The sequence below is a fragment of the Rhamphochromis sp. 'chilingali' genome, assembly GCF_963969265.1.
Source record: "Rhamphochromis sp. 'chilingali' genome assembly, chromosome: 3".
Classification (NCBI taxonomy): Eukaryota; Metazoa; Chordata; class Actinopteri; order Cichliformes; family Cichlidae; genus Rhamphochromis; species Rhamphochromis sp. 'chilingali'.
The window spans coordinates 19,149,659-19,269,283 of NC_137931.1; the positions used below are offsets into that span (position 1 = coordinate 19,149,659).

The window sequence follows — 119,625 nt, forward strand, 5'->3', positions numbered from 1 at the left end:
GAAGGTGATTTTCCTGGCCTGGGATTTTATAAAAATATTCTGCAGTACATCAAAAACAAAAGAAAACCATTAATCAACATATGAACATCACCTCTGAAGTTACAACGGTTTTATTAGAGACACGGCTGAGCATTTTGCATAATTTTAGAAAGTTTAAATTTGTTCAGTATTGAACGGCAGAAATTAGGTTTTCTTTTCGGAAGTATGTAAAACGAAAAAAACCAGCGGTCAACAGCGCTGTAAACAACGGTAGACTTGTGCGTAACAAGCAAGCGAATAATGCAGAAAACATATTTTTAGATGGGAAACTGTTCTTGAAGTACAGAGAGAGAGAGATGTGCATGAAGTGTGATTTTTATCGTGGTGGAAGCAAAACAGTAAGAGTGAATTCATGACGATGTTTATGTGAAGCGCAGTTTGGCTCTTCTTTTGCTGCTGGTTTGGTCAGTATTGTTTGGAGAGAGATAAAACTAACAGCTTTAGAATCAGCGCAAAAAGGGCGTAAACACAAAGTGCGGACCCGCCAAAACATCAGAATCAGTGAGCTGTCAGCTTTCAGCCCCAACCGTGTCCATGCCGTCGGGTGAGAAAGGCACATCTCACTGATTCTGATCCGCGGGTCCGCGCTTTGTGTTTACACCTCTGTGCAGAATCCGTGTTCCTGCTCTCATTTACTGTCTTAGCTGTTTGGTGGTTGTTGAAATTTTGAGGTTTCACCTGAGATTCTGGCATTTCGGGCAAAATAAATTTATATTAAAACATCGATTCAGGATTTTAATGAATCGATTTCACGTTATCCAAGCCAGAATCAATTTTAATCGATAAATCGATTATAAAAACCCACCCCTACCCATAATCGTAGCACAAATCCTCTGTTATTATTTGTAACAGGTGTGTTGCATTGTGGGAAATGGGAAGGATCCAGTGTTTTTGTGGCATGAACCACACTAAAGACTAAATACTGTATGTATGCTTATCTGACTTTTTCTTTTAATCCAGCAGTGCATCATAAATCCCTCAAGTACTGTTTGAATTTGCAGAAATATTTTAGACTTTGTTTTAGGGTGGAGGCTTTATGGGACACGCGGGCTGATGTAGTTGCTTTGATTGATTTAAGGTCACAGATAAAATCCAATCCTGTGTATCTCTGTCTCGCTCCCCACCAACACACATTGGCTATCATCTGGATTACCCAGGAACAACTTACAACTAATAAATCTAATGTAAAGGGGAAAAAAAGTGTATATATAGCAAATTTACAACTTAAAGTTCCTACGTTATTACTTTAACGGTTACTACGCATCCTTGGACTCTGGTATTGCTTAGTTTTCAGTAATTTCAAGTAAAAATTATTAACAAAACCATTTGGAGGTAATTTGACCCTAAAATAAAAATAATTGAAATGCACAGAAGACTAGCTGTTGCAGAGATGTAATCTTCCCAGTGTGTCCCGGGCCTCCATTCCTTTCCTGAAACATCTCATGTAGGAGGCACCCAGGATGCATCCTGATAAGATGTCTGAACCATGAGGAGTGGCTCTGCATTATTCACTGTGTTTTGCAGAATTATTTTTAATTACACTGTGTGCAAATATCTGTATTTTTTACATCTCTTTTATTGTTGTTACCGATCTTTTTTCCACATGTCTCACTGTGTTACGTCCTGCTTTTTTTTTTTTAAATCCAAACCAGAGGAGGATGACTTTAGAAGCAACATTGAAGGAATATATTTAGGTAAGCCTTCTCGAGCAGCAAATTATTTCTCTTATAATGTTGCTCAAACTTGTTGGTATATTTAGAGTTTAGTTCTGTTTCTGTGTGTGTTGTGGATCCATTTTTGAGGGTTATCTACTGACATCTGTTCTTTTTCATCAGCGGGCTTTAGGCGCAGCATGCGTCTGTGTCGGCGGCGGGCTCACAGCACCACCCAGCCGTCCTGCAACACCCGTTGCCCCAGCAGCTGCTACAGTGCCCTCAACAGTCCATATGAGGAGGTGGTTCGTTACCAGCGCCACTCAGAGGATGTACACCGCCTCATTGTCCTCTTAGGTACAGAAAACATTTCAGTCCTTTAGTTTAGTTTACCAAACATCTACACTCATAAGCCTTTTAGATACACCTTGATAGAATCGGGGTGGGTGCTCTTTTATCTTCAGAGCTGTCATAATTCAACAAGGTGCTGGAAACACTCTTCAGAGATTTTGGCCCACATTGACATGACAGCGCCACACATTTGGTGCTGTTCAAATAACCAGTATGAGATGATTGTGTGAAATGGTGTGTTATCCCGCTGGAAGGAGCCATAAGACGATGATGATGCTCAATTAGTACTACTGGCTTAAAGTGTGCCAAGAAAATGTCCTCCATACGGTTACACCACCTCCACCACGAGCTGGAACTGCTGATAAAAAGGGAGGATGGATCCACGTTTTCAGACCAGGCAACATTTTTCTAAACTCTTCATAACTTGGTTGTAACAAGTGGTTATTTGAGTTATTGTTGCCCTTCTATTAGCTTGAAGCAGTCACATAGAAAACTGCGACAAACTGGATATTATCTCTTCTTTGTGTATGCATGTGTATGCATGTGTAATGTATATATAGACATGTGTGTGTGTGTGTGTGTGTGTGTGTGTGTGTGTGTGTGTGTGTGTGTGTGTGTGTGTGTGTGTGTGTGTGTGTGTGTGTGTGTGTGTGTGTGTGTGTGTGTGTGATTTACATTGCTGTGCTTGAGAACCTCCATCTACCGGAACCAAATTCCTTGTATGTGTCTGCACATATACTTGGCCAATAAACATTGGCCAATAAAAATTCTGATGCTCAGTTTGAACTTCAGCAGGTCATCTGGATCATGTCTAAATGCCTAATGCAATAACAAGCAGTTGAATGAAAGTATATACAAACAATTAACATGCGCGTGCTTTTTCAGGTCCGTCTGGTGTAGGTGTGAATGAACTTCGAAGGCGTTTGGTTGAGATGAACCCAAACATCTTCCAGGGACCAGTGCCATGTACGTAATCATCTTTTCAGTCACAGACATCATGAAAATTTTTAATTGAATTCAAAAACACTATTAAAAAGCAGAGTTGCCTGAGAAATCCTAGGCATTCTCTTCTTTCTGGGCTCTTTGTGTTTTTGTCTCAGATTCTGTAATAATCAGATTAAATGGTTGATTTTTCTTTTTTCCTTCTCCAGACACTACAAGAGCACCCAGAGGATATGAGGAATCTGGCAGAGAATATTTCTTCGTCAGCCGAGAAGTCTTTGAGAACATGGTTTATCACAACAGGTACAGCTGTCTGCACACATTAAAACATTAATGAAGTTGTGGAATGTAGATGGAACTGATGAGAGCTTAGCCACAATCGATAGATTTTAGCCCCACTGTCTCTGTCTTTTTTTTGTCCGGCAGGTTTCTGGAGTACGGCGAGCACAAAGGGAACATGTACGGCACCAGCATCGAGTCTGCAAAGGAGGTTTTAAACAGCGGCAAGATCTGCGTCATCGACATTGAGCCAAACGCAAGTCCAACTCAGACACAGTAAAGAGAGCCAATAGATAAATAAAAGTGTTTTCATGTAAATTTGTATATCCTTCTTTAGGCCCTCCAGGCAGTGAGGACACACGAACTGAGGGCCTTCGTCATCTATGTTAAGCCTCCGACTCTGGAGCGCCTCAGGGAGACAAGACAGGACTCGTACATCACCACCAACTACTACGTCAACCGGCCATTCAAAGTATGACGCTGGGCTTAGTTGTCTGGTTAAAACGTCCACTCTTAATTTGGAGAAAAAAATTTCTTTTTCCTAATAAGATAATTATTTACATTCACATGTGATTGCTCTCATCCAATAGAGCATTACAAAGATATTGGTACACACAAGGGAAGGGATTTGATTTGGGAGGTCTCAAATTTTATAGGAACTTTTTCTTTACCCCCAACTTGACTTCTTCTGTTTTAATTAGAATAGGCAAAATCTATATCGGCCTATGAGACCTCCCACTCATACAGTAGAAGTAGTCTTATCTTTGGTTTTACTTCATCAGGATGAAGACTTCCAGGAGATGGAGGAAGCAGCACGGAAGATTGAGTCAAACTACTGGCAGTTCTTTGATCATGTGATCATCAACAATGAGCTGCAGGACTCCTGCGTTGAGCTGCTGACTGCAGTGATGAGGGCGCAGGACGAGCCACAGTGGGTCCCTGCCAGCTGGATTCGACCCACGTCAGAGTCCTAGGAGCAAAGTAGAGGAGAGGACGTCGGGTCAAAGCAGTGATTTTTTTTTTTCTTTTTTTTACTGTACAGTTTTTAAAAAATGAAATCGTGACATGTAAATTCAGTGATTGCTTTTGTAAATATACTCGTGTGTGTGTGTGTGTGTGTGTGTGTGTGTGTGTGTGTGTGTGTGTGTGTGTGTGTGTGTGTGTGTGTGTGTGTGTGTGTGTGTGTGTCACATGTGAGCTGGACTTTAAGTCTCTTCAAATCCCCAAAGATGAAATGAAGCTGGATCCAAGCTCAAAGAAATTCCTGAATTTGTGTCCGTTTGTCACAGTTTTGTTTTTTATTTTTTCAGTCAGCAGGAACATATGTAGCACCTCTTCAAATAAAAGACGCCTGCAGGACTTAAATTCAAACAAAACTGCCTCTTTTCCTGCCCTCCTCCCTATTCTTGTACACAGACTTCCAATAAAAGAAACATATATCTAAAGCATGTTTGTCCCCTTTGGCCATAAATGATTTCTTGATCCATTCCAGCCTAAAATGACACATTCTCATGTAAAATGGTGGGTAAAATGAACAATTAACGTAAATAAACAAAAAAAATTGTATTTTTAAAGGTATGTTACTGTACACCCAAAGCACTGATGTTTGCTAATCCTTGAAAGTTAAAAAAAACAAACAAAAGTTTGCAACACCCTTCTTATAGTAATTTATGCATTTGTTTTCATATCATATATCTTCAAAAAACAAAACAAAGTTGTTAAAATTGCAGAAAACGTGTAATTTCCCAGCCAACAAGAAAATAAATAAGATTAGCAGCCATGGTTACATGAAATTAAAAATGGGGGAGGGGCAAAGTAGTCTTCAAAACATTATTAATACCTGGAAGCTTCAATTTTAATAATTTTTTTTCATTTTATTTTTGCTAAATGTTAAGCTACCGGAAATGCGTCACACTATTCCTAAATACATCCGGGCCACAACCCCGCCGCTCAGTGAGCGTAAACAAAGCAAAAAAGGAAAAGAAAAATCAACAAAAACAGCGATTTATTCGCTTTAAACGACTGAAGCGAATAAAACAAAGTTACCAGCTGCATAATATTAAACGGGTTATGGATACAGGAGGAGCAACGGTGAGAGATATGCACACATAATGCATGAACAGTCAACATAACGGTCATATTTAAATGGATGGCGTGATTTGCTCCTAATTGTACCTGTGGGGGCAGAAAGCTCGTTTTCTGGTTCACTTTAAAGGCTGTTTTCGTGTAATCTTTCTCTGAATTCTAATAAGAGCGAAAACGATGATAATAAAGAGCAGACGGTGTTTGTAACCTGCCTGTTTTCTGTGTAGACGCGGAGGGTGAGGGAGCTGCCGCCTCTCCCACAGGTGAGTAAATCAAACCTCATCTGAGCTAACAGCTCTGTAGCTCCTCTGTAATAACTTTTAATAAAAATCAACAAGAACCTGTTGATTTGTCACGTGGTGGCTGGTTTTTATTCATTTTATTTACTTTATGTTATTTACACATTTATTTATCCAGACGTTTTCGGTCTTAAATTATAACAAAAAAGTTATTGATAGAGAAAATATTGAATTAGTAGCTTATTAGAGAAATATTAAAGTGATCCACACTTGGTTTTACATTTCCTTTAATAATAATAAGTTTTATTTCTGTAGCACCTCGCAAAATGTACTAAAATCATTAAGACATTAGAGACATACAGTCCTGTGCAAAAGTGTTGCGCCACCCTTCATTTTTTTTCTTTTGTGCTCTTAAGCAACAACTTATTCAATGAAACAGGAGAAAGTCGAGTAAAAGCACCCAGAGATCTGATAAACTCCTCACACAGACTTGAACAATCAGACTTGGTGAATTTAAAGCCTGTTTTTAAGGGATTTGGTTTTTATTTCTGAAAAATCTTAGTGATTTCCTTCTCGGTTTACGTCAGATGAAGTACTTCCTGGATGTTTTTACTCACCGACACACTCATAAATACACACTGCCGCTCCAAGACACTGAAAAAGGGGCTTGACCTGTGCTCGGAGTAATCCTCAGTCCTGGCAGATGTACTAACACAGATTTAGCCGAGAATAAAACAGTCAGGATGTCATGTGTCACTTAACTCCTGTCTCGCTGGTTTCTTGGGGGAGAAATGGCTAGAAAGACGCCGGTAAGATGCTTGCTTCGGTTGTTTTATCCGACTCTGGGTTATAACTGAAAGTTCTTGAACTTTTTACGTTAAAATCTTAACTTTTTCATTGGTTATGCAAGTGCTGGTGGCTTAGATAATCTCTTATAATGGGCTTATCCTGTTTTGTAAGAGCAGCCATATCACTTTCAGGCAGTTTGTGTCTAAATTTCGAAATTACGTTTCTTTGGTTCTTGTGTTCTTGTTACCGAAGGAGTGATAGTTATTAGATATGTTTAAGATGCGTTTGATGGCACCAAAAAGCTTTCCAGTCAGATTTTCTCAGACTCTGGTGTGTCTAGTAGCAGTGTATACCCAAGGGTCAGTTTTAGGGTCTTGTTCTTGCAGGATTTCAAATAAAAAGGTCATAAAAAGTGTTTAGTTTTGTTTCTAGATTTACTAGAATGTGTTCATAACTTGTGTTGTTCCGTTGGTATGGACAGAAATTCAGAAAATATAACTCTAGGTCTTATTTCCCAATTATTTTTACATAGGTTTCTTTTTTGGTGTGACTGATTTGGGAATGAAAAAACTGCATTTAATGTGTTAAACTTCAACCCAAATCTATAAAAGAAGGAATAAAAATGTTCTTTAGAGGGGTTTTTATGAGTGAACAAAGGGAGAAATCTGACTTCTGTGTTTCACTGTGTTTCTCCAGAGAGGCCAGCGATCTCTTCCCACAATGTCGAGGTGGGTAAACATCTTCATTTCAAGCAGCTACTGTGGTGTAATGCTAAAGGGGACCTATGAAGCTTTTTTGCCATGCAGATGCAAGAGGGGTGTGTGTGTGTGTCTCAATGATCCAGGAGCATCCCGGTGACAGTCTTTGTGTTTTCCCGCACGACATCACAAGGCAAAAGTAGCAACTAAGTAAATTGGAGATAAGTGAATAAGAGGAACAATGGACAGGAAACTTTCCAATCCGATTGAATTTATATATAGTCAGTCCTTAAACAGTGAGTGGAAAAGCACAAGATCTGAACTCTGATCAACTTTCAACACTGATGAGGCAGCAATAGATTGCCATCATATTAAAGAAGCATGTAACAAAATACAAATGAAATAATAATAATAATAATAATGATAATAATACCTACTGAATTAGAGGTCACAATAAGTCAGCCAGACTTCAGACTGCTCTGTATCTTCATTTTTTTCTACCTGGGTCTGTACGACATCAGAGAAAGGGGCTATCAGTCATATGGTCATCCCAGACTCAAAAGCCTCACACACCTGTCAATTCTAATATAGTTATGGTGGGGAGGAGCTAAAACGGCTGCTTTTAGACAGGGGATGAACTGAAGGGCTGCACCAAAGCCCAGGATAAGATAAATGAGGATGATTTTGGACTCTGATTCATGCAAAGTGACTCTAGTAGAGTCCAAGAATAAAAAACTGAAGCAGTAAATGAGCAAACGAAGTCCACTTTAAACAGCAAAACTAAACTTTTCTTCTCTCTTTTCTTTGTTCTTGCGACCTGTGCACATGTGAAGTCAAGACACAGGTGGGTAAAAATATTTCTAATAAACAAGTTGCATTTCGTCTCAAACTCATTTTTTATGTAACTTAGCTTTATTTATTTATCCCTTCATGTGCACAGAAGATGTTCCAGCACCAAAGCACAAGAAGAAGAGAGCGAAAAAGGAGACAAATGGGGTGGACGATACAGACGGTAAGAAACAGCTTTGTGTTCTCATATTTGATGCTTCACGAACATGAATTTAAAGGTTTGAAGGGCTTCTTTAATATAACCTTTTCATGCACCTCACTGTATCTTCACCGCTCACACCATGAGCATATTTCTCATTGTCATCCAAATTATCTTCAATTTGCCGTCATGAGCCCAAAGAAAGCTTTGAACTGTTGAGCAGTGTAAAACTCGTTATACAGTGGGGCAAAAAAGTATTTAGTCAGCCACCGGTTGTGCAAGTTCCCCCACTTAAAATGATGACAGAGGTCAGTAATTTGCACCAGAGGTACACTTCAACTGTGAGAGACAGAATGTGAAAAAAAAAATCCATGAATTCACATGGTAGGATTTGTAAAGAATTTATTCGTAAATCAGGGTGGAAAATAAGTATTTGGTCACCTCAAACATGGAAAATCTCTGGCTCTCACAGACCTGTAACGTCTTCTGTAAGAAGCTTTTCTGTCCCCCACTCGTTACCTGTGTGAATGGCACCTGTTTGAACTCATCATCTGTATAAAAGACACCTGTCCACAGCCTCAAACAGTCAGACTCCAAACTCCGCCATGGCCAAGACCAAAGAGCTTTCGAAGGACACCAGGAAAAGTATTGTAGACCTGCACCAGACTGGGAAGAGTGAATCTACAATAGGCAAGCAGCTTGGTGTGAAAAAATCAACTGTGGGAGCAATCATCAGAAAATGGAAGACATACAAGACCACTGATAATCTCCCTCGATCTGGGGCTCCACGCAAGATCTCATCCCGTGGGGTCAAAATGATCATGAGAACGGTGAGCAAAGATCCCAGAACCACACGGGGGGACCTGGTGAATGACCTGCAGAGAGCTGGGACCAAAGTAACAAAGGTCACCATCAGTAACACACTACAACGGCAGGGAATCAAATCCCGCAGTGCCAGACGTGTTCCGCTGCTGAAGCCAGTGCACGTCCAGGCCCGTCTGAAGTTTGCCAGAGAGCACATGGATGATACAGCAGAGGATTGGGAGAATGTCATGTGGTCAGATGAAACCAAAGTAGAACTTTTTGGTATAAACTCAACTCGTCGTGTTTGGAGGAAGAAGAATACTGAGTTGCATCCCAAGAACACCATACCTACTGTGAAGCATGGGGGTGGAAACATCATGCTATGGGGCTGTTTTTCTGCCAAGGGGACAGGACGACTGATCCGTGTTAAGGACAGAATGAATGGGGCCATGTATCGTGAGATTTTGAGCCAAAACCTCCTTCCATCAGTGAGAACTTTGAAGATGAAACGAGGCTGGGTCTTCCAACATGACAATGATCCAAAACACACCGCCCGGGCAACAAAGGAGTGGCTCCGTAAGAAGCATTTGAAAGTCCTGGAGTGGCCTAGCCAGTGTCCAGACCTCAACCCCATAGAAAATCTGTGGCGGGAGTTGAAAGTCCGTGTTGCTCGGCGACAGCCCCAAAACATCACTGCTCTCGAGAAGATCTGCATGGAGGAATGGGCCAAAATACCAGCTACTGTGTGTGCAAACCTGGTAAAGACCTATAGTAAACGTTTGACCTCTGTTATTGCCAACAAAGGTTATGTTACAAAGTATTGAGTTGTATTTTTGTTATTGACCAAATACTTATTTTCCACCCTGATTTACGAATAAATTCTTTACAAATCCCACCATGTGGATTCATGGATTTTTTTTTCACATTCTGTCTCTCACAGTTGAAGTGTACCTCTGGTGCAAATTATTGACCTCTGTCATCATTTTAGGTGGGGGAACTTGCACAATCGGTGGCTGACTAAATACTTTTTTGCCCCACTGTATATGGCTTGCTCATGAAAGCCTGCACATATATAACAGCATTTATGTTCACTAAAGTCCTAAAAAACAAATTGTTACCATTAAAATTCTTCCATAACTCTGGAGAATAATTTTAAGTAAAGGATAACAACATAAAACCACAAAGAAGGAGAGTAGACTTTTCAAATTTGTCCTAAAATTTCTGTATAAAAATTTCAATTTCCTCATTTGCCTCCACCCACTGTTTAAAATAAAGCTGTAGCTTCTTGTGCCACCTTCAGATCAGGGGATGGAGATGGGAGGCATGGGCAGCCGCAGGGCTTCTGGAATCGGGGATCATCTGACCCTTGAAGCCACAGTCGAGGCCCCGCCACAGAGGAGGAGGAAGAAGAAGAAAACTGCCACTATAGGTGAATTCAAGAATTCTGTCTCTGCTAGTTGTCGCTGCTTTATATTGCAAGGTAGGGACCCTGTAATAATACAGAGAGACCTCCAACAATCAGACAATGTCCTAAGAGCAAGCGACGGTGGAAGGAAAAACCTCCTTTTAACAGGAACAAACCTCCAGCAACCGTGTGCCGCCACCAGTTGGGGGTGAGGGGAGAAAGACTCTTTAATAATAACTTCAGCTAGCTCCATATTTTTAACTATAGACTCTACTGGAGTGGCTTTGCATGATTCACAGCTCAAAGTAATCCTTATGGAGCTTATTGTGAATCTTGCATCAGCCCCCTCAGTTCATCATCTACCTGAAACAAGCCACTTTAGCTCTTCCCACTTCAAACCAGCTTTCTTATGATTGTCTGCCTCTCACAAACGGCAGGTGGGTGGAGCTTCTGCGACTCTATGACAGACTGCAGAGCCAAATTTAGAAAAAAGTGTCTGAATGTGAGCAGTTAGAGCAATCTGAGGACTGAACTTTTGGCTGAAACTGAAACTTTGCCCATGTTGTGAATCCTGGATTTCAGGTCTTGAGGACGACCACGCCGACCTGGTGAACGGAGACACCGCGGACCAGACCACAGATGGAGAAGAAGTGGTCAGGAAACCCCGAAAGAAAAAGTAAGAATTTATTATTTTAATACAGGTGCACTAATTGTAAATTTCTGGCTTGATATCCACATTTAAAGAAATCATTTGGCTGACAGTTGATTTTTATAATGTTGCTGTTCTTGTTTATTCCCCTTTATTGACTCTGAGACACACAAGTGTTCACAATAAATTAATAACTGAGCTGATGTAAACCATCATTGAAGGAGAACAAATTCAAACGTACGCTGGGCCTCGATATGGCAACAGCACCGCCTACAACTGCAAAGCTCTCCAGCGAGTAGTGCGGTGCTCTGAACGGATAATTGGAGGTGAGCTTCCCTCCCTCCAAGACATCTACAGGAAGCGCTGCCTGAGGAAAGCGGGGAGGATCATCAAGGACTCCAGTCACCCCAGCCATAAACTGTTCAGACTGCTTCCATCAGGAAGGAGGTTCTGCAGCATCCGGTCCCGTACCAGCAGACTGAGAGACAGCTTCTTCCATCAGGCCATCAGACTGCTGAACACTTCCATAGACACCTCAGTTTCACTACTGGAACTTTAACATTATGCACTCCATACTGTACAGTAACGCCACTGTTTTGCACATGTCTCACTCTGTATATTTTTATATATTTTATTTATTGTTGACTCTATTTAATTTGTAAAATATGTGTACACACACACACACACACACACACACACGTAGAAAAATATTTAGTATACACATCCAGAAATGCATATACTATTATATATTGTACATATATTTATTAGTTTCAGATGTAGCCATTCTTGTATTTTGCTTGTTTACATTATTGTATTTTGCACAACTCTGTTGCTTGTGAAGCTCGAACACAAGAATTTCACTCACATGTGCTGTACCAATGTACCTGCACATGTGATGTGACAATAAAAGTGATTTGATTTGATTTGATTTGATATTTGCAAGTTACTATCTTTAATGTTGTGACCTGAGAATAGTCTGGCTTTTTAGTTTTAAATTTTTTTTTTTAACTTGCCATACACTCTTCAGGAAGTCCAAAGTTGTCGAGACGCAGCTTCCCGATGAGCTGGACATACCGGAGGATGACATCATCGCCGACACCCCTCCTCCATTGCCGCAGCATTCCCTGTTTGCCGCCCCACAGGGTCAGAGCCAGCCGGTCGGGAAGGTGTTTGTGGAGAGAAATAGTGAGTGACAGAAGAAGAAGAAGACGATATTGATGATGAGGCTGTTTGTTTAACTTTTTTTATGTGTTTGCATGCAGAGCGTTTCCAGGCTGCTGAACGCTCCGATTGGAAGAAGACCAGCGACCCGATGGACAACATGGCAGACTTCCAGCACATGCAGCCACTGTGGACCACCAGAGATGTTTCCATCAGAGTGCATGGAGGCTTCAGGTAACAGCAAAGTGTCTCCTGTATGACTATAAAAATCCCGAGTCCGTCCTCCCGTCCCAGTGTTCCTCCTCTCCTCTGTTCATGCTCCAGGGTGTTCGGTCTATACTGTCAGGGCTTCCTGGCCGGCTACGCCGTGTGGAACGTGGTGATGGTGTACATGCTAGCCGGGCAGCACCTCACCTCCCTGTCCAACCTGCTTGAGCAGTACCAAAGCGTGGCGTATCCCTCCCAGTCTCTGCTCTACATGCTGCTGGCCATCAGTACAGTGGCAGCCTTCGACAGGTAAAGCTGCACATTGGAAATCCATCATGGTTCGCCACGTTGCAAACAAAAACACATCACACCTTCTGGCAAATTAGAATCACCAAATAGCCAAACCCTACTGTGCGAGCAAAATGGACACAAAGAGAACACACGCAGGCACGGTATTTGCAAGAAAAACTTTGGTATTTGTGAGAAAAACTTGTTATACATTTATATTTACAAGAAACAAGATATGAGCTTGCAAAACAATTTTTTATTTTTGATATTTGCAAACCAAAAAATCGGTGTTTGTATATTTTCCAGAATGTTAATATTCATAAAAAAAAGTTTGATATTTGTGCACAAAAATGTTAAATTTTTTTAATATTTGCAAACGAAAAATGTGATTGGCTAGCAAAATTTTTATAATTTTTATATTTGCTGACAAATGTGGTATTTTCGATCAAAATGTTGCTATTTGCAAACAAAAAAATTTGCTTTTTAAAAACATATATTTGTAAACAAAACATTTTGGATTTAACAGTTGCAAACAAAAAACAGGTTTATTGTATCCGGTTGTTCAGTGATGACGCGACGAATCCTACTTCCGGGCCTAAAGTAGTCTGCGTTTAATATGGCTTTTGTGTTGTTAACATGTTTAATGTTTTGTATTTTCTTCTATTTGATCTCAAAAAGCTCCTAAAACAGTCAGTGATCCCTGTTGACCTCCCTCGGCTTTTATTACCACTAATCATTTATTTAAGCTCAGTTTTTAAAACCTTAGGATGTAACTACAGCCCAGCCCATGCAGCAGTATATGAATGACTAACCTCGTATTGTGGATGGATTATCTCAGTTGTTCTCCTGGCTGAAGTTTGGTCCTTTTACAGCATCCTGCCATGCGATTACATTTGTTCCTGACCACCGAGAACACTCACGGTAACTTTTATCGAGTGGAAAAAAAGTTAGCTTGTTTATATTATGCTAACATAGCTGTGTCGCTAGCGGTCACGTAGCACATCATTATATACCAGCTAGCCAAACTTTAGTTTTCTGTCTTCATTTATGTTGGAAGTGATAACAGAGCTGTACGTTTTAATTTGTTTCCAAAACCCCGCAGTCAGAACATGCTATATTGTATTTAGATAGAAGCTAGCGAGCTAACTTCCTGCTAACTTCTAACTCCGTTAAATGTCATAAATTCCGTTTTCATGGATGCCTGGATGTTAAACTCAATTGTTACACCTGGTAGAGCAGAACGCTGATCATTTTATTAAAGATGAAAGACTTTAGACAGTTTTTCAACTCTCAGTAATGCCACAGTGATCGTTTGATATATGGACCTGCAGTGGAGTTTAGACCCAGACACGGCTAGTGACGTCAGACTGAACAACCGGATTATAAATACTTTTGTATTTGCAAATAAAACGTCACTATTTTGCAGTCAAAACTTTCAGATTTTTATGTTTGCAAACAAAAATTTTGTATTTGCAAACAAAAAGGGGTTATTTGTTTATTTTGCGAATAACGCTTTCTTATTTACAAACAAAACTTTTGATAGGAGCAGGTGTCTTAAGTAAATCTGCAACATCATATAAGTGGTGGTGCAGTTCAAACTGTACCCAGTTAAAAAGAACGTGTTGAAACTTTGACCTCAGGTGAGGGGCTATAGAGCTGGGGTGGGACAGGGATCTCACTTTATAAATCTTGTAATTAAAAGTGTGAAGTGAATGAATACTGCATCCATTTACGCTATGAATTAGATGTTTGTGTTTTCTACAAATGAAACTCTCCTCAGGGTGAATCTGGCCAAAGGCCCCGTGGCTCTGCGGGAGTTCATCACGCTGGATCCGGTGGCTCTCGCCTCGTTCTGTGAGTCCTCCTTCCTTCTCTGTCTGTGCTTCAGAAACACATCATCGTGGGCTCTGTTTGGGATTCAGTTGACACGCTTTGCTTTTTGCACACAGTGTATTTCTCAGCGCTCGTCCTCTCTCTGAGCCAGCAAATGACCAGCGATCGGATCAACCTCTATTCCAACAACACGGCACTACTGTGAGCTTGCTGGAATAATCTGATATTCCGATATCATTAAAAAGTCTGGTTTTGATACAGAGACTGACCTGATTCTGCTTTAGGCCTACAGGGTTGGAGCACCAAATTCTCCACCCATGGGTGACTGTCAACCTGGTGGTGGCCCTGCTGGTGGGCCTGGCCTGGATTTTAATCGCCATCAGACCTGAGACCGACTACACGGAGGGTGAGAGAGAGCAGTGTGGGTTGAGCATTTCTGCTTAAAAAAGGAAAAGCCAACTTAAAACATTTATTTTTGTTTTCTTATCCTTCCTCCTCAGGTTACCTAATGGCCATGGAGATTGAGCCTCCAAAGCTAGAGGACAAATCAGAAATGACCGCCTGAGAAAATTAAGAAATTACTGTACAGCTTTTTTTGTCATTTTGCACATATTTTTGCATTTTGTCGTGAATGTTGTTTAAGTTATTTTTGTACGTTTGAAATATGTTTATTTCTTTTTAAATACAGAGATTTAAAGAATAGTTTTTTCTCTCTTTTGTTTACAGTTGTTTCTCTACATGAAACCCATGAAAGAAAGCATTCACTGCATTCACTACACTGTTTTTCTGCTTGCCCAGGCTACTGAAGCACACTGAATGAGCTATGAAGAAATTTTAATTGAACTGAATTGATTTACATGGTCTACAGCAGCGGTCTCCAACCTTTTTTGCGCCACGGACCAGTTTATGCCCGACAATATTTTCACGGACCGGCCTTTAAGGTGTCGCGGATAAATACAACAAAATAAAACCAGTACCGGTACCAAATAAAACAAGATTTATTCATAACACACGTGAAAAGACCCAGGAAAACCGAGTTAACGATAAAAACGATAACAAAATAACACTGAAAACCAATAAAAACCCTGAAAAACCATACATTTCACACCTGAGCCTCAACTCTCGCGGCCCGGTACCAAACAACTCACCGGGGGTTGGGGACCGCTGGTCTAACTGCAAAAGAATTGTAACATATCAAAAGTAAAAGTACTTATCATGCCAAGGAGTAGTTAATGGTGTTACTGCGCTGCACTGAAAGCTAATGAAATTAACCTGGAAGTGGAAATTCAGGCCAGTTGAAGTGCATTAACCAAAGGATGGCATAGCTGAGGTATAAACACAGAGATGAGTCAAAGAAAAAAAAAAAATCATCTGAGATCCTAAAAGGCTTCTAGAAAAGCTGAAGAGCAGCTGTGATGGAACTGAACTGAAAGGCAGCTAAATGTAATGCTGACCGCGGATTTTACACTGACATCTGAGCTGAAGTGTCAATGTATCAGTTTTAATTTGAGCAGAATACAAAGCGTTTTCTAAAAAAAAAAAAAAAATTCTGAGTGATTTTGTGTCCTATTATAGGTTATTAGTTTATGTTTGTGGACATGTGGTGTCTGGTCTTTTTTCCTGTGTGTCTTTGGTGTCATGTTGAGTCTTTTTATTGTAAACCTTGCTCTTTTTTGTGTCCCTCTGTAGTCATTTTGTGTCTCCGGTGTGACTGTAGTCCATGTTTAGTTGCTTTATATCACCTTTCTGTCATTTGTATCACTTTGGTCAAGTTTTGTCTCTGTTTTCTTGTAATTTTGTGTCTTATTTCATGTCTCTGTGGACATTTTGTGGCTGTTTAGTGTGTTGTTTTTATGTCTTTGTGCATGTTTCGCATCTCTTTATTGTCACTTTGGTGTTTTTGTGCCCTTTTAGTCATTTTTTCATCTCATAATGTTTTTCTCTCTCTTTATGTCATTTAATGTCTTTTTAATGTCCCTTTGTCATCATTTTGCGTCATTTTGTTTCACTTTTCTTTTTGTTTTTCTTTTTAGCGATCCCTTTTGTAGTTGTTTTTTGTCCCTTTGGTGTCATTTGTGTCTTATCTTATGTCTTTCTGGTTATTTAGTGTCTCTGGTCTAGTAAATTCTTCTTTTTATAGTTGTTTTATGTCCTTGCTCCTGTTTATGTGCTTATTTCTCATTTTTGTGTTTTTGAGTATATTTTTACTCATGTTGTATCTCTTTGTGTGATTTTATTTTTATTCTTTGTAGTTTCTTATGCCTTTGCTCAGTGTGATTTTTTTGTGTGTGTCTTTTTACATCATTATAAAATGACTTTATGGTCATTTTGTGTCCCTTTGAGTTGTTTTATGTCATTTTATGTATTTGTGATCATTTTGTGTCTCACTTGTCAACATTTCTGTTTCTTTGATCTTGTTTTGTGTCCCGACGACAAAGGGACAAAGACAGACAAAACGCGTTTTGTCTGTCTTTGCCCGTGTTTTGTGTCTCCTTGGTGTCATGCTTTTTCCTAAGATCCATTGGTTTGCTCTGCCTGCGATCCAGGCTGTATAATCGAACACAGATAACCGAGCAGTTGATGTTGACGTGGTAGTGATATATCTTGAGGTTTTTGGTGGAAACATTCAAATACACGTGAATAAAAGTTAGCAGAAACTGTTTGATAACAGCGAGCAATCATGCTGGACTTTGCCATCTTTGCTGTTACCTTTGTCATCATCCTGGTGGGCGCTGTCCTTTATTTGTACCCGGTAAGTTCCTGCAAGTTTGGCGTTAGCTTGCTACATTAGCGGGCTGTTGCCCTCATCCCAGTGTCCCAACCAAAAAGCGCTTTTAAATGTTTTAGTTCTTGTTCACGAGTTGGAGCACATTATTCTGAACTATTTAAGAGATTAATTGAGTAAGGAGTGTATTTTGCACATTTCGGCTCCCATTTAATATAATATTCATTGACCTAGTCCAGAGAAATCCAACTTCAAGAAGACGGAATGAGCGAAAACGAGATTTTTTTTTTTTTCATTTTTATCAGTTTCCTTTATGTGTTTGTGTTACAAGCCGATTTATTTCTAAACTCCAACTAATTTACTTCACATCCCTAAACGATATCATGTTCCATATGCGCATGCCATTCAATAAGAAATTGTTAAATTTTGTATTTTTCAAAGAGGTTCTGAATGGGACCCGCTTTCCGACAGGCAGAGCCATTATTTTAAATTATGTAAAGACTTAGTAGACATGTGGACACCACTGTGAGAAAAACTACTCATGTTTAATGACTTGTATTTGTGTTAAACAACAAAATCTCATTTCTAATCATATTTTCAGTCATCCAGAAGGGCCTCTGGTATCCCAGGTCTCAACCCCACAGATGAGAAGTAAGTTTTCATCTTTACCTTTATTTTTTCTGCTTCTGTTAACTCTTATTCAGTAACAGCATTTTGTAAAATATAGTACATTGTGCATAATAATTAGCTTCTTAAGGGTCCTGTCATCCTAATAGCTTTTGTCAGTAAATATAAGCATATGTGCGTTAATGTTCTATTTTCTGTTCTCCAGGGATGGAAACCTGCAGGATATCATCGACAGAGGCAGTCTGCATGAGTTCCTCGTCGGCCTGCATGATGAGTACGGCTCCGTGGCCTCGTTCTGGTTTGGTGGTCGCCCTGTGGTCAGCTTGGGCTCCGTAAGCGAGCTTCAGCAACACATCAACCCCAACCACGCTAGTAAGCAAACCAGTTTGGATCAGCAGCTTTTCTTACACTCAGGAATTTGTTGGGAAAAATATCTAATTGAAAAGAAGAACATCCTTATGCATAAATCTGCTGTTTCCTGCTTCCTTTTTAGCCGACTCCTTTGAAACGATGCTGAAGTCGCTGCTCGGCTACAAGTCCGGGATGGGAGGTGGGGCCAGCGAGTCCATCATGAGAAAAAAAGTGTACGAAAGTGCCATCAACAGCACGCTGAAAAACAACTTTCCGCTTGTGCTCAAGGTTTCCAAAGCCAAGAAATTATTTTTCTAAAATAAATAAGAAAACCAAAAACTTCCTCACACTTCCTGCTAACTGATATCTTGTTTCTTAGCTGGTGGATGAGCTGGTGAAAAAGTGGAAGTCATTCCCAGAGGGTCAGCACACGCCTCTGTGTGCCCACCTGCTGGGCCTGGCCATGAAGACGGTCACCCAACTGGCTCTGGGCGAGCGGTTCGGGGACGACACTGAGGTCCTTGCCTTCCGCAAGAACCACGATGCGGTGAGAAATTTTAGCACAAACCTCTGTGCAGTAAGCTTGGGGGACACAAAACTTTACTTTATTGGGATGATAATCAAAAATGCACCATGCTAAAGTTCTGCAGGGAGTTTAAGGCTCTGTAACTGATCATTGATTTTTATTAATTTATTTATTTTTGCTCTTCTGACTCACGCTTCCAGATCTGGTCAGAAATTGGAAAGGGCTACCTGGACGGCTCCCTGGAGAAGAGCTCCAGCAGGAAAGCGCACTATGAGAAGGGTGAGCGAAGGAGGCGTGTCAACGTGTGGGAGCGGTGTCTGGCTTTGTGTGGTGAAGCCAAATGGAAAGTCTGCAGAGTTTCCGATGTTATCTCTGTGTTAAGCCTCTTGACAGACAGACCGAGCACATTCACGGTTACCACCTTAATCAGCAGACAGGCTTTGTTTGGATAGGATCGATAGGGATTTACCTGCCAAGGACAGATGCTATTTTGGGTGCTGTCTGAATGGGCTGCAAAGACTGCATTTAATGTGTAACCCCACAGAGAGTGTCTGGCACTTGTTCATGTCACTTCATGTAACTCTGACACCCAGTTCTCAAAAAGTGGCTCCCCAGGTGTGAGAATAATTTACCCTTTACCCTATTAGTGCAGACAGGGGAACCTCACATTCAAGGTTTTGATGATTCAGATGTTTTTAAAGGGCCTGTCCAGCAGCTGTGGGACAAAATCTGTGAGCCGTGCCGGGCTAGGATGTCAGATTAGATTAGATTAGATTAGATAGAACTTTATTAATCCCTCGGGTGGGTTCCTCTGGTTTTGAGCCCTTGAATGTGGTCGGAGTCGCCACGGCTCTCATCTTGTTTTTTCCTCCTCGGTGGTCAGCTCTGTCAGAGATGGAGTCTTTGCTGTTGTCTGTGGCGAAGGACAGGAAAGCCCAGAGGAAGCAGGCGGTGTTTGTGGACGCTCTGCTGCAGTCCAACTTCACAGAGCGACAGGTGAATGCTGATGAGCTTCTGCTTTACATCCTCAGCGCTTTCACAGAGGTAAGAAAAAAAAACCGCTGAAATCTTGATTGTTTGTTTCAGATCATGGAGGACTGCATGGTGTTCACTTTGGCTGGATGTGTCATCGCTGCGAACTGTAAGTGGCCTGAATCAGAGGATGTGAAGCCTGCCAGATACAGTTTTTATAAGCACAGTTTCCCAGAGTTGTCTGATAGGCACTTAACAATAATGTAATGAACTTTTAGCTCTAAAAGCAAACAAAAGCTAACTTTTATTTATCTTTTATTAGCAAAAGGTTGTTTTATTCTGATTCTAAGATTACACACTGTGGTGTTTTGGCAGTGTGTATCTGGGCTCTTTACTTCCTGTCCAATTCAGAGGAAGTGCAGGACAAGTTGCACCAGGAGCTGGAGGACGTGTTGGGTTCTGATCCGGTTTCCCTCGACAAGATTCCTCAGCTCAGGTAAGCCTTTTGGACTTTTACGTATTTAGGCGTTCTTGAGTCGTCCTTCACACGCGGTGCAGCCAATAACGTTGATGCGATCGCATTTCCGTCCTCGCGTAGATACTGCCAACAGGTCCTGAACGAGACGGTGAGGACTGCCAAGCTCACCCCCGTCGCGGCTCGGCTTCAGGAAGTGGAGGGCAAAGTCGATCAGCACGTCATCCCCAAAGAGGTATCCGGTTTCCCGGAGTCTGCGGCTCTCAGCCAGATTATTTCAGCTGCACAAACACAGTGTTTGCTGTGTTAATGGTAAACAAGAACAGATAGAAACATTAAATAGCGTAAGAAACATAAACCGAGGATTTTATTTTATTTTATTTTTTTAGATGCAACTTTTGAATGTTTATTTAAAGTCAAGCAAGTGATATTCCTGTTTTGTTTTATTTTTCTTCCTTCCCTATTAAAGTGCGTTGTTCCCTCAGTTTTCCCAGCTGAGGTTAAAATACAGCAGTTTTGTTACACGTAAACACTGTTGTTGTTGTTACTTTCAGACGTTGGTGATTTACGCCTTAGGAGTGGTTCTACAAGATGAGGAAACCTGGAGCAGCCCTTACAGGTTTGACATTTTGGTTTTGACATGTTCTTCAGCCAGTTTAAAAATGGCTGCCAGTTCAAATCCCACTCATTCAAAATCTGCAATACAAAGAAAACTGTACTGGGTCACTAAATTATCACTCTATAAAACAGGATCTGTAACGCTCATTCCCAGTACTTTATTTATATTCTGGGACTAGTATGGTATCCCTTACTAGACTAAGAGGTACCATGCTGTGCACAAGCCCCTCATTTCTTTGTGTGTGTGTGTGTGTGTGTGTGTGTGTGTGTGTTAAGCAACCTTAACCAATGAATTGTTAAAACCTTACAAAGGCACCTAACTCAACTATGAACCAGTGTCGTGTCTACACATAACAGAGAACTTGGAAAAGATTTTAAATCTGATCTTTGTCTTTAACAGACATAAAATAGCATTTTTCCAGAGCTATTAGCTGAAAGGTTGACACATCTCGATGTGTTGTGCAGCATGTCCTTAAAAATGTTGAGGGAACTGAACAAGTTCAGGACAAAAAGATGCATGCTAAGAGATGCATCTTAAACTTCAGCTTATCTGTCACTGTTCATGGAAGTCTCAGTGGATGGATTGCTGTGAAGAAGCCATTCTTACTGAAGGGAATCAGGGAGAAAGGTTGAGGTATGAAAATTACACAAGAACTGGACTGAAAATCAGTGACAACATATCTGATCTTGTTAAAAGTAACGATTATAAACAAAGAAAAGTGCAGTCAGATTTTGATCCACCATCCAATACCATCTGGAAAGCATCTGATTGGCAGCGGTTTCATCCCAGAGGCTCAAATATCGATTTGGTGAGCTTGAAACTTTTGTTGTAGCTCCACCAGGGGTCAACATTTAGTTAATGGATTAGGAAAAATTTTACAGGAAGAGCTCAAATAATTTAGTTGATCATCAACACATCTATTTAATTTTTCCTCTATTTCATAAGTAACTTCAAAACTAATGGCATTTTGTCATCAGCCTTAGCTGTTATTTGTGGGGGGGTTGCTTTGAAGTTAATTCTAACCGGTGGGTGGAAATAAAACCTGCTAGCATTACCGTGTAGAGCTCGCTGGATTATCAGGTGTTTCCTGTTAAGTCTACAGGTGCATGTCACAGTTATCACCGGGCATTCATCTGCCTTCACCAGGTAACATAAATCTGCAGCCATCAAATAAACTGCAGTTAAAATAATGTGACAGCTTCACAGTGAGGGGCTTTTTTTCTTCCAAGTTAAAGTTGTAATATGTCTGTTTACTGGTTTGGTGAATACTTCAATCCTCCCTCAGGTTTGACCCAGATCGATTCGAGGAAGAATCGGCCAGGAAGAGCTTCTGTCTGCTCGGATTCTCAGGGAATCAGACGTGTCCAGAGCTCAGGTAAGAGGAAATTATCCACACTCTGTCACTCAGACTGCTAATTGTGAAAGCAGACTTCATTAGACCAACTTTGGGAAGTTTTGATAACTATTTGAAGCTCTTCTACACCTGGATGTCCTGCATCAATCACTATTTGGTCTCCGTTAGGTTTGCCTACACTGTGGCTACGGTCGTCCTCAGCATGTTGGTGCGGCAGCTGAAGCTCCACCGACTGAAGGGGCAAGTGGCCGAGATCCGATCCGAGCTGGTATCCGCACCGAAGGACGAAACCTGGATCACCGTCAGCAGAAGAAGCAGCTAAAACAAAGATTTAGAGAAAACGATGAAGAGCAAAAAGCAACACATTTAACATCACTGAATGAAATTACCAGCAGAGTATTCCCTGTTAGACGTCATCGTAGTTCCCCATCATGATGCCAGTAGTTTGGACTGACACTCTTAATTTGTAGGATTTTAAAGGCTGTTTCACCCACCTTGTACCACCACTGAGGCCTTAAGCATGACATTAGCTTTTTCCACTCACAGGTTTAGTTTGTCGAACGCTTCCTGTCTCTTCAGGGAGGGAGGCTCGACGAGTAAAGCTGGAGTTGCTAGGTTCTGGTGGTCTCTGGTGAAAGCCAGTCGAACTGCAAAGCACTGGGCTTTGAACACAGATCCTTTTAAAAGGATGTTGGGCCCTCGGGCCACCCTCATGGAGTCTGTTTCTGTTTCTCTAGTTTGGGAAGAAACATGCGCATGAGCATCTTCTGGGTTGATGAGCCTTTCTACCATCCTGGTATCTTCTCCACATCCTCAAGACTGTGTTGGGCAGACATCGCCTCATGCTACCAGGAAAAATCTGAACTCGAGAAAAAAAAAGTCTGTGGCCACAACCTACTAAACCTTTTATGGGGGTTGTCTTCTTGTTGCCTCTCCAGTTCATCTGCTGTTGGAAACACTGATATCCCTGAAGATCCACCAACTTGTGATGATCAAGTGCTAAGCAGTGTGTATTTCCAGCCCACATGTGCAAGACATTTTAAATTAAATTGGGCCTGAACATGTACAATAAATCAATAATAGCTGTTATTTTGTTTATTGGATCAACAGGTTGGTGTATAAGAGACCAGAAAATAGTAAAAGCATCTCAGCTTTCTACAGGGGGAAGGAGGCGCTTTTAGCTCCAGAAAGTTATTGAGTGATTGTTGCAGCTTTAAATTAAATGTTATGAGAGCTTTACAGAAGGGGAAGCAAAATCCTATTTTCTTCTCCTACTCCAGACTGGCTTCACAGTAACTAAAGCCTTAAAGAGTAATAAAAAATGAGTCCAGGAAATGTATTACAGGTTTTTATTGCGTACAGTAGTTAATATATAGTTATGAAATGTTTTATTCGCTGAGTTAAATATTTCTGAATTGAAAACTAATTAAAGAAAGAACGAAAGAAAGAGAAATAAATAACCTCTGAAGCACTCAGCAGTGGGAGTGTGCTGTGATGTCGCTTTGTTATTAATTTTGGGAAGCCCGGCTGTGGGGAGAGCCCTGCGGTACCGCGGGCGGCCACGGGGGCGCCAGAGAGCGCACCTCTCCGCTAAAGATGTGAAAATGGCGGAGCTACAAATGCTTCTGGAAGAGGAGATTCCAGCGGGACGAAGCGCGCTGCTGGACAGCTTCACTAATTTGGAAAGAGTCGCGGAGTACTGCGAGAGCAACTATGTCCAGGTAGGCTGACACAACCGTGGAGGGGAAGAAGGTGTAGTTTGTTTCTTTCTTTTTTTTCTCAATGGAGCGAAGTGGTGCTAGGCTAACTGATGCTAGCGCTGCCGATGCGGTGCAGCCGTGCTGTCAGCTAGCCTCGGCTAGCTCAGCAACAACCTGCTGCCGATGCGGGGTTTTTTTTGTTTTTTAAAATTAGATAACAAACTCATAATGTGGCAATTCCCCACCCGATTCATACCGCTATTTGTTTTCCTCTGTGTAACGATGTGTGTGAGCTGTGCATCCCACCGTGGTGGGTTAGCCGGGTAGCTCGTTAGCTTGCTGCTCGTCATCACCCCTCAAACCACCGAGCAGGCACCGTGAAAATCGATTTCTGTGCTCCGTGCGGGGATCAATCACTGCCAGCCAGCTGATCAGGCTCCGGCCTCAGATGTGGGACGCGATATCAAGGCAGATTAACCTCTGATAGGCTGTGACAGGAGACAACCCGCCGTGACAGCGTTACAAACAACTGATTTATGATGCTGTTGATGTAGCAGCCACACTTAAAACCCTTTTAAAATGCTCAGCCTGAAGCCATTCATGTGCACCTCCGTGCAGGAGAGGGGAGGGGGGTGATGTGGATACATTTCTGCCTGTGTGTGAGTGCAGCCATTCAGATGCTTTGAAATTCTGCAGGTGTGATCTCATCTCATTTCGGCATCTCCACTCATCACACACTCGCAGGCCAGCTTTCAGTAGGTGAGAAATCAGGGAATAAGCTAGGACACAAGGTGTGATGCTGAAATCTGACATCCCTGATGAGCTGGGCTGATCAGGTCTGACAAGTTGCCCTGGAAAGAAGAAGAAGAAGGAGGAGAGAGGTGGTGGATGTTGGCAGCTTGCTGTCTGGCAGGTTGCCCTGTGAGGTTTTCCCAGCTGCTGTCAGATGGATGTTATCACTTATAGATCAGCTGGACAGAAGCAGGAAGCATCAGGAGAATGTTTAGTGTGATGCTTCACCTCTTACGTTTTCATATTTTCTGTCCTTTTCTGTTTTACTTTAAAGCAGACTTCTTACAGCATTAGTCATTGAGGAATTTAAACCTGCTAACTAATATTTCGGGTTGTCATTCACATGATGCCACAGGTGTGTTTGCTCGAACTCCACGCCCAGGACTTGTTTGCAGTCAAGGGATGTTTCACTAACAAAACCAATCCCTAGTGTGTGAGATGTTTGTATTCACAGACTTCAAAGTAGGGCTGCTCGATTATGGCAAAAATGATAATCACGATTATTTTCACTGAAATTGAGATCGCGATTATTTGACGATATTTATTTAACCCTTTAAGACCTACTATAGAACCAAGTCCGCCAGAGCTTATATTATTTTTTTACATGTTGTAGTGCCATTTGTGGGAGCATTTCAAGTTGCTAAATAACTGTTATAGCCCATATTTTAATAATATGTATGCATTAAGTCCATAGTAACTACATTAATTGCAAAAAAGTGCAATAAACTACAAAAAAATTGAAAATCGCTTTTGTTTTGTTTTTTTTACATATATTTCTACTTGGAGAAATTTAAGAGGTTTATCCCTCAAAACTTTAAATACAAAAAAGTTGCAAAAAATAGTTTACAACAACAGGAAATTTATTTTGAGTGTCTTCATAGTTTTATTTTGGAGATACAGCAATTTTTATATACACTGCAGGAAAAACAAAAAAAACAATCCTATGATGCAAATTTGCAAAGAAAACAGCAGGTGCATCAAAATAAACTCTTTCCAGCAGTGCAGTTCTAAGCATCCCAGAAACTATTCAGAAAAGTCAAACACTCAATTAGTGGATAATTGAGTGTTTCCTCTATTTATCAGTTACTTTCTCTCAGACTCTTTCGACTTTTTAATTCGTGGAGTGATCGTTTATCACAAAAGTCACTTTTTTTTCTTCTTTTTTTTCCATGCACTGTTGGCAAACACTGTGCCATCAAAAGTGCATGAATTCTGTTTGGTTTACCAGCTGGCAAAAAAAGAACCACGTCCGTGCTGGTCCTACGCCTGCTTGCCTACCTGCCTGTCTGACCCGAGTCATTTCTAGCCTAACTACATTCTTACAAAACCCACAAACAAAAGGGGCAACAACTGAAATAATGAGCAAAATATTTTCACAATTTTCTTTGGTGGGGAGCAAAAGCGGTCCTGCAAATATTTTCAGCATCACTACGCCTGTCTTATCTTTGACATCTGATTCAGACTTTTGGATTGTGGAGCCTATAACACAACCTACCCAAGTTGCTGAGGTCATTGCTGTTATGTGTGGTCATGTCCCGGTGCTTTACATGTGGTGACAACCATGATAGAAACCAATAAAATCCTCTTTGTTCCGGCCATGTTTATCCCTCACGTCTGTTCTGATGGTTTGAGGAATCTCTTACATTGACATGTAATTCTTAATCCTTATACTGAGGTGATGATTGTTACTTTTCTGGTGTGTGTGGACTCGGTTGTTAGTTTTAAGCCATTTTGGATATGTTGTGATGTTTATTTTTGTTAATTGTGGTTCCCATTAGAGTCAAAAAGATGAGGATAGAGTGCTACTTTGTGGTCGACAACTTTCTTACTGTATGAGCCGGTCATTGGTTTCTCAGCCGAATCAGCCACTCATCATTTCAAAAAACCACAATGTTCAGCTCAAGAAGGTAAAATGGGACTTCTTACACCAAACATACAGTCTGTGGTTTGATGTTGTCAAGACAACGTGATGAAACATTGTTCAAAGGAATTATTAAGCTTTGGGACACTTTTGGGTGTTTGAAGCAGAGATCCAGTTAGATATTGACAGGAAGCTGTTCGGTCACTGTATTCGCTCTGAAATGACTATGCAGAGTTGTGGTATATTTGTAATGTGCTACCTTTACTTGGTGCCAGAGCTCATTATGATATATTGTTTTCAAGAGGCCCAAAATGTGCTTTCTAACAGCTGTTGTAGTATTTGGCTGAATGTTTGTCATACTGTTTGTACAAAGGCTCGTTTTACTGGTCCAACTCGTGTAGAGAGCAGTGCTGCTGCTGCTTTTTTTTTTTTTTTGCGTGGTGGCTTGAAAGCAGCCTTGTCCAAACGTTACTGCTACCCTTGAGCTTTAGTAGTGAATGACAGCCTACCAGGTGCCAGTACAAATGAGGGGACATGTTTTTTAGGGCAAATAATTGTTTTAATTAGCGTTTTTCTGACTTAAAATGGGTTGAAGATGCATGTAAGCCCAATCAGTAAGGGTGCAGCAAAGGCTCTGAATCTGTTATAACTTATTTAAGTGAAATTTACCTTTTTTTTTTTTTTTTTTTTTTTAAATTGTCTCTGCCCATTTTGACTTAAATTGTTAATTATGGTTTAGTAATGGAGTGATATCCATCCTCTCTTACCGTATACGTATCACTGGATTAAATCCGTCTCTCCTGTGCCAGCAGGTGCTCTCGTGACTTTTACCACATAACCTGCTTGTCCTCATTCTATAGCAGCGCTGCGTCCTCTGCTCTCCTGTAAATGACAGAGGTGTGGACTCGAGTCACATGACTTGGACTCGAGTCAGACTCGAGTCATTAATTTTATGACTTTAGACTTGACTTGAAAAAATGTTCTCAGACTTGTGACTTGACTTGGACTTTTACACCAATGACTTGGGACTTGAATTGGACTTGAACCGGTTTACTTGAAAAGACTTGATATTTCACCCCAAATATAAAATTTAACATGCATATTATATAGAGATTGAAAATGTGACGTCATTCACGGGTAGAACCGCAAAGGATTCTGGGAACTCGTGGCAAGCGGTACTAGCGCACGCAGGCTTTCAATTAAAATCAGTTATACAGCGATAAAAAGAAACACAAAAATGTCAAGAAGCCGTTGTATTATTAACTGCAATAGCCGGTCGCATGACAGCCACGGGAAGCCGACGGGTAAAGAGATCGGTTGTTATCGGATTACGTCGTGGAAGAGAAATTGTTCGAGCCATGTTTCCGAAGTAACAAAGAGGCGACTGGATTGCAGCCATTCAAAGATCAAATATAACGTCCTAGAACACTCCAGCTCACAGGTTAGTCTGCTCCAAGCATTTACACAAAGGTCAGTCTGCTGTTGTAGTTAATGCGTCATTTTTCTTAACATAATTGGTGATATAGGTTACAAGCAAGTCTGGCGCTGAACAGAAATTGTCGCGCTATGCTCCTTTATTTATTGTGCATAAATAGTAAATTATCCTGACACAATATTGCGTTTCGCTTCTGTTATTATGGTACACTGACAAAAACACATACTTTTATTCACAGGATAAAACAGGTTTTTTGTATCACTAATTGCCCAGTACGATTACAGCATACAATATTATTGTCACTGCTACATTTCTGTGATGCTACCAGAAATTATTTCCACTACTAATTAATTACCGTTGAGCTCAAAGGTCCTATTAATAAACGGTTAACGAATGTGTATTTATGAAGACGATTTGTGAGACTGGTAAACTTATGATACGTACGATGGTCTTTCGTTCTACACGGTGCATTTCAAGGTCCTGCACCCATCCGTCGGTAAACTGTACCTGGGCTTGTTGCAGTGACCGGAAGTTACTAAACTTCATGAGTGTATGCACTCACTCCAAGAACCGTATGTTTATAAATATGCACATAAATATGCTACGATGAGATAGCTGACTTCATCTAACTAGCAAATGTTGTCCAGGCTACGTTGGTGATACAGTTTTTTTTAATGTGTATGATATTTTTGTCATGCGATTTTAAAGCTGGTCCTACAACCGCATCCAAGAATAACATGCAGCGTATCTCAGAACTGTCGGTGAAAATTATTCTAGGAGCTAGGTTTAATTGAGCTGCATTTTAAAGAGGTGCAATTTCACAATTTGTGTATATTTTCTAAGTTCACTATTTTGTCATGTGTTGAGAAAAACACAGATTTTAAAATTACATGGTCTAATATTTACATTTAGCATATAACTGCAACATTATTTTTTCGTTTGTTTTTTTTAAAGACTCGAAAGGACTTGAAATTCAAAGTTTCAGACTTGTGACTTGACTCGGACTTTTACACCAGTGACTTGAGACTCGACTCTGACTTGCCTGACATTACTTGAGACTTACTTGAGACTTGCAAAACAATGACTTGGTCCCACCTCTGGTAAATGATGTCATTTGTTTGCATGCCATGCCAGATGCTTAAACTAGTTGGATTAGGGGTGTGTGTGTGTGTGTGAGAGAGATTGTTTAAAATTTAAAAAGTGCGCTGCATGTTTCACATGAAAGGGAATAGACTGATTACCACAGAGGGTGCTGCTCATTGAAGTCGTCATTGAAATCCCCGGATTGTTGCTTGATGCTGCCTCTCATTTTTTTGTGTTTTGTTTTTTCCTCACAGTCTTATGTCAGTTTAGCCCAGATATCCTTTCATTCTGATTCGATGTGTTTGTACAAAGGTTTCCTGTTAAAACTAACAAATAAATAAATAATAAAGAAGAGAAGGAAAGACGTGGGCTTTCCTATTATCCTGGCATCGCAGCCCTGGATTTTGGGGAGTTAACAGCATTGCTTAAATTTGAATTTTAAAGTAAAATCAATAAGTCGATATCCAATCACAGCCTAAAGGCTGCTGCAAACAATGCAGGTAATCTGCTGCTGTCTCTCGCACACAGGAAACTCTGAGCGGTTTTGTCGCCACTAATTTTTGTTGGTTACACTGCAGATTATGTGGAAATGGCGAGCTACAGCAATCAGACTTTTGCAGACCCTCAGATGACATTTTAATGAAGCTTGTTTTATCCCAGCTTAAATCTACAGCCTTACGATGGTCTTTTTTAGAAGCAAGAACAATGAAGTTTGTTCTGCGTCTTTAAGAAAACACCTTGATTGAGAGGGAAAAAAACAGAAATGAGTAATCTGAATATTTTATGACTCTAAAATGCTCAGAATTTTTTTTTAAAAAAGCCCTTAATCATTGCTAAAAGACTAACATTACTTGTTTAAATCTAAACAAAGGCAGTGCTTGATCACACAGACCAAATTAAAGCTGCAAATTGCCACATGTGAGAAGCAAAAATGTTTTTGTTTTTTTTTTGTGTCTGCCTTTGCTTTCATTCACACCATTATGTGCTGGCTTTGTGCTGCAGCTCGACCCCGCATGCTGCGCTCGGTGCAGTGTCACGGAGGATTAAGGAACACAGTTTCCCAGCAGAAACATTAGCTGATCCATCTGCCCTTTGATGTTCCTGTCGACGTGCCCACGCCGTGCCCACGGCCAATCGGCTGCCTCTGAACACTGCTTTCACGCCGGCTGCAGCTGTTTTACCTGCTACTCACTTCACTGCCGCTAAGCTCTTTTCTCTTGCTTCACTACAAATTTGCTTCTTGGTGCTGAAACCTTTTGCTCTCCATCCTGCTGACACTGACTGCATTCAGGCTCCACTTTTTGTGCACTGCTTTTTGTGTTGGGATGATATTTTCTTTAGCATTGAAGTAGCTCTAACTTCTTTAATGCCTTTTTGAAGTGCTCATGTGGGTATTTATCATTAGTGGGTCAGCACTGAGTTAAATGGTAACTATGTGCCGGGTTCAACATAACCTGTAGCCCCATTAAATCGTCCTTCATAAGGTGTGTTTGGATAATTACATGGAAAGGGGTCTTTTTAGCTGATCCATCCACTGGGGCTTGTTTTTTACAAACCCGTAGCTCAGCTAATTTGGAATCAAGTTCAAATGAAAGCCGTCTGTCTCTGTTCACCATCCTCTCCTTGCACAGAGGGCTGTGTAGCCTCAAAGCTGAGGTGCAGGTTCTTCCTGAGGCTGTGAGGTTCGTGTTTGTAATCTCTTGTATGACAGTAAATGAATACTGAATAAGAAGTCCTAGATTAACTCATTCACTGCCAGCCATTGGCAGTGAATGAGTTAAACCCATTGACTCATTCACTGCAATTGACGGCTATAGACGTCAATGGCAGTGAATGAGTTAATTTCCAGCCTGGGAACTTTCTTTTGAAGTGTGTGTGTTCTTTCTGTGCTTGTATCGTTCTCTTCTGATAGTCCGTCTTCCCCACAGGGGCTAAATTATACATGTGAGGTTAAATGATGATTTCAGCCACCAGTGGCTGTAGGCTAAAATGTGTGTATAGTAGGGCTGGGCCATATCATACCGTTCACGGTAATACCGGTATAATGTTGGGCAACGATAAGAAAATGAAATATCACGATAGAATATGGGTAAAATGCGCATGCACAGTGCCTCTGTTTCCATATGCACATGGTGGAAAAAGCTGGCGGCGACAGAGAATGAGAAGGGTGAAAGCGGATCGTTGAATGAAACAGATGAACTAGAATCGGTTTGTAAAATTGCTGCAACTTGAGTGGTGTGGAGCTGGTTTAGCTTTCGTCCGTCAGATACACAACAAAGCACTATTTTAGGTAGCGCATGCTAGCGGGCCGTCGTTATTACCGTGCTTTTTGGAAAATACGGCACACTTAAAATCAATCCTTTGATTTTTCTGAAAATCAACAGGTCCCCTTATAATCCCGTGTGCCTTATGTATGAATTTTGGTTGTGTTTACTGACCTCGAAACGATTTTATGTCGTACACGGTGCTCAAAAATCTGTCAGATGTTTTAGTACGACTTTGCTAAGCTACGAACCCGCACCACTTGATGGATTGTCAGAGCATTACGGTTATCGTAGGCAGGCGCCTCGCGGAGTGATACGTACTGTGCTTCAACATAATATTACCGTATTGTGTGTGTATAACCTCTTTTTAAGTTTTGTGGATGTTATACATGGTTATGCTGAGGATATGTCGGCCAATTTCCACTGGAAATGCCTTTTGGTTAAACTGTCAGCAAGGAATTTGCATTTGCACTGTTACATTTTTATATAACTTTAATCAACATAAAAAAAAACATCTGCTTGTTTAAGTGAAAATACATTGATGTTTTGTTTTTTGTTTGCACTAATAAAGTTGTGGAGTTGTAAAGTATTTTGTCTAGTGTCAATTATATCGTCAGTTATATCGTTATCGCAAATTTTCAAATGTATATCGTGATAAATATTTTTGGTCATATCGCCCTGCTCTAGTGTATAGATGTGCAAACAGTTGCTTGGTTTGCATGCTGACATTTCGGCAAACACTTTCTGACTGGCGGCAGGGTCTTTGAAAGGACTACATTTTTAATTACTTTGTTAGTGTTATTCCTAAACATTGTTGTGTACTTTTTATGGACCAATTTTACAGAATTAACAGCCTAATAACATCTTTTTTTTTCTTTGAAGAGATGCTGGCATTATAATACATTTTATTTGAGTGGATATCACCTTTAGCCTATAATAATATGCATCTTGCTGTTCCTGCTGCTACAGTAATCATCAGGGCACTGATGATAGTACTTTATGTTTTGTTAGGAAAACGGGAACTAGGTGTAGTATGTTACTGAAATGCAAAAACACAAAGAAAATGTAAAGAAATGAGGACTTTTGCACAATATTGTAGTACTCATTACAGAAAGTGTTTTGACTCAAAAGCAGAACATCTCTGTCTTCTTATGTTTCTGCACTTGTAGAGAATAAATGTGCAGATGTTGACTGCTGTTCTTCCTGTAGAAGCCAAGCCGACTGGAACAATCCATTTATATTCTGCTTGTTTTTGTCAGGGATCAAATGCAAACACAGTCGTTTCAGAGATGCCAGAACCCTGTGGGGGAACCAGTCGTCTGCTGCAACCTCTAATCTTTGTAGCTGCCCACCCTCATACAGCAGGCTAGAAGTAGCCCTGGAAGTGTGTAAATGCCCCCTGTGGGATTTCCTCTGTGTTTTGACATGGCCCTTGTCTAAACTGTTAGAATTTCCCAGAGGAACCCACCCGAGGGATTAATAAAGTTCTATCTTATCTCATCTGAGTACAACAAGCACTACAAAATATGCAGGAATCTTGTAGTGTAAAGGTGGCCCACTTAAAGTCTGCATTTTTTCAGAATGTCCTCAGGTAACACAGGCTGTGTTTTCCCCTCTGCTCCCTCAGTTTTCATCACTTTGTAAAACCTGCATCGTTTGCTTTCCATGAAATGCAAATCGTGTCTTTTGAAAGTCAAATATCCATTTCTCTTCTTCAGACTCCAGACAAGCAGAGGGCGCTGGAGGAGACCAAGAACTACACCACCCAGTCTCTGGCCAGCGTAGCCTACCTGATCAACACGCTGGCCAACAATGTCCTGCAGATGTTGGACATCCAGGCCTCGCAGCTCCGCCGCATGGAGTCCTCCATCAACCACATCTCACAGGTGAGGGAAGTTAAACAAATCAGGCTTTTGACTCACCTGCCAAGAAGGAACCCCCTCCATCAGTTCTCAAAGCACAATTAACAGTTAAATATGGCCTTTTAATTCTCTTTGTCCTTTTTCTATTGGGTATTAAGCACTGTGTAAGCCTGATTAATGAGGTTTTAATAAAGTTTTACTATCCAAATGGACCAGACGCTGATGTGACTGTGTGGATAATGAATGTATAATTCAGTGTATCTGCATTGCAGGTAAATATGTGTGCTGGAGCTGCACGCTGGATCGAAAGATAAAAGGGTTTCAACATGCAACAGATACTTCAAAGCAATCAAAACCCTAAATTATGAAACACTCTGAAACACCTCTTCCTCCTAATAAAGTCTTGGCAGGCTTTTAGGACTAAGTGTTTTAATTTTAAGAAATGAAAACATGCCTCTCATCCTTAGACGGTGGACATCCACAAAGAGAAGGTAGCACGGCGGGAGATCGGCATCCTCACCACCAACAAGAACACGTCCCGTACGCACAAGATCATCGCCCCGGCCAACCCTGAGAGGCCTGTGCGATACATCCGCAAGCCCATCGACTACAGCCTGCTAGATGACATGGGCCACGGAGTTAAGGTGCTGTTTCTGGGCTTTTTTCCCTTAAATTTGGCCAAAAGTAGTCTTAAAAAGTCACCAACCACATGCCAGTTTATAAGAGTGATGTGATTATTTTTATAATATAAAAATAATCACATCACTTACTTAAATAGTTAAATACAATACTTAAATATTGATTTAAGGGATAGAATTTAGTTTATATTGGTATTTTTTTGCATGCAGTACTGTCAAATACTTAACTTTAGGGGTCAAAAGAAGACCATGGAAATGTGTTTGAATGTCGGAATTAATCCAGGCTGCTCACTGATGAAAGTCTAAAGATAAGCAAAGGACTTGTAGAGGTCATGTTCTTTATTATTAGGTTTCAGTGGTTTTCAAAGTCAAGAAATCTAAGAAAAAAATCAATGACTCAGGCTTTTCACATGGACGGGGAGCCAGTGACGGCCAGGACATTAAGCCTGTCACCTGCAGCTGGAAACAGGCTTTTCTCATGATTTTATGTTTAATAAAATCATGGGAGAGGCTGATTCTTAAAGCTTTGTTCCTGCTGACTTTCTGAACAATGACGAGCTTGTTTATACAGAAAACCGAAGCGCTGGCTTTCAACCTTATGAAGGTCGAATTCCTCAGATTTTAAACACTAAGCTATTGTTGGCCGGATCTCTCCAGCTCGGCTTTGTGAAGCACAAGCTTGAACAACTGTTGTTTTCCTCTCCTCCTTCACACACTAATCACCTGATTTCTTCTCTCTCTCTTTATGCTTGCCTAACTTTATCTTTGTTACCAACTGTAGTGGTTGCAAAGGTTTAAGGTAAGATTTCCAAAGTAAGAGCCCCAAACAAGGAAGGGCTTTTTGTGATTTGTGGATGTTTTGTATTGTTGTGTCTGTGGTTTCTTTTACATTTTTGGTTTGTTTGCAGTTAAAGATGTGTTTGCTTACAGATATTCAGATTATATTTCAGAAAAATGCTTTAACCTCCTAGGACCTGGCGTCCACATACATGGACATCACATTTTGGGTTATTTAGAGTAAAATACTAAATTTTGCTCTACAAGGGCCTGATATCCACTTACAAGGACATTATACTGCTACTGTTCTATCAAAATTTTAAACGAATATCCTCATATGTGGCTCTTATTTTTCTTAAAATCAAAAATAAGGTTGAAAAAAAATCTGGTAATTCTTTATTTTTACATTCATCGGGCCCCAATATGCCCAAATATCAAAGAGAAATTAAAAATGCATGTCGTGGAAGAGTTCGGGTCTTAGGAGGTTAAAAATGAACTTGTGAAAAATCCTTTTCCTGTCACATTTTTAATGCACAAAAAAGTAGAAATATCAGTATTCGCTTCATGTTGTCGTTTTTGGAAATAAAACCTGGAAAAACCTTGAAAGATGCAAAATTTACAGCTGGTATGAGAGGAAATGCAAATGCATTACACCATAATTTGGAGCATATTTGCATCCATGTGTCGCGTAAACTGCAATTTATATTTGATTACTACAACCACAATTGAATCACAACAACCAGCTTTGTATCATCAACACCAACTGTTATGATTTTATATTTTAGTTGATGATGATGATGATGATAATAATATTGTGTTACATAGGAGAGCCTAATTTGACTCTGACACTTCTGTTATGCCTTTCAACAGACTGTCTGACTTAGATAAGCCTACTGAAGGCCGTCTCCTGTACTTTGTCGTGCTATGACTAAAAAACCCCCCAAACTTTTATGTGCTTTGACCTAATTTAACATTTTAGCAACTTTTAATTTGAATTTGTGGCAATTTGTGAATCTGTGACAGAACGTAAAGAAAAGCAGAAAGTTTCAAGACCTTTATTATCATTATCCAACAGAAAGCTGGTTGTAATGACCAAGTGTGCAAAGGCAAAATCTATCCATCAGCACTTCTAAAACCAGCCAATTAGCATGTAATATATTTTCTTTCTTTTTAAACTGCTTCAAGTCTTAGTCACCCACATTTATTCAGCATTCATATATTATCTATACCTAAGCACTTTATCTAACATTCACACAATCACACTCATACTCGCTGGATGCACCTCCTCCCAATGCCTCCATGCAGCCGATGCAAATTCACCAACCTTCCGATCAGTAGATGACCTGCTCTTACCAACTGAGCCTTAGTGTGGACGATGGAGATGAATTCTTGTTACTTGGGCAGATGTTGTTACCTCCTCATGCTAACCTAAGCTGCCTCCTATAGGAGTGCTGTTGATCTTATCTTCTAACTCTCATCACAAAATAAAGGATAATTTGAAGGTTGACAGCTGTGTAAGAAGTCTAATGGTTAACCAGCAGATTTCTAAACCAATGTCCACCTACCTGCCACAGGCCAGCGCTCAGAACATGAAGGCTGGAGGAGGCGGACTCCCTCGCACCAACCCCCCCACACAGAAGCCCCCGAGCCCACCCATGACGGGGAAAGGGACGCTTGGGTATGTAAGCTGTGCAACCACCTTGATGTGTGTTGAGACGTACGTACGGCGTGCAGAGTCGGTTTTGGGAGGGTAACGACAAGGCCTGTCATATGGACGTGGTTACTCCCAGTTTCATCATCGCTCCTTTACCTCCTGGTTTAATTAGTCTCTTCAGGGTGGTTTCAAATCTGTTTTAGGGCCAGTTCACATTTCTGTGCTGCTGAGACAACCTCATTTCTTTTATACAAGAAATATTTTTACATCAAGCTGCATGCTGAATTTTGGATTTGTTAGGGTTTCTCGCTCTCAGCCATGCACCATGCATCTTTTAAATAGGTTTCCCTAAATTCTAAAGAGTTGTTTTTTTTTTTTTTTTTTTGTTGGGTTTTTTTTTTTTTTGTGTGCAAGTGTGTTAAAGTTTGCTCTTTTTGGGATGCTTAAAGTTGTCTTTTGATAATCTACTTGATATGAATATAAGCAGCAGTGTTTGCAAAATACGAGCTGATGTCTGTTCACAATTTTCTTTTTTTTCTTCTTCTTCTTCTTCTTCTTCTTCTTCTTCTTCTTCTTGTTTTTTTTTTTTTTTTTTTTTTTTTTTTTTTTTTGTTTGTTTGTTTGTTTGTTTGTTTGGTTTGTTTGTTTGTTTTTTGTTTGTACCCAATTTAATACCTGGCTTTTTTCTTTTTTCTGGCATTCAAGACCAGAACAAGGATTTTTAAATCCCTTATTTTAGGAAAAGAAACTTTATATTTTGGGGTTTGTAGAAGAAGAGATTGGTTTTGTATTGGTTGTCATCTAAAGAAAGAAAAAAAAAAAAGCTCTTTTATTCTATTTTTAGTTCAAACTTGTTAAACTCCTCCTGACTGAAATTAGATCAGACATCAAAATGAAAAAGCATCAAATGGGAAAAACAAACAATATTGTTAATTTTAATTTCTATCAGCTTCACTTTAAGAAGACAATTAGCTGCGTTAAACCCATCAAATCCTGCCTGCCTAGCAGTACAGATACATGGTTGATATTAGCCTATTTTACCCTGTCACTATTTATATCCCAGCACTGGTGTATGCATGCTGGCTGATGAGTAAAAAGAAACTGATGTACTTACATGCTTAACTAATATTTTCCCAACTGAAAATAAAAAATTAGAATAAAATACAGAAGATTCAGTTGAACAAAATGGAAAATGTACAAACGCCGACCTTCTGTCCAAATTCAGCTTCTATATATAAGACCTGTGGTACTTTCGGTGATCGTCAAGTTGAGTACAAACAACGTACATTTAAAATGACACAAACAAAAAATGGCATTCGCAAGGGGGTTGCTGAATACCAAAATTAACTGGGATTTATAACAAATCTTTTATAAAGTTTGTTAACAATCACTTCATGTGTGACGATCTTCGTGCAACTTTTCATTCAGATTGGCCGACCCATTAATTAGGAAGTAAGGTACATATTATATATATTGCACTGCATTATACAAAAGTAATGATCATTATGATCACAAGGTATTTAAAGCTAAAAAAAAAATAAATCTAAGTGTAAATCATACCAGCTGTGATCCCATTATTTCTTAAAGGCATCTTAAAAAGGAAAAAAAAGTTTTTTTTGTTTGTTTGTTTGTTTGTTTGTTTGTTTTTATAAATCCCGGATTAGCCCCATTCTTATTGCATTTTGTTTATTAAAATTGAAGATTTTTTTTTTTCCTTTCTAGTTTGCTCTGATAATGTCATTTTCAACTGATTGAGTCTTTTTCCAAAAATGTCTTTTTGAGTCATCATCATTATTTAACTATAAAATGTATCTTTCAGCTCATATCTTGTTCATGCTGCTAAGTAATTACAGTGAATGTATTTTATCTTAACCATTAAATTGAGCACTATCAGCCAGATTTAGCCATACGGGCAGGCTGTGACAGGTTAATGGCTTTAATAGACTTTAATTTTAACTGTATAATGTAGGTGTAGTTTTGGAGCAACTTTAATTAGAGTGTCACTTTTCACTGAAGTTTTGTGGTCCTTTCTTAGTTTTGGAGTATTCTAATGTTATGTTCTGTGTCGGAGCTCATGGAAGCTGCAGAGGTGTTTGGTGTTGTCTGTCTTGTGCCTGACTGTTGGAGGTGTGTTTTATCCCACAGGAACTCTGCTAGTGCACCTCATAATGCTGTGTGTGTGTATGTCTTACCCTTGGGACAGTCCTATGTATGATGTGCTGTTTGTGTTTCTGTGGAAAAAGTGTATGTGTGTGTGTGTGTGTGTGTGTGTCTCCTTCTGTCCCTTCAAGACGCATGCCGATCAACCACAGCTGCAACCCTCCATGACGCACCTTCAGCCGCAGCCTGTGGCTACAGGCGGACATCCTGTGTGATTTTTAATTTGTCGCCTTCTCCTCTGTTACTCAACTACCTCAGTTTTCATTTTGAGTTGTGTGTTTGTGACCCAGCTCGCCCACTCCTGGCTGCCCCATATTCCTCATAGCAGCGTTTTGCCATGGCAACAGTGCTCAGAGATGGGTCACCCCACTGTGTCAGCTGGGAAATTTACATCCAGCACATCTTATTGCAGGCCCAGATCAATAAAACCTCAGGGTTATGTTTTTTTTTCTATCCCTCCCATGTTAAAAACTGATCATCGTAGAGCTGCTGCTGGCTGAAAAAACACATTTCCAGGTTTTTATTCAAGGAGTTTATAGTTCAGAAGATGTGGGTGGGAACAATTGGGAACACTTTAGGGATTTAAACCTGTTGCTCTGATTTTATTATTTTAGTTCCCTTGAACAATTTCATAAATTCAGGATTGCTTTTGCTAATTTACACTGAGAGTCTAAGTGTTGAAGTTACTACATAACTCAGGAATTGTTGCTAAGTGACTAAAATTGAGTGGCATCATAATATTTCATACAGGAATACTTTTTTTTTTTTTTTTTTTTTATCATTTCATGAAAAAAAGAGTATATAAACACAAACTGTACTAGCAGTAATACAGATTTTTTTAAATTAAAATTTTCTTTGTTCCAATCATTCTTGAAAAAGGTTTAAATGCTAGCATCAATTTAACATCATGAACCAGATGAGCTTGTGACTCCATAACACTGTGATCAATGAAAAATACAGTCCCTTTTAAATATCTTTGAAGTTAGTGCCAGCAAGATGGAAAAAAAAAAAAAAACAAGCTTCATCTCTCATTGATCTTCATCAGGGGTGTCAGACTCAGTTTTTGTAATGAGCCACATAAAGCCCAGTTTAGTCTCAAGGGAGCCAGGCCAGTAAAGCAACTGCACCATAAACTGCCTTTGTTGTTATGTAAACCACAAGTAAACTTTGTCTTTGAGTGAACTAGGGGCTCTATAAAAGCACAGTACAGTTACTGTAGAGTTTTTAGAGCCAAACGGATAACGTGGGTTTACTCTTTATGATAAGAATTGGAAATGCTTGTCACATTTTCACCCTAGCGTAATGCTAGTGTAACCTAACCGTGAAGGGCAATGCACTTTGTTCAAAAGCTAAACATATATAAAAACTAGATTGCAGTTTGCCTCGTCATGCTTATTATATTTAACTGACACGAACCTGAAACTAGCTCGTACAACGTTTGAAACTTGCAGTCAGTCTACTATCAGTTTTGCAATGGAATGAGGTTGAGCAACAAGGTCTGCATGACAACAGTTTAACTGCAAAATGACATAAGAACTCAGTAACTTTGGTTTTATATAGGATACAACAGTTGGAAACCAGTCCAGTTGGTTCCCCTGTTGTAAAGAAACTAATTGTAGACAGGTTGGAGACTGACTCAAGTTGATTGCGAACTTTCACCAACCTGTCTGGGAGTGATTGCAAACAGTTTGAGTCGGACTGTGATTGTTTGCAGACAGGTTGCAATTGTTTTGTGATTTAATGTGGTTTTCAAATGCAAAAAGAATGTAATTGCAATCAATGGGCAACCACAACCACGTCCTGTTTTTATCCTAGTGTGACTGTGCCATGAACCACAATTGTCCAGCTGTAAAATAGATACAGTTTTACGTAAGCAATAAATGTCTTATAAATCAACAAATCAAACATGTCAGTAAAACTAGTTTTAATTGTAGTAGTTGCTTGATTTCATTAAGTGCAAACAAACTCATGGTGTATCTCCTTGGGAGTGTGTTTTTCAGCTGACAGCAGCCACGTCATTTCTGACTCCGCCCCCCTCACCTGTGGACCCCAGCCAGCCCCAGTGTTTCACCACCTGTCATCACCCATTTTTTTTGGTTTTTTTTTAAGTTTGCACTTGTTTGTTTCTTGCTCTCCTCCTCCCTCTCCCCCCTCCCCTCCCCCTACACTTCTCTATGGATGCCCTCCTTTCTCCCCCCCTCCCCTTCCTCTCGACTCCTGTCCTCCTGACCCTCTCGCAGGCGCCACTCCCCCTATAGGACGCTTGAGCCGGTGCGTCCACCCGTTGTCCCTAACGACTACGTCTCAAGCCCGACGCGCAACATGGCGCACCCCCAGCAGAGCCCTGCACGCACTGCATCTGTTAATCAGAGGAACCGCACGTACAGGTACCCCCACCCCACTTCCCAGCATGCCTCTCTACACTTTTTAAACAAGCCCCCCACCCCCCTTTTGCCCCACTCTACTTGCCTTTTCTTCTTCTCCCCTCCTACACTTAAAAATGCGATCCAGCTTCTGAGCACTTTCTCTGATATGGTACCTCGTTGAAATTATAACCACTCTTACTTCCTAAAACTCACATCCAGGCCCACATCAGCAGCTCCAGCTCCCAGGAGAAGCCCAGACTGACACATTATTTAGAAACCTCCTCACCTGTTTGCTCCCCTCGCTGCTCAGATAACAACAAAGAAACAAGCATGAGGTAGAGATGCAGAGCTTTATTTAGCTTGGCTAGACACAGGTTCCTATGGTAATAGTCATTAAATAGGCAGCGTCGCCCCCACAGTCCTGTCAATCCACTGTCAGTTCATCTCCCAAGATGAAGCTTTTTCATGCCCAACACGGAGTGATATTCTTAGATCCACCCTGCCTGCCGTCTCAGAAGTAAAAGCAAGAGGGGTTTTGGGAGGGGGAAAACAACATGGAAAGTTTCGTCACGGTGTCCCATCTGTTGGCCAAACGTTTCAAGTATTTCTAGAAATAGGAAAACTTCCTCGACTCTCCTCTCAGCACGAGTGTGTATCTGCTCCACTCATCCATAGCTCATCTTCTTCATCTCTCAGCCATGCGCTCTCCCGCCTGTCAACAGAAAGTCTGCCCCATGTTTCATGATCTTTCCTGCTGCTTTTACGGCGTCTCATATCTGTCTTTGTCCCGTGTTGCCACTGCGTCAGCTGTGTCATGTGTTCCTGTGAAGGCTTCCAGCTGCCCCCACTTTTTCTTTTAATATTGTCACTGTCACATAGTCATTTCAAAGGCATACAGCTCACGCTAACACATCAATGCTCTTGAGGGTGCTACATTAATGAAGTGAGTTATTAAGAACAGAAAAGACAGCTGAACTGTGTGTTGCTTGAGGCTGGTTGCAGATTGAATATAAAACTGTATTAGAGAGGTGAATTATTTATAGATCTAAATTTCACTTGGAAATAAATGATGTGAACCTGGGAACAATGTCAGGAACTTTCAGGAAATGTCTGTTGTTTTCCCCAAAGGATCAAAGGATTAAAAATCAGCCAGGTTCAGTGTAAACAGTTACTCCAGCATCTTTTCAAGATTGGGATTGGGGATCTGAGTTCAACAAAACTTTACAAGACCAACACTGGTGTGTGTGTGTGTGTGGGTGTGTGTGTGTGTGTGTGTGTGTGTCAATATTTTATGTATTTTTTTTAGAAAAGAAAGAAGTGGAGGTTAGAAAACAAAGCACCATGTGATATCCTGAGTTGTTGGCGTTCCTATATCGCCATGCTAATATTGGTCACTGATTAACATGCAACTGACCAATGATGCTGTTGTAGCATTCATTTAGCATTAGCCCAGAATTTAGCTAATGCTATTAAAAGCTGTCACTAGCAAAGCAACAATAGTAACCTTAATTTGGCCACAAACCTAATTTTATAATGTATTTGGTATAAAAGGTTGATCGGGGGAATTTTTTTATTTTTTTACTACAGTAAACACTTTATTCGGTTCTTGGTCTCAGTTGTTTTTAGGTCTTAATGATTGTAAAATTAATCTTTTAAATAAAATAAAAATAATAAGAAATTAGCATATACTCGAGCGTGGTTACCCTGTGATTGACAAGTTCTTTTGTTATGAGACGGCAGATTCATCTCTCTGTTGAACAGCACTTGGCTGCACTTAAAAAAACAAGTTTAAGTCTTGTGTTCCTTCATTTGTTTTTGCAATTACTATGCAGATTGTTGTCATAGTCAACAACTGACTCATCCTGCTAACAGTGCTAGCCAGGTAGCAAGTGGTAGGTGATCAGCTGGACCCTTTTTGTTGGATATTCACATCTGATTTGAAATAAAACAAAAGAAAAATTTCAAATTCTTTGATTCAGTTTATGATGCACTATCTGGTGCCCCTGGACACATCATCAGTGATGTAACCTGGGGTCATTGGGGGTTTTGGGTCTTTCAACAATCTCTCTTCTGACAGAACAGACAACCTGGTGTCTCCACCTTTCCCCCATGTGAAGAGAACTGTATCAAAACTGTATTTCAAAGGCAAGTAGATTACTTAACAGAGGCTAGAGCCATCTTTTTATACAGTCTATTTGCAAGTGCAAAATTGTTAATTTAAAATCATAACTGAGACCATTCACGCGTCTTGTTCACAGCACGGTTTTTGCCCCTTCTTGAGTAGTTTTGTACTCACACTCAAGTTTACTTTTGAGTCCTTATACCAAAATATCCTGCTGTCAGTATAAAGCACAGACTGTCACTTTTCCACGCGTCAGTAGTTCTCAAAGTTCCTGACTTTTGTTCCTGTGGCTCTGTAGTTGGGTTAAAAAAAGCTCCATACTGGTTTCAGGGCAGACTGCAACCATGTTACATGTAGGCTGTATTATTTCCTGTGATTGTTAACAAATGGTGCAGTTTTTTTTTTTTTGTTTTTTTTTTTCTCTTCCAATTTCTGCTGGTGTGTTTGTTTGTGGACTGACACATTTTTGCCGACCCATCGACAGCAGTGGGAGCAGCGGAGGCAGCCACCCCAGCAGCAGTCGCAGCAGCAGCCGAGAGAACAGCGGCAGTGGCAGCGTGGGCGTGCCCATCGCCGTTCCAACCCCAGCCCCACCCAACGTTTTCCCAGGTAACCCCCTTTTTTTGTCCCCCTTCCTCTCTTCTCTGAGCTGCAGGACCTTATTGTGACTGAAACGTACTAACTACACTAATCTTTGTTGAGTAATCTGGGAGTACTGCTCACTCTGGCTTTCATTAGTCGAATCGGTGTGCACAAACTCTGGATTGAATTTCTCTCCCCTTCTCACCCTTCTCTTAACCTCCCTTCACTTATCTTTCCTCCCCCTTTGTATCCTTGCACGATTCCCCCTTCAGGTTCAGCCCCTGCCCAGTCCAACGCAACCAAACCTCCCCCAAACACTGCCACAGCCCCTGGGCCCCCTTCCTCTGCCCTAGACGGCCCCCCACAAGCCCCCAATCCCCCTGTAGAGATCCCGCCTGTACCCCCACCCCCTCCCCAACTCCCTGCCTCCACGGTACCTACTGGCACAGGCCCTGCTACTTATGGCAACCCTGCACAAGGTGAGTGCGACTCCCTCCTCACCCCCTGCACGCCCTCCATCCCGCCTTCCGTGACGTGCTTGTGTGATCCCAGTGTGCTCATTCATCACCCTAATTTATTTACTCATTTATTTTTCATCTGGAAGTCTGAATTAGTTCTTGAAAGATTTTCAGATCTAAAATTTGTTTCAGTTTAAATTTAGAAATTCAACCTGTTGAATGTTTTTAATGGCAGGAAAAAAGGATTTATTGTACCTGCGACTACACCAGTCATTTTGAAACTACAGGTAGCTGTGCAGAAGACACAAAAAATGAAGTTATACCGTGGACCTGAATACATTTCAGCATAAAAGCTGGCTTAAGCAAATAATGATTACAATAAGTAGCAGAAAATAACAAGCAAAACATAAACAATGATAGTTTATTTTTTACTCCATAAACTCTATTGTTTCCCCCGTGGTCCACCGAGTACCTGTGACATCTATATCTGAGAGTGATGAGTTTCTGAATTTCTTTGTGGATAAAGTTGATCATGTCCGTATGAGCATTGGTTCTTCAATACCATCTGTTTGTGTCTCTGGGCCACCTCCCCCTCATTTACTGTCAGTGTTTAACCCAATGACCATACGTGACCTTTCACTCCTGCTGGATAAAATGAAAATTACCACTTGTGCAAATGACATTCTACCTGCTGGGCTGTTTAAAAATGCTCTCTCTGTCATTGGCCCCTCTATTGTAGAGATATGCAATGCCTCTCTTTTAACATGTGTGGTCCCTACGTTCTGTAAGCATGCTGTTGTTGAGCCGATATTAAAAAAAGAGCAGTTTGGATCCAACTCAGCTTAAGAATTATAGGCCTATCTCTAAGCTTCCATTATTATCGAAAATTCTGGAAAAAGTAGTTGCAGATCAACTTACCACTTTTTTTTTTTTTTTAAGAAAAACATGAAATTTATGACCAATTTCAGTCAGGTTTCCGTAAAAGTCACTCAACAGAAACCGCATTACTTAAAGTCTCTAGTGACATTATGATGTCAGCTGACTCCGGAGCATCCTCAGTCATGGTTTTGTTGGACTTGACATCTGCCTTTGACACCATTGACCATACCATCCTGATTAACAGGCTCCGGGACGTAGTTGGTGTGTCCGGTCTGGCTTTGAAGTGGTTTCAGTCATACCTCTCCAACAGATCTTTTAGTGTTTTTGCGAATCGGTTTATGTCACATTCTAAAGATCTGACATGTGGGGTACCGCAGGGTTCAGTTCTGGGTCCTATTCTTTTTCTTTTGTACATGTTACCTCTAGGACTTATAATTAGGCAGTTCCCTGAGGTGTCTTATCACTGCTATGCTGATGATATTCAGCTCTATTGCTCTTTTAAGCCGATGGAAGTCCATAAACTGTCCTCTTTAATTAAATGTTTAGCTTCCATTGAACAGTGGCTTGGTGACAACTACTTACAGTTGAACTCTGAGAAGTCAGAAACATTAATTATTGCCCCGACAACCAGATATCTCTAATCAAACAGCATCTTGGTTCTCTTGGCTCATCTGTTCACCTGAGCCTCAGGTACCTTGGTGTGATGTTTGATTCTGCCATGTCCCTAGAACAACACTCTGGCCAGTTAATTAGGAACTGCCTTTTTCACCTAAGAAACATCTCCAAACTGCAAACTTTGCTGTCTGAGTTAGAAATGGTTATTCATGCTTATATTTCTTCTCGCTTAGATTATTGTAACAGCCTTTTTCTTTGTTTGAGGAAAAGGAATCTTGATCGTCTCCAGTTAGTCCAGAATGCTGCTGCAAGGCTTTTAACTAAGACACGAAAAAGAGAGCACATTACACCAGTGTTACGCTCATTACACTGGCTTCCAGTACATTTCAGAATTCATTTTAAAATCTTGGTACTGACTTTTAAAGCTTTGAATTGTGATGCCCCTGCTTACATTTCTGGGCCCGTATCCCTAAAGATTCTGAGAATCCTCTCAGAGAGCTCCTAACTTAACCTAAAAATTCCTTGCCAGGAGTTTTAGCTTAGAAGTGATTCCAGAACATTTTCAGTGAACTCTGAGCAAGGAATGGATGGAAAATCCTATCTTAGTGAGGAGGTGTGGTTGACCCCGTTGCTAGGTATGAGTCATCATTTCAAAAGCCGTGATTGGTTGATCCTACAAGTTTGATGGAAATGAGCTTTTGGTGATAATGAGCAAAGGATGTACCCTCAAATCAGTAAACATAATTATACACTCTAATCTTATGCTGACTGTAATTGTAAATAATATTTCACATTCAAGAAAATATCTGGAAAATGAATAGTAAGCTGTAGGGGTTATAGCCTAACATTAGAATCCAAAATATGTGAAAACTTAAACTCATTACACCCTGTTCAAATAATAATTCGTGTCTTATTTGCTCATATTAATATCCTAGCTGGCATATTTTGTACTTTCACTCCCATATGGACCCCGTTGAAAACAAGATGGCCTATCTCAAGGGGCTGTCCTTAATGAAGTTTAAATCACAACGTTACAAGTCCAGTGTGGTCTTAACGAGGGTAACACGGCTCGGCTTTTAGCAATGTCTGTGATTGCAGACCCAAGTCATCACTGCTGCATTGTTGCATTTTCCCGGTTGCCAAATACCTCAGGGTTGTGATTACTTTCGTCTCCGGTGTAATAGCGTTGTGGCGTCGAGTTGGTGAAGTAATTGTATCTCTAAGGAGATCCACCACAAACATGATTCCTGCACGATCCAATCTGTAGCATCTCAATAATTCCCTGTCATCCAGTGTTTGCAGGACATCTCTCCTGCCTCTTCTGTTGGCCATTTTGTGCAGCTGCTTAGGGGAACTCCTAAGCCACTAAAAGTCCTCTTCCCTGCTCTTAGCAGATCTCGCCTTAGGAGCCCTTTTAAGCGCTAGGAATCTTGAGGAATAGCTTTTATATTAACTGGGATTGTCGTGTCACTTTTAGGGGAAATTCTAAGAAAACGTCATGACTCTGAGAATTTTCTTAGAATTTGGCCGCTAGGAGCCACTTTTTGCACAAAGATTCTTTAGGGATACGGGCCCTGATCTTTTAGAACCCCCCGCTCCCTCTCGCAGCCTGAGATCTTCTAATCAAAGGCTGTTGGTAGTCCCTCGAACATATTTTAAAACCAGAGGTGATAGATCTTTTAGAGCGGTGGCCCCCAGGTTGTGGAATGCTCTCCCTCCATCATTACGTTGCCTTGATTGTATTTATTCTTTTAAAAAGCAACTTAAGACTCATTTATTTAGATTGGCTTTTAATTAGATTTGTGCTGTGTTTTATTATTAATGTATTTTATGTGTTTCTGTTTTATATTACTGTGAAGCACTTGAAGTGGTTTTTATCCTGTGAAAAGTGCTATATAAATAAATTGATTTGATTTGATAACAATTTATAAACAGTTGAAACACAAAATTATACAGGACAGGATTCAGATGAATACATTAACTAGGATACGACCACAACTATTACTCTCCCTCAATGAATACAGTAACTACTGCTGCGTTCCCTCAATGATGACAAGTAGTCAAGTACAACTAGGTTCCCTTGACGATGACTACTACGACGATGTTCCCTTGACAAGTACTTCAACGACCACGACATTCCCTTGACGACTACGACGATGAATCAATTCCCTTACAGCTATGACAACTACATTACTTAGACTACAAAGACAACTATTACATTCCCTGAATGAATACAATAACTACTGTTGCGATCCCTAGATGACTCTGCTAGTCTACATTCACTTGATAACTACAAAAACCCATTAGTCTTCATATTGTTCAATTCAGGGTGAAGTAAAGAGGTTTCTGCTGTAAACGGCTTTGACACTTCTGTAAGCCAATTTATAAACCGCAGTCACTTAGTCTCAAGTACTTTTAGTGTGAAAGGAATGGACAGGAAGAAGTCCTTTACACAAGCGGAAAACAAACTAATACTAAGTTGAAATGAGCAGTTTAAACTGAACACAATGAAAATGTCAGAAATTTTAAGAAAAGGGGAGGTAAGGCTTTAATGTTTAAGATGGTACCTGATCATTTAAGTTTCTTTAAAAATGCTAGAAACAGTGAAGTGGTTATACGTGTCGAATGAATTCTCATGAAAGCTGTAAATTCCCAAAGATTTTGTATTTAAATTCAAAACTTGAGTGAAGTTTAAGATGATTATCTTTCAATATAACTGCAGTTTGTCTGGACTGTTCTCTGCAAAAACAAATTTGAATGTTTTATTTTAGACCTGGCAGTGATGCCACTGAAGTACTCAGAAAACCGAAAGTGCTCTGATAGGTGGAGCTGCATTATTTTAATTTGATGGTCTTCTATTCAGGATGTAGACTGGATTTAAAGCTCTGATGAGCACTGCGGTCGGTATTAAAAAGAAAAACTCACCTCATAAGGGCTGCACACATGAATTAAATATTGACTGCAAGAAATGACTTTAAAGAAGATGAGTCTCTTACCTGGGTGATTTTACTCAGTGTTAGAAAATACTTGTAAAACAGGTCTTTGACTGCACGTCTTTGCTGTAGTCTGTGGAACAGACAAAACAAACAAACTTCCACAAGTCCTGTTTGTGTGCAGCTCTTCTGCCATCTGCCTCCAACTTTCCATCATCCCGCTGCTGCTGCTAGATGCTCCACTCGTCCTCCCTCTCGGCCTCTCATAGGCCTCCAGCATCTCTGTCATGATGATGTTCTGATATTTAATGCATGAGCTGTGTGGTGATATGCTTTCTTGCTGTGTTTATTTATTTGTTCTTTTCTTAATGGTGTCCAGGTGATTTGTTCTTTTGTTTTTCTGTGGCTGGATGTTGTAATTATCTGGAAGGTGGAACTGCTGTTACCCAAATGTTAATATTTGAATTGGCTCAGAGAGAGATTTGGGACAAGTTAAGGGACGTGTTACTCAGTTCTTTTTTTTTTTTTTTTTTTTTTTTTTTTTTTTTTTTTTTTTTTTTTTTTCCCCTGACACTTTTCATTTAAAGGTGAGATGCAAAAAAAAAAAAAAGTATAAAATGCTAAATTTTCTACTCAAAGGAGCTTGCAAAGAAAAGCGTCTGGACTTCTTTAAGTTGCTTGAAGACGTTTCACCTCTCATCCGAGAAGCTTCTTCAGTTCTAAGGTCAAATGGTGGAGAGTCCCAGATATAAACCTAGTGGGAGTTTCCCCCCACAGAGGGACAAAAGGACCCCCTGATGATCCTCTAATCGCCTGAGCCACGGTGTGAAACTGGGTGTGGGTCACAATCAGCCAGAGTTTCGGGTGAGTTCATTGTGAAACCTGGCCCCACCTTATCATGCGAATTCCTGAGATCAGATGGCCAGGATGTGAGTGGGCGTTGAGGCGTCTGGAGAGGGAACTCAAAACTGGATTATAGATGGCAGACAGTTTGTGTCGTAAGCCACCGCCTCTGTTCAAAGATGGTCGCTCACAGTGGACATAGATGCTTCTTTCACTCCTCTTTCAAACCATCTGTCCTCTCTGTCCAAAATGTGAACATTGGCATCCTCAAGAGTGTCCTTTATCCTTAAGATGCAGATGGACTGCTGAGTCTCATCCTGTGGAGGTGGCTCTTCTGTGTTGTGCCATGCGCTTGTGAAGTGGCTGTTTGGTCTCTCCAATGCAGAGGTCTGGGCATTCCTTTTTACACCAAGTTTTACACCAAGTTACAAATTAATTACAAACTTGGAGTAATTAGGACCCTACACCACCGGGCAGAACATGTTCCCTCTAAGCCTGAAGGAAAAAAGAAGGAACACACACATGTAAAGGAAACACTCAAAACGTGCGGCTATCCTAAATGGGCGTTCTGATTGGGACCCACACCCAGTTTCACACCTTGGCTCAGGTGATTAGAGGATCATCAGGGGGTCCTTTTGTCCCTCTGCGGGGGGATACTCCCACTAGGTTTATATCTGGGACTCTCCACCATTTGACCTTAGAACTGAAGAAGCTTCTCGGATGAGAGGTGAAACGTCTTCAAGTAACTTAAAGAAGTCCAGACGCTTTTCTTTGCAAGCTCCTTTGACTACGATGACCTGGATGACTGAGAACCTTCACAGGCTAAATTTTCTAGTTTCACCTGCTGTTTTTCTGTAGAAATTTCTTCAGGAAAAAAACCAGAAAATTTTAAACAATTTAGCATTGAACCAAACCATTTAAGTATGTTTGGCTCAAAACGAAGAAATGTTAAACTTTGCAAATGGAAAAGGTATGTTTTCTTTCTTTTTTTATTTTTTTGTAAAACTGCAAAGTTTTGATACAAAATCCAATGAATTGCTCCTATGTGGCTGTTTAAAAATAGAACTTGAATAGATTGTTGTTGTTCAGAGCTGTATTCTTCTAATAAACTTGGTGTTGTAAGACAGCAGCATGATACTGCTGCCTGCACTCCCAGACTTACGTGGCTCTCTGCTGCCCCCTGCTGCCGTCTTCTCTCAGGTGCTCCTCAGTTCTACAGCATGAACCGCCCCGCGCAGCAGCCTCCGAACCCTCCGGTGGGAGGCTCCCTGCCATACCGCCGACCCTCGTCCGTCACTGGTCAGCCCAACGTGACCCACAACCAGAACCAGCTTAACGGGGGGCCACACTTTGCCCAGAATCAAGGTACTGTGTGTGTGTGTGTTACTGTTTCATTTTTGGATTCCTATAGATAAGATTTTCATTCCCTATGAAGTCTGAACATAAAAAAAGTGTTAACATTATTCTCTGTCCTATAAATAAAGGTTTGGGCCAATGGTGATGCAGCTAATGGTTCTGTAATCAGTTAAATTGCAGACAACCTTCTAGTTAGTCGTTTTATTTATTGCTATATAAAATAGTGACTTAGGTTAAACACAATAAAACTAAAATATATTTGGTAGTTTAAGGCAAATAATCACAGTTTTTCTTTTAAGAATTGATCATTTTCCATATATTGATGGATCTTTGCAGCTCTACACGCGCGCGCAAACACACACACACACACACACACACACACCATGCTAAAAATGAGGAAGTGAATTTGTCTTTAACTTAAATAGACCAACCAATATTACACTCTGGCCACTTTATTAGGTACACCTTTTCACCTGCTCATTTACAAAAATATCTAATCAGCCAGTCACGTGGGAGCAAATCAGTGCATTTAGCCACGTAGGCAGGGGTTAGGTGTCCGGGTGAAGCTCAAGCCAAGCATCAGAATGTGGAATAAAGGTTTAAGTGACTTGAACATGGCATGGTTGTTGGTCTGAGTATTTTATAAACTGTTGATCTGCTGGGATTTTGCAGCACAACCATGTCTCAGCTTTACAGATGATTGTCTGAAAAAGAGAAAATATCCAGAGGGGAGCAGATGTCTGGGTCAAGATGCTTTATTGGGGTTAGAGGAGCATGGTCCAACTGCTTCAAGCTTCAAACTTGTACTTGAAGGACTTGGGCTCTTCTTTTAGAATACAGGCGGCGGGGATTCGCTACTGGTAAACTAGAGAGATGGTTTAAAAAAAAAAATGGTAAAATGAAATCTTACCTGTGCTCTGCTCGTGAGCACCAGTGTGTGAGCAGTGCATGATAAAGCTGCATTATTATCTCTGTTTCACTCAAGTCTTATCTGCTGATTTAAACTTCATTGAACCTTTAGGTTTTGTTTTTTTTGTGGGGTTGTGTCTGCATTTTCTATTAAACCCTCGCCTGTCTGGTTTTGTAGTCTGCCATTTCCCATCTGCTTCAGCGTCCTCAGCGGACTTCACCTCCTCACCAGCTCTCTGTCTGAAGAGCTGCTAAGTCTTTGTGTCTGCTGCTGCTGTCAGTCCTGCGATCTTCACCCATCAATTATTCCTTTGATTAGACTCAGACGCTTGTCTGACAGCCAGATGAAGAATGAGGACTTTAGGGCTCACATCATCTTCCTGATTGATTGAAGAAATATTTGGATCATAAAATGTCTGTGAAGCTCTCCAAAACGGTTCCATCTTTTAACATGTGACAATTGCTTTCTTTCTTGCCAATTCTTTGTGAAAATTTTAAGAGAATCCAATTTTCTTTTCTTTTTTTTTTTCTCTTTTTGGTTAATATTTTTTGGCATTTCATTAATAAATGTATAATTAAAGTAGCTGCAGGCCTCTGATGAGAACTCTGTTCTTTACTAAGTGTTCTTTAACTCTCTGCTGTGGTCTCTAACCTCTTCCTATTCACATCTGCCGCCTTCCTCTCTCTGGCCCGTCCCCTCCTCCTCCTCTGTGTATTGATTTCTGATTGGTGATAGCAGGCCCGCTCGTGCCCCCTCCCCCCTCCATGCAGATCACCCCTCAGCTGCCTCTGATGGGCTTTGTGGCCCGTGTTCAGGAGACTAGTAAGTGGCCTTTAGCTCTTTGCCCCCTCTGCATGACCTCCACTCAATCCCCTGTAGTGTGCGTTTTTGGGTTCTTGTTATGTGTGAATATTTTCTCAAGTAAACAGCCACCAACATCAGCTGCTGCCCTCACATTCAGGCTTCGTTCTGAGCAGTTTTCTTTAAACTGTCTGATACGTTTGGATATTATGCCAGAAGTATGATTATAAGCTCCAGAAGACTCGAAGCGCGATAATTGATTCAAATCAATGAGATATTTCGGGCCTAAACACTCCAAGCATAGTATGACACTATTTTGCATGACAACATTATATTGATACAGGTTCACGAAATACAAAGGTTTTTGTTCAGAAGGAGAACGAAGATCACCTGCTGGACTGCGATTTCAGTCCAGCAGGTGGTGCTGTTAACTTTTTTCCTAGTGAGGTTGGCACCATCAGGAAGAAATTGGCAAAATGGGGGGACTTCTTTCTTCATCTGAGGCAAAGAATAAATCAGAGAAGCACTTTCTGCATTTAACTCGAAGACATGGACACGAATGTCGTGTGAATGTAAAATACTGCAAACACGAGGGCACTGTCAAACGACACCTGACAGATTTACCTTGACAAAAGGAAAAAAAACACAATCTATCACCAACTTTATGTGCAAACACCAGCGTTCATACAGCTCAAGATATTACAATCCAGCTGTCTGACACTGTCACAGAGGAAATCAAGCAGAAATTGTTGGGTTATTTGGAGCATGTGGAAATTATGTTTGTTTTTTTCCTTTCTTTGGACAACACCAACACAAAGTTTGCATTACAGTGCAACAGCTACACCTGGAGCCAGACTTCACACTAGCATAACAGAAGTAACTATTCTGCCATTGGCAGCTGTTGGATCTACAGCTGCCTTAATTTGCATTTGGATTTTTTAAAATGTGTCGAGGCAGGTTCAGACGTGCTTTAGGGTTTGTGGTAACCATGCTATAGTACTGTAGACCGCACATGACTGTTAAATGATCTAAATGAGCACTTTTTCAATAGCATGGAGACAAATGTTATAATAGGATAGATTTTAAACTAACGTTTAGTTTAACAAAACTTGCGATCTCTTTCTTGTGTGGAGCAAACTTAAAAAAAACACCAGTACAAATAGAATTATCCAAAGGAACTAGAGGGAAAGCTGTAACCCTGTCAAAGTGCGTCATATGTCAGGAGAAGGTGACTAATGCTAATGTGGTGCCAACAAAAGAGGAACTTGGAAACAAAATGATTCCTCCTTAAACAAACAAACCAGATGGTGCAGGCCAGCTCGGTGCTAATGAAGTTTAGTGCAAATCCAATTTTGTGTGCGAAGGCAGGTAATCACAAATTTCTGATGTGTGAGTGGATAAGTGAACAGTGTGGTGGCAGAAAAGCTCTTTATAAAGGTTTTATAAAGGAAATCTGGGCCCAGGGGTCTCAGTTAACCTGATGTCTGCTTCACCCACCATCAGCATGCAGGTTGGGTGCCTTCATGTGAAAACGCCTTGTACCAGTATGCACAACACGCTGGGAACATAATGACTTTTGAGTGTTCGTTGAAGATTTTAGTTCCCCTTTCATGGGTTTTGCTCCAGAAACGTTTGAAACAACTTCTCTTACTGAGTAAAAGTAATGCAGAGCATGTGAGACTATGGACAGCACATCAGCTCCAGATGTCATGCTTTTAAAAACCAAAGGCTCATTTTTAGTGTAAAGGTGCAAAAGCAAGAAATGGAGAAGTGAAACTGGTCAGAGGAAAAGTATTTTAGGTTTTTCCCATTGGTTAAAATCTGAGAGGGATTTCAAAGCCTGAAGGTGGTGGATTGGCAGCAGATGGTGGTGGTTGACTGCTCGGTATCATGCGTGTAAGCAAAGAGTGCGAAGCATGATGAGAATAATGAGGCGTTTGTGTCGTCTTTCTGTAAATGCACGTTGAGCTGCTGCGTGCACTTTTTGTTTTCAGCATGTTTGTCCTCAGGTTCTCTGTAAAACTGACAAACACCCAGCATGGGCTGTTTCTGCATGACTGTAAGAGCTCCGCCTCTGAGCTTCTTCTCGTCTCTAACTGGTTGTCTCCCCCCCCTTACTGCCCAACCTGGAAACTACTCCTAGTCTCAGACGTGCCACCTCCACCAGCCGACGAGCCGGTGTTTGAGGAGCCCACGCCTCCTCCGCCGCCACCTGAAGACTACGAGGACGATGAGGATGAAGAGGAGTCGGCGGTGGTGGAGTACAGCGACCCCTACGCTGAGGAGGACCCGCCCTGGGCCCCACGCAACTACCTGGAGAAAGGTCTGCCTTTGCTGGTCAAGGAAATGTGTGTGATAAAATAAAATGTTGAAAGTGTAATGTGGAAGATTAGCGGGTCCAAGAGCGGAAAAATGGATTCAGGGAAGAATTTAAATTAAACAAACTTGAATATTTTCTGATAAAATAAGCAGAAAGAAATGTGTAAATGAGGACGATTTGGCAAGAAAAATGACCAGAAAATGTGACTGTTTCATTTAATTAATTAAACAAAAATGGAAAAGGATTTCTTGCCATAAATGTACAACTTGTCAGAAATAAAAAATATTTTTTTCTGAATATTAGTCCAGAATATTAATCCACTCCATCTTTATTTCCATATTTTATTCCGTCATCCCGCAGTGGTGGCCATCTACGACTACTCCCGCGACAAAGAGGACGAGCTTTCGTTCCAGGAGGGCGCCATCATCTACGTGATCAAGAAGAACGATGACGGCTGGTTCGAGGGCGTCATGAACGGGACCACGGGCCTCTTCCCCGGCAACTACGTCGAGTCCATCATGCACTACGCTGACTGAGCGGCGCCTCCCTGAGCAGGAGAGGAAACGGGAGGAGCGCTTGTTGGGGATGGGAGCGGGGGGAGGGAAGGGTTAAAGGTCAAAGACTTTGATCGAACAGAGCATGATCACCTCCGGGCGAAGAGAGCAAAGAGCAGGGAGGCAAAGAGGAGGCAGGTTTTTGTTTTTTGTTTTTTTGAAGAAATTGGACATGACAGACTCGGTCATTCTCGTGACTTAGTCGCCGCTATAAAACGACCACTACTCTAGATATAAGCTTCCCTGTAACGTTTCTTTCTTTGTGACTTTGTTTGATTAACGAGGAGGACTGGGCGGTGATGGGTTTGTTACTTTTTGAGAGTTTGTTTCACACTACGAGGCCACTAAATTGATTTCTGCTTCTTTTATGTTTTTTATTCATTGTGTTTTTAGCAGTTTTCCCAATATTTATTTGTAGTGGGAGGTGGGGGGGATGAGCGGGTAGATGAGGCTTCGGAAAAAAAGGGCTGGAGGAAAATGCCTTCAGGTTTCGTTATTCTCAGACACTCCAGATGCAACAGCGATATCCTCAGTGAGACGCATGGATGGGCGGGTGAGGGCACGGAGTGTGCCAAAGCTGATGAAGATAAGCACATCAGATGTCTTAATGTGATCCACGAAGCTAGATAAAAGGGGGAAATCCTCCTTAAGAGTGCTTTAAATGATGAACTTTGCTCGTTTTTGTTCCGTTTGCGTGGTTAAAGCGGACGAGTTTAGTCACTACATGCTTTACTTTGCAGTTTTCAGGTGAAGGAATCGTCATCCAGCCCTCAAATCAGAGAAAGGCGTGGATTTAAAGTCTGCAGCTCCCGTAATAAAGTTGAATGAACAGTCGAGGCGAGCCGTTTACTTTTGTCTTTATTCTATTTCTTTTGCCGTTCACCAAGAGTTGGCGGTCGAGTTTTGCTTACAGAGCGGCAGACTGCATGTTTGAACTCATGGAAGGAGAGGGGGGGCTAAAAGCTTCTTTTTTGCTCTACTGATGATTAATGTCTTAATATTTTTAGATATGGTGTGGTTTTGGTTTTTGATATTCACCCACGACAAACCACGACGACGATGCATTTAGGTCATTTCTAAGATGCTTGTGCCATATTGAAGTGTGTGTGTGTTGCTGTTTCAGAGGTTATCACTTCATTTTGCAATAAAAATTGGCCGGAGGGAAGCGGGACTGTCGTCGAATTACAGATCTTTAGTTTTTCCCGAGCTGTTTGAAATCAGAAGCACATACATTTGTAGTGAAAAGTTCAAAAAACAAAAAGGTGTAGAAGAAATATTATAAATGTGAAGATGTATTATGCCCTCAGACACAGGAATTATTGAATATGAAAAGAAGCCAGCTGTTGTGTTTTGAAACGGTTTTAAGTAACACATTAGGACCCCGATACCTTTGTTGTTTTTTTGTTGTTGTTTTTTTTTTGTTTTTAAAGAGACAGTGAGTTTAGGCACCATTCGTCCTCCGTATGGTTTTTGATGCGCTTGGCTGTTTGCGAGGGCTCTGTGCTTGTACTTCTGTCAGGATCTTTTTATTTTCTACTCCCGAAAAAAAAGAAAAAAAAAAAAAAGAAAAACAACAACAGCAAGTGGGTCTGTATGTGAGTCTTGCATGCCATTGTTATTATCTGTACTGGTGTCCCTGAAACCTACGTGGCAAGATCACCCATTTCTAAAAAGGCAAGCAGCCCTGCAGCTCTGACCAGGTACCGCCAGCCTCATCCAAAGAGACTGTACAACTTTACTTCGAGCCCACGTCCAAGGAGCCGCTCGCTGACCTGTGGGGGAGGAGGGACAGAGGGAGGGGAGGCACTCGGCTTCCTCCTCCCCCCTGACAGTAGCCGTCATCAGTGGTGAAAAATCTTTTTTTGTGTGTGTGTGCATAAGCTGCTAGTGAATCCTGCGGACAGACTGCAGGCGGGAGATGAATGAGAACATTGACTCTTGTTGCATAACACTCATAAACTGACACTAAAATATATATATGTATCTGAGTGAGGCCCTCTGGTCTGCAGGATTCACAGCTTCCTGGAGTCACAGACGTCCCCTCGGGATGTCGAGTTTAACAGTCCATAATGCCATTGTGTTGCACAGTTAAAGTTGAATTGCAGAAGTATCATATTTGTAAAATCATGAGAACAAAGACAATAAAATTATTGAGATTTATCGGTGGAGTCTCATCTTGCTTCATTAATGTTTCTTTGCTGTGCAGAAATGCATGTGAGAGAATAATGTCCAGTTTAAAAGTACACTGGGGGGTAAAGACTAAAAATCAAGCAGAGTCTACTGGGAATTCCCATGTCTCAGTCTGTGCAGATCAGTTTATGATAAAACTGGATTAAATGAAGCACCAAATCACAATAGGTGCCTCAAGACGCTTTACGTTGTAAGGTAAAGAAACCCCAACAATCAGAGGACTGCTAAGAGTAAGCGGTTTGGTGACAGTGGGAAGAAAAAACTCCCTTTTAATAGAAAGAAACCTAGAGCAGAACCAGGGAGGGGCGCCCATCTGCTAGGACTGATTTGAGGTGAGGTGAGGAAGACGGGACAGAAGGAAAACAGAAGAGAGGCAGACATAATAACTAATGATTAAATGAAGAAAGGTGGGTGGAAAAAGGTGAGTGAAGAAGAAACAGTGCATCATGGCAAGTCCCCAGCAGCTAAGGCCTACTGCAGCATAACTAAGGGAAGATTCAGAGTCACCTGATCCAACTATAACTATATGCTTTATCAAAAAAAACCCTGTTAAGCCCGTCTGTCTCCCGAATCCAAGCTGGGAGCTGGTTCCAACCTCCCATTCTACTTTTAAATATCCTAGGAACCACAAGTAAGCTTGCAGTCCTGGAAGTCTGCAAAGTGCTCCATTGGGGTGATATAGTACTGTAAGGTAGTTAAGATAAGATGGGGCCTGATTATTCAAGAGTTTATATGAGAAGAATTTTAAACTTGATTCTGGATTTAGCAGAGGGGCCAATGAAGAGAAGCCCATATACGCTCTCTTTCAGTGTTTTTCAGTACTAGCTGCAGCATTGGTGGATCAACTAGTTGTTTTAACAAGCTGAAAAAAACAAAACTATAACGGCTACATGTAAGCAATCTGTTAGACAGTTTATGCAGCTGTGGTTAAATAAGAGCGTACATTTACAGTATTTCCCTGTTCACAGGGGCCTTGTAGCAGGTTTAACTGGTCCTGGTGTTCAGAAAGGGAAGACAGCTTTCCTTAATATTAAGATATTGACAATTTAACTATTTGCCTTATTTTATACACTGAGGTGAGAACTTTAACATTACCTTTATATTTGTGCATCAGCCAAATGTGAAACTAAGTAAACCTGAGGCAGGTTGCTTGAGTTATTGAGTGCTTCATTTTTCAAAGCTTAAATAAGTCAACCAAAATAATAAATGAATATACTTAATAAAAATGTCTTATATTTTTTTCAAGGAAATGTAGATTTAGCCTAACTGAAGAAGATGGGTATAACCTTTTATGCAGCCCTGTGTTGTGATACAGACAAATGACAGGAGGCCTGGCTGTACAAGAGTATAAAGGCAATTTTGTGTTCAGCAACTCTTTTTTTTTTTTAGAAAGTGTTGCTACAATATTTAGAGGCTTTAAAAGTCATTAAAGCAGCATTTCTTTATTTTGTAGCAAAAATTGAGACGTACTGTTGTCTTGTGATTAATGCATGTCGAAAAAAACGGCACAATATTTTAGCAGATTTAAGATCTACAAAAGTCTGAGAAACCACAGCGTGAAAGTGAATCATTTAGAGCATGGAGCACAATGTTTACACTGAAAACAACTGGAGTAGAAACAGAGAGCAGCACCACAAATACACACGTAAACTGTGTGTAAAATAAAAATGTGCTGCACTTGCCACAACCTGCTCTGGAAGTTGTTCAACCAGTTCTTCACAAAGTAGAATTTGTTTCCTCCTGTTTTTTTTTTTAAATTTGACTTTCATTTTAATGTCAGATCTTCTTTCTCTAGATTAGCAGCACCTGCGACCTGTTTTATTCTCTTTATTCCAACAACTTCCACATCCTAGAATTATTTGTGGGATTTGCACCAGAATGGTGGATTATTTCCCAGCTCTTTTTATTAATTCAGGAAGATGTTACCATCGTGCTCTTTGGGTTTTATGATTCTGGTGGTGGCTTGGAAGACGCTGGGTGGTAACTCAGGTGAGTTTTGGATACTCTGTGTGGAAGTTTGATAGATAATTAGAAAAAACAGGACTGGGACAGGTTAGTGTACTTTTCACTCTAAAGTGAAACAGTCCCACTGGTACAAAGTAAAAGTTTCAGGTGAGCAAACAAAAATATAACATGTTTATATATAATGTTTGTATTCATGATTAAAGTCATACTCTGCACTTTTGGCAACCGAACACAACCACGGAACTGTCTGCCATACATACAAAAAATGCTACAGGTACAACAAATGAAGTGACAAATGACATATTTATTGAATATAAACCAGAACCAGAGAGCAAAGCATGTTCAACACAGTTTGTGCCTAACTTCACCAAAGAACCATTTTTATTGATGTGGTGTGTTTGTGTATAAGTGTGTTTTACTCCTCCTCGTCATCAGTCTCATAGTATATGTTTACTATCCAGAATAATGTTAACGTCCTGTAAGCTGTACTGTGCATTCTTTTGTTTCGAGTCTGCCCGGCTGCCCGAGGCTTCACTTGTGCTGCTTTAAGTTTTAAGAATACACAATGACAGTAACGCTGCCATATAAACAAATGTTCATAAATAAAATTAATTATTTTAATGTGCTGTTAAGCTACAAAACTGATTAAAAATGATAATAATAATAATAATAATAACAAAGTATTTGTGATGTAACCTACCACTTTTAATTGTATTAGTATATTTAAAATTATTGATAACATCGTGAAACACTGAAAGGTTTGAAGCATCCATCCATCCATCTCCATCCGCTTTATCCGAGGCCGGGTCGCGGGGCAGCAGCCTAAGCAGAGAGGCCCAGACCTCCCTCTCCCCAGCCACCTCCTCCAGCTTATCCGGGGGAACATCAAGGCGTTCCCAGGCCAGCCGAGAGATATAATCTCTCCAGCGTGTCCTGGGTCTGCCCCGGGGCCTCCTCCCAGTGGAACATGCCCGGAACACCTCACCCAGGAGGCGCCCAGGAGGCATCCTTGTCAGATGCCCGAACCACCTCAGCTGGCTCCTTTCGATGTGGAGCAGCAGCGGCTCTACTCTGAGCCCCTCCCGGATGGCCGAATTTCCCACCCTATCTCTAAGGGAAAGGCCAGCCACCCTTCGGAGGAAGCTCATTTCTGCCGCTTGTATCCGCGATCTCGTTCTTTCGGTCACTACCCACAGCTCGTGGCCATAGGTGAGGGTAGGGACGTAGATCGACCGGTAAATTGAGAGCTTTGCTTTTACACTCAGCTCCCTCTTCACCATGACGGACCGGTGCAGCGTCCGCATTACTGCAGCTGCAGCCCCAATCCGTCTGTCGATCTCCGGCTCCCTTCTCCCATCACTCATGAACAAGACCCCGAGATACTTGAACTCCTCCACTTGGGGCAGGAACTCATCCCCGACCCGGAGTGGGCACTCCACCCTTTTCCGGGTGAGAACCATGGCCTCAGATTTGGAGGTGCTGATCCTCATTCCCGCTGCTTCACACTCGGCTGCGAACCGTTCCAGTGCGAGCTGGAGGCCCTCACCCGATGAAGCCAACAGAACCACATCATCCGCAAAAAGCAGAGATGAGATTCTGAGGCCACCAAAGTGAAAGCCCTCCGCCACTTGGCTGCGCCTAAAAATCCTGCCCATAAAAATTATGAACAGAACCGGAGACAAAGGGCAGCCCTGGCAGAGCCCATCACTCACCGGGAACGAGTCCGACTTATTGCCGGCAATGCGAACCAAGCTCTTGCAACGGTTGTATAGGGATCAAATGGCCCGTAGCAATGGACCAGACACCCCACACTCCCGCAACACCTCCCACAGGACACCCCAAGGGACACGGTCAAATGCCTTCTCCAAGTCCACAAAACACATGTAGACTGGTTGGGCAAACTCCCATGCACCCTCAAGTATCCATGGAGAGGATAAAGAGCTGGTCCAGTGTTCCGCGACCAGGACGAAAACCGCATTGTTCCTCGTGTATCCGAGGTTCGACTAACGGACGAACTCTCCTTTCCAGCACCCTGGCATAGACTTTCCCAGGGAGGCTGAGGAGTGTGATCCCCCTGTAGTTGGAACACACCCTCTGGTCTCCCTTCTTAAAAGTTGGGGACCACCACCCTGGTCTGCCAGTCCAGGGGTACTGCCCCTGATCTCCACGCAACATTGTAGAGGCATGTCAACTAGGACAGCCCTACAACGTCCAGAGCCTTCAGGAACTCGGGGCGGACCTCATCAACACCAGGGGCTCTGCCACCAAGGAGTTGTTTAACTGCCTCAGTGACCTCGCCCCTGGAAATTGGCGGGTCATTCCCCTCATCCCCAGACTCTGCTTCCTCCTCGGAAGACGTGTCAGTGGGATTAAGGAGGTCCTCGAAGTATTCCTTTCACCACCTGACAATTTTCCCAGTCGACGTCAGCAGCGCTCCGCCAGCACTATACACAGTGCAGGTAGAGCACCGCTTTCCCCTCCTGAGACGCCTGACGGTTTGCCAGAATCTCTTCGAGGCAGTCCGAAAGTCTTTTTCCATGGCCTCTCCGAACTCCTCCCACACCCGAGCTTTTGCTTCAGCCACTGCCCGAGCGGCATTCTGCTTGGCCTGTCGATACCTGTCGGCTGCCTCCGGAGTCCCACAGGCTAACCAAGCCCAATAGGACTCCTTCAGCCTGGTGGCTCCCTTCACCTCTGGTGTCCACCATTTGGTTCAGGGATTACCACCACGGCAGGCACCAACCACCTTGTGGCCGCAGCTCAATGCAGCAGCTTCGGCAATGGAGACGCTGAACATGGTCCATTCGGACTCAATGTCCCCAGTCTCCCTCGGAATGCTGTTGAAGCTCTGCCGGATGTGTGCGTTGAAGATCTCGCGGACTGGGGCCTCTGCTAGACGTTCCCAGCACACCCTCACTACATGTTTAGATGCACCGGGTCTGTCCAGCGTCCTCCCCCGCCACCTGATCCAACTCACCACCAGGTGGTGATCAGTTGACAGCTCAGCCCCTCTCTTTACCCGAGTGTCCAGAACATATTGTTGCAGGTCTGGTGATACGATTAGAAAATCGATCATCGACCTACGGCCTAGAGCGTCCTGGTGCCACATGCACTTATGGACACTCTTATGTTCGAACAAGGTGTTCGTTATGGCCAAACTGTGATTTGCACAGAAGTCCAATAACAAAACACCGCTCGGGTTCAGATCAGAGAGGCCGTTCCTCCCAATCACGCCCCTCCAGGTCTCGCTGTCGTTACCCACGTGAGCATTGAAGTCTCCCAGCAGGACAACAGAGTCTCCAGGTGGAGCACCTTCCAGCACCCCCCCCCCCAGGGACTCTAAGAAGGCTGGGTACTCTGAACTGCCACTCGGCGCATAAGCTCAGATGACAGTCAGGACCCGTTCCCCGACCCTAAGGTGCAGGGAACAAACCCTCTCATCCACCAGGAAAAACCCCAACGTACCAGCCCGCCGCCTCTCACCAGGGGCAACTCCAGACTGAGACAGAGTCCAGCCCCTCTCCAGGAGACTGGTTCCAGAGCCCAAGTTATGCATAGGGGTGAGCCCGACTATATCTAGCCGGTACCTCTCAACCTCACGCACTAACTCAGGCTCCTTCCCCACCAGAGAGGTGACATTCCATGTCCCTATTGTCAGTCTTGGCAGCCGGGGATCAGTCCGCCAGGGCCTCCGCTCCTGGCTGCCACCCGGCACACAATGCACCCGACCCCTATGGCGCCTCCTGCGGGTGGTGGGCCTGCGGGAGGATGGGCCCATGTCTCCTCTTCGGGCTGTGCCCAGCCGGGCCCCATAGACTAAGGCCTGGCCACCAGATGCTCGCCCTCGGGCACCCTCCCCGGGCCTGGCTCCAGGGCGGGGCCCCGGTAACCCTATCCCGGGCAGGGTAAACTGTTCCCTCGATGTTCTCTTCATAAGGGTCTTCTGAAGGTTTAAAGCGTTTGACCCCTAATGGACACTTTTGCTACCATCACATCTTGGTAACGTAATACTGTGAAACAACGAGACAAACCAGTGCTGCACAACTGTAAATAAGGCTCCTTATTACAGTAAAGCAACCTATCAGTAATTAAGACTGACACATGTTTTGGAGAAATCCATGTGTACAGACAAGGAAAGAAAAAAACTCTGAGACTGTTAAAGACAGAAACCTGTGACTGTGGTGAATGGTTCACTTCACTAAGGAAATCCTTGCTGTACTTCGATGGTAATCAGTGTTATGCTGTAAAAGAGGATATTTTTCACAAGTATGTTCATTTAGATTTCAGTGCAAAGTATTGTACATTTCACTTCATTTACTAGTGATGTAATAAATAGATTCATCACATAAAAGTACAATGTTGTAAAAGGCAGATGTATCATTTTTTAGCATCAAGATGAATGTGTCACAGCTGGGGGCAGTCGTGTGGTGTATTGAAAAAAAGGATCCAAAATGCAGGTACTGGCTGGGGTGTGAGTGAGTGTTTATTTACAGCGGTGAGAAGGTGACAAAACAGGAAGAGCAGAGCGGGGAGTAAACAAACCTAAACTGGGAAAACTAAAGAACAAAACTTAAACCAGACACTCACGGGAGGAGGAGCAAAATGCACAAAGAGAGATGGCAGAGAGACGCAGAATAAATACAGGGTAACAGAATAATGCAGACTGACATGGAACTAAACAGACGACACGACAGAGAGCACAGGACAACACAGGGCTTAAATACACGGGGAGTAATCAGGGAATGGGCCACAGGAGGGAGACACAGCTGGGAGCAATTAGGCTAACGAGACAGGGGAGAGGTAAAACTGAACACACTGACATGAGACATGAACTTTCAGAATAAAACAGGAAACTAACAGACACAGAAAACCAGACAGGACACTGAACTTGACAGGCAGACTCATGAGCAGACACAATAACACCATGGACAGACAGAGGGAACACAGAGAAGTGGGAGCAGGCAGGCAAAGAACAGAAACCTAACAAATGGCAAAATCACAACAGAATACACACTCGGAATGAACAAAAGCATAAGGAAACACAAAACACTGAGTCCTAAGACTCAGGACCATGACAGAATGTTTGTACATTTTTGTTTTGCACATGGAATTCATGTCCATAAATTCATAAATAGTTACAGTGGATCTGCTGCTTAAGCTATTTAGCGTGATCAATAAGTACTGTAAGTAGTATAAATTTGCCTTTTCTTATAGAGTAAATAAGAAGCTGGGGACACTGAGTCAGAATGGTTCATGCAGTGGTCGGTGTCTACCATGGCACAGCTACAGATTAAAAATGCCCAAAGCGAAGCGGTCAAAGTCTGGCTGTACTTCACAGCAAAAGATGCAAACTCAGCAGCCTGCAACAAGTGCTTTAAGGTGATACTGTGCAAAAGAGGTAACTCCTCGAATCTGATGAAACACCTGCCTATAGCATTTTGTTAAAAGCCGAGAAATGCACCGTATTTGATAGCTTGCTGCGAGACCCCACACCGTGCGCATCTACTGTGGGTGGGTTGCCTGTTATCTGACCCGGAGTTAGCAACATCCCCCAAAAACCCAAAGAGGAGAGTCCTGGCCCCTAGCCCTGCCAGTGTAGCAGAAATGATGACGGTGACGAATGATGATGATGATGGCGGCAGCAGCAGCCGTTCTTCTCTGCGTGAGTAGCTTAATGTTGTTCGTGTGTAATTTACGCTGAGTAGGCCACATTATTACATTAATGCACGTAAGGTGAACTAGCAAACACCGTCGTAGTTACATGCGGCTGTCTTCTTGTTCGATGGCAGATACTCCCTTCACCCTGGCCAAAAAGGCTAAAATGACCAAAGAAAAGGTGGAAAACAGCTAAACATGAGAGGTTTTTGGACAAAGTTTGTTTTTTCCATTGTTTAAGCACTGCTTCCAGCCAAGAGTGATGCCATAAATCCCCTATAGCTGCAGAAAAGGCTAACATTGTTATCTTTTTACAAAAAAACAGCTAAACATGAGAGGTTTTTGGACCAATTTTGTGTTCTCCATTCTTTAAGCACTGGTTCGAGCACCGTTTAAGCACCGGCACGTTTCAAAAGTACCGGTTTGGTACTGGTATTGGATAAAACCTAAACGATACCCATCCCTATCCGGGAGTGGCTTTTTGTTACAGGGTTTTTGATCCCTGTGTGAAGTAGCATAACATAAGCAGCATGAAAGGTAATAGGAAGACAGCATTTGCAGACTGTTCAAGTTTCTTTTAAGTGTTCTTTATTTTCTGGCGTCGCCTTTCAACAATTGTTTCACAAAACATAAGAACCTGTGAGTCAAAATCTCACCTGCTTTATATAGAATTCCACTCACACCTGGATCTCATTAACCTCTATCATTGGGAAAACAGGGTAGACTAAATAACACAGTCTAGACAAAGAAACAGGAATAAAATAATTTTTCCACTTAACAAACTCATTCACCCAACTAAACAGTTTGAAAAGTCAATCTCTTCACCTAATCTGACTCATGAGGTTATTTTAAATGAAATAAACAATTTTACACAAAATAAGCACCCCTTCATTTGGTTACACCCAATTGACATGATCAGTGACATCATATCCTATAAAATCAGGAAGTACTGGGGCGGCCCTTCACACATACCTGTTTTACAAATAGGACCTGCTCAAAGGAACACACAATGGTAAGTATAACCAAACTACATAAACAAATGAAAGATGCAAATCAATTAATGATGAAGTAACATTTAGCTTTAAGTAGTGATGGGCAGATGAAGCCTCGTGAAGCACTGAAGCTTTTCATCCAGTTGGTTCACCCCAACGCGAAGCTTCTTGAAGCTTCATTTGCTCTAGCAGGACACCTACTGGACGTAAAAATATTCGTTGGCATGAATTTGAAGAGTGTGGCATTTTGCACACAGCCTGTAAATGTCAACAACAAAAGGAGTGTGTAAAAAATCTATATTGTAGTGACGGCAGTATACTGTGTATATTTATCCTGGCAGTATGGAAAATGATTATTTGGAAATGCCTAAAATGGAAATGATCATATACTGTGAGGTGAGGTGTGGACAGTGGTTGTGCTTTTGTAACATTGAGGCAAGGACAGTGATTAGTGTTTAGGGGACACATCATTGGTTTTTATTTAAAAACAACAGTTTCTCCACTGTGGCAGGTCGTAGGCGATTTCTTTTTTTCCCAAACTGTCTCTAACTCTCACTAACCGCAACTCTCCATCAAACGCCCACATTTTGAATGGGGTCTGAGGGGTTTATATCGCTGTCATAGCTCGCGGCAAAGTTCGAACCGCTTCCTGAACCAGTCACGTGGTACAGCCGGGCAGCGAGGCTTCGGACGTCATCATTTTCAGCTCCTCCCATAAATGAAGCAAGCCTCGATACGCGCTTCGCGGAAACGCCCCCTCCATTACTCGACACACGCTTCGAAGCCTCGATACAGAACGTCACATCACTAGCTTTAAGTACATTTGCACAGATGAAATAAATATAACCAATGCTACCACAAACAGACCCGGGATAGTATGTAGAGCCAAGGTTACATGTGCTGTGTTTACATTAAAGCATTATGGATAGATTATAGGATAACAGAACACAAAATAACAATATATGCAAGTGACAAATGGCAAATGAATTCTGTCTTAGCCACTTTGTCACACCGTGATCAACAGTTAGAGCTTGGCTCACAATGGTGGGTGTTGGACTCCACCCCCTTTGTCATTAATTCTGGAAGTAATTTTTAGGCACAGCCGAGGGATGGAGCAGATCATGTTTGGTGGTCTCAGAATCTCATCTCTGCTGTTTGCAAATGATGTCATTCTATTCTCTTCATTATCTCCTGCTTTCACTGGGGCGAAGAGTTGTTGCTGATGGCTGGTCGAGCCATGCTTTCACCTATGACCATGAGCTGTGGGTAGTTACCAAAAGAATATAACCACAGATACAAACAGGAGAAGATCTCAGAGTAGACATCCTTCCAAGCCCTCTGTTTGCTTGGAAATGCCTCGGTGTATTTTCAAAAGACTTGGAGGAGGTGGATGAGAAGAGGGAGGTCTGAGCATCTACACTTATACTGCTGCCCCCACAGCCTGAATGTCTACATTGCATAAGACCAAACTGTAAATTAAAGCAATTGTGCATTTAAAGAATTGAATGTGAAACTCTTAATATGTTGATTTTGCAGAGAAAGAAGGCGTCTACAAGAAAGTGGGTGACAAAGTCGTCCTCACACCAGGCTCTGTGTCTGCTTCCATCACCAGGATCAAGTGGACACATGATCAGGATGTTGCTCTGGAGTGGACCAGACAACAACGTTTCACCTCCTGGCACTTCCGAGGTACATTCACTCAAGACTGAAATCCATATACATGCACAGATTACATATTTTTAATGTTTGTATGTAGCGTATTTAGAAAAAAGTCATGACTCTCATTGTAAAACTACAAAGCCTAAAAGTATCCTTAAATCTTTCCTTTAATTTAACCCCTGAACATACACCAAACATGAAGGTTTTGGTACTGACGACCTTTAAATAAACGTAAACCTTTGCTCAAATAATATTTTAAGGGACATATTTACGCCGACCAAGAGACTAGTTGTTGACTGCCTGACAACCATCGGTTGCCACATAAAAATGTGTTTTCTCTGACTGATTGGGTGGCAAGTAGTTGTGGGAATTTGCTGACTGTAGAAAGGTGAAATTGGTCGCAAAAGAGGTGTTTGGTGCTCCACTGAAAACCTCCTTGGAACTGGTTTGGTCATTAGCAGCCCCAAGCGGATGTAAAACTCAAAAGTGTGACACAAACTGGAAACAGAGCACGTTTGCCTTCAAAGTAAATGTTGCAGCTTTTGAAACATGTTGATTTTGCAGGTAAGGCAGAAAAGTATCTGCATTTTTTCAACTTTAACTTCCCCTGCCTGGTTAGTTGGCAAGTTATTTACAACTTAAGTCACACAAACAATTCACCACCTTTATGCAAACTATTGGTTTCCATCTCAATCTGATGTTGACTAAAGCAATCACAAGCAGTCTTGATGCCTGCTTAATCATCCAGGTAAGAAAATCCCAGCAAGTTGATTCTTTTCATCTGAACATAACATATTCAGTGAGTAGAAGTCTCTCGTCCTAAGTGACTTCTTCGCTCTTTTTCAGTGACTTCACTGAAAAAGACCTGAAGAAGTTACTTGGATGACTGAGTGAATGCTTCAGCCACTGTACTTGCTACACCAAGATGGACAGAATTAATTTTCTGGCACCAGGAGGTTTGTGGTGAAGCACCCTCTTTGTGAGTATTCAACCAGGGACATCCAGGGACCTTCAGCAAACACTCAACTGGCCAAAGACCAAAATATCTTTCAATAGCAACCAGAGGTTGTAAGCAGTGTGTAACTTAAGCCTTCACTAACAGGCTAAGTAGATTCTTTGGGGTAGGTTTTTTGTTTAAACTGTTATGAGGTATTCAAAGAAGCTTGCAAAGAAAAGCGTCTGGACTTCTTTAAGTTGCTTGAAGACGTTTCACGTCTCATCCAAGAAGCTTCTTCAATTCTAAGGTCAAATGGTGGGGAGTCCCAGATATAAACCTAGTGGGAGTAACCCCCCACAGAGGGACAAAAGGACCCCCTGATGATCCTCTAATCGCCTGAGCCAAGGTGTGAAACTGGGTGTAGGTCCAAATCAGCCAGAGTTTCGAGTGAGCTCATTGTGAAACCTGGCCCCACCTTATCATGTGAATTCCTGAGATCAGATGGCCCAGGATGTGAGTGGGCTTTAAGGCGTCTGGGGAGGGAACTCAAAACTGGATTATAGATGGCAGAGAGTTGGTGTTGTAAATCACCGCCTCTGTTCAAAGATGGTCGCTCACAGTGGACATAGATGGCTTCTTTCACTCCTTTCAAACCAGTTTACCGGAAGCCCACACACACGGACCAGTACCTCCTTTTTGACTCCCACCACCCTCTGGAACACAAACTTGGAGTAATCAGGACCCTACACCACCGGACAGAACATGTTCCCTCTAAGCCTGAAGGGAAAAAGAAGGAACACACACATGTAAAGGAAGCACTCAAAACGTGCGGCTATCCTAAATGGGCGTTCTTAAAGTCAGCAAAGAGGCACAGAAAAGAAGATCAGACACCAGCGAGGAAGGATAAGAAGGACAGACGCAACAACATTGTCATCCCCTATGTAGCCGGTGTATCAGAAAAACTCAGTTTTCTCCAAGCATGACATCCCGGTGTATTTCAGACCCAGCAACACGCTCAGACAGAAACTGGTTCACCCGAAAGACAAAACGCCAAAACACAGACTTAACAATGTGGTGTATGCTGTACAGTGCAGCGAGGAATGCTCAGACCTCTACATTAGAGAGACAAACAGCCACTTCACAAGTGCACAACACAGAAGAGCCACCTCCACAGGACGAGACTCAGCAGTCCATCTGCATCTTAAGGATAAAGGACACTCTTTCGAGGATGCCAATGTTCACATTTTGGACATAGAGGACAGATGGTTTGAAAGAGGAGTGAAAGAAGCATCTATGTCCACTGTGAGCGACCGTCTTTGAACAGAGGCGGTGGTTTACGACACCAACTCTCTGCCATCTATAATCCAGTTTTGAGTTCCCTCCCCAGACGCCTTAACGCCCACTCACATCCTGGGCCATCTGACCTCAGGAATTCGCATGATAAGGTGGGGCCAGGTTTCACAATGATGATTAGAGGATCATCAGGGGGTCCTTTTGTCCCTCTGTGGGGGGATACTCCCACTAGGTTTAAATCTGGGACTCCCCACCATTTGACCTTAGAATTGAAGAAGCTTCTCGGATGAGACGTGAAACGTCTTCAAGCAACTTAAAGAAGTCCAGACATTTTTCTTTGCAAGCTCCTTAAACTACGATGACCTGGATGACTGAGAACCTTCACAGACAACATTATGAGGTATAAATAAATCTCGGATTCCAGTGATGTAAATTTCTACTGGTTAGCACCTTAAACTATCAAGTTTAAGGTAATTTCTGTGCTAATATATTGAAATGATCCACGATGATACCTTCACTTCATACTTTTAGATGGCTGTGAGGTGGATACCTCCACTGGGGTCCTGACGATCTCAAACCTGGCTCTAAACGACAGCGGCAGCTACACGGCGGAGATTAATGATGAAGTCATGAGCACAACGGAAATCATTGTTATCAGTAAGTGGGAGGAGGAATTCATACTCTAGCTAGCACGAACTAGTTCACCTGATTTTAAGTCAAATTCTTGCTGGTTTTCTCCCTTTTCTACCAGCCACTGTCCCAAATCCTACTGTGTCCACATGGTGCCACCCTGAGATGACCTACTGTACTCTCACTTGTGAACCCACCGTGACAGATGATGCCAAACCGATCACCTATTACTGGATGATAGGTGACATGGTGAAACAGTCTCCAACCAGTCAGTTCAACATCACACAGGTATAAACAGGATCTGATTATTGAATCACATGACAGCTCTGTTGGTTATTTTTGTCATTTTATCCAAACCTAATGAATCCAAAACTTTTTTTAATTGAAATACTTTCAAGACATTTTATCGCAGCTTTATGTGCATTTGGCCTTTACACAATGTATAAAGAACCCGTTTGCGTTTCCTTCATTATTTAAAGACCAATAGTCAGTGTTGGGAAGGTTACTTTTAAAATGTATTCCGTTACAGAATACATGCCCCAAAATGTATTCTGTAACGTATTCCGTTACGTTACTCAATGAGAGTAACGTATTCTGAGTACTTTGGATTACTTAATATATTATCGTGCTTTTTACAACAACGTGAATGTACTATTGCTGTGTGATTTATTACTATTACTGAAGGTCCGCGACTCCGAACTGTAGTAAAGGGACCTCTGACTAATACGGCGGGGTCCCTGTCGGCTCATAGCCGAAAAATAGCTTTACTTTGTTGTGTGGGTCAATTTTTCTTGCGAGAGACAGAGAGAGGCGTTGAAAGGCTGCTCCAACGGAACTTATTGTTTTCCGAGGAAAACACGAACAGTCGAGTCTTAATAGCTTACTTACAACTGGGCTCGTCAGGCACTCTTCTTGGCTGCAGTGGTTATTATTATATTTACATGCTTCCAGCTCCCATTTTTCCTCGACGACAACTCGTACCTTTCCACTCTCCTTTTTCTCCCTCCTCGCGCTCACAGACACATAACGTGTATGGCAGTGCATTCTCCCTGCAACACGGACTATACTGCCCATGATGCTACATTCTTTAGAGCTATGCTTGTAGCATTCTGCCTGTTAGCTTAGCACAACAACAACAACAACGAAAAGGCGCTCTCTCTCACCCAGGAGAAACACACAGTCGCAGAAAGAGAGAGAGAGCGTCGCCCTGTAACCATGGCAACCGTAACGCTGCCGCCTGGAACGAAAGAACGTAGCTGTCAAACAAAACCCAAACAGTCCTGACCCGCGACAAAATGAAACAGGAAAGTACCGCAGTGTAATCCATTTATTTCAACAAAGTAACTGTATTCTGAATACCACCTTTTTAAACGGTAACTGTAACGGAATACAGTTACTCATATTTTGTATTCTAAATACGTAACGGCGGTACATGTATTCCGTTACTCCCCAACACTGCCAATAGTGACCATCAAGTAAAATCTTCAGTTTATTACATATATAATATATTGTATATGGAAACACTTATAGACCAAAGAAGATAACAGCTTAAATGCTGAATTATGTATACTGACAGAAGAGTTATCCAGATTTTCAGACCACCAGTGTGCAGCCTTCATTTGAGAAACAAACAGCAGCGATTTAAAAGAGAGAAAGTTGATGACCTGTTATCTCTGGTTGGGGTTTTACATTTTGTAACTAGCTAAAGCAAAAGAAAGCCTGTCTGTGTTGAACTTTCTTTGCAGTACAGCGGTCCATCGTTTATCTCGGGAGTTACGTTCTAAAAAATAACCTGCCATATAGGTGTAATCCGCGAAGTAGCCAACTTTGTTTTCTCACTACACACTTTAGACACTTTTCTCAGACAGTCATGAACATTTTCACACTTTTCTCTATTGTTTAAACACTCTCAAAATTCAAACCTTCGTAGAAAAATAGGTCCAGTATTATAGAATGAAACCAAACCGTCAACATTGTTATGTTTGTTGGGGAGAAAACTTACAAACATACAGTACAGCACTTCAGAGTCACACTGCTAGAGATCGAAGATTTATGTTAATTTGACAAGCTGAACGCATTCTGCACTGGACGGGAGACACAGCATGAGATTGATTGACAATGGTCTACAGCCAATCAGGACGCAGAACTCAATGCGCTGTAAGGGAAAAATGCATGCAAAATTGCACCAAAAACACCAAATAAAAACAAACGCAAAACAGCGAGGCCACGAAAGGTGAACCACGTTATAGCAAGGGACCACTGTACACCTAACTGATCAGCTGTTTTTATCCCCTATGTGTATACAACCTGATGAACTCCTCATGAATTTTGTATTTCCTGAAGAATAAACCACATTAAATGTGCGTTTTCAGGTAATATTTGCCTCTTTTTTTTTTTTTTTTTTTTTTTGAGTCTGCATTTGGGTCTTACACCGATCTTGGCACGTCCAAATCCACAGACACACAGACACACATACCAACCAACCAACCAACCAAGGTGCATGTTTCAAACAAAGAATCAGAAAACGAATACATTCAGACCATCAAATGATTATCTTTAGCTCCATGGAAATTAAGTCAGTAAGTTGGAGGGAAAGTTCTGACAGATTTGAGCGCCACAAACAAATTCAGTGACTGGCAAATGGTAAAATTCAGTATGTGGTAAACAAAACAAGGACATTTGTTTTCTAATTAAAATGCAGTGTGTGTTTATGAGCTCCTTTTTTCTCTTCATTTGCAGGCAAACAGAGAGCGTTTGATAAGCTGTCAGCTGGAAAACCCAGTCAGCTATGGATACAGTGAAAAAATCCTGAATCCACTCTTAATCAGTGAGTTATCAGCTCAACAAATTATATATGATTAAATATTACATTGTATATATGAAAAACAACAGCGACTGTGGCAGTGCATCTTTTTATTTTTTATTTTTTTATTTTACACGTATTTAAAGACTGGAAAACATAATTCTTGTAAAATTAATTTATTCCTTTTCTAAAACTTTTCTTAGGGAATCGGGCTTTACTGAGCTTACCATTTGTATGGATTCTGGTGTTCCCGTTTGGCCTTATTTGTTGTAAATGCTGGTAAGAATCCACAAAAGATTACTCTGTACAAGTTTATCAGCATTATTTTATTGTACTGTATTGTTCTCACTTAATAATTTTTATTTAGATCTAATTTGATGGACTTTTTCCATTTTATTTTATTTTAGTTCTTCTTTCAGCTTTGCGTTGTGACGTACCCCTGCTCTAACTGGTTGTCTTTTTCTTCTTGTCCACCTAAAAAGTTGTTGTACCCGCAGGACCCGAAGACAGCGCTCCTCCACTGCTACCAACACTGTGAGATAGAGCAGTGCTGGATCAAACTGTGATGATGAGGATGAAGAAGAGTTGGTGTTGCATAAACCACTGGAGAAAAGTCTGCTTTAACTAGTCCTGGAAATACAGGAAGAGAATAATACGGAGGCTTCGGCGGACAAACAAACCCAAAACAAATATGTGTATATATTATGTGTAAGAAATAGTAGTAATAAATAAAAGAATATATAGCCAGAGATATTTCTATTAGGAAAAAAAGAAAATCCCTTTGGGCAAAATTACAATGTTTTTTTATGTCAGATTATGAATGTCCATAATGTGTTGTACAGATAAAGTTCCAGAAGCATCTTACTTGTAAAATCTTACTGGGGTGAATGCCAAACTTGAGAGGTTCATTCTTCATGTGTGAGGACAAACAGACAGGATTTAAATACTTTGTCAACTTTATAATCAGCTTAAATAGCCCTCTAAGTCTATGTGATATACTGTGTGGTATACCATTGATGTATTAAAGTAGAGTTGGTATAAACTGTGGCTATTTGCAAACATATTTCATGTTAACACATCACATTTTGCAAAGTATTTGCCCTCAAATATAGTTTGGTAGATATAGGCCTATAAACATTTGCATTATTGGAAATGTGCTTCAGAAAATGACCTTGGTCAGTGGACCAGTTTGATTTCCTGTTTTGTTTTGTTTGTTTTTTTTGTTTTTTGTTTGTTTGTTTTTTTTTGGGGGGGGGGCGACACATCTGGACACACCCTTCAGGTTTTGTTTTACATTTTTTAAGTCTCACTTTCTGTTTGTCAGTGACGCAGTTTAGCTTCCCACTCTTCCGCTTCTCTGATATATTCGCAGTTTAAATATTCTCTAGTTGTCTCTGATATTAGCCGACTCTCTCTTGTTCTTCGTCTCGTTTATGCCGTGATTTAAGAGGATGTTACGATCCGTGGGGTTAAGAATTCTTCTCTTAAGCGTGGGGTTGGTCCTTTCAGGTAAGATGGACACTGAGTTTTCAGTGGGGTGAACAATGGCGCATAGCTTCATACTAACCGTGTATCTTTTATTCCTAGTGTTATTTACGTTTCGCCAGCGTGTTAATGGTAATGTAAAGGAGTGGTGAGAGTGTTCATGGTGAAACTAATGTATCGCTATTCTGGAGCCAAACACAAACCCGGAAATAAACGAACTTTTTATCAGTAGTTTATTAATAGTGTAAGCTGAGGTATACTTTAACTGGTGGAAGAATAACATACGAGTTCGAGTCAAGTATGATTTATCATATGATAAACATTAACTCCCAGGTGCTGCTAACACATAATAGGTGTGAAATGGAAGTTTTTAATGTTATGTCGCAACAACCCGCTTCAGGACGACGCCCGGTAAATAGCTGGTGAAACAAAATAGCACAGAAATAGTTGAAATATTCTTCATATTTATTTCTGAGGTGTCTGTAAAGCAGACACATCTGTTTCACCAGCCAGTCCAGCACCGATTAATCTGCAGCACCGGATCAAATTAGAATAAAACCGGTCTTTTGGGTAGGATGGAACACCCGGCAGCGGCCATTTTGAGGTCATTCATTCCAAAAGTCACGATCCCGTCATTTGTAGGTTTCATTCGCTCGCCCAGAAAGTCAAATAAAATAGTTGAATGTGTTCATGAGAGTTTTAGGGAACAGTAACATTGATTTTATGATGTTATATATGTTTTATAATGTCTGACGAACCGATAATGGGATTGTTCCTTTGTGTGAACTTACCAGTACACCCCCGAAAAAGAATAGAACTCAAAAGTAAACTACATTAAGGAGTATTTTACTCTAAGATCAACAAAACAGGAGCACAAGATGGAAGATTTGTTGTCAATCTCCTTCAGAGGTGAACATTTTGTAACAAATCTGCAGTAATTCAATTCTGTATGCTGTACTCCAGTATTCCCTGTTATGCTCCAGTTATTGTTTTGATGTTGTCAAAATGCTGTTTTTGTGTATATTTGGGGAAGTTTATCCTATTTATTTGTAGATTTTACAGCCAGTTAATTCCAATCCCCTGGATTTCTTAGCACCAGAAAACCATCAATAATATTCAAACGTACCTTATATTTGTTATATTGAAATCAGTTGAATTCATTTAAATGTTTTTAAATGTAATAAAATGTAAGTATGTTTTGCTGATGATGCTTAAAAGCAAGTAAAAAAGACAAAATCTGATAAATATAATTATTTACAGTGCTCTCCCATATAAACTGGGATCATCATTAACATCTTTTACAGCATTTTGCAGATGCCACACATGCAGCTAAACTGTGTTTGTTTAGTTCTGCAAATTAGTTTTGTAAACAAAATGTTTGGTTACAGAACTAAATATGAAAAATCATATTGATTTTGGTTTTATTTTGCCATAGACAAAGATAGTTTCAAGAAAGTGGGAGACAAAGTAGTCCTATCTCCAGGCTCTGTGTCTGATCCCATCACCAGCATCACGTGGAAACATGGCCCGGACATCGCTGTGGAGTGGTACGGAGGTGATATAGTTCCGTACCGGGACTTCAGAGGTACGTATGCTCAGGATTTAACATCAAATGCATGCAAGATAGTGGCTGCAGATTTGAAAGATCCTGGATAAATGGGAAGGCTGTCCAGAAAGGCATCATGTGTGGAATCTGTGCGAAATCAAGAATATGGATCAATCAAGCTTGTGCATCCAAGGTTTCTTTTGAAGATATATTTCTAATTTAAAAAAAAGATCTTGATCCCCAAAATGAAGTGGGATCAAAAATAGCTAAATGGACTTATCTCAAAGAATTGAAAATTCCTTTTAAAAAAATTTTTCTGTCATTGTGCTGTAACGAATTAACCTCTTTCATGGATTTGATGCATTTTAAAATGCTAACTTTATGCTGCACGGATAATTGAATTACCTTGGTTCATTATATATATATATATATATATATATATATATATATATATATATATATATATATACTAAAAATCCATTAAAAATAATTATCTAATTGGTTAATTATGTAACTGTGATGTTTTTAGGTCGGTGTGAGGTGAGTACTTCCACTGGAACGCTGACCCTCTCAAACGTGACTGTAAAGGACAGCGGCATCTACACAGCAGAGATCAACAACAGAGTCATGAGTCCGACTAAAATCACTGTTATCTGTAAGTGGACGAATTCGGACTGAAGTTTGCTTTGAATCATTTTTTCACCATATTTAAAATAAAAAGCTTGTTTGTTTGCTGTCTTTAATTATCAGCTGCTGTCCCCAAACCCACTGTCTCCAAATCATGCAACCCTGAGATGACCATCTGTACTCTCACCTGTGAAGCCAGCATCACAGATGACACCAAACCAGTCACCTATTCCTGGATGACAGGTGACAAGCAGACAGCTCAGCCTTCAAGCAATCAGCTCACATTAGCAAAGGTACAAACAGGATCTGACTGTTCACATAACAAGTCAGCTGCTCATTTTTTTTCCAGACAATTTCTCACATAAACCACAGTATTGAAGCAATGACTAACACATTATAGAAAAGTTAAGACATCAGAAAAAGAAATGAATCTAAATATTTTCAACAATTAAATTTTTTTTTTTTTTTAGGTTTATGTACATTTGTTATTTTAGGTATTAAAAGGAAATTTATTTGTTTGTTTTTGTTTCACTCATTTTTGATAATTGAGATTTTTGATTATTATTTAAAGTTTTAGGAAAATGACAATAACAAAACATAACCAATGAGAGTAAATAAATGACCACAAAAAATGAACACAAAACACTAGAAAAGTAAATAAAACACATTTTTCTACTTTTCACACACTAGCTGAAACAGCCACTCTTAAAAACTAAAAGAAATCAAAAATGAAAACAAAGCCAACACAAACAACGATAATTACATTTACACATTTCTACGTACCAGCATATTTTAAAACACAGTGAACAACATAATCTCTGTTTTATACTACTCAAATAGTTTACCTAGATTATACATACAGTGGGGCAAAAAAGTATTTAGTCAGCCACCGATTGTGCAAGTTCCCCCACCTAAAATGATGACAGAGGTCAGTAATTTGCACCAGAGGTACACTTCAACTGTGAGAGACAGAATGTGAAAGAAAAATCCATGAATCCACATGGTAGGATTTGTAAAGAATTCATTCGTAAATCAGGGTGGAAAATAAGTATTTGGTCAATAACAAAAATACAACTCAATACTTTGTAACATAACCTTTGTTGGCAATAACAGAGGTCAAACGTTTACTATAGGTCTTTACCAGGTTTGCACACACAGTAGCTGGTATTTTGGCCCATTCCTCCATGCAGATCTTCTCGAGAGCAGTGATGTTTTGGGGCTGTCGCCGAGCAACACGGACTTTCAACTCCCGCCACAGATTTTCTATGGGGTTGAGGTCTGGAGACTGGCTAGGCCACTCCAGGACTTTCAAATGCTTCTTACAGAGCCACTCCTTTGTTGCCCGGGTGGTGTGTTTTGGATCATTGTCATGTTGGAAGACCCAGCCTCGTTTCATCTTCAAAGTTCTCACTGATGGAAGGAGGTTTTGGCTCAAAATCTCACGATACATGGCCCCATTCATTCTGTCCTTAACACGGATCAGTCGTCCTGTCCCCTTGGCAGAAAAACAGCCCCATAGCATGATGTTTCCACCCCCATGCTTCACAGTAGGTATGGTGTTCTTGGGATGCAACTCAGTATTCTTCTTCCTCCAAACACGACGAGTTGAGTTTATACCAAAAAGTTCTACTTTGGTTTCATCTGACCACATGACATTCTCCCAATCCTCTGCTGTATCATCCATGTGCTCTCTGGCAAACTTCAGACGGGCCTGGACATGCACTGGCTTCAGCAGCGGAACACGTCTGGCACTGCGGGATTTGATTCCCTGCCATTGTAGTGTGTTACTGATGGTGACCTTTGTTACTTTGGTCCCAGCTCTCTGCAGGTCATTCACCAGGTCCCCCCGTGTGGTTCTGGGATCTTTGCTCACCGTTCTCATGATCATTTTGACCCCACGGGATGAGATCTTGCGTGGAGCCCCAGATCGAGGGAGATTATCAGTGGTCTTGTATGTCTTCCATTTTCTGATGATTGCTCCCACAGTTGATTTTTTCACACCAAGCTGCTTGCCTATTGTAGATTCACTCTTCCCAGTCTGGTGCAGGTCTACAATACTTTTCCTGGTGTCCTTCGAAAGCTCTTTGGTCTTGGCCATGGCGGAGTTTGGAGTCTGACTGTTTGAGGCTGTGGACAGGTGTCTTTTATACAGATGATGAGTTCAAACAGGTGCCATTCATACAGGTAACGAGTGGGGGACAGAAAAGCTTCTTACAGAAGACGTTACAGGTCTGTGAGAGCCAGAGATTTTCCTTGTTTGTTATTGACCAAATACTTATTTTCCACCCTGATTTACGAATAAATTCTTTACAAATCCTACCAAGTGGATTCATGGATTTTTTTTTCACATTCTGTCTCTCACAGTTGAAGTGTACCTCTGGTGCAAATTACTGACCTCTGTCATCATTTTAAGTGGGGGAACTTGCACAATCGGTGGCTGACTAAATACTTTTTTGCCCCACTGTATACATGCAGTGTTGGGAAGGTTACTTTTAAAATGTATTCCACTACAGATTACAGAATACATGCCCCAAAATGTATTTTGTAACGTATTCCGTTACGTTACTCAATGAGAGTAACGTATTGTGAATACTTTGGATTACTTAATATATTATCATGCTTTTTACAACAGAAATGTACTATTCCTGTGTGATTTATTACTGTTACTGAAGGTACGCGGCTCCGAACCGTAGTAAAGGTGCTCAGGGCGACCGTGGCTCAGGGCGTTGGGAAGCGCATCTGTAACCGGAAAGTCGCCGGTTCGTTCCCTGGGCTCTCTGTGTCCTGGTCACTACCGCCTACTGGTGTTGGCCAGAGGGGCCGATGGCACGCTTCTGTCAGTCTGCCCCAGGGCAGCTGTGGCTACAACTGTAGCTTGCCTCCACCAGTGTGTGAATGTGAGAGCGCTATATAAATGCAATCCATTATTATTATTAAAGGGACCTCTGGCTAATACGCCGGGTTCCGTGTCGGGCTCTTAGCTGAAAAATAGCTTTACTTTGTTGTCTGGGTCAACTTTGCTAGCGAGAGACAGAGAGAGGCGTTGAAAGGCTGCTCCAACGGAACTTATTGTTTTCGGAGGAAAACACGAACACAGCGTACAGTCGAGTCCTAATAGCTTACTTACAACTGGGCTCGTCAGGTACTCTTCTTGGCTGCAGTGGTTATTATTATATTTACATGCTTCCAGCTCCCGTTTTTGCTCGATGACTGCTCGTACTTTTCCACTCTCCTTTTTCTCCCTCCCTCGTGCTCACAGACCCATAACGTGTACGGCAGTCCATTCTCCCTGCAACACGGACTACACTGCCCATGATGCTACATTCTTTAGGGCTATGCCTGTAGCATTCTGCTTATTAGTTTAGCACAACAACAAAAAGGCGCTCTCTCACCCAGGAAACACACAGTGAGAGAGAGCATGCCACCCTGTAACCATGGCAACTGTAACGCTACAGAACGTAGCTGTCAAAAAACCCAAACAGTCCTGACCCGCCACAATATGAAACAGGAAAATACCGCAGTGTAATCCATTTATTTCCGCAAAGTAACTGTATTCTGAATACCACCTTTTTAAATGGTAACTGTAACGGAATACAGTTACTCATATTTTGTATTTTAAATACGTATCGGCGGTACATGTTACTCCCCAACTCTGTAAACATGCTTTTTTAATATTTGTCCAGACCCTCAGGCGTTTTTGGTGCATGTAGTTTAATAAACAATCAGTTCATACCTAGGATATGAAGTCAGGGTCACTTTATTGGGTACACTTTGCCAGTATTGTTTTGGATCCTTTTTTGTCTTCAGAGCCTTCCCGGCATAGCTTCCACAAGGTGCTGGAATCGTTCTTCAGACATTTTAGTCCATATTGACATGATTTGTCCCCACAAAGGTGCTCTATTGGACTGAGATTTGTTGACTATGGAGGCCATTTGAGTACAGTGAACTCATTGTTATGCTCAAGAAATGGCCTGCATTTGTATAGCGCTTTTTACTCAGTCCCTAAGGACCCCAAAGCGCTTTACACTACATTCAGTCATTCACCCATTCACACACACATTCACACACTGGCGATGGCAAGCTACGTTGTAGCCACAGCTGCCCTGGGGCGCACTGACAGAGGCGAGGCTGCCGGACACTGGCGCCACCGGGCCCTCTGACCACCACCAGTAGGCAAACATGGGGTTAATATCTTGCCCAAGGATATTTGGTATGCAGCCAGGGGGCAGCCTGGGATTGAACCACCGACCTTCTGATTAGTGGCAAACCAGTTTGAGATGATTTAGGGGAACATACAGGAGTGGTGAATACCAGATATATAAAAGCAGCAATCGAGACGAGGATATCTGATATCTTGAGGCAAAACTGGTATTATGAAATGCTTAATATTAATCTTTTTATAAAGTGCAGAATATTTAAGCGAGAGTTCCAACTGCAAAATTATGTGTGTAGTTTAAATCATTCCACTTTTTAAGGTTTAGATGCTGATTTTTTGATATCCTAGTAGCTACATGCAGATTTTATGACTATTTTAAACGTTTATGTTAACTTCGGAGCTTGGGTAACATGGACATGAATGTAGTCATTTTAAGTTAAGACAAAAATATCTGTCTGTGTTTCGGGCTGAGACTAAATGCGAATAAAATATAGACAGTGTGTAACTCTAAGGATATCATTGACAATTGCAAATATTTCTAAAGAAATTGTGTCTTTATTTGGACATGGGTGATTTGTTGACAGATGTATTTAAAATACCTTTATTAGTCCCACGAATGGGAAATTTCATAAGGCTGCCAGTGCAATGGCGGCGCCATCTTACCCTTCCGACCATACATACATTACGCAAAAACATCACATGGGGAAGACAGGTCAGAGGGGTATAACAATGGAAAACATGAGGAAATAACTCCCCCCAGACTGAGCTCCAACAGGGAGAACAGTTTGAGAACAGAAAAAAAAACACCTCTGCACATAGCACATAAAAAAACTCTTAATACGTCATAGAAACACATGACAAGCAACAGGGATGGGTAGAAGGTGTGAGACAGCCAGTGTAGACAGTGCATCCGGGCCTGCAGCATATGCGCTGGTCTCCTTGATCCACCGTCTGCATCGGAAAGGAATAAGCGTCGAAGGCGTTTGGAGGGGAATTAGTCCCATTCGTGGAACTAATAAAGGTATCTTATCTTATCTTATTTATTTATTTCTCCTTTCTTGATATTGGCGATAAACTAAAATAAAAGTGAATGGAAATGGTTAGTCTCGCACTTTTATTTTGTATTTTCTGGAAATATAGTTACATTTATCAGGGTGTATGCAGCCATCTTTGAGCCTGTCCCTGTGCTATTGATCTGTTGATTGTCCACCCATAGACAAGTGTCCCATAATCTGTTTAAAATCTAATGAATGTGTTTGGTTTATGTGCTTCTCTCTTTTCTCGTTAATTCTAGAACGATACAGGATCTGTTGAAAAATCAATCAGCTGTCAGCTGGAAAACCCAGTTAGCAGTGAAAGGAGTGACAATATAATCATTTCATTTGCAAGTGGTGAGTTATCACACCAATATGTATCTGTGGCAGAAAGTGTTTCTTTTTGACTAATGATGGATTTTACAGACATTTAAAGATTGGGATAAATTGTTTTGGTAATCATTTGCAGTTTTATTAATTTATTCTTTGTTCTTTTATTTTTGTAGGTGATTCACTGTATTGGATCATACCATTAGTGATTGTGTTGCTTGTGTTGATAGTGGCTGTAATTGTCTTTTTTCTTTGCAAAATATACAGAAAGCGAGGTAAGAACCCACAAAACAATTATGAATCTTACTTTCTTTTTAATATCTTGATTTATTAATCATTATGCAAATGTGCATGATGAATGTTAGGTGAGGTTAAGACTCTCCATTATAAAAGCACAGCGTACTTACAATAAGATGGGAAAATATTGTTTTGCCACAAAATTACCAAAAAATTACACAGTACTTTAAATTACTTAGAGAACAATGTGTCTCCTTCCTGTAAAACACCTGAAGTCGTGCACTTTGTAAAATGACTTGAAATTACTTGCACACTATGCTAACAGTATAATTTTTTTTCTAATTAGTTCTTTGTTTATTGTAAATGTTACTTATTCTAGTGTGCCTAGTTTTAAGTATGTTTAGGTAAAAATAATTACTTTGTAATTTAAAATAAGTCCACATAATTACAGAGGAATTATAGGGCCATATTAGAAAGTGTTAATAAAATATCTCGACATGTTAAAGAAACAACCCAGACAAGCCTGTACTACAGATAGTGTGATAAACCTAGGACTCGTGTATTTTACTTACAGATTTAGTCTCAGGATATAACAGAATTGGTGAAAATCGCCGTATTTGTGTGTTTTCTTCTGTATCAAAGTCATCCAGTCACACTTGTATGTAGGTTCATTATAAGCACAATTTCTAGGCTAATTTTAATAGTGCTGAATGCAAACATCTCTATCTACAACTTCCCAGGCTCAAAAATCCTCCAAATTATTAGACTTCGTCTTTATGTATTCAACAGAAACACATTTCAAAGATGTGACTGATGGATGAAAACAAACCAGGGTAAATTTCCTCTTAACTTCATGTAGATGAAAAGCTGAACATTAAAACAGTAACAGCATCCTTTGCTCATAATATGTGTTTGAGCTCAATAACCCCAAAGAAATAAGCTAAAATCGCAAAACAAGCAATGATTGATATTTCTGTCAATCAATAAATGTCAATAAATGGGGTGGCTGTAGCTCAGGTGGCGGAGCAGGTCAGCCACTAATCAGAAGGTCGGTGGTTCGATCCCAGGCTGCCTCCTGGCTGCATACCAAATATCCTTGGGCAAGATACTAACCCCGTGTTTGCCTGCTTGTGGTGGTCAGAGGGCCCGGTGGCGCCAGTGTCCGGCAGCCTCGCCTCTGTCAGTGCGCCCCAGGGCAGCTGTGGCTACAATGTAGCTTGCCATCGCCAGTGTGTGAATGTGTGTGTGAATGGGTGAATGACTGAATGTAGTGTGAAGCGCTTTGGGGTCCTTAGGGACTAGAAAAGAGCTATACAAATGCAGGCCATTTACCATTTGTCTTCAATTCCCCAGAAATCAAAACACAAGACGAAGCAAATAGACCAGAAGGTAAGATAATACAGTATAAAGCCTCTCTCTAACTTATATTAGGTGGTGGTGTTAAAACTGGGATTTATTAAGACATACAGTGGGGCAAAAAAGTATTTAGTCAGCCACCGATTGTGCAAGTTCCCCCACCCAAAATGATGACAGAGGTCAGTAATTTGCACCAGAGGTACACTTCAACTGTGAGAGACAGAATGTGAAAAAAAAATCCATGAATTCACATGGTAGGATTTGTAAAGAATTTATTCGTAAATTAGGGTGGAAAATAAGTATTTGGTCACCTCAAACAAGGAAAATCTCTGGCTCTCACAGACCTGTAACGTCTTCTGTAAGAAGCTTTTCTGTCCTCCACTCGTTACCTGTATGAATGGCACCTGCTTGAACTCATCATCTGTATAAAAGACACCTGTCCACAGCCTCAAACAGTCAGACTCCAAACTCCGCCATGGCCAAGACCAAAGAGCTTTCGAAGGACACCAGGAAAAGTATTGTAGACCTGCACCAGACTGGGAAGAGTGAATCTACAATAGGCAAGCAGCTTGGTGTGAAAAAATCAACTGTGGGAGCAATCATCAGAAAATGGAAGACATACAAGACCACTGATAATCTCCCTCGATCTGGGGCTCCACGCAAGATCTCATCCCGTGGGGTCAAAATGATCATGAGAACGGTGAGCAAAGATCCCAGAACCACACGGGGGGACCTGGTGAATGACCTGCAGAGAGCTGGGACCAAAGTAACAAAGGTCACCATCAGTAACACACTACAACGGCAGGGAATCAAATCCCGCAGTGCCAGACGTGTTCTGCTGCTGAAGCCAGTGCATGTCCAGGCCCGTCTGAAGTTTGCCAGAGAGCACATGGATGATACAGCAGAGGATTGGGAGAATGTCATGTGGTCAGATGAAACCAAAGTAGAACTTTTTGGTATAAACTCAACTCGTCGTGTTTGGAGGAAGAAGAATACTGAGTTGCATCCCAAGAACACCATACCTACTGTGAAGCATGGGGGTGGAAACATCATGCTATGGGGCTGTTTTTCTGCCAAGGGGACAGGACGACTGATCCGTGTTAAGGACAGAATGAATGGGGCCATGTATCGTGAGATTTTGAGCCAAAACCTCCTTCCATCAGGGAGAACTTTGAAGATGAAACGAGGCTGGGTCTTCCAACATGACAATGATCCAAAACACACCGCCCGGGCAACAAAGGAGTGGCTCCGTAAGAAGCATTTGAAAGTCCTGGAGTGGCCTAGCCAGTCTCCAGACCTCAACCCCATAGAAAATCTGTGGCGGGACTTGAAAGTCCGTGTTGCTCGGCGACAGCCCCAAAACATCACAGCTCTCGAGAAGATCTGCATGGAGGAATGGGCCAAAATACCAGCTACTGTGTGTGCAAACCTGGTAAAGACCTATAGTAAACGTTTGACCTCTGTTATTGCCAACAAAGGTTATGTTACAAAGTATTGAGTTGTATTTTTGTTATTGACCAAATACTTATTTTCCACCCTAATTTACGAATAAATTCTTTACAAATCCTACCATGTGGATTCATGGATTTTTTTTTCACATTCTGTCTCTCACAGTTGAAGTGTACCTCTGGTGCAAATTACTGACCTCTGTCATCATTTTAGGTGGGGGAACTTGCACAATCGGTGGCTGACTAAATACTTTTTTGCCCCACTGTATGTATACAGGGTCCACTGGTCTGGGAACAGTAAAAGAAGTTTGCTAGGCCAGTTGACTGACCAACTGCTGACATGTTGGGCCCAGCAGCCTAAAACAGGCCAAGCATATTTGCTGAAACAGACCCTCAATAATGATTAGTTTGCTCTTACAGACAGCATGTCTTTCATATGAGTAAAGCATTGTTTTTGCTGCTTGCTTCCACCACTGGCCTGTTTTAGACTATGTCAGAAGAAACTAAACTCACTATAAATGATTCTATAATCTCATAGATTAAGCTGGCAGTATATTAGTTAACAGTAAAACTGTAAAAGTGTTGCAGGCTGAACATTGTTTTAGGGTCATTTGTCTGTTGTGTTACGTCTGTGTCCTTACAGAACTACAGTGACACTGAAGTTAAAACAAAATACAACATCACCAGCAGCAGTATAGTAGACTTTACACCAGTTTATCAGTTAATGTGCTGTTCATGACATACATTTCATTTATTATCTGACAGAGATGGTACAATTGGTTGGGATACAGAGTAATGGAGCAGGTGAGTAAAATCTTATTTAATGGGGGTAAAAACAATAATAAAGTAAATGTGACAGCAGGTGATGGATGCTTAAGGTCCTGATATTTCTTCCAACACCAGATTTGTCAGTCCAAGGAACATCATCTTCCTCTGTGGTCCCAGCATTAAATTCACCCAACAATGGTGAGCAAAATGTTTTCATAATATATAACACATTTGCAACATGCAATCACTTCATCTTGTATAACTTGTTTGTTTTTTTAAAAGTAGCATCAAAGCTGTGACCGGAGCATCGACCTGTATGAGCCTTAGAATTTGCAGGTTTAGCTGGACGGATCTGTGACCTGCAGGCCGAGCAAAAATGCCTCCTGTGTTCATTAGAAGTGAACAGAACGTTTGCTGTGTCTCATATGTACTGTGATTCTGTTTTCAGTAGTGACAGCTCCTCAGATACACAATGAAAACGAGTTGATGTCCGCAGATGATGAAAATGAAGCAGGTGGATAAAATCAGGGGAAAAAACTAACTAATTATGTGATCAAACACACATAATTGTTTGATCACATTATTACAACGTTATTACAATACACATAATCATTGCGTTCGTACAATATAATATTTATATTGTACGAACGTGAAAGTTTTGCATATTGTAATAACATGATAGAATATTGTACAAACATGAAAAGTATATTGTTAGAACAATAAACTTTTCACGTTATAACCGTGATATAGCTCTATTTTTCTTTTGCCTGGGCGGCAGCTCTACACTTCCGTATCGCCCTGTTAATTCAATTCAATTCAATTTTATTTATATAGCGCCAAATCACAACATAAGTCGCCTCAAGGCGCTTCATTAGGGTTGTGATATTTTATTTATCATTTTACCATAATCACTTCACAGAGACGTCAAAAACTACCTCAGAGGTCAAGGATGAACCTAGTCAGGACCAAACACCTGCAGCATCCACAGATTCCAACAGTAAACCTGGTGAGTAAACTGAAAGTGAGATGAGTACGAGTTTAAAACACATATAATCAGACAAACACACACTTACTCAAAACTCTGCCTGGAATACTGACAGATCTGCTGACACTTTTCTGTCCAGTGTTTAAGTTGATCATTTCTAAATGACAAATCTAACTTAGATCCTGATGTTTGAGATCACATTAGTTTCTGAGACTCAGCAAGCTGCTCTGAAACAAGCCAGGAATGTAATATTGTCTAAGATGAAGATCTGCAGGCATATTTTCTGAACTTAACATCTGGTTGTTTTTGTTTAGTTTGTTTTGTTTGTCGTTGATTCTTTAAATGTGTGATGGTTTGACAGACATGCCAGCGCTGGACTCAAAGAGCAACGAGACGTCAGATTCTGAGCCGAAACCTGAAACTGGTGAGAAAAAAAGTCGTCACAGCAGAGAAAAAAAAAAAGTATTCCTTAACCTTTCTGTTTTATTTTTAAAACCTCAAATTTGTGCTCAATAACTCACCTGTAGATGACCTGTAATGTGTATGACAGACAAACAACAACTTATCTAAGCTAATTTCACTGTCCACTTTGCAAAAAAGGGTGAATGTGTCTGTCTGATGAACCATTGTGCTGAAAGATTTTTCCATATTAAACAGACAATCTACAGGAACCACAGCAGGGCCCACAGCCATTTATTTTCATGAGAATTTACAATGCAATTTTAGAAGTCAAATTTTTTTAAATGTGATTTCATCCTGAGGGATCGATCTGTTAGTGTTGTGATATTTTATTTATCATTTAATCACTTCACAGAGACGTCAAAAACTACCTCAGAGGTCAAGGATGAACCTAGTCAGGACCAAACACCTGCAGCATCCACAGATTCCAGTAGTAAACCTGGTGAGTAAACTGAAAGTGAGATGAATATGAGTTTAAAACACACGTGCACAATCAGGACAACTTCATGTTCTTTTTTGTGTGAGTTTAAAAAAAATGTGGCTAATGCTGTTTGATCTGTTTTAGCCCATTTTATTTTCTGAGACTCTGCAAGCCACTTTGCAACCCACCTGCACCTGCATATTAGTGCTTATGACAGAAACAAGAATCAAATTAACAAGCAAGAGTTTGATCAATACATTTTGACAGAGTGAATCCGTACATTAAAGTGGGATGGGTCTTTGTATCACCCAACCAGAGATAGAGTCCGTAATAATTCTTTGACACAGGGACCTGAAACATTTTTAGCTCGCTAAAGGCATTTTGTTAGCATTTAAGCTCTCAGCTGAATGTTTTGTCCTCCAGTGGTTTTTCAAATGGGACACATTGCACTCTGTCTCCACTGGATATTATAACCAGGATTTTAAACAATCTTCTGACATTTTACAGTCAAATAAAAAGGTCAAGAAACAGGTGAAACATCATACAGCAACTCATAAAATACACAATGGATTTGATGTGAGCAAATAATGTATGAAGTATATTCCAGGTTAATTAATCACTGGAAACAAATTAAGCTCAGTGGTTAATATGTATTTACATGTAAATGTGTTCATTACAAAAAACCTGTCGCACCAAAAAGACAAAAAAAATCAAATAATATGAAAGTGTTCTTAAACCTTTTATTTCTGTTTTATTTAAAAAACGTTGAGTTAATACAACCTTTAAAGTGCTCTGGGTCAATCTGACTGTAAGTAAACTGAAGGGGTTTCAGTGACATGTTTATATTAATGCATAGGTTCCAAATGTACGCTCATTTCCAATAAATTTGTCAATGAATTTGAATTTGTATCATTTTAACGAGAATTAAAAATATCATTTTAAGAGTCAGCCGTGTGACAAACTGGCAGCCTGTTTATGTAAATGTGATTTAATCCTGAGGGATAAACCTACAGTATGAGATGCACTTTAATAGGCTGAAAATCTGTTTTGTGAAACTCAAACTGGAACTCAGTGACAGATCTGCTGTTGTTCTGATGCTTTTTTGTTTTTTAATCACTTCACAGAGACGTCAAAAACTACCTCAGAGGTCAAGGATGAACCTAGTCAGGACCAAACACCTGCAGCATCCACAGATTCCAACAGTAAACCTGGTGAGTAAACTGAAAGTGAGATGAGTACGAGTTTAAAACACATATAATCAGACAAACACACACTTACTCAAAACTCTGCCTGGAATACTGACAGATCTGCTGACACTTTTCTGTCCAGTGTTTAAGTTGATCATTTCTAAATGACAAATCTAACTTAGATCCTGATGTTTGAGATCACATTAGTTTCTGAGACTCAGCAAGCTGCTCTGAAACAAGCCAGGAATGTAATATTGTCTAAGATGAAGATCTGCAGGCATATTTTCTGAACTTAACATCTGGTTGTTTTTGTTTAGTTTGTTTTGTTTGTCGTTGATTCTTTAAATGTGTGATGGTTTGACAGACATGCCAGCGCTGGACTCAAAGAGCAACGAGACGTCAGATTCTGAGCCGAAACCTGAAACTGGTGAGAAAAAAAGTCGTCACAGCAGAGAAAAAAAAAGTATTCCTTAACCTTTCTGTTTTATTTTTAAAACCTCAAATTTGTGCTCAATAACTCACCTGTAGATGACCTGTAATGTGTATGACAGACAAACAACAACTTATCTAAGCTAATTTCACTGTCCACTTTGCAAAAAAGGGTGAATGTGTCTGTCTGATGAACCATTGTGCTGAAAGATTTTTCCATATTAAACAGACAATCTACAGGAACCACAGCAGGGCCCACAGCCATTTATTTTCATGAGAATTTACAATGCAATTTTAGAAGTCAAATTTTTTTAAATGTGATTTCATCCTGAGGGATCGATCTGTTAGTGTTGTGATATTTTATTTATCATTTAATCACTTCACAGAGACGTCAAAAACTACCTCAGAGGTCAAGGATGAACCTAGTCAGGACCAAACACCTGCAGCATCCACAGATTCCAGTAGTAAACCTGGTGAGTAAACTGAAAGTGAGATGAATATGAGTTTAAAACACACGTGCACAATCAGGACAACTTCATGTTCTTTTTTGTGTGAGTTTAAAAAAAATGTGGCTAATGCTGTTTGATCTGTTTTAGCCCATTTTATTTTCTGAGACTCTGCAAGCCACTTTGCAACCCACCTGCACCTGCATATTAGTGCTTATGACAGAAACAAGAATCAAATTAACAAGCAAGAGTTTGATCAATACATTTTGACAGAGTGAATCCGTACATTAAAGTGGGATGGGTCTTTGTATCACCTAACCAGAGATAGAGTCCGTAATAATTCTTTGACACAGGGACCTGAAACATTTTTAGCTCGCTAAAGGCATTTTGTTAGCATTTAAGCTCTCAGCTGAATGTTTTGTCCTCCAGTGGTTTTTCAAATGGGACACATTGCACTCTGTCTCCACTGGATACTATAAATTTTCTGTTTTACTTTTAAAACCTCAGATTTTTGCTAAATATCTCACCTGTAGGTGATCTTTAATGTCTATGACATACAAACAACTTATCTAAATTAATTTCACCGCCCACCTTGCAGAAAAGAGTGATTGTGTCTGTCAGATGAAACATTGTGCTGAAATATTTTTCCATTTTTAACAGACAATGTACAAGAACCACAGCAGGGGCCAGAGAGGACAACATAGGACCAGAGACTTCTTCACCGAGTGTAGAAAGAGCCAAATCTTTATCCTCAGTCACTTAAGGACTGTTTGTATTACATAAGCGCACAAGGTGGACGATGGGAGAGGTTACATGTTTGATATTTAATGCTGTATGTGTCAGAAAGGCTGTAGTATCATTATTGCTTTTTCTTCCTGCCCTTTCATCAGCATGATTTTTTGACACATTTAATTATGCATTTAAGCGTTAGCAAACATCACTGATGTTCAGCTAACAAAACAAACTGGGCTAAAATCATGTGTGCATTTCTGAACATGTTTTTCTGTAAGATTGGTGGTCGTGTTCATTTGCTGTGAAAATCACTTCACTACCACCCAAGATGGCAGCTTGTAATAACCTTAGTTAAGTCTCTAATTGGCTTCATTTATGGACCTTGAAAGGGAGATGTCCATATATGTGGGTAATGGAGATGTGAAACAATGATAGGAGAAAAAAAACATTAGCGATGCAGCTGGGTGAGGTGAGGTGACTTTGACAGTAGCAGCTGGGATGACTAGCAGTGCTACTGAGTGACAGATGAAGGGCTTTGAAATCAGAGCAGGGGTGTCAAAGTGGTGTTAGCTCACAGGCCAAATACAATTCTACCTGATCTCTGGTAGGCTGGACCAGTAAAAGTATTGCATAATAATGATTTTAGCTCTGAAAGTGCAAAGATTCACCAGGGACAGTGCCGAGATCATCAGATGAGAAGTTCCTTTTAAATTATTATGGTCATTTAATGAGTGCTCTGTCAAAAAAAAAAAAAAAACAACAGACAATAAGCTGCCTGAGAAATCTTAAGATAAAATAGGTGCAATTTTAACAACATATAATTTTTTTTCCACTTTGAATTGAGAGCACTGTCATTAAATGCACTGTATTTTATAGTCGAAAGACAGAGCACCTTCACATGTAAATCTTTTGTAAGTAAACAATTTTACCTTTTATGATTCAAAAAGCTCTCTTAGACTTAAAATACTTTACTTTTTTCAGACACCTCTTCTGTACATTAGATCAATACTGGCATGACCACACCAGGAATAACATTAATTTAGGGAAAAACAGGAGGAATTCATGACAATTTGCAAAGCCTTCCAGTGTACTGATTCCTTTTCAGGCCTGTTGTGGCGTGTTTGAAACTCCCTGCACTTTAAGTGTCCTTTCATTTCTATGATAAGCAGCATCTTTGCAGTTTGCAAAAATTGCATGATGATATTGAAACAGAAACAGAAGAAGGGAAACTAAGGGAGGATTTTTATATATATATATATATATATATATATATATATATATATAGAAGGCTCAGAGACTCAGTCTGACATTTATTTTAAAAAAAGATTTTCCTTTTATTCTGCTGCTCTGACTGACTTTGTGTGTATAAAAATCAGGTTTATAATTGAATACGTTATCCCATTTTGAACCTTTATAACACTCCTTAGTGTCACGTAAAAGCAGCACTGATTGAAGTATTTTCTTTAAACTGGTGGAGTAAGTTTTAACACCTGGTGTGACATTGAAGGTTACTGTTAGTGGTGCTTAGTGCTCCATCAAAAATGCACTCATGGAGACCTGGAATGCATTTGAGATCACTTTTATAGATTTTTCACTTCACCAGTCTCCATGCTCAGTCACATATTACATATTCCAGAGGTACAGAAGAAGGGAGGTGTTTGTAAGATGTGTGTTGTTAGGTTTGTAGCATAAACCTATTCGCTGGAACGTTAAGGACAACTTGCTACACAGTAAAAAGCAAGACACAAGGCACCAAAGTTCTTCGTGTTACTCATGCATGAGGGAGACCTGCCTGGAGCCAAGTGTCGTTCCACCACTTGACCTCCGTCAGACTCTCAACCAGGTTCCCCATAGCACTCCTTTTATTGTGGTTACATGAATATGCATAGGGTCATTAACATATAACATCTTACATAGGTATACATGTGAACAAAGAATATTGTGTGTGTGTATGTGGGGGGGGGGGGGGGGGGGGTGTCAGAGTGTGGCCCCATAAATGACTTCCCTTAACCTGCTGGTCTGGAAAATCCAACAGTTCATCTATATGTAAAAAATCCCTTAGACTAAAACTGACATAGCTACGTTAATCCTACCGTAAAACAATAAAACAAGGTACGACCTCTTCCCATGCTCCCAGGATGTAGGTGTGCATTCCTGGAATGCACACCAAGCCTTTGCAGCCTGCTAAAGATCACACATCCTATCACTACACAATTGATTATACACCTCTAAGCATTAGAGGTTAAATATTTCCTAAATATTAAATATTTCCTAATACAAATGACAATAATAAAATCTAAACCCATCATCAGTGACATCAGCTTGCTCTTGAACTTTGAGTTCTTCCAGCCTGAGTGAGGTATTTTGTAGCACTATCACAATTAACTTAAATTTCACTGGTCACAGGTTACTGACTGTGGTGCACTGATGGTGAAGTGGAATGTGTTAAGAGTGTTTTTTATAGATATTTATTTACTTTACACTAACAACACAGCAACAGTGTCAGTGTTTAGACTTTAACTGTAGAAGAAAATAATATAAAGACTTATAGATGAAAATGCCAAAGATGAGACACATGTGATGTATTCTACAGGTGCAAAAAAGTGATACTTTTACATCACTTTTTTGTATCACTTTTTTGCACTGTAGGTGAAAACTGTCATTTTGTACCCTGTGTTTAATGTACTTAAGGATGTGAATGTACATGAATCCATTATTTGTCAGAGGTCAATTGTTAGCATTTTTACTGATAGCGAGTATCATATTTGTAAAATCATGGAAGCAAAGACAATAAAATTAATGAGATTTATTGGTGTAGTCATGTCATGCTTCTTCCTATGATAAATATTTTCATTCTATCAATTACAGAATGGCGGGTAAAGGCTGCACTAGATATTCCATGTGATAACTCTGATAGGGTAGTTATCAAAGATTGGTAGTCACACATTTTACTCTTACATGAATTGCTGATCCATGAAGCATCTTTCAATAACCATCAACATCAAAGCTTAAGATTTGCTGTCTCCTTTTCCTGGTATACTTTTCATTTTTGAATTAATTGTAACAAAAAGTAATCAACCACCAACAACACACGAAAACGCTCATCTTGTATAAAAAGCCTCAAGGTTTTGCAAACCAGTAGATGACGTCTTTTAAAAGAAAAACAGGTAACCGGAGATTTTAAAGCTTGATGATCCAGGTAAGAAAAGTTTCTGGTTCCTCAATTTCAAGTTTGCTTGATCTAGCAACCCTGTGAGGCCACACTCAAGCTGTACTTGTGGCTCACCACAAACTATTTTGCCAACAGAGAAACTTTCCTGGATATGTGCGACAACCAACCACAAATGATCTCTTGGTGAACATTTTAAGCTGGCTATGACATAGCTTTAGCTTGCCAGTAAGAACAACTGGTTGAAATCTAAGCAAAATAATTTTAAGTGTCTATTCTTTAAATGATTAGTAATGTATAACAAAAATACAAAAAAATTACTCTGACGCATGAACATTAAAAATACCTCCTGCCCTCAAAGACTTGTGCCTTTTCCATAAATTGACTACAGATTGCTAAGTCTAGCTCACTGTTGCATTAGATAACCAGTCTGAGAACCAATCAGGACTCAGCAACTTAAAGGAGCAAATGACACATTTGAAAGGATTATTCTTCATGTTTGAGTTGTGTTTCGTTGTTCACTCAACTTGTATAGAAAACCTCAGTGTTTCACAAACTGGAATAGAATAGAATAGAATTCAACTTTATTGTCATTGCACATGCACAGGTACAGGGCAACGAAATGCAGTTTGCATCCATCCAGAAGTGCTTTAGTGATATAGATATATTACAATATATATTAGCAATAATATAGATACTTAGGCAGTATCATTAGAAGACATAGCATACATTTTCACTGCTATGCAGATGACACCCAGCTCTATCTATCCATGAAGCCAGATGACACACACCAATTAGTTAAACTGCAGGAATGTCTTAAAGACATAAAGACCTGGATGGCCGCTAACTTTCTGCTTCTTAATTCAGATAAAACTGAGGTTATTGTACTCGGCCCTGAAAAGCCTAGAAATATGGTAACTAAGCAGATTCTTACTCTGGATGGCATTACCTTGGCCTCCAGTAACGCTGTGAGGAACCTTGGAGTCATTTTTGACCAGGACATGTCCTTCAATGCACATATTAAACAAATATGTAAGACTGCGTTCTTCCATTTGCGCAACATCTCTAAAATTAGAAATATCCTGTCTCAGAGTGACGCTGAAAAACTAGTTCATGCATTTATTACTTCCAGGCTGGACTACTGTAATTCATTATTATCAGGATGTCCAAAAAACTCACTGAAAAGCCTTCAGCTAATCCAAAATGCTGCAGCAAGAGTCCTGACAGGGACTAGAAAGAGAGAGCATATTTCTCCTGTTTTGGCTTCCCTTCATTGGCTTCCTGTTAAATCCAGAATTGAATTCAAAATCCTGCTCCTCACATACAAGGTCTTAAATAATCAGGCCCCATCTTATCCTAATGACCTTGTAGTACCATATCACCCTATTAGAGCACTTCGCTCTCACTCTGCAGGCCTACTTGTTGTTCCTAGAGTATTTAAAAGTAGAATGGGAGGGAGAGCCTTCAGTTTTCAGGCCCCTCTTCTGTGGAACCAGCTTCCAGTTTGGATTCGGGAGACAGACACTATCTCTACTTTTAAGATTAGGCTTAAAACTTTCCTTTTTGCTAAAGCATATAGTTAGGGCTGGACCAGGTGACCCTGAATCCTCCCTTAGTTATGCTGCAATAGACATAGGCTGCCGGGGGATTCCCATGATGCATTGAGTTTTTCCTTTCCAGTCACCTTTCTCACTCACTATGTATTAACAGACCTCTCTGCATTGAATCATATCTGTTATTAACCTCTGTCTCTCTTCCACAGCATGTCTTTATCCTGTCTTCCTCCTCTCACTCCAACCAGTCACAGCAGACAGCCAACCCTCCCTGAGCCTGGTTCTGCCGGAGGTTTCTTCCTGTTAAAAGGGAGTTTTTCCTTCCCACTGTTGCCAAAGTGCTTGCTCATAGGGGGTCATATGATTGTTGGGTTTTTCTCTGTATCTATGAAGCGCCTTGAGGTGACTTATGTTGTGATTTGGCGCTATATAAATAAAATTGAATTGAATTGAATTGAATATGTGAGTATATTACAGAAATGGGTCTATTATGGCATGTTATAATGTACACGGTATGAAGTATGTTGTGAATATTCTATAACTATAGGTATGTTCTCCACTGCAACCACTGAACATCCAAGGTATGGACATTGAGGCTGTGGACAGCTACAGGTACCTTGGTGTTCATCTGAACAATAGACTGGACTGGACTCATAACTCAGACGCCCTCTACAGGAAAGGGCAGAGCAGGCTGTACCTGCTGCGGAGACTCAGGTCGTTTGGAGTGGAGGGCCCACTCCTGAAGAAATTCTATGACTCTGTTGTGGCTTCTGCTATCTTTTATGGCGTGGTCTGCTGGGGCGGCAGCATCTCTGCTGGGGACAGGAAGAGACTGAACAGGGTGATCCGAAGGGCCAGCTCTGTTCTAGGATGCTCTCTGGACCCAGTGGAGGTGGTGAGTGACAGGAGAACGGCGGCTAAGCTGTCATCCCTGATGGACAACATCTCCCACCCCATGCAGCAGACTGTGACAGCACTGAGCAGCTCCTTCAGTGGGAGACTGCGGCACCCACGGTGTGGGACGGAGAGATTTCGCAGGTCTTTCCTCCCCACTGCTGTCAGACTCCATAATAAAGACTTTAACTGATCAAGCACACACATCCACACATATGCAATAATACTAAGTGCAATAATCCTTTCTGTCATCGTTGTATTTTTACTCAGTTGTATATAGTATTTGTATTTGTATTCTATTTTTATCTTATTGTATATTTATTTTATTTTATTCTACTGTATATAGTATTTTATTTTATTCTATTCTGTACAGTTGTGTACTGTATTTATTCTTATTGTATTCTAATTTTTGCCTCATAACTTTTGCACTGTCCACTTCCTGCTGTGACAAAACAAATTTCCCACGTGTGGGACTAATAAAGGTTATCTTATCTTATCTTATGTACAGGCTGTAGTGAGTACAAGTTATGTACAGGCTATGAACAGGATATAAATATGAAAAACTATACAGAATATGAAATAAATAACTTTACAGAAATCTGAGATATACAGCTATACAGAAAAACGGGAACTATGCAAGTTGTAAACAGTTGTAGGGTTAAAAATTATCAAATGTACAGAATGATTATTTACACAGAGCTATACAGTAGTGCAGTTAAGATAAGTGAGATATAATTTCTACAGAGGCTATATAAAGTGCTAGTGGTTGTGAGTGGTGGTTCAGTCCATGTTATTATTTAGGGTGTTTGAGGGTACAGTTGTCCATTGTGGGTGTGTGTATGTTCAGTCCATGTGTTAACGTGGGTCAGATGTCAGGAGGCAGAGTTCAGGAGTCTGACAGCTGTGGGGAAGAAGCTGTTCCGGTACCTGGTGGTCTTAGTCCGGAGGCTCCTGTAGCGCCTCCCAGAGGGCAGGAGGGTGAAGAGTCCATGTGATGGGTGACTGGGGTCTCTGATGATTTTCCCAGCCCTTTTCAGATACCGCTTCCTGTAGATGTCCTTTATGGCAGGAAGTGGTGCTCCGGCAATGCGCTGGGCAGTTTTCACAACCCTCTGCAACGCCTTCCGGTCCAAGGCAGAGGCGCTGGTGAGCCTTCTTGACCAGCTTGGAGCAGTTGGTCGTCCAGGTGAGATCCTCGGAGATGTGGACTCCCAGGAACTTGAAGCTGCTCACATGCTCCACAGTCATCCCCTTAATGTGGATGGGTGGATGTGGGTCAGCATTCCTCCTGTAGTCCACAATGAGCTCCTTGGTCTTCTCGGTGTTAAGCAGCAGGTTGTTTGTGTCGCACCACTCAGCCAGACGATCCACCTCCTCCCTGTAGGCGGCCTCATCGTTGTCACTGATGAGGCCAATCACCGTGGTGTCATCTGCAAACTTAATGATGGTGTTGGAACCATCAGCAGGTCTGCAGTCGTGGGTGAAGAGGGAGTAGAGGAAAGGGCTCATCACACAGCCTTGTGGTACACCAGTGTTCATTGTGATTGTAGATGAGCAGCGGTTATCCAGCCGGACATGTTGGGGGCGGTTGGTCAGGAAGTCCAGTAACCATTTGCAGATGAGGGAACTGATGCCCAGGTCTGTCAGTTTCCTGATGAGTTGTGAGGGGTGGATTGTATTGATGCTGAACTGAAGTCTATAAACAGCATTCTGGCGTAGGTGTTGTTGTTGTCCAGGTGTGAGAGGACAGAGTGCAGTGCGATGGAGACTGCATCCTCTGTGCTCCTGTTCTGGCGGTATGCGAATTGGTGGGGGTCCAGGGTGAGGGGGAGACAGGATTTGAAGTGTGCTAGGACCAGCTGCTCTAAGCACTTAGTGATGATGGGGGTGAGTGCTACTGGGCAGTAGTCATTGAGGCAAGATGGGTTGGAGTTTTTGGGTATCGGGACGATGGAGGTGGATTTGAAGCAGGCCGGTACCACAGCGTGGGCCAAGGACAGATTGAATATGTCTGTGAGCACTCCTGCAAGCTCCCCAGAACACGCTCTGAGAACACGCCCGGGGATGCCATCAGGACCTGCAGCCTTGTGGACATTGATCCTGCTCAGCACCGCTCCTACATCGGTGGGGGAGAGAGTCAGAGGTTGGTGGTCTGGTGTCACATCTGCTTTGGTTGTGGTTGTGGGGTTCCCTCGCTCAAAATGAGCATAAAAGTTGTTGAGCTCGTTGAGGAAGGAGACATCAGAGGATGCGGGGGAGGGTTTGGTGGTCCTGTAGTCTGTGATGGTCTGGAGCGTTGGGGAGTATATACACGGCAGTGAGTATGATAGAAGTGAGTTCTCTGGGGAGGCAATAAGGTCTGCATTTGACCATTAAAAACTCCGCATTAGGTGAGCAGTGACTCTCAGTAGTAGTGGAGTTCATGCACCAAGCATTGTTAATATAAATGCACAAACCTCTACTAGATGACATCACTGTGGCTGCGGTCTGTGCTTATTAATCTGATGCAGAGTTCAGCTGCTAGGCAACTGGGCTATTTTTTATTTTCAGCTTCCTGTTTTATTTTTAAATTTAAATTTGTAACAGCTCAATGGCGTATGCATCAAATATATTTAGAATACCTAACGTAAAATGACACACTGTGCAAATCATATCAATACTATTGCTAATGATGAATGATTATTAATGTGTAAACTATCACTTTAATATTGCAGTGCAGATTATATTTGGTTACTTAACTTTAAACTTCTGGTTATTTTATAATATTACAGAATAATTCAGGTTCATATTTTAAATATATATAGATATATAAATATAATGCAAAGGAATTACACACAACATATAAACACTTGAATATGTAAAAATAATATGTAAAAGTACAACCAAACTATATTTCAGTAGATAGCTCATCGAGCCGCCCTCTGCAGAGGAGCCACCTTATAAATCCTCTTCTCGTTTTCAGTTTGTCAGTCTATGCTTGTTGCAGTTTTCTCTCTGTTTCCCCCTATTTCTGTGATTATATATATATATATATATATATATATATATATATATATATATATATATATATATATATATATATATATATATATATATATATATATATATATATATATATATATATACACACACATATAATCAGCTGGTTATTTGCTGTTTTCCATCTTATTTTTGACTCTTTTGACAGGATGTTTCTGTCTGTGGGACTCATGATTCTGACCATCGCAATAGGAGTCATCTCAGGTGAGTTGGGGAGTTTTGTATTTTTGTATGGACACGTAATCAATATAGCCTCAACCTAAAGATGTCTATTTTGCACACATATAACCTATAGTGTTATATGTGAAGGTTTACAGAACTTACTTCACATAATTAATAACGATGTTTAAACACACTATGTATCACGTATGACTGCAGCTATTTTAAATGTTCATAAAATTTGAATTCTTTGCATTTTAAAAGATATCAGGTTGCCCCATAAATTACTGAAAACAAGAAGTGAGCCAAAAATAAAACCAACTAAAGGTATATTTTCACTCTAACAACTTGAAAGATAGAGCGGTGGAATTTTTCATTCACCCTCCAATAAAGTATGTTAGGTGTTAATAGTGAAGCGCTTGCAAACTGCTTGCAAACACATTCAATCCTTTTCATTTTTACAAGCCACGGTTCAACAGAGTTCATATTTTAAGGTTACCTTTGAAAGCAGCCTAGTTATTTAAATAGTAGTAGTAGTAGTATTTAAGAATGATTCAGAGTGAGTAATAAAAGTCAATTTTCAGTATAATATACCAGTTTTAGGATGAACACTTTAGTTATCAAACCTGAGGCAAAGTCTCAAAAGTAACTAAGTAAGCTAAATAACTGTTTTTGGTAAAGCAGATAAGAGGGGAAGCATGCACAGCGTCGTTTCTTTTACCTTTTTTTCAGTCTCTTAACCACATGATGGTAGTCCATTTTACTTTCAGCAGTTGAAGTAACAGACATAAGAAACTGCACTGCCACATTTGGACAAGAGCTGCATTTACATTAAGATTTTCTAATTCATACAAATTCTCCCTTTAATGCGCAGAATCAGGTTCACAGGTTCTCTCTTCACAGAGGGGAGAAAAGACTGGTAGTCTGTCATCTCAGTGTAGTGTCAGTCATTCTGTTCAAGCCATGTTTAAAGTGAATTAATTAATTAATGTCAATTAAAAGTTCTATTTATAATGTGAAGTCATCATCGGTGAAGGTGGGCAAAACAGAAGATATCCTGGCTCTTGTGGACACTGACAGCTAATGTCCTTCTGAGTTCAGCTTGAGGAGCCCCCAAATGGGCCTGAACTGTTTTTATATATATTTGGAAAAGCTGGAATCATTAATTTGTATTTTCAAAGGCACATTTTTAACTATAGCTAGTTAACCAATGAACACTGCAAAGTATAAAGTCATATTTATAAGGTCATAAATTGATGAACCATCAGCAATAATCAAAATAGTATCTTTCACTGGTACTTGGTTACATATTGTAGCTTCATTGCTAGTTATGCTAACCTGTGATATTTGTGATATTGTACATTTTGCTGCAAATGCTTAAAAACAAGAGAAAGTCATGTTTTTATTTTGCAGTCAATGGGGCCACCTACAAGAAACTGGGAGACGAAGCTGTCCTATCACCAGGCTCCATGTCTAATCTCATCACCAGCATCATGTGGAAACACAGCCCGGACATCGCTGTGGAGTGGTACGGCAAGGAAACATTTGCATACCGGGAGTTTAAAGGTACATTTAACAGCAAACAACTCTGTGTATACACAGACTATATGATATGTTTTCATGCTGCCATCTTCAGACAAAAAAATTGTGAAACTACCTAATAATCTATTGAAACACATCATGCTACTATGGTCATGTTCTTAGGTCGGTGTAAGCTTGATTTCAACACTGGAGCTCTGACCATCTCAAACCTGACTGTAAAGGACAGCGGCATCTACAGAGCAGAGATCAACAACAGAGTCATGAACCCGACTGAAATCACTGTTATCTGTAAGTGGACGAATTCAGACTGAAGTTTGCTTTGAATCATTTTTTCCACCATATTTTAAATAATTAGCTTGTTTGTTTGCTGCTTTTAATTATCAGCTGCTGTCCCCAAACCCACTGTCTCCAAATCATGCAACCCTGAGATGACCATCTGTACTCTCACCTGTGAAGCCCAAGCCATCACAGGCGTCGAACCAGTCATCTATTCCTGGGTGATAAGTGCCAAGCAAAGAGTTCAGTCTTCAAGCAATCAGCTCAGCATAGCAAAGGTACAAACAGGATCTGATTGTTCACATAACAAGTCAGCTGCTCATTTTTTGTCTACTTAAATGTATCAATTTGCTGTCATTTACCTGATTAGCCATGTAAGCCATGTCAGATAAATGCATTAACAAGAAGTTGAACAGGTGAGGGGCAGCCAATCTAAAGCTAGTTTTAGCTTGGATAAACAGGGAATAAGAGCTGCCCCAGTAGAGTGATGCTGTTTTAAACATACAGTACATTATTACACCTCACAACAAGCACGTAACAGTAATAGATGGAAATGGTCTCATGCACTTTTATTTTATATTTCCCGAAAATTCTGTTAAATTTCAGTTGTGGGTGACTCTGCCGTAAAGGATGTACAAAGCATGTGCGGTAAGAACACTAAAGTCCTCTGCTTTCCTAACGATATGGTCAACATCCTGAAGGAGAGAATTCCTCAAATTGCAGATGAATATCCAACTGTGACAAACATTGTTCTGCATACAGGGTCAAACGATGTGTCCAAACAACAGTCGGAGGTTCTGAAACGGGACTTTATTGGATTATTAAACACTATAAACTCTCTGAATGCAGCTGTATTCATCAGTGGGCCTGTACCGCCGGTCAGAGGAGGAGACGAGAGATTCAGCAGGCTGTTTACACTGAATAAGTGGCTTATATCAGCATGTGCTGACCACTCAGTGCATTTTATCAACAACTTTAATATTTTTTGGGAACGCAGGCATCTGTTTAAAGCAAATGGATTTAATTTTAACAAGTCAGGGGTGAAACTGTTCACCTCCAACTTGTTTTATTCCATACGTCATCCATCTGTGCTTGGAGCCAAGGCTGAGATAAACGAGGAGTTATCTCATAAAGAGGAACAAACAGTACTCCAAGAACAGACAAAGCCCAGCAGAAACCTTGAGGAGGAGCTCCATCTGCCCCCACCCGGGAAGAGCCTCAGAAAGGAGAGACATCTGAGGCAAGAAGAGGCAAGAAGAGGGGTCCCTATTTGCCTCCAACTCTCTCAACAACACCAACGACCAGGACCAGGATCTTCCCCAGTCCCCCAAACCCCTGACAGGCCATCACCCCCATCACCCTCATCCCCCTCCCTTTCTCCCTCCTCCCCACACCTGAAATTCACTGAAGAGATGATGGAGCGGGTCAATGCTGGGCTCAGATCTACCCCCCGGCCCAATCCCTCTTTGTCCCCCATAAACCCCCCACCAAAGCAGCCAAAGGTTTGCCACCGAGCCCCACCCTCAACAGAGCAATCGAAGTCACATTGCTCAGCCTCGCCCCCCTTAGTTCCTCCTTACCACCTTCATGCTTTGTCTCCGCAGTCTGATGTGTGATGTGTGGAGGGTCCGGGCTGCGAGGATTATGGCAGTGGTGACTTTTCCCAGGAGAAGCTGGGACCCTGTTTACTAGAAGGTTTTAAAATTTCTGTACTTTTAGGTGACAGAAGGAGACATGTGGCCTGGTCAAAACACAGAGAGCTGCACTCTAAAAGATCTTTAAATATAGTAAACATACCTTGTGTACCACAGACTGCTCCCAAACACGAGGGGACAAGTAATGCCTCTAAAACACTTAAGTTGGCTTTATTAAACGTTAGATCTTTAGCTGGGAAAACATTTTTAATTAATGATTTAATCACTGAGCACAGCCTTGATTTTATGTTTTTAACTGAAACTTGGTTGGACCAAAGTAACAGTGGAGCTGTTCTCATCGAGACGACCCCTCCTAACTACAGTTTTATCAGTGAGGTCAGGGCGAGCAGGAGAGGAGGGGGGGTTGCTGTCTTATTTAATGAATCATTTCAATGTAAGCAGCTATCTCCTGGAAGTTTTCAGTCTTTTGAATATGTGGCTTTACAGCTGAAGGCCCCATCCAAAGTTGTGTTTCTTAATGTTTACAGGCCTCCCAAATACTGCACAGACTTTTTTAATGACCTCAGTGAACTGCTGTCTGTGATCTGTGTTGATTTCGACTGTGTAATTATTGTTGGGGATTTTAACATCCATGTGGACAACCCTCAGGACAAAGGGACTAAAGACCTGAGTAACACTCTGGGCAACTTTGGGCTGACTCAGCATGTAACAGAGGCCATACATAATAGAGGACACACACTCGACCTACTGATCTCCAAGAGCCTGAGCATTTCAAACATTACTGTGTCTGATGTGGGCCTGTCTGATCATTACTGTGTTTTCTTTGAAAGTAAAATCTCAGCCCACACAAATACATCAACAGCAGTGATCACAAAACGGTGTATAACTGAAGACAGTAGTGAGATCTTTAACCAGGTCTTCCCATTAACACCTGACCTGTCCAAAGGTTCAGTCAATGAGCTCGTCAATAGTTTTAATGCAAAAATGTTAAATGTAATGGATACTATTGCCCCCATTAAGGTGAAGGTTATCTCTGGAAGGAAAAAGTCTCCATGGAGAAACTCCACACTAGTGAAAAATGAAAAAAGAGAGTGTAGGAAAGCTGAGCGCAGATGGAGAAAAACAAACCTCCAGGTTCACTATGACATTTATAAAGAGAAACTTCACAATTATAATTTACAACTGAGGAGTGCAAGAAGGTCCTACTTCTCTGACATCATCACTAAAAACAGCCATAATGCTCGGGTCTTATTTTCTACAGTTGACAGGCTAACAAACCCCCCTGTGTCAGTGCCAGCTGAACTTCATTCAACCATGGCCTGCAATGACTTTGCCAAATTCTTCACAGAAAAATCCAAAAGATTAGACAAGCAATTGGTACATCAACAGCAGATCCAGGATATGTACTGTGTCCACCGAAAAACTGTTTAAACACCATCAAACAGTTTCACCCGATTAACAGCAAAGACCTGGAGGACATCTTAGGTCAACTGAACTCCTCCTCTTGCTGTTTAGATGTCCTGCCAACAAGTTTTTTCAAAAAGGTCTCAAAGACTTTGGAGTCAGACCTGTTACAGATCGTCAACTTTTCCTTAATGTCAGGTGTGTTTCCAGAACCACTAAAAACTGCTGTAATCAAACCTATACTGAAAAAGGACAATCTTGACAAGACACAAATGAAAAACTACAGGCCGATCTCAAATCTCCCATTTTTAAGTAAGATCATTGAAAAAGCAGTTTCTCAACAGCTCAGTTACTTCTTAAAACAGAATAACTGCTACGATGCTTTCCAGTCAGGTTTTAGACAGAACCACAGCACTGAAACCGCTCTGACCAAAGTGTTCAATGACATATGTCTGAATACAGACAGTGGAAAAATGTCAGTCTTGGTTTTGCTGGATCTCAGTGCAGCATTTGATACAGTTGACCACAACATATTACTCAAACGACTGGAGAACTGGACAGGTCTTTCAGGAACTGTACTAAACTGGTTCAAAACATACTTAGAAAAAAGGAAATACTTTGTATCAATAGGTAACTTCACATCTGAGCAGACAAGTATCACATGTGGAGTTCCCCAAGGTTCCATCTTGGGACCCCCTCTGTTTAACATTTACATGCTCCCACTGGCACAGATTATAAAGAACAACAAAATAAACTATCACAGCTATGCAGATGACACACAAATATATATCACAATGTCACCAGGAGACCAAGGCCCTGTACAGGCTCTTGGTAAACGCATTGAGGAAATTAATGACTGGTTGTGCCACAATTTTCTCCAACTAAACAAAAACAAAACTGAAGTAATAGTCTTTGGCGCCAAAGAAAAACGATTACAGGTCACCAGAGAACTTCAATCTATACACCTAAAAACCACAAACCAGGCGAGAAATTTGGGTGTAGTGATGGATGTAGACCTAAACTTAGAAAAACACATTAAGACAATAACAAAGTCAGCTTACTATCACCTCAAGAATATTTCAAGGATAAAAGATCTGATGTCTCAACAGGACCTGGAAAAACTAGTCCATGCATTCATCTTTAGGAGGCTTGATTACTGTAACAGCATCTTTACAGGTCTACCTAAAAAAATCAGTCAGACAACTACAGCTCATTCAGAACTCTGCTGCTCGAGTCCTCACTAAGACCAAAAAAGTGGACCACATCAGTCCAGCTCTGAGGTCTTTACACTGGCTGCCTGTCCGTCAGAGGATAGACTTTAAAGTTCTGATGCTGGCCTATAAAGCTCTGAATGGTTTAGGACCAAAATACATCAGTGACCTCCTAACCCAGTATGAACCTTCCAGATCCCTCAGGTCATCTGGATCCGGTCTTTTATCAGTTCCCAGAGTCAGAACCAGACACAGAGAAGCTGCATTCAGCTTTTATGCTCCTTATATCTGGAACAAACTCCCAGAAAGCCTCAGATCAGCTGAAACACTCAGTTTATTTAAATCCAGGTTGAAGACTCACCTGTTCTCAGCTGCATTTGAATAAAGCACCAAATCCGCACTTTTAAGCTTAAATTTCAAAACTTACACTAACTACTGATTTTATCTACTGTTCTGATTTTATCTGTTTTGATTTTATATACTGTTTTGTTTGTTTGTTTGTTTGTTAAGTGGGTTTAGAGCTCTGGGTAGCTCCCCAGCTGGGTCTAGACTGGGTCTAGAGAGTATTTTAAATTCAGGGAATTTAAAATAGAAAGTAGCTCGTCCACAGAAGGACTGGTAGCTCCCCTTACGATAAGGGTTCAGATCGCGCGAACAGGTGTGAAATGTGTGTGTTTAGTTAGTTTGTTTGTTTGCTTGTTTTAATAAATTTTAAATCATGCTTTTTATTTGTTTTTGTTTCTAATGTCTCTGTAAAGCACTTTGAATCACCTTGTTGTTGAATTGTGCTATACAAATAAATTTGCCTTGCCTTGCCTTGATCTTTTGATTCTCTACATTTCTAGGATGATACAAAGTGGTTTGGAAAACCGATCAGCTGTCAGCTGGAAAACCCAGTCAGCAGTGAACGCAGTGATGACGTCATCATCCCATTCACAAGCAGTTAGTTATCACACCAACACATGTGCATCATTCTTGTAAACATTTACAGTGTTATTAATTTATTCTTTCTTTGTTGTAGGAAATTTTGCTGTTATGTTCACACGACTAGTATTTACTGTATTGCTGATTGTGGTGGCCCTGTCTGGCTTCTTTATTTGGCACAAGCACATAAAAGCTAATCCAGGTAAGAATCCAGAAAAAGATTACAGTTACTCTGCCTGCGTTTTTTAAAATGGCATTTTATTTATTTATTTATTTGTATACTTTTTCTTTTTGTTATTAAGATTTCAACTTACAGAGATTATTTATCTTATTCTTTATTTTACTGTATGTTTGAGCTGCGAGGCCCGACCACAGAGACACTGATTACATCAGAGACAGCAGGAAAGAGGACAAAGAGGAGATTGGGTGGAGGTTTTGTGCTGAAGTTGGTTGAAAACGGCTCAGATTTAAAGATCAAATCTATTAATAACACATATAATATCCTAAAAATGTACATCTTTTGTACAGTTATTATATTAAAAAAATTCTATGGCAGATGTCGAATAATAACAATAAAGTAATTTTTTTTCATCACATAGAGGAAACATGCTCAGCCTGAGTGACCTGTGATGAAGTCAAATGGATTCTGAGTCAGTTTTAATCGTTTAATCGATCTCTCAGTGAGATGGACACAGGTGTGACAGATGCAGAGTGATGGTTGACGGTCTTTTTTTTAACATTTAACAGTGACTCTTGCAGAGGACCAGGGAATGCATCCAGGCTCCATCAATGATCCTAGTGAATACAACTTGATCATATTGAAAGGGAATGCTAAAAGTACAAGAGCAAATACAAAGCTTAGCGCCCACATGGCTCCAAAATCAAACAGATTATTCTATTAAAACGTTTAACTGAACTCCTTAAAGACTTTCATCCTCAGGTTTTATAATGGATTTAAATTACCCTGCTTAGTAATGCTCAGTTATCCTGAGATCTGCAGTAGATACCCATATGGAAAAGAAATAGTAAAAACTATTAAAAATAAAAGACTTGTGGCCTACTTCATATAGTGAATCATATACAGTAAGGCTTACATGATTTACTCATGAAAGTGGCCACTTTCTCATTACTTTCATACATTGTTTTAGGAAGTATCCAAAACATACAAGTTTCATTTATATAATTTTTCAAGGGATCTTATATCTGTTTTCACTCTTGTATGCTTTTCATTCAAGTTTCACACAAGACAGATACAAACTTTATAAGATTTATATATATCTTTTCCATATGGGCATGTATGATGCAGACTTTAATTTTAGACATGTCAGAGGAATCTTTACAGTGAAACACTTTTCATCATTTAACAGAGAAGTCTGCACAGACTTCAAATGATGAAGAGGCACCCATACAGGAGTGAAAACAGGAGGACGAGACAACAGAAGCCAGAAACTGAAGACTAGAGGTTCTTCCTCAGTGACTGTGACCTTTGCAGCAAAATGGGGGTTAAGTGTACAGAAATGAGATATTTACAAAGTACACCGCCAAATAAAACTGTCCTCAGTCAGTGAATGGGTGAAGGGAACTTTCCTATTGGTCAGTATGTTCTGTGTGTTCATGCAGAAGTGGTCAATGTGAGAGAAGAGAACAGAAAATTTTACTTTGTGTGTGTCTGTGTGTCCAGTGGTCATCAAGACACATACACACACACACAGGCGGTGACTTTGGTGCGCTGAATTTGGTAGATATGTTGTTTTTTTAATATACTACAGATACCATGTCAGTGTCGCCACGTTCAGTCTTCAGCATTTACAGATAATTGATGGTAAAATTTCAAAGATCCGCAAAAATGTGATGAATTTTCAGTCCTTTATTGAATATATTTATGAATATAATCATTGTTTACATTGTTGTGCTGCTGCAGGCGAGTATCCTTATCTGTCCACCAGAGTTCGCCATACACTCAGATGGTTCAGCTTTTACTAGTGGACGGTCTGTAAAGCTAGACGACAACAACTGGATGTGGAGGTTTATTTCCTTATTAATGGATAGTTTGGTTTCAGAACTTAAACGTACAATAAAACAATACAAATCTCCAGCTGAAATTATTTAAAAACGAACTTGTATCATGCTTTATTAACACTGATGGAAATTGCTTTGTGTTTATAATAAGATCCAGATTATGTGAACATGTTTAGTGGCAAATTGGTCTTGCACATAATTTTTTATTTTGGGTGCAGGAATGAGAAAGCATGGAACAGCTGGATCTTTTCTTACTGAGTCATTTAATTTGTCACTGTCCAAAATAATAAATCACTGAGTCACAGTAAGCGAGTGAACCTGCATTTGATTCTGTTTGGAGTGATTTACTCTGCATTCACGTGTTTCCAGGAATTTCCCACTGCCATTCAAACCCATTCGAAAAACTTAAGACTGTGGTGTTTTCCTGTGTTTTACAGGGACTTTTTGTAGTTATACTCTTTTCTATCTTATCTTTTCTATACTATCTTTTCTTTTTAGCCTAAAGATTGATTGAAAGATTGCACAGACCCACTGCATCGTCTAGTGGTACAAATTGGAATGGCATGAAAGTACAGCCCAAGCCTTGTGAGCCTTGTTTTACTTTAATTAGGATCTTTACAGTATAATGCACACATGTGTTGAAGAAGTTTCACCAGAATTTAAGCTCTCAAAACTATGTTTAACCCATTAACTAGTAAAAATCCTTTATACAATCACTGATTTTACAATACAACAGCAGCAGCCGTCAGACGGTGTTGGTAGGCTTGTTCTTCATGTGTGAATGTCGAGAGTGAAAGAAGTTTTTAGGAGAAATATCTATTTTTAAATTTGCATTAATTCAATCTTTGCATATTGAGGTCTTGCATTCATGTGACTACTAAACACATGACATTAACCTATTTGCCATTTTGGATGTGTGACAGTCATAGTGACAATTAAGGCCTAAGTCACATAGACCCACCGACCAGTCAGCACTATGCCCCGAGGGAAAAATCTCTATTCCCTAAACGGTTGGTAAAACTTGCCTTGCAGTTTGCTGCGATTCCTCGTTGTTTGAATGGAAGATGCTGACTTGTCTACAAACACTCTGTAGTGAAATTGTTCCTTTAAAACTGGAAACAGAGGACGTTTGCCTTCAGAGTAAAAGCTGCACCTTGTGAAACATATTGGGAGTAGCACATAGGTACAACTTTTACGTTGAAGGCGAGCATTCTCCATTTCCTGTTTGAATCACACTTTTCAGAGTTTCACTACCACTCCAGTAGTAGTTGATGAGTGCTTGCACACAAGTTGACAACCTCCATGCAAACTGCTGGAGACCGCTGTAATCTGCTAGTGACCAAAGTAATCAGGAGGTTTTTGGTTCATCACCCTCTTTGCAACTGAATTCACATAACAACACTGCCTGAGGAACATCTGCAGTTCATACACTGTAATGCAAATTCTGTGCAGACGAGTCTGCAGAATTACAAGAAAACAGCCATTTGCATAGACTCTTACACAAAATTTACATCACTCATACCCAGGAGAAATCCTAATAGAGTTACAGCTACAGAAAGTGTAATTCCTGCTTTACTAAGCTAGTCAGTGGATTGATAATTCCCTGGTGGTCACTAGCATCCCTTTGTTAGTCACTGGGATTCCAAGGATAATGACTAGCATTCACTCTGTTCCTTAACTAGTCATTTGCACTTAAATGCCAAAGAAATGCAGAATAATTATTATGCACATAGTTGTTTTAAAATGAAAACACAGTTACAAAAACATATAGTTAGATCAATTGGGACTAAATAGCCGAGGGTTGCTGGTGACTAACCTGTCCATTGGGTTGCAGAGGTAGAAGAATCAGGCCCCGGCTTTGACACAGACAGCATCTCCTCTGTCTTCAGATTTATGGCCTCTGATAGCAACTCCAAACTCGTGAGCTCAGTGGCTTACAGTATTTAAACTAATGTGTCTGAACACATAAGTGTGTCCTCCCAGCAGCTAGGGCAGCTAGAATCTGCAGGGATGAAAAGGTGCAATGATGATAACATGGCACAGAATATGCAAGGAAAGTTTCCAGATTTGAATCTGGCCGTCTCCTAGCAGTTTATCAGCCATTATTTGTGTCACCTGGTGGCTGAAGGTCAACAAGCCTTCTTTAAAAAAGTGACACAGAGCTTATTTTTCTTCTTCTTTGGAGGTCGGTGGGAGGACACACTTATGTGTTCAAACACATTAGTTTACATACTGTAAGTGCTAACTTCAAGACAAGTCTTCCTGAGCTTGACAGCCCAGAGCTGGAAAGAAGATGGATGAAATTTAAATTTTGAAGCATGAAGGACAGGGAGGGTCTCACCAAACAACACCTTTCAAGGAGAGCGAGTGATGATTGAACGACAGTAGAAAGTGGACCTACTTTTACATGTGCAGACAGGACTGACAGGGAAATGAGGAGCATGGGAACCAAACACGGACAGATTTTTCTGTTCAGTCGTATAGTTCAGTTCTGAATACAACTTGCTATAAGTCTCACCTGCTTTCTAATCTAAATTTGAGCAGCTCAAGTGACAAATTTGTAGGTTGATGGATCCTAGATTGTATATGTTTTTTAATGATTTGGTGTTGAGGAGTGAAAAATACAGAGATTCAGAGAAAGTGCCCACCAAGGTGCATACATGTCATCATGACTGACTTTTAGAGGAAGAAATGTGTCTCCACAAACAGGAAAATGCAAAGACTTCTTTGCAGATAGCAAAGTGGTTTGAGAGTTTGGACTTGTATAGAATAGAATAGTCCTTTATTGTCATTTTTCCTCATAATGGGACGTTTTCTTCTAAATTTATTTGGAGTTGCACTTAAGTAAAGGCTCCAATGGTCCCCCTTCCCCCTTGCAGATAGGTTGTGGGTGTAGTTCAGGGGCATCTGTCATCATGTAAAGCTTTACTCTAATCATGGAATGCAGATTTTAGCACAAACAGGTGCCAAACTGCAGGCAAACATGTCTTAACAGAGACTGACACACATGGAGAGCATAGTATTAATCTGGATTTGTCTTTTATTTCTCCATCATCCAAAATCTCTGCATAAAGTTTATATTAAGAAAAGTCTACTGTGTTAAATTTAGGGCCTCAGTGTTTGGAAACGTTCTCTAAAATTTGCTGAAAAACTAGTTGTTTTAAGAGCTTTCTTGGACCCTGAGGGGATATTTGTGAGAGTTCAAACCTCAGAAACCTCAGAAACTTATTTGAAAACATGCTTCTCAGGCTTCAAGTCTCCAGATTGACTGAAATCAGCAAGAACTCTTTGGCAAACTTGGTCAAATGTGGATTCAACTCTGTTTGCACCACTTTGTTATGAGCTGCTGCATCTGTGGATGCTGTGGGGATGAATAGAAAAGTGTTTTACCAGCATAATATAATCTGCAGTATAATCATTGTTTTAACAATGTAACAGATAGCTTTAAGATGGCCTTAAGATGTTTATGATGATGTTAACTTTGTATTTCAGGTGCAGTTATAATTATTTTATACATATTGCATATCTGTGCTTATTTGAGTTGATGTTCAGGTTCATTAATGGTTTTGAGCTTCATCTAGTGAGAGTGTCTAGGTGATACATGCTGAGGGAAAACTAGAACATAGAAGGAATTGCAATACATGCTTACAAAACACTTATATCAGGTCATTTTATATTAAGGTTTTAGTAGAGGTTCTTGGTTAAAACATTTATTTAGTAGAAGACATACACATAGTCTCAGTGAGCTTCTGGTCTAGTGAAAGGTCAGAAGTGCAACAGGTGAATTGAGAAAGAGCATTTGAGGACGAGACACAGACAGTAGGAGGTGAAGAGGTGACACAAAGAGCATGTGAGGTCAACACGTACACACACATTAGTTAAGATTTATTTAGAGGAGAGATTAGTTAGGTCTAGACAAGAAAGAGGAACAATTCATTTTAAGACAAGAACGGAAAGTACAAGCCATGAAAATAGAAGATGATTTTCTGGGTGAAAAGTCATGATGATGTTGATCTGATCTATGTATAAAATGTATCGGTGACGCATGAAGGGGCGTCAGTAAACAAACCCTGATGTTATAAAATAATTGTTTGTGCTTTAGTAAGTCGAAGATCAATTGCTGTTTTCAGTGATCTTCCCACGTGTGAATTAAAATCTTCGTTTGACTTCACCCGGCCGGACCAGTGTGGTTATTTTTCGATCACCTCTTGTACCCTTCCTCAATTCTTGAATCTTAACATTTGGGGGCTTCGTCCGGTGGTTGAGTAAGGGAGAAAAGTGGAGGTGTGAGCGGTGGTCCGAGGTGGTCAGACGGGCAGACTTGGCCAGTGGTCAAAAGTGAGTGGACGCACGCCGGCGCATCATATTTAAAAAGGTAAGACACTACCTGTTGAATTATTTCCAAAGTGTGTCAAATTGGGCTGTGAAAATTAAAAGTCCGCTCGCTGAAATTACTGGTGGATGTCTGTTTTGATTTTGATAAGAGTCGGAGGATCTAAAGCAGTTGGACTGATTGAATGCGGTTGGACCGCTTAAAGGATTTAATACGGTTGGACCGTGGGAAGCAGTGGACTGCTTAATGATTTTAGTATGTTAGGGAATTTGCTTATTTTTTGGTTATAAGGTTGGACCTGCTTCAGTTATACACTTGTTTCGGGTGTTGATTGTTGTTTCAAAGTATTATAAATTATTTTAGAACGGAACCGTGGGGGTTCTAGGAAGCGCAGTGCTCAGAGGTAACGCTTGCCAATGCCAAGGACGCTTAGGCATTGTCCTCAAAGAGGGATAGTCAGTTGGTTACTGTGGAGTTTGGGGCGCTCCAGAATAACTAGGAGTTAGAGTCTCCTTACCGTTTGGAACGGTATCTGCGCTTTTTTGGGCAGCAAAGGTTGGACCTTGGGTGTTGGACACTTTTAAATTGAGTTAGGGAGTTTAGAGATGAGGCCAGAAACTGTTGGACAGATACTGGTGAATTGATCGCAAAAAACTCAGGGAGTTTATCCGCTGGGCGGTTATTTTTAAATTTGTCGAAATTGTGTAGGCGCTAAAGCTGACAGATCTGACAGTGGTTGTAAATATAAGACGTCTCTGTAATAAAAAAAAAAGATCTCTGTGGGTCGAGTCAGCAATGCACTGACTGCCTGCTGCTATTCTTAGATGAAGAGTGTGTGTGCATGCAAATGAGGCAGCTGAGGCAGAGCGCATGAGAGGACTATGCTTTCGGTTTTCTGTGTCATTCAGCTCTATAACTATTGTTTGCAAATGTGGATAAATGTCTGCAATTAAAATGCTGGCTTAGTAAATAATAACATTGTAAATATATGAATGGTGACAGCGTTTCAAAATAGAATATAAGAATTGTTTGTGTGTAAAACCAACGTTTAGGTAAGAAGATTTAAGGTGGATTTGAAGGCATAAACAAAAAATAAAAGGGTTACAGTCTGCAAGTGTTGTTAATTCATGAGCTGACTGGATGCAGAGTAAGTGGAGTGGTCATCCTGAGAGGATTGAATGATGCTCTAACTCTGTGGTCAAGTCAGACATAGGCTTTAAGCAACCATGAGCCACTAATAAGCGTGACAGATTAATGAGTATGTGTAAATTTAACTTGTTAAATAGCCTTAATAGAAGTAACTCAATGAACACGCAATAAAGTGGACTTTTTAGGGGTAGTTTACCACTGATACCATAAAAAGCAACTCAATTAGTAGTTCAATAACAAATTTTAAAGATAACCTTTGTTATTTGATAAGAGAGAGAAAAATTCAGGTTACATATAGTAAATAAATAAGGGAATGTTAATCTCTGCGTCATTCCACACTGAAATTTCAATTGTAGGGGATCATTTGGAGGTGAATTGTGTAGGACACGGGGAGACAGAAGAATCTCCCCATGAGTTTTCGGTGTGCATAGAAATTGAGGAGGCTGAACTGGAAGCCTGCCTGGGTCGTTGTTTTTGTTTATTTGAGGGTCTGCTGGAAATTTGTGAGAACGACCACCTTGATATGTGGGAGCCTTCTCGGGCAGCGATTTTTTTGTTAAACCTGTGGCAGGCTGTGCAAAATGGAGAAAGCTTTGACATAATGACATAAAGGTGATTTCTTGGTTTTAGATTTATTAGTACGGGACAAGTTGAGGGACCCTTGAGGGTGTGTTGCTGTAAAGTATATAAGGGACGCGCAGCGCCGTTAATGGGTTTAAAATAAATGAAAAAACGAAAAAACACTAATCCGAGGAACTATTGGAGAGGTAAGTATACGGAGGTGAGCGCGTTGCGCATAAGGGTTGCTGGTGTCATATATTAACACTTTGAGGGCGAATAATTTTGATTGAGTGTCAACGCTTGAGAACGCGAGGACAGCGTCTAAAGTGCTGGGTTAAACTTTGTGTGTCACCGAGCAGGGGAAGAGGAGCCAATGGTTGCGAGAACAGCGAGACGAAGACTGAAACCGAAAGTTAAGCGTGTCTGGGTGACCTAGACCTAGAAGGTAGAGTCGACCAACGCCATTGGAAGAGGTAAGTCTGTGTTTCAGAGAATGGCTGACAGCTCGGGTGTGACACCTAGTGGGAAAAGGGGATGCAAACCTCTGAAGGATCAGCTTGAACAGCTTAAGAAAGCTATTCGTTTGGCTTCCCCTGGAGCATTGAAATCAGCAGAGAAAGAGTGCCAAGCGATGGAGGTTGAGGTAAGCAAACTTATTACATCCCAACAGAAAGGGCTGGGTGATAAAATAGCTCTGAGCCTGGTGTTAAAAACTGAAGGAGAGAGATGTGAACAGAAATTGAAACAATTAGAAGAGGAGTCTAAGGGACATTCAGTGAACAGGAAAGCCAGAGGAGAAATTAAGGACCTAAAAGAAACTCATGACAGGTGCTGTAAGTGGCTGTTCCTGTGGAGGGCAGCCTCTTCCTGGATGACTGAGGAGGAGGATGACACAGGAAAATCAGGAGACATGGTGAGTATAATGGAGTCTTTGAAACATTTGAAGGAGGAAAATAAAAAGCTAGAGGACCAAGTGAAGGACTTGACTCCGAAGGTAGAAGAGGCTAACAGGTATTACACACCGAAACTATATCCTTGGGCCGAATTGGCACGTTGTGCACCACCACCACCATATGTCATGCCTGTAATGACCCTTGGAGGGGGACAAGTTCGTGGTCCTGATGGACAGACAGGAGTTGTCCTTGGCGGAATAGCAGATGTTGAATATACTACTACTCCCCTGAATATCCCCGAGGAAGGGATAAGGGCAGTGGAATGTCAGTCCCAAGATATGGGAGGGAGAATGATAGCCTCAGCTGCAGATGAAGGCTCGACCTCGCCTCCCAGTTTGGTGGATAGTGGAAACATCATACGGGCCGAAGTGTCTATAGTGGAACAGCCAAAGCAGGACGGGGAGGCCAAAAGGACCCCTAGAATGAAGGACAAAATACCACAAGGAGTGATAACCAAGGGAGAACATTGGGAAGGAGAAGTGTACGGACAAATGCATGAGCCCCCACGTGCGTTAATAGAGGCATTAACGGCATTGGAGGTTATAAAGCAGAGAGTAATGCAGGGAGGGCCAGAAGAGGAGAATGAAGACCGTGCGAGGTCATCAGAAGAAGAGGACGATGAGGAGGACGAAGATGGAGGAACTGAGCCCCAACCAAGTACAAGCCTAATTTTGAGGAAAAGAAGTGTGAAGAGAGACCAAGCACAGAGACGGCCCATATTTAGGAGCTCAAAGGGAAAAGGAAAGTTGAGGAAGAGTAGAAAAGTGAGTTTTGAACAAGGAGCTCCTGACCCTGGTTTAAATCTGCCTCTAATAGCAGGTCCAAAGAACGAACCAGTTTATCGCGCCTATAAGGTGAGAGATTTGGAAGCATTGGTTAAACAACTTCCACCAATAACTGAGGGAGGAGCTAGCTGGTTGAGAAGGCTGGGCGCGTTGACCGAAGGAGAAGAATTAGCGCTGGGCGATTTTCGCGCTTTGGCCGGACGTTGTATGCTGGGTGGTGGGTTAGCAGATGTAGAGCAGATAGCTCAAACAACCAGATATGCAAATGACCTACAATACCATGAGGTGCAGAATGACTTAGCAGATGGAGTCCGGGAGAAGTACCCAACTCCTAACTCTGGAGCCATTCCAAAAATTATTTGGGATCCCAAAAACACACCCAGAGAGTTCTTAGCTAAAGCAAAGGAACAATGGTTGTTAGAAACAGGAATACATCCGGGGAAGGAGGGTGAAAGTAGAGCGTGGTTTCGTTCGGCAGTGCTGGCAGGGCTGCCCAACCAGGTTGCAGTTGACTTGGAAAAGAACCCAGATTTTGCCGTTGCAGACTCGGTGCAGTGGGACAGACATGTGACCCACAGACTTCAGCAGGAACAGGACTTGGCAAACAAACAAAAGAAAGAGTTGGAGGAAGCCCAGGCGTGGCTGGTCAAGTTGCAGCTGGCAGAAGCAAAAAGCAAAGCAGGAGACAGAAAGAAAGAAGAGCAGCCTAGGAGGAGATCGCCGCGCCTATAGAAAGGAGTGGTAACAAATTGAAAGTTTGAAAAGGGGTGGTTCAAATAAAAAGAGTAAAAAAGGGAAAGAGGAAAACAGAAACAAAGTTTTAAAATTTATGCTGAGTATAAATATACATAACACAATGCCATCCCGCGAACCGGAGATTCGTGAGGAGAAAGGACTGATTAAAATGTTGCTTGTGATTGTTAGTTTGATGACTGTGATGATATTGATAATGGCCCTATGTTTGCTTGTTTATATTTTGCAGGGAGGCCCCCGCGAACTGTCTGAACACTGGGGCCAGTTGAATCCAGCACCAAAAGAGAAACCGTTTATTGAAACAGGGCTAAAAAGGAGATCAAAACGCGAGGTTTCGGGTAAAAGGGATGAGTGCCTGAGTACATATGGTGGTTTAGAGTTGAACTATGTTAATGGGTCCACAACTTCATTCACCTTTGACTTATGCGATGTTTTAAAGTGTGAGGGAGCAGATACTAGTTGGAGAGGATATAATGTGTGGGTTTGTTGGGATTATGCAGTAAGTACACATTGTGAAAGAGGGAGTAGGCCCTTTGCAAACTGGTGTCGGAACTGGAATCAGGTAAAGGGTTACACTGGGGAAAATGGGGAAACGTCAGGACAAGGGTCAGAGAACGTGTTAAAACTCCAAAGAGATTATAGTCCATCTAAGAATCCTTTGACTATGTCGCTGGGCAACTGGCGGCGTAAAAACTCTTTGTATTTAGTCTTGGGTGTGGAGACTGTGGGAACTGACCCGAAGGGGTTAATTAAAATTAACTTTCTTGAAAAGGCTAATCCCGTAAATCCCGTAGAGCCAGTTAGAGAAGAAAAGGAAATACACATGATTAACAACCCAATAAACGCTGTTGTAAATTCTATAGGAAAAAGGGGAAATGGGTCGTCATATGTGGTACCAGAGGAACAGGAACTAAAGGATAGACGAGTCCTGGCGGTGGACAACACTAGACTAAAGCCTCAGGATTTAATTGAGCGCGCCACTGGGTTCAGTGACAGTAATCTCTGGCTGGACTGGATGGCTCTAAATGCTAGGGAACAAGAGGTATCCAATTGTGTTGCATGTGCCTCTGCTAGACCACGATTGTTCACAGAGCCCGCTCCACTCCATCCGGAGGACAAGTGGGGTTATGATTGCATGTTACGAATGACTAGAGGAGCGGTGAGTACTGGAGACTGTACTGTGTTATCCAGTTTGTTTCCTCCAGTTGATAAGCGGACAAAGGTAGGACCATTTTTGCCGAAAAAAGGTAATTATACGTGTTTTAAGTTCTCCACAGATAAAGTAATATATAACGTGGGGGAAATAGACCCAAGTTGGTGCGCTGTTACCCAGACGGGAAGAACCACAAACAATGTAAGTGATCCCAACACTTTAATTGGGACTTGGGCTAGAAGTGGACTTTATTATTATTGTGGGCACAAGACTCTTTTGGCTCGTGTTCCTCTGGGAAGTGTGGGGACGTGCGCGATGGTGAGACTAGGAGCACCTCTTATGCTAATTGGAAATCAGGTAAAAAACATTCCACAGCACAACACACGCACATTGGCAGCTAGGCGGAAGAGACATATCCTGTCCAAAAGCGGGATTGAGGGAACACACGCTTATGACCCTAGGCTGAACTCGCCAACCTGGATTGACTCAATAGGGGTCCCCAGAGGAGTTCCGAATGAATATAAACTCATAGACCAAATAGCTGCGGGTTTTGAGAATCTTCCAATAATTTCTGCTCTTTTTCCAGTGACCCCGAACAAAAATGTAGACAGGATCAATTATGTTCACTATAATTTGTTGAGGCTCTCTAACCTTACCAGAGACGGGATGGAAGGGTTAGCGGAGCAGATGGGTCCGACCTCATTAATGGGAGTCCAAAATAGAATGGCCCTTGATATGTTATTGGCGGAAAAAGGGGGGGTTTGTGCGATGTTCGGGGATCAGTGTTGTACTTTTATCCCGAATAACACTGCTCCAGATGGTTCGGTGACGCGAGCCTTGGAGGGGCTAAAGAGTCTCTCTAGGACCATGCATGACCACTCGGGAATTGACAACCCGCTGGAGAGCTGGATGACCTCAGTGTTCGGAAAGTGGAAGGGGCTTGTTCTGTCAATTATGTTGTCTTTATCTGTATTGGTGGGTATTTTGGTGACCTGTGGTTGTTGTCTCATTCCTTGTGCCCGAAGGTTGGTAGAGAAAGTGATTGTAAAGGCAGTGGACCCTGGGGCGGTGGCCCCTATGTCCATGATGCCGATGATGGATCTGGAAGTAGTCGAGTGGACTGAGGAGTGAACAACAACCTATGTATCGACCTCTGGTGTGCCAGAGGTCGAAAGGGGGATTGTGGGGATGAATAGAAAAGTGTTTTACCAGCATAATATAATCTGCAGTATAATCATTGTTTTAACAATGTAACAGATAGCTTTAAGATGGCCTTAAGATGTTTATGATGATGTTAACT

At 41.0% G+C, this 119,625-nt stretch overlaps 7 protein-coding genes across 13 annotated transcripts in view; all 7 read left to right on the plus strand.

Moving 5' to 3' along the window:
* mpp4b (MAGUK p55 scaffold protein 4b) overlaps window positions 1-4,679 on the plus strand; it is a 27,184-nt gene extending 22,505 nt beyond the window's left edge. The window contains exons 16-22 of the mRNA XM_080878537.1: window positions 1,692-1,733; window positions 1,875-2,048; window positions 2,928-3,008; window positions 3,194-3,287; window positions 3,411-3,519; window positions 3,601-3,735; window positions 4,046-4,679. Coding sequence (XP_080734663.1) covers window positions 1,692-1,733; window positions 1,875-2,048; window positions 2,928-3,008; window positions 3,194-3,287; window positions 3,411-3,519; window positions 3,601-3,735; window positions 4,046-4,237 — 827 coding nt within the window. The 3' untranslated portion in view covers window positions 4,238-4,679. The remainder of the gene's footprint in view (window positions 1-1,691; window positions 1,734-1,874; window positions 2,049-2,927; window positions 3,009-3,193; window positions 3,288-3,410; window positions 3,520-3,600; window positions 3,736-4,045) is intronic.
* Window positions 4,680-5,199: 520 nt separating this feature from the next.
* LOC308393753 (transmembrane protein 237B-like) lies at window positions 5,200-15,111 on the plus strand. The gene is made up of 14 exons (XM_080877710.1): window positions 5,200-5,354; window positions 5,576-5,611; window positions 7,073-7,104; window positions 7,908-7,918; window positions 8,015-8,086; window positions 10,167-10,295; window positions 10,854-10,947; window positions 11,948-12,105; window positions 12,183-12,315; window positions 12,406-12,597; window positions 14,357-14,430; window positions 14,526-14,610; window positions 14,694-14,815; window positions 14,910-15,111. Exons 1-14 carry the CDS (start codon window positions 5,334-5,336, stop codon window positions 14,972-14,974), a joined length of 1,224 nt encoding a protein of 407 aa, XP_080733836.1. The 5' UTR covers window positions 5,200-5,333; the 3' UTR covers window positions 14,975-15,111.
* A 1,837-nt stretch (window positions 15,112-16,948) lies between these two features.
* Window positions 16,949-23,259, plus strand: cyp20a1 (cytochrome P450, family 20, subfamily A, polypeptide 1). The gene is made up of 13 exons (XM_080877709.1): window positions 16,949-17,161; window positions 17,736-17,785; window positions 17,967-18,133; window positions 18,255-18,400; window positions 18,492-18,659; window positions 18,839-18,917; window positions 19,522-19,634; window positions 19,725-19,779; window positions 19,986-20,106; window positions 20,209-20,320; window positions 20,640-20,704; window positions 21,990-22,079; window positions 22,227-23,259. The coding sequence occupies exons 1-13, from the start codon at window positions 17,090-17,092 to the stop codon at window positions 22,378-22,380; spliced, it is 1,392 nt and encodes a 463-aa protein (XP_080733835.1). The 5' UTR covers window positions 16,949-17,089; the 3' UTR covers window positions 22,381-23,259.
* On the plus strand, window positions 23,254-56,594 carry abi2b (abl-interactor 2b). Of its 3 annotated transcripts, none has more exons than XM_080877706.1 (10): window positions 23,254-23,779; window positions 32,912-33,079; window positions 33,523-33,699; window positions 36,045-36,148; window positions 40,525-40,671; window positions 43,257-43,381; window positions 50,283-50,447; window positions 52,084-52,170; window positions 54,293-54,472; window positions 54,830-56,594. In XM_080877706.1, exons 1-10 carry the CDS (start codon window positions 23,663-23,665, stop codon window positions 55,003-55,005), a joined length of 1,446 nt encoding a protein of 481 aa, XP_080733832.1. In that variant the 5' UTR covers window positions 23,254-23,662; the 3' UTR covers window positions 55,006-56,594. The 3 variants fall into 3 exon arrangements, with proteins under 3 accessions (XP_080733832.1, XP_080733833.1, XP_080733834.1); XM_080877707.1 differs by having other exon boundaries at window positions 52,087-52,170; XM_080877708.1 differs by lacking the exon at window positions 52,084-52,170.
* Window positions 56,595-65,782: 9,188 nt separating this feature from the next.
* Window positions 65,783-74,248, plus strand: LOC308393502 (uncharacterized protein). Of its 2 annotated transcripts, XM_080877308.1 has the most exons (7): window positions 65,783-65,845; window positions 67,362-67,514; window positions 70,246-70,371; window positions 70,466-70,632; window positions 73,084-73,171; window positions 73,351-73,426; window positions 73,630-74,248. In XM_080877308.1, the coding sequence occupies exons 3-7, from the start codon at window positions 70,344-70,346 to the stop codon at window positions 73,688-73,690; spliced, it is 420 nt and encodes a 139-aa protein (XP_080733434.1). In that variant the 5' UTR covers window positions 65,783-65,845; window positions 67,362-67,514; window positions 70,246-70,343; the 3' UTR covers window positions 73,691-74,248. The 2 variants fall into 2 exon arrangements, with proteins under 2 accessions (XP_080733434.1, XP_080733435.1); XM_080877309.1 differs by lacking the exons at window positions 65,783-65,845; window positions 67,362-67,514 and adding an exon at window positions 69,996-70,114.
* A 201-nt stretch (window positions 74,249-74,449) lies between these two features.
* Window positions 74,450-92,047, plus strand: LOC308393500 (uncharacterized protein). 4 transcript variants are annotated; one of them, XM_080877303.1, is made up of 17 exons: window positions 74,450-74,656; window positions 76,068-76,217; window positions 76,708-76,833; window positions 76,929-77,098; window positions 82,256-82,352; window positions 82,502-82,600; window positions 83,916-83,951; window positions 86,132-86,170; window positions 86,270-86,332; window positions 86,583-86,648; window positions 87,054-87,140; window positions 87,481-87,543; window positions 87,934-88,020; window positions 89,124-89,210; window positions 89,551-89,613; window positions 90,002-90,088; window positions 90,722-92,047. In XM_080877303.1, exons 1-17 carry the CDS (start codon window positions 74,599-74,601, stop codon window positions 90,763-90,765), a joined length of 1,422 nt encoding a protein of 473 aa, XP_080733429.1. In that variant the 5' UTR covers window positions 74,450-74,598; the 3' UTR covers window positions 90,766-92,047. The 4 variants fall into 4 exon arrangements, with proteins under 4 accessions (XP_080733429.1, XP_080733431.1, XP_080733430.1 ...); XM_080877305.1 differs by lacking the exon at window positions 89,551-89,613; XM_080877304.1 differs by lacking the exon at window positions 87,481-87,543.
* Window positions 92,048-99,597: 7,550 nt separating this feature from the next.
* On the plus strand, window positions 99,598-108,602 carry LOC308393686 (CD48 antigen-like; the record flags this gene model as incomplete). Its single annotated transcript, XM_080877645.1, has 7 exons — window positions 99,598-99,652; window positions 101,021-101,173; window positions 101,312-101,437; window positions 101,534-101,703; window positions 106,541-106,637; window positions 106,717-106,821; window positions 108,541-108,602. The coding sequence occupies 7 exons, from the start codon at window positions 99,598-99,600 to the stop codon at window positions 108,600-108,602; spliced, it is 768 nt and encodes a 255-aa protein (XP_080733771.1).
* Between the last annotated feature and the right edge of the window lie 11,023 nt (window positions 108,603-119,625).

Coding starts and splice junctions, on each gene's coding strand:
- LOC308393753 (XM_080877710.1), top strand. CDS start 5,334: ATGGATACAGGAGGAGCAACG. Junction 14,611..14,693: donor TCCAACAACACGGCACTACT/GTGAGCTTGCTG, acceptor ATTCTGCTTTAG/GCCTACAGGGTTGGAGCACC. Junction 14,816..14,909: donor TGAGACCGACTACACGGAGG/GTGAGAGAGAGC, acceptor CTTCCTCCTCAG/GTTACCTAATGGCCATGGAG.
- cyp20a1 (XM_080877709.1), top strand. CDS start 17,090: ATGCTGGACTTTGCCATCTTTGCTGTTACCTTTGTCATCATCCTGGTG. Junction 17,786..17,966: donor CTCAACCCCACAGATGAGAA/GTAAGTTTTCAT, acceptor TCTGTTCTCCAG/GGATGGAAACCTGCAGGATA. Junction 18,660..18,838: donor TCCGCAAGAACCACGATGCG/GTGAGAAATTTT, acceptor TCACGCTTCCAG/ATCTGGTCAGAAATTGGAAA.
- abi2b (XM_080877706.1), top strand. CDS start 23,663: ATGGCGGAGCTACAAATGCTTCTGGAAGAGGAGATTCCAGCGGGACGA. Junction 40,672..43,256: donor CAGAGGAACCGCACGTACAG/GTACCCCCACCC, acceptor ACCCATCGACAG/CAGTGGGAGCAGCGGAGGCA. Junction 43,382..50,282: donor CCCACCCAACGTTTTCCCAG/GTAACCCCCTTT, acceptor GTCTTCTCTCAG/GTGCTCCTCAGTTCTACAGC.
- LOC308393502 (XM_080877308.1), top strand. CDS start 70,344: ATGAGCACAACGGAAATCATTGTTATCA. Junction 70,633..73,083: donor GTCAGTTCAACATCACACAG/GTATAAACAGGA, acceptor CTTCATTTGCAG/GCAAACAGAGAGCGTTTGAT. Junction 73,172..73,350: donor CCTGAATCCACTCTTAATCA/GTGAGTTATCAG, acceptor AACTTTTCTTAG/GGAATCGGGCTTTACTGAGC.
- LOC308393500 (XM_080877303.1), top strand. CDS start 74,599: ATGTTACGATCCGTGGGGTTAAGAATTCTTCTCTTAAGCGTGGGGTTG. Junction 86,171..86,269: donor GATACAGAGTAATGGAGCAG/GTGAGTAAAATC, acceptor TTCCAACACCAG/ATTTGTCAGTCCAAGGAACA. Junction 89,614..90,001: donor TGAGCCGAAACCTGAAACTG/GTGAGAAAAAAA, acceptor ATCACTTCACAG/AGACGTCAAAAACTACCTCA.